This window comes from Lepisosteus platostomus, chromosome 11, assembly GCF_059453375.1.
Source record: "Lepisosteus platostomus isolate fLepPlt1 chromosome 11, fLepPlt1.hap1, whole genome shotgun sequence".
NCBI classification, from domain to species: domain Eukaryota; kingdom Metazoa; phylum Chordata; class Actinopteri; order Semionotiformes; family Lepisosteidae; genus Lepisosteus; species Lepisosteus platostomus.
In genome coordinates, this window is record NC_142621.1 from 42,527,698 (window position 1) to 42,635,848 (window position 108,151).

Here is a 108,151-nt window from a genome sequence, read left to right on the forward strand (position 1 = left end):
GGTTTTTGTAGTCCTTTTCGTTTGTATGTTCTGTTTGCTCACTATGAAAATTAAATGATGTGGCTACAGGACCCGATTTGTAAACCATGTTTACAACTCATTATTCTCAGAGACATTCTGTTCCAGAAGCTGCTCTCTTGAAAATGTAGACCTGATTTCACTCGTACTAGTAAACGGAATTCACGCAAAATCAAGTTGAAAATAATTTAACAGATGTAATACTTTCGAATATTTATATAATTGTATTCATGTATTTTTGCATTCATTAAGAAGCTTAAGATGGCATTGGATAAAAAAAGTAAATTGAATCTACAGTAGCAATGAATACGTAGAATTTCACGTTTATAATGGAATATTATTGTCCTATATTTACATTATAGATGCAGTAGGCAGACAAGCCTTATAACTTATGTTAAATAAACTGGGTGTGTGTTTAACGTCGTTGTTTCTGCAAGTTTTGCTTTCTCTTTTAGGTTCGTGTAAATATGTGAAAAAATACTTAGACGCTGTTTTAATGTGTCTTTTTAAAAGACTTTTTTGACAAACGCAGTTTAAGTATGCTGTATGCCTTACATATTTAAACATGTTTCCTTATTAATAACGGGTTATGGGAAAGCACGTTCTTATTAGTCATTTAGTCTAGATTGCGTGCGCACGAAGTCATACACGGGGATCTTTTTGAAAATAACGAGTGGTTTACTAACTTCATTACTACGTGGGTTTTTTTCTTTCGTCACTAGTAAACTGAACAGACCATTGTGGTTGGAGTCAGGAACAATAGAGATAAAGAAATTCCACACAAAACTCAAAATAAAAAAAAAGGTCCTCTCAACTAGAAAACATCTGAACTGTTTTGTATAACAATAATGTGTAAATTATAGGAAAACAATGTGTGGAGGGGTAGAATGATATGTTAACAATGAGAAGGAAATAAAACATAAAGTGCCAAAAGTCTGTAAAATATGTATTATAAGCCACAAAAATTGATAAAACCTTAAAAGGTGTAAAATAAATATTTTAAAGACCAGAGACAGATAATTTTAAATTCATAATAATATTGAGTGAATATTAAGGTATTATATACGAAAAGACTATGATGAGACCTCATTATGAGAATACAAACAAATCTTCTCAATCTTCTCAATGGGGAAAAAAAAACATTTTTCACTGAAAATGTCCCACGCATATTTGACACGTGGTCTCCCAAGTTCAACCATTATCTCCTTGTGGTTTTAATATTATTAAATATTAATAGCTGCAGGTGTGAAACTGTGTTGCACTGTCCAGTATTGCTACCTCGCAGCGTTGGGACCCTGGGTTCAGTTCGTGGGGTGATATCTATATGGTGTTTGCATTGTACTCCCCTGTGTTCGCGTGGGTTTCCTCTGGGCGCTCTGTTTTGTTCTGGTTGATTGGCTTCTAGGAAAATTGGTCCTGGTGTGCGTTTTGTCTGTATGCCCTGTGATGGACTGGCGTCCCATCCAAAGTGTATCCTGCCTTGTGCCCATTGCTTGCCGAGGACAGGCTTCGGCCCCCTCATGAACTTGTGTTGGATAAAGCGGTTATAAGATGGATGGATTAATAAGTGCTTAATTTTAAAGCTGTAGAATTTAAGTGGAGGCTGCACACAGTGTATGCTGACTACATGTGACCTGACGTTTTCAGAGATATGAAAGAGTGCAGGCGTTGACTGAGAAATTTAACGAGGAAAAAAACAAATGAAAACATTTTCAACGTGTTTTAATTTTATGCGATGATGATTTTCAAAGTGTGAAAACCATAATAAACATTCTGCATTTTTAGAGGTGTAGCAGCAAGGCTTATTAAAAATACAGGAATTAGGTTTGCTGCTCCCTTGCTAGTCCCTCTCTCCTTTAACTCAGTGGTGCTGGATACTGAGAGGCCAGTCCATTTGGTTCACATTTAAGGTGTTTTTCTAGCTGATAGATTGTCCTATAAGGAACAACTCCCAAAGCTGAGATTCTCCAGCAACCTTAATAAATGGTCATCTCTGGCGCCTTACTGTCTGGGAGATTCCAAGGGAGAGTCTCATCCCAAGTTTACAACCCTAAGGTCAGAGTGCATTGTTCCTCATCATCAGCCTATCAGAAACTGGTAGGGCAGGGTAACCCCACGTGGGTCTCAAATGCCCATGAAACTTTCAACCAATAAACGACCTTAGTTCCTCCAGGTAAAACAGGCACCACAGGGCTCCTCCGTGCTCCTCCTGGACATTCTTCGACTCAGCTCGGACAACCACGTAACGGCCAGTGTGCCCCAAGTGCTGGGACTTTCCTTTGTTCTAAGAGTCGAGAACGGAGGTCGCCAGCGCGTAACCAAAGGATCCAGCCAAGGTTATCCCAGCAGCAAGCCTCTTGAAGCCACCGCGAATGCTCACCTGATCAATAAGTGAACTACGGTCGGAACTGTGGACAGCTGAATCACACAATTCAGGAGTAGCGCTACATCGGGAACGAACCAGTCTTCTTCCTGTCTAAAGAGTGTGACCTGCTTGGACCCGCAGTCACTTTTCTCATGTGCACAAACTGCTAGTAAGCCAGAACTAACTAGCCGGTCTTCAGAGAGTCCACTGCTAGAGCATCGCAGCAGAAATCTCTCCCACATCCCACGCCGAACCAGCACTGCCTGGCACCGGGCCAGAGAGCGCCGATTGGACACGACAGCCTGCCACTGTTCCTTTGTGTCCGCAGGAGATCTGAATCCACACAGATTGGATGAGTATTCAACATTCTGCATTACAGCTCGAGAATTCAGTTGTTACCTCAACCCCAGTTGATATCAATTTAATTCCTGTGAGTGATGTACTTGCTTTTGAGTGTCTAGTGTAGAAGTTGTAATCCAAGTTCATTTACGAAACAGTCTTAATGAATGGTATACTGAATGTATGTCCCTCTTGGTTTTTAACTCTTCGTGATTGAATATATACCTTTTGTATTCTGCTAATCCTCACTATAAGATCTGTTATGTTTATATGCACATTTTATGGATTAATAAATGTATTCCTGTGTATTAGTATCCGTTTGTGTGCGTGCTGAGTTATCCTGCTGGGTCGGTCTTCTACTAGCCATCAAAGAATCATTTTGTGAATTACTGCTACAATTAATAACTGTCCCAGTAAATGCACAAAACCCCTACATTTATTGGTGCCTCGTGAGAGGATGCCTACAGAGGTAATCAGATTTGAGGTTTTCTTGCAGGATGCCATTATGGTGAAAATAAATAAACCCAAACCTGGTATTAATATCACCATGGTACTTGTTGGGTAATTATGTGTTTTGTTGTCGAGGTGGTTAGGCGTTAACAGGCAGAGGCAGTTCGATGCACAACATGATATAAACATGTACAATGACAGAGGAGAAAGTCCAGGGGTGACAGGTGAGATCTTCAGACTTACAAGTATTCTTTAACTATTTGAAGATGAAGGAGAAAAAAAAATGAAACTGTTATACAGTATCTTTAAATTATACCGGAACTAATGGACAGTTTAGTTCTTCTATAAGTTGTAGCAGCAAGGTTTATTAAAAATACAGGAATTAAGTTTGCTGCTCCCTTGCTAGTCCCTCTCTCCTTCATCTCAGTGCTGCTGGATACTGAGAGGCCAGTCCATTTGGTTCACATTTAAGGTGTTTTTCTTGCTGAAAGAGTGTCCTGATAAGGAACAACTCCCAAAGCTGAGATTCTCCAGCATCCTTAATAAATGGTCATCTCTGGCGCCTTACTGTCTGGGAGATTCCAAGGGAGAGTCTCATCCCAAGTTTACAACCCTAAGGTCAGAGTGCATTGTTACTCATCATCAGCCAATCAGGAACTGGTAGGGCAGGACAACCCCACGTGGGTCTCGGATGACCATGAAACTTTCAACCAGTGAACGACCGTAGTTCCTCCAGGTAAAACAAGCAGCACAGGACTCCCTCGGTGCGCCTCCTGGACATTTCACGAACTCGGCTCCTCCTAAACTTTTCTCAAACTCAGCTTGGACAACCACGTAACGGCCAGTGTGTCCGTGTGCCGGGACTTTCCTTTGTTCTAAGAGTCGAGAACGGAGGTCGTCAGCGCGTAACCAAAGGATCCAGCCGAGGTTATCCCAGCAGCAAGCCTCGTGAACCCACCGCGAACGCTCGCCTGATCATCAAGTGAACTATGGTCGGAACTGTGGACAGCTGAATCACACAATTCAGGAGTAGCGCTACATCGGGAACGAACCAGTCTTCTTCCTGTCTAAAGAGTGTGACCTGCTTGGACCCGCAGTCACTTTTCTCATGTGCACAAACTGCTAGTAAGCCAGAACTAACTAGCCGGTCTTCAGAGAGTCCACTGCTAGAGCATCGCAGCAGAAATCTCTCCCACATCCCACGCCGAACCAGCACTGCCTGGCACCGGGCCAGAGAGCGCCGATTGGACACGACAGCCTGCCACTGTTCCTTTGTGTCCGCAGGAGATCTGAATCCACACAGATTGGATGAGTATTCAACATTCTGCATTACAGCTCGAGAATTCTATTGTTACCTCAACCCCAGTTGATATCAATTTAATTCCTGTGAGTGATGTACTTGCTTTTGAGTGTCTAGTGTAGAAGTTGTAATCCAAGTTCATTTACGAAACAGTCTTAATGAATGGTATACTGAATGTATGTCCCTCTTGGTTTTTAACTCTTCGTGATTGAATATATACCTTTTGTATTCTGCTAATCCTCACGATAAGATCTGTTATGTTTATATGCACATTTTATGGATTAATAAATGTATTCCTGTGTATTAGTATCCGTTTGTGTGCGTGCTGAGTTATCCTGCTGGGTCGGTCTTCTACTAGCCATCAAAGAATCATTTTGTGAATTACTGCTACAATTAATAACTGTCCCAGTAAATGCACAAAACCCCTACATTTATTGGTGCCTCGTGAGAGGATGCCTACAGAGGTAATCAGATTTGAGGTTTTCTTGCAGGATGCCATTATGGTGAAAATAAATAAACCCAAACCTGGTATTAATATCACCATGGTACTTGTTGGGTAATTATGTGTTTTGTTGTCGAGGTGGTTAGGCGTTAACAGGCAGAGGCAGTTCGATGCACAACATGATATAAACATGTACAATGACAGAGGAGAAAGTCCAGGGGTGACAGGTGAGATCTTCAGACTTACAAGTATTCTTTAACTATTTGAAGATGAAGGAGAAAAAAAAATGAAACTGTTATACAGTATCTTTAAATTATACCGGAACTAATGGACAGTTTAGTTCTTCTATAAGTTGTAGCGGCAAGGTTTATTAAAAATACAGGAATTAAGTTTGCTGCTCCCTTGCTAGTCCCTCTCTCCTTCATCTCAGTGCTGCTGGATACTGAGAGGCCAGTCCATTTGGTTCACATTTAAGGTGTTTTTCTTGCTGAAAGAGTGTCCTGATAAGGAACAACTCCCAAAGCTGAGATTCTCCAGCATCCTTAATAAATGGTCATCTCTGGCGCCTTACTGTCTGGGAGATTCCAAGGGAGAGTCTCATCCCAAGTTTACAACCCTAAGGTCAGAGTGCATTGTTACTCATCATCAGCCAATCAGGAACTGGTAGGGCAGGACAACCCCACGTGGGTCTCGGATGACCATGAAACTTTCAACCAGTGAACGACCGTAGTTCCTCCAGGTAAAACAAGCAGCACAGGACTCCCTCGGTGCGCCTCCTGGACATTTCACGAACTCGGCTCCTCCTAAACTTTTCTCAAACTCAGCTTGGACAACCACGTAACGGCCAGTGTGTCCGAGTGCCGGGACTTTCCTTTGTTCTAAGAGTCGAGAACGGAGGTCGTCAGCGCGTAACCAAAGGATCCAGCCGAGGTTATCCCAGCAGCAAGCCTCGTGAACCCACCGCGAACGCTCGCCTGATCATCAAGTGAACTATGGTCGGAACTGTGGACAGCTGAATCACAGGATTCAGGACTATCGCTACATCAGGAACGAACCGGTCTTCCTGTCTAAAGAATGTGACCTGCTTGGACCCGCAGTCACCTTTTCCGTGTGCACAAACTCTGCTAACACTAACTAGAGAGCCTTCAGAGAGCCTACTGCTAGAGCATCGCAGCAGAAATCTCTCCCACATCGCACGCCGAACCAGCACTGCCTGGCACCTGACCAGAGAGCGCCGATTGGACACGACAGCCTGCCACTGTTCCTTTGTGTCTGCAGGAGATCTGAATCCACACAGATTGGATGAGTATTCAACATTCTGCATTACAGCTTGAGAATTCAATTGTTACCTCAACCCCAGTTGATTTCAACTTAATTCCTGTGAGTGATGTACTTGCTTTTGAGCGTCTAGTGTAGAAGTTGTAATCCAAGTTCATTTACGAAACGGTCTTAATGAATGGTATACTGAATGTATGTCCCTCTTGGTATTTGTAACTCTTGAATATATACTTGAATATATATACCTTTTGTATTCTGCTAATCCTCACTATAAGATCTGTTATGTTTATATGCACATTTTATGTATTGAGGAATCATTCAAAGAATAATTTTGTGACTTACTGCTACAATTAATAATTGTCGCAGTAAATGCACAAAACCCCTACATTTATTGGTGCCTCGTGAGAGGATGCCTACAAAGTGATGTTCATTATAACAAAATGGCAATGAATGCTTTTGTTATATATTTTAGTGTTGAAACTTTGACTCAGATGCTTGTGTTTTATTTAGGCACTCATTTGTCCCATCCTTCAAACGTTGGAACTTTTCCAAACCTAATGACGACATGTACAATCTCAAGGTAATGTTCAAAATGTATACTTTTATAATTATCTAGGAGGTATTAAATTCTGTATTACACTTTAATAGGCAATGATTTACACTAGGTGTTTGGTATTGGTATTTACAGTTACGAATAAACATGTAAAATGCTGTTTTATTGTGTAATATGGTAAATGGTCATATAGCAAGTGACCTAATGCTTTACTGTATGTATTATTTTAATATACGTAACAGATTACAGGAGGCCACCTTATTTGCCCTTTAAATAGGGAGACCTTTAAATAACAAGCTACACCAGCTGGGAAGAAGGTGCAATGAGTAGATCTATCACGTGAATCTGATAAAAACATGGGTAATCAAGAAGACTTTATTAATGGAATTAATAAACACATATGATGACATATTAAACCCTGTGCAAGAAAGTACCTGTGTGTTGCAGCATGAGATCAGGACACCTCCAAGGAAAATTACATGTTGAGCCATAATTGGCTATCAATATTTAGGATATAGGATGAAAGATGAAATGTCCAAGGAAAAAAAAGTCATTGTAATATGCGAGTAGCTAACCATGTTACAAGAAAGAGGAAAAAATACTGCTATTATTTATTGGGAAGACAGTTACACTTATTCTGGATCATGCACCATTAATCTGGATGTGCCAGAACTATGAAAAAAATTGCAAGAATCACGTTGAGGTTTCTTTCTCATCAGCCATATGGAGTCCACCTCTTTTTTTCTTTATTCCGTAACAGGGGTCTGAGCTGTGGGTATTGTATTTGTATAAGATTGCTATATAACTAACTCAAAACCACAGCACTATATTTCATATATGGCTAAATCAATTGCAGTATACACTTATGATGCTATGATATTTCTGAAACCACATTTTGTGAACAATAGTCATTATTATAACTTCACGTTTTTGCAGCTCTTCAAGTTTGAAACGTCTGAGAAAGGATTTCCGCAGTGTTAAAGCAGGTAGAATTAAATTTTTATTTCACTAAGAAAAAAATTAAAGTTTTGCATTCTTTCACTTGGATTTTCTAGTTTTGCAGATTTAATCTTTAGATTTTGCAGTTTAATCTTCTTAAATAATAGGAATGGTATGTTTCAGAATGTGATCCCAAAAGTTTAATTATTACTTTTATATTAAACTACTACTAAAGAAGTATAAATTCAATTTCAGTGAAACAATTATATTTTAAAGCATTTAAAGTATTTTGAACATATTTCTGGTCAAGAGAAGGTTTCCAAATTCTATTTTTTTAGCATTTAAAATCAATCACTGTTCAGGGGCTGTCTTAGAAAATGCATACCTCTACCAGAATGGGAAAGCACTTTAAATTAATTTGAATAAAAAAATAAGGATCTATATTGGACACCTGTAGCAAAAGTGAGCCATAGAAATATTCCTATAATATTTTTTAAACTTGTTTGGCTGAGTTGTGTTCAGTTAATCTTCCTCATGAATTTATTTATGCAATTTTATGCAACTTGCATTACCCTCCAGAATCATTACCATCAGTTGTAATCAATACTCAGTGAAATGCATCAAATCCGTTTTCTAAGAATAAGATCATAATTGGAAAATATATATACCCCATTTGGTAAAGTTTGGATTCCATTTGTTTTTAAGTGAAATTCTATTTTTCTGTTGTTGGATAGATGATCCAGGTTACCTTGACCACATATCCTCACAGGTGGTCAAGTACCGACACACAAAGGTTCCTCTTCCGAAGCCACAGAAATATGACTTGAGAATCGGGGGCCTGAGTGACACCGTCTACTCAGGAAACGAAGAGGAGCTTGAAGCTTGGAAAGATTTTTACCTCCCAGAAAGTACAGAGATGGAAGTCATTGGTACAATTGATAATTTTCCCAGTTTGGCAGTAGGTCTGCAGCTGATCATCTTAGCAGGCGAAGATGGTAAAGTCTACGCTTACGAAAACGAGGTGTTGCACCTAGTGGCCGAGAGCCTGAACGATCTGTTTGATTCCGGAGCCGTCTTTCCTGGCATCAGATCCTACAATCTTGGGGAATGTTTTGAGGAGCCGGTAAGATTTTAAATTTGTCAAAAATTGATTATGGCAAAAATACATAAATAACTGTCACAGCTTAAAGGGTAGGTAGAGAAAAACAGAATTTTCGTAGATATTGAATACATGAGCTTTGATGTCTAACAGGTTCTTTATTGCTCTCCAGTGTATTTAAAAGGCACATTTATAACAGGAAAGTATGTGCTTAATTCTGTAATGTGCAATTTGCTGTAACACACATAACTGTGGAAAAATCCTATATAAAACAGAGGGTTAGATACATTTCATTTCAGCATGTCATATGTTTCATTTTTAGTTCTATTATGTTGCATGTTTGTTTTAAACTTTTAATCAAAGCCGTGGTATTGGTCATATGGTAGTAGTATACATTTCATTTACAACAAAAGTTCAGGGGAAGACAAGGTCCTCATGGGAAGGATATCAAGTAAAATTCAAGACATAGTCACTCCATGAGACTTGTCTGCACAATCTGTGATGTTATTGCTGTTTATTTTATCCTTCTTTAGGTCTACCCCAGTCTAGAGCCACATTAGAAACAATACACAGAATTCCAGTAGAACTAAAACTTCTGTTGAGAGTGCAGGACAAACCTGTCAACCTGGGAAGTTGCTAACTCTATGGTTGGTTAGCCAGATCCTGATTGTGAAACTTCCTGACCCTGGTGAAGAATTCTTATTGAGGCTTACCATCACCTATGAATAAGAATCAATAGGTTCTAAAACCATATACATATGTTCATGATGTGAATACAACCTTATGTCTGGAATTTCTCTATTACAGGCTGGTTAAACAGAAACTGGCACAACACTGCTGTGACAGTCAGCTGAATTAGTCACCATCTGAGAGGAGCCAGCTGACGATCCTTACAGTCCCTATACCTGACAGCCATGCTCCTCTCTATTTAAACATGTGCTCCCTTTGTAGCAAGAGGGTGTGTGACCAAGCCGGGTACAGGATGAAAGACGCCACACACTGGGGCCCTGTGGGAGAACACAGAGTTTTCATAGAGAGGATCGCAGCTGTTGGCTATCAGTCTCTCATGAACCTGCACCTTTCCAGCAGTGTTGTGCAAACCTTGCGAAAAAATTCTGTCAAATGTTTTCCCGGAACATTTGAAAATGTTGTGACAAAATGTTTAATTAGTTACAAGAGTTTATATTATAGTTGCGTGAGCCTTATCTGTGCTCCACATTGGGCTTTACTAATTCAAATTTTTTAAAATGTGTATCATTAGCCCCATTGAGCATTTCTGAGAACCTGGCCTTTTAGCAGCATTGTTGGAATTTGTTTTACTGAACGTAAAATGGCAGTAGGCAGGATAGCAAATAAGAATGAAAACGCTGTTTTAAAAATGAAAAACTTCCTCTGAACATAGTTCTTAATATTGTGTACTGAAAGAACTCTTCGTTTACGTGTACCTTCTGATTTTTTTATATCAAAATATGACACCACTTTGTTTTTCCAGATATGATCAGTGTTAGAGGTAGTTAAGGCTCGTTTCAGTTGCAGTCACCCTTTGGTTTGCTTTATTGGGGGGTGGACACCTCTACTCTCTTTCACACAGTCAGAGCTCACCTAATTGCCCATACAGCCTGTGGCTTGTCTGAAAATACGAAGACAGTTTTGTACTGTGTGCACGTCTGACAAATATATTGCCTCAGATCACAAAAAGTACTGTGACGTATTTGAACTTGTTAGAATGTGTGGCAATCATAAAACTAATTCAACCGATTACACTTTAAACTTTATGAATTTTGAGAGCAGTTATGGTCAGGTGTTTAAGATTTTCTGTTATTTATGTTATTTATAGGATGCATCAGTAACTTTGTGTTTTTGTATACTGAGAGGCTATTAAGGTCTCTGAGCACATGTGATTGGTTCAGTATATATACATGTAGTTTGAACCTTGCAGATGGCTGATAAGGGTGTAATAGTAGTTTTTGTAATGATGAAATAAATATAAATGGAAATGGAATTAATTTAGTACCTTTAGAAAAAAATTTCAGTAGTAATAAATGCCAACACAGTACAAACAGATAATTTGTTCATGTTTGGCCTTAACTCTTTGTATTTGTATTTAACTCTTTGACAAGCTGGTCATATGAATAAGGTAGTTGGAAACCTCTTGGATAACGAATAGATGAACATGATTACCCATATAGCCGAGCATTTGTCTGCTTCTTGCTTTTGTAGTTGTTTGGGAGAGAGAGAAATTATTTTTTTTAATATTTAACTTTGTATTTTAAGACAGAGGATGAGCTGCAAGAAATGATGGAAGATGAAAAAATAAAACAAATTGAAGAGAAGACCAAAGAAGAACTCAAAAGCACAGAAGCTGAATTTCTGGAAATCCTGGATCAGATTGAAAGGCAAAAGAAAGGACAGGATTGTAAGGCACTTGTGCCCTACAATTTGTGTTTGACACATCTTTTGATGCCGTTGTTAAGTGCCAATGATCCAGATAAGAAAAAAGTTCATCAGAGGGCCAATACTAGAGGTCCATTTACCAGCTGTGAAATGGTTTATTGAGTTGCTGTGGATCAGGGGTTTGTTTCAATGTCGTGGACACGTGAGTACAAATACAAAACAGAATTTATTACCTCCAGTTTTGAACTTTTGGTGCTTACTATATTTCTTCCCAATCAAAACTTCTTGTGTATTGTGTACATCCCGTAAATAACAAAATCCTGAAAATGTAAATGTGAGCACAGACTACCCAAACATCCCCTCACTATTGTGACGAGTGAGCTACGGAGTTTTGTGGGTGTAGATGGGGAGGTGGTTGGAGGGGCATGTGAGAGAGATGCGCAATGGGGAGACTTACAGTGGATATCAAACGTATTCACCTCTCTTGGACTTTTTTGTATTTTAAGGTGTTATAATATGTAATCATAATGTATTAAAAGTGGGAGTTTTGGACATTGGTTGACGGAAAACACTCTGTAATGTGTTTGTGTAATCTGAGTTAAATGTAAAAAGTCCAAGGGGTGAATACTTTTGATAGCCACTTAGGATATACAGTAGCTATGTATAGCAATGTGTATATGTAGGTGAGTGGAAGATGTCAAGATCAGTATCTAAACGTCCTATGAAACGACTGTTACATATTGCATTTAATGTATCGGTACCCTTAAAATTAAAACGGGTGGTAGTTTTTTTTAAGCAAAAACTGTGGTGGGTGTCTGGAAACTTAGCAGTCTTGTAGCACATTCCTCTGGATCCTTGAACTCATTGGTGTGTGAGGTTTTTAGCACAAGCTCCTACCAACAGCCAAATGGATTTTTTTTAAAAGATGTCCATATTCTAATCTTCCATTTCTACTCTCTCGCACGTAAATGCTTCGGCTGCTGTGTGTACCTTTTCTCGCACCCCATTTTCACGCTTTGCAGCTGCCTCCTTGGTTCATTCTTCACGAGTGAAGGGGTTTTGTCAGCCTCAGCTTTTCCTGCCAAGGCTGTCATTGCATTATTCTTTTGAGATAATTCTAAATATTAAATGAATTGAAAAAAGAGGGCTCAATGGGGAATATTTTTTACTGTCACATCTGTATACTTTATGTAATGCATCTCTAGACAAGTGATGATTAGCAAAGCTACAGTACACTGATAGTTGCCACTTTATTTACAATATACATGCACTTCTTTATTTTGCACTTATGATTGCATCGAGTGATTTATTTTTGTTGCCTTTAGTGAAAATGAGTGAAAACAGTCTGTAGTGAGTGTTATGGTGTGCTTCCTGACATTTCCTGACTCCTCGACTGAAAACAAGCAAAGTAAATAAAGGAAAAAATGCCAATACCACTCTCACTCTGTTTATTCAAAGCTTTGTAGTGTTAAATACATTGCTGGCAGCCATATCACCCTGCAACTCACAACTGGCGACAGCGTTAAACTTCATAGCCTCCTAATAATCCCCATCTATGAACTGGTTTCATCAATCTATTCTTCTCCCCACTGAGAGCTGGTGTGTGGTGAGCGGACTGGTGCACTATGGCTGCTGTTTCATGAGCCAGGTGGGGCTGCACACAGGTGGTGGTGGAGGGGAGCCTCGATTACCTGTACAGCACTTTTCAGTGGAGTGTCCAAAAAAGTGCTATAGAAGTTTAAGGAATTTTATTATTATTATTATTATTATTGTTATTATTATTATTATTATTTCATCTCGTCTGCCCCAGTACGAGGAGCAAACTACACCACAGGCAAATATTCATCGGTCGAATTAGGGGAATTAAAAGATTTACATCAACACTTCGTACCAAGAATACTGTAACGAACGCGGCCTTGGGTTCGGAATGGACAGTCATAACGCTCAGGAAATGGGGTTGAACAACATTTATTAACTCGAACCGGGGAAAGGTACACACACCCACAGGGGCAGGGGTTACAGCGCCATACCTACACCAACACACAGACACGAAGGGAAGAGACCGTCTCCCACCCTCCGCCCCACTATATACAGTCCCGTAGTCCAGTCCCCAGGCTGTCTTGCGTGCGCAAGGCTAACGCGCCCAGCGCGGCGCTGCAATACGTACAGTATGAATCTTAAAATAACCTCATGAAATTATTTTTTTTTACATAAAATATTATGAGTTTTAAAAAGTTACATCTTGCTACCACATGAAGAACGTATCTCCGTGGCAACTTTTCTCCGCTTTGAGAGGCTACATTTTTTTAAAATCTTTTTTTATTTATGCCTAACAAAAGAACAAAAATGACAATACAAACAAGAGTACATATAACAATTCAAAACAAAAATATCGTCAGGGGTACATATTACTACAGCAATTCAAGTTATGAAAAAAAGATTAAACAAATGAAATAAAAATAATGTCCGCACCGCTTTCATATTTTTGCATTTCGAAATAGTCTGCAAATACCCCCTTACTTCCATTTTAAAATACTCAAACAGAGGGTACTTCCCAGACCACTTCATTTTATGTATGTGACAACGTGCCAGTATAATAATTAAATTTATTACAAACGAAATTTTGATATTGTTTTCAATGGGGCTGAAACTTAACATCTTTTTCATCAAAACAAATATCAATATTGGTACAGAACATTTTTACCCTAGGACATAACCAAAACAAATGCTGAATAGTTTCAAGGCTATTGTCACACACACAAAAAACACATTTGTCATCTATATTTTAAATCGTTGGGTAAAAGCGAGGCTACAACATGAAACGTGGCCATTCCGCGAGGACTTCTGGGTAATTCCCTGCAGCGGCACAGTGTCTCCTACCCTTCATATGCGCGTCCCCGCTCAAGTCTGCAAGGGCTTAGGGAGTCCCATTTCTAAGTCAGTGTTTCACAGGGGGGCTCAGGAGACCTTGATGTCCCCTTCTCTGAGGTCCGCAATGGGGCAGAATACGCTGAAGGGAATCGCCCCCATGTTCTCTAGGTCTAGCCCATCAAAGCAGAGAGAAGTGGCCGTGGAGAATGAATGATTCACGTGTTAGTAAAATTAAGCTTTTTTTTTTTTACAGCTTTGAAACTCATAATATGTTATGTTAGAAAAAAAATCATGAGGCTACTTTAGTTACATACTGTATGTATTCTAGGTACGACGTTTTGACATAAAATGTTCTATTTCCTCATTTCGACTGAGGGATAATAATCGTTTACCTGCAGTGTAGTTTTTTGACGGAATACTTCGTAGTATACGTATTTAATAGTACAAATCTTTTAAGTATTGCCAAGTTCACCTTATTTAGTTCACATTAATATTATACAACGCGTTTTGTTCCTCGTTCTGTCGTGTCTACAGGAACAGACGATAGGAAATGCATCTTGTAAAGCTTTGAGAGAGTGGTATCGCCAAGGTTTCCTTAGTTTACTTCGCCCGTTTCGAGTCGAGCCTCTCGACATGAAATGAACACGACGTGTCACTACTTTTGTGCAGGGATAGACGAGATGAAATTGAATTTAATCAAACTGCGAGCGGAGAATGAAAAAACTCTCAAAATACCGACATGCCACTGGAAAAGAAACTTCAACAACAGAAAGCATTTTCACCTTGAGTCGAGTAACCAGCGAGATGTGGCGTCACGGAAGTGAGGACTAGGAGGAAGAGCTTAGGCTGTAATGTTTAAGGTTAAATGTTACATTTGGAGATTTTGATATTTTATATTTTACTAGACCTGATTTGGATAAAGGATATGTTTTTAGAATGTATCTGTTATTTTGGCGAAATACTCCATCCACATAAAATAAATGGTCTAATACTGCTCCCTCTATTAATGCTTTAAAGGTAGAATTCCTTTTTATTTAAATTCGATTAGAAATTCAAAGAATCAAAAGGCAGGACATACAATGGGAATAAGTAAAACGCTTAATTTCCATCTTTTATAATTCCCGACGTTTAAATAAAAACTTAATTTAAAAAAGTTTAGGGTGTAATGAAGGGCACATGTCTGAATACGGAGGGCAGAGCCTCTGATTAGGCAATTGCACCAGCAGCCGAGACAGAACTGAGTCACTGTCGGACTGGCTGAGCTAGCCAGCCGTCTTAGTTACCGGCGAATATTCTGTGAGTTTGACACGCAAGTTTAGATGTGGCACGGAGGGCTTTCTGCAGTAGAAGGACAGTTGCAGGCGTTACTGGGGATGACCCCCGGGGTTAGTGCGCAGCATCGTACTAAACTGCAAAGGAACAAGTAGTGGGTTTATTCTCTGCTGAAAAGAAAAGAAAGGAGACGCAACGTGGGTCCTTCTTCAGGTGTGAGAAAGACAGGGTAGAGGGCAGAGATTAAATAGCACAGGAGAACAAGAGCTGGAAAAGTGGTGGGAGAGGGGAGAGACAGAGAGGCCACTCAGGAAGTACGAAGTGGAGAGGGGTGGAGAAAGGTGTGAAGTCGAAACCAGCATGAGAATAGAGAAGATTACACGAAAATAAGTCTTTCATTGAGAGAAGGGAGAAGGTGTGAACCTAGTTTCAGGATGAGTCATTTTTCAGCTATGGGAGTTGAGAAACCCGTCTTTGAGAACGGAGACAGATCAGTGTGATCATGGCCGTCTGAGGTGAAAGGAGAAACTATGGGCTTGTAGAAATCTTTAATCCTCACAGTCCTAACATGTTCTCTGAAGCAGTCTCCTAGTCTCCTTCCGGTTTCCCCAACGTAGATAACTGGGCGTTTTTTGCGAGAGATACAGTAAAGGAGATTGCTGGAGATACAGGATGTTGTCTGGATGATCCGGAATTGCAGTGAGTCTGTTGCAGGGGAGGGTGCCTGGTGGGGATGATGGCCGAGTGCGATCAAGGGGAGCTGTGTACCAGACATTTACATAGACTGGCTGGTCAGTGGTAAGAGATGATTGGGCGCTCGGAAAAAAGGGTACAGATGGAGGGATCGTCCTGTAAAATGGAGTAGTTCTTAATGATGGTCCTGGGGCTAGAAAGTGTGTTAAGTGTGTTAGATCGTCCTAAACTAAGCGCTAGGTAAATACCAGTTGCGCATTGGTTACCTTTGCGTGTCAGTCCTTGTGTTTACAGTGGTAAAAAGGGTGACTCTCAGGAGGATGGAGACACACAGCGTGTTTATTTACTCGGCTGTCTGAAAAACTAAAATTGTCCGAACAATTCCCAGCGCTGTGGAGCTACTGCAGGAGACAGTTAAAGAATGTGAGTTTTCAGCAGCTTATATAGAAGTAATGTTAATTTACTTGTAACATTGTGTCCTGCAGATGACTCAGAAAAAACTACTCAGAGTAGAGGGGTAAAGAACGGAACCAGTTAAGTAAAGGCTCTTCTAAAGAAGAAGGTTTTGAGTCTGGATCTGAAGGAGTTTAAAGAAGGTGACTCTCTGATATCCTTGGGGAGAGAGTTCCAGAGCATGGGGGCATAACAGGAGAAGGCCCTGTCACCCATACAATGTAGACGGGCTTGGGGGACAGTAAGGAGACCAGAATTTGAAGAGCAAAGGTTGCGAGGTGGGGAGTAGGGCGAGAATAGTTCAGACAGGTACTGAGGTGCCAAGCCATGCAGAGCCTTATAGGTGAGAATGAGGATTTTAAAGTCTACACAGAATTTGACAGGAAGCCAGTGCAAGGACTCCAGAATAGGAGTCATGTGATCACTTGCGCTAGAGCTGGTCAGGATTCTGGCTGCCAAAATTTGAAAATACTGCAGTTTGTTCAATGGTGATTTAGATACCCCAGCGAGTAGAGCATTACAGTAGTCCATTTGGGAAAACACAAATGTGTTGATCAGCTTTTCAGCCACAGTTAGTGATAACATAGGGCGTAGTCTAGTGATGTTTCTGAGGTGAAAAAAAGATGTTTTGACAATATACTGTACAAGTGGGTCGAATATTAAGCCAGAAGCGATTATAACCCCAAGGCTTTTCAATTTAGACTGAAAGTGTTAAAGGTTCTAGGTGCTACACCTGTTGTTAAATGTAGCCATTTAAATAAAACAGACCTAGGTAACTCCTGCCTTTGAGTTTTTATTCACTTCTTAAAATAAACACTTGCATTCATTTACTTGACTTTCCAGGACAACCTGCTGCTGTTTCAAAGATCCAAACAAAACCTGCAAGATTCCATCTCATGACTGATTATTCAGCATGAAGCTGGTTATCCTCTGAATTTAGTAGTAAACATTTGTGCAGTTTAGGAACAAAAATATAAAAAATGAATGCGGCTCAATTACAGGATAAGGTGCAAGTCATTTCAATCTGGTGTTGGAAGACAGGAATTGATAAAAAAAATAACTTTATTAAATGCCAGTTGATCAGTTTTCACAATATAAACATAAGAAAATCCATGAATATTAAATATCTTTATTTCAGGAAAGACTTTTACTGTTTCATAACATCAGCCATTAAAAATGTGAAATGTGAAACATACAGTATACATGAAAAGAAACCTTCTATGGTATAGAAAGGACAACCTTAAAAAAAGAAAATGTTCAAAATAAAGAATAATAAAAGCATTCTTCTTACTTTTATGGGATTTGGAGTCTTCAGCAATATTCTGATTTGTCAATCAAATCAAAATAACATTTTTCTATTTCAAAAGGATATGTTTTTGTGGGTTTTCAAAATGTTTACACAAAGATGCTTTATTTTGCAGTCTAAATGTTACACAGTTCTAAATGGATATAAAATATTTGGTTTTAAGAGAGCCTGCAAAGTAAAGCAAATACTGTATGTAAACACTATATATGGAAATATAGTGTTAATATAGTGCAGAATAAATACGAATTTGGATCTGATTTCCAGTCCCAACCGCTGGTGAGTAAATTTTTTCCCACCACAAAATCAAGGTTATTCTGCTCCTTTTTTTAAAACAAGTTCTTTTGGTTTCTGCATGCAGCCAATATTTCTAACATCATGCTTCCAAAAGTAAAAAGGTAAAAAACCTAAATACACCATACTAGTGCATTTAGTCAAACACACCAATATATCTTTTGTAACATGCTGTATTATTTAACACAACTTTGGGGGATGGTCTAATGCTAAATGCACTTCTGCTCTCTTACATACTGTATTATACAGTACCATCACAACTCTGATCTTTTTTAGCTCCTCCTCCACCTCAACTTCACCCTTGCAGGAGCTCCCTGATTCATTTCTCGTACATGTTCGTAAGCCAGCGCTGCATTTCTTTAGCCAGAAGAGTTAACACCAGACTATCGAGCATGCTATCCTTTCTATTCATTGGCCCCATATGTTGTTATTAGAATTTGACAGAACTACTGAATGCAGGGCCTGTAGTGAAATTCCAAAGTGTCCCGTAACGGTGCCTCTGCAGAATCCCAGCTTTGTTTGGTTCAACAAAAGTTTATTAAACGAGCTTTAGGTCTGAAAGTGTTGTAGTCAATTCTGCACAGCAAAGAATTTAAAATCGTCCAATTGGATTCTAAACTTTCTCGAATTCAGCAGCTGGGTCACGTTCTTTTTTGCTTCCTGCACGATTTCTTCTCTGTTTATAATTACCTCGTGTGTTTTAAAAGCCTTAATTGCATTCCTCACATTTTGCTCTGTGTTAAGGAGGTGGCTGAGAGATTCAGTTTCAGCACAATTGCCATACTGCCAGTCCTGCCCTTTTGACCATTCAGATGGTGGAGGCAGAAAGTTCACGTTCCGGAATATCCCGTGACACTTCTTGCAGGGGGCTTTCTCAATATTGTAGCCTGATTTTAGATCATATTTATAGGCCTGGCATGTCACCCCGTCAGGAAATTTGATGAAGCCCCCATTCTTAGCGTGACAGACAGCGTGTGCAACTGCATCATTCCACGTTTTGATGCACGAGAGTGCGATCATGATCTTAGTCTCTACTTTACCGCTGCAAGAAAGAGACGCTCCATAATTAAACCCTTTCTCTGGTGTGCAGAAGTAGGACATGCAGATGACACTGGCTGTCAAGCTGTAGTTATTTGCAAATTGGTTGTCTTTGCTTTTCTCAGTTAATTTTTTCTTCACCTCCTCCACTTGGCTCAGTATAGTTCTGTGATCCGTGTGACCCTTCACCTTTGATACCTTCAATTAAGAGACACAAATAAGGAAGTATTGTTACTACGCTGAAGTTAGATGGAATTTATTCTATGGTGGACAAATTTTCTGTACAAAAGAACTTAACGGATTTCATTAAAGCTTTAGGCATCAAATATGTCGCTGTAAGATGTGTATATTCTGTGGTTAAGAACTAAAGAATGAATAATGACAATAAGATTCACAAACTTAATGAAGCATTCTCCATGACCACTTCGATCAAATTAAATAAATTCTATATTAAATCATAAAATGACTAATTGTATACTGACCATATCAAGAAGGATGGAGAATGGTGTGCGTTTTGGCAGATGGGTGGAGTAGTGCTCGAAAGGCTCTGGAAACTGTCTCTTAAATATCTGAAACAGTCTGTCGTTCTGGAAGAAGGTCTTGGGATTAATGGGCATTTCATGGATGTGCCCCAAGAAGAATATACAGTGAAGAACCTGGTTCAATGAGAACATACAAGCAGAGAAGGGTTATAATGCAAAAGAAACGAATTGTTAACTTTATGCACTGGCATTGGGTAACATTCACAAGTGTAGCACTTTTCGTTGTCACTAGAACCCTCACTTCTGCACATTCCTTTTTTGTGAGGCCTTGTGATCCACAGCGCTGACTGTATATTAACACACAGCTACTCAATTCATGACACTGTGTCGAAAAAATAGCCCTTAGCAAGGGTTTAGCAGCTGACAATAAGAAAGACATTAATCAAAGAGCAAAAATCTAAATTCCACTTTGCTGCTGTTAAAATTAATTAAATTAATGAAGGATTTAAGTTATGCAGGCATATTTAGTCAGCTAAGCAAAAAATCAGATTTTAGTTAACAACATTAAAGTAGCTTTAAATCTAGTATCACCTCAGCCATGTAAGCCATCAGAGTCGCTACAGACACATCTGCATTGCTTTGGATATTTTCCTCTAAGGCTGACAGCACTTTCCAGAACGTCAAGATGAAATCCGTTCCACTTTGCACAAGTCTCTGCTTAACTTCTTCTTTATTTTTCTGAAGCTTACAATTTTTCATCGGTGCCTCCATTCTGAAAGAAGTAAAACAAGCAGAGCAGATCATCATGAGCTCCATCATGCCTGGGATTCTTAGGTTTTGACAAAGATGGGTTTAAAATATCTGAATTACCTTGAAGGGGAATGTGCATCAGCTTCCTGGGGATTGTCGTTCTGTTCCACAAAAAGAATATGATATAATTATAAAAGTTTCCAGTAGGTGGATTAGGTCAGAATGAATGGGATAGAGAGATGAAATGTGTAGGGTGTATTTGGCGTGATTTTACGAGCTGAGGCAATAGCTATGAGGAGTAGCCTGCCCATACCCTCCCTCAATTTTGAGGAATGAGCCAGGGAGGTGCTTCAGAGGTGTAGAGGTGAGAGTAAGCGCAGTTAATAATAATTACAATTGCTTACACTTATATAGCGCTTTTCTGGACACTCCACTCAAAGCGCTTTACAGGTAATGGGGACTTCCCTCCACCACCACCAATGTGCAGCATCCATCTGGATGATGCGATGGCAGCCATAGTGCGCCAGAACACTCACCACACATCAGCTATCAGTAGGGAGGAGAGCAGAGTAATGAAGCCAATTCAGAGATGGGGATTATTAGGAGGCCATGATTGGTAAGGGCCAATGGGAAATTTGGCCAGGACGCCGGGGTTACACCCCTACTCTTTTCGAGAAATGCCCTGGGATTTTTAATTACCACAGAGAGTCAGGACCTCAGTTTTACGTCTCATCCGAAGGAAGACCTGTTTACAGTATAGTGTCCCCGTCACGATACTGGGGCATTAGGACCCACACAGACCGCAGGGTGAGCGCCCCCTGCTGGCTCCACTAACACCTCTTCCAGCAGCAACCTTAGTTTTTCCCAGGAGATCTTCCCATCCAGGTACTGACCAGGCTCACACCTGCTGAGCTTCAGTGGGTTCCCAGTTGTGAGTTGCAGGGTGATATGGCTGCTGACCAAGTTAAGATCTCACCTTCCTCCCTAACCTCTGTTACAAAATCCATTTCTTTCAAAAGCACCAGAATCTTGTAAATGAGTTTGCAAGGCTCCATAAATTGCTGAGTTATTTTGTTTTATTCAGATTTTAGGATTACAACAGTAGATAGAGGTGAGGTGTTTAGCAGGTCTACATTGATATAGGGAGCTACCACGAGAAAATTAACACTATCTTAGGTGATGTGCCACTTTACATTTGTTCTAGCGCCAACAGAAAAAAATGTCATGCTGAATAGCTAAAAGAGAAATGGCATCAGATGTTGATATCAAAGAGAATACTTACATTTTCCATGAATGTTGTCAGAATGTTCCAAATAAATTTTAAAAATGTATTCCGTTCAGGCTGTAAAATAAAATGCATTTATATTATTGTGATTTGGAAGTGTCCTATCATGTTTCACTGAGCTAACATTAGATGATTACAGCAGGGCTGTATTATCCAGTTGGCACAGTAACCACTATTCCTAGAGCCTAGGAGAAGTAAGGGGTTTATGGCAAATCATGTTTTTTTATATGATAAAAAGGTAACAAAGATCTCTTCTTGAATATAGTATATAGCAAGAACAGGCTGCCTGAACAACCACCTACCCACAGAATTGATAGCCCCCCAAAACAAACTATATCCACGGACGGGCCTATAAGGAAATTAATCGGCCCTGTTTTAAAGGAGGAAAACAGAAGAATTTTTCTGGCATGGTGCAATAGCTGAAACTAGTTTTTTTGGTTCTGAATTACCTGAGTCGGTAATTTCATTGCTTTAACGTTGCTTGTTTGTAACTGCCGTTTATGTATCAGATCAATAAAACTAATGTTATACATTACCAATAAGGCTTTCTGTATTTCTTTTATAATATAGTGAATACAGCTCGAACGCAAATTTACTTGATTCGTCGTTTTGCAGCTCCAAACATTAAAAAAAGTGTGGTTTTATATTGTACTCTTAACTATTCTATTTGGTTACATACGGTAAATCTATCTGCGGCTAAAGTAGCGTAAAATATTTAGTTCGAGAAACTAGATGGACTGCGCCCAACCCTAACAATGAAGAATCAACAAGACTTACATAAAAAGACTATGCGGAAATGTTGTATACTGTAGTTCCGATACTTTTCACGACAAATTTACTCGAACAGCGCTGAGCTGATATGCTGATGAGTTTTGTAAAAGCGATTTACCTGACGAGTTAAAAGGTTTAACTCCGAAACGTTAAACGATCGCTCAGTCCGTGTTCATAAAATTTCAACTTGATCTGCAATGCAAACTTTTTTGCACACGTGTCACATCAATATTTCTATTCATGTATTGTTACCTTCTAAGAACCAACCCAGAGAATATAGTAGGATAGACATACCTTGTCTACCAGGGTAGAGGAAATTTTAAATCCAGTTTTCCCGAGATTAAAATATGGTCGTCGGTTTCCTACAGAATATAGATAACTAATAAGAAAAAAAATCTAACCCAACTAACTTTAGCACCGCCTTCTGACCATTAAAGTGGGAAACGAAACTGGAAGATACAAGATACTGTCAAAGCGTACCTTCCGATAATCATCTTTTTAAAGAGGTTTTGAAGTTGTATGGTGCTATAGTATAAAGTACGTTTTGTAGATTTTCATGTTAAACTTGCTAAAATCATGTTTCCATTTTTTTATATTCCATCCCATCCATTTTTAAACATATGTTTTCATAAAGATAAATAATGGACCCATATAAAATGACTGCGCTGGAAATTAAACCTTTAAACATAAAATACACTCAAGTGCGCTCTTGATCGCGGAAATTCAGGATTTAAATGCGGGCATTCTGTCTGTCAAAAGTCATCTCCGTCGCCGAGGAGCAGACTGCAACTCTCAGCATTTATTGTTTTACTCGTTTAATTTTTCACGGGTTGTATACCGAATAAACGGTGCGCTAAATCGACTGACACTGTGAGCGTCAAGAAATCGTTTAAAAACAAGGAAATTGGCCAAATAAAATATCCAAAAGTGATTTTTTTTATGTTCTCCGATCAGATTAAATGTATTTAATGTAAAACTCCTTTCCTCAACGTGTTGTTTATAGCCAAACTACAGCACTCGAGCTCTTGGGCGGTTCCTCTGAAACCATGTCGGAAACTAAAAAAAAAAACTGTCGGTACAGATTCCGGAATCGAAATCGAGGTCCTAAATAAATGGAGATGTTTACATCTACGTGTTTTAAATCTTAAACCAATTGCAAATGATTTAGGAATAGATCAGTGTATCCAATATCCTCCCTATACTATACTACACGTCTCACGAGCTCTTTCAACTTTACAGCACTTTCCATCCTGTTTAGTTTTACAGAGGACTTCCTACGGCATTGAATGTTTTAAACAGTGAAAGTACTGAAGTTAAGAATACAAATTATAAGGATATGAACACTAATGACCTTAGCTTGGAAATTCATCAAACGTCTTGGATTAATTGTTTTTTTTTAACGAACATGGAGTAGGTCAACAGGGAAAGAATATTTAATGAACCACTGAGGTAAATGACAGGTACAGGCTTAAACGGTAGACACCATATACAGTACATTTATATAATTGTAAAGGAACAGGTAAAGCTTTACGCCACGCTGAAAGGAAGAGAAAAGAAACACTGTTTTTTTTTACACCTGATACCACCCGAAGAAGGCTCCACAGCTGAAAAGTTGCGTCTCTTTTTCATTTTCCTTTCAGCATGGAATAAACCTTTACCTGTTCCATTGCAGGCTAGGCCTGCTGTCGCACCACCTACAGTACTTTAACTTCTTCATATGATCGTAGCTGGATCCCGCCAATACGGGGTGAGTGATAACACGCAATCAAGGAATCACCATTTTCTTACTCAGAAAGTGGGAAAGTGGATCACATCTGCTCCCCTACAAACAGCACAATGTAGCCCACCGCGACCAGTAGTGCTCCGTTTGTGCGGGTTGTTCTGGGTGAGCAACTTCACGGAACTGCTGTAATCAAGGTAACGGAGAAACGAGGACAAAACCAGCAAAACACATACTATTGCATGTGAATAACCACAATTTTCAGGCGACCAGTGTCATTTCTGTAATACCAACAGCAATCACGCTCCATACCGTGTGTAACTCTCGGTATCAAATTACAGTATGTCGTGTTGGGTAACATTGAAAATGCGGCAGAAAGAGGGATACGGGTATATTAATTAGTTACAAACGTAAAAAAGGCCATCCCCGCTTTAAAACAAATTAAATCCTCAGTAAAAAACTAACGTAATGATCCATGTAACTGAACGTGGATCCTCTATTATGTTGAGAATGCAGGAATAGCCTGATTAAGGTCGCACTGTTACTGAGCACAAAGACTTCCGCGGCCCATAAAAGGACCGAGGACACGTAAGACTACCTCAGCAGTAGCCTAATCGACACCGTTTATCAAAGAAAATACGCACATACAAGCTACAAACATGGCTTTACAAAAAACTTTTTTATTGATTACAGAAGGGGTCCAGTCAGCACCTCACAAAAAAAAATAAAATAAAAATAAAAAAATGTAAAAACTAAGGCACCAGTACGGCTTTATTATGATATCTCACGTACTTAAAGCTAGCCTTGTCAAACACAAAACGGAGCAGGCGGAATCATAACGAGCTGAATTGTTTTCCAGAGGTGCAGGGTAGCCGTCTGTGCAAATCGACTTATGAAGAAACGAAAATATGCACATTAACTATCAGAACAGGTATAAAAAAGAAGTAGATGTTAACTCCCATCCGTGACATTATATTCAACACGTAGGTTTTCCAATGGACGCATGAATGCATTGTCACTCAATAGCGTCCAGCTAGCCCGGCAGTAAACACGCACCGTCTTTTCTGGCTCACTCGGTGAGAGGGCTGGTTCCGGTTGACACATACCAAATGCTGGATGTCGGGCTGCAGAGACATATGTTGTTCAGCTTTAAAGCCTCGTTTGATAACACGTCGGAACACACAGTTCCCAGGCACGTAAAGCCCAGAGCCAGGTACTCACTGCTGTATTTTCTCTTTTTTAATTTGGGTTATCGGTATATGACACTGAATCAGTTTCTTTGACCATAGATGGGCCTTCCTCTGTCTTTCCTTATAACAGAACCGAACGCAAGCCACTTATCCATGATATGAAGGGTAACGAAGAGGTGAGGTGGAAGAGGTGTTAGTGGGGCCAGCAGGGGGCGCTCACCCTGCGGTCTGTGTAGGTCCTAATGCCCCAGTGTAGTGACGGGGACACTATACTGTAAACAGGCGCCGTCCTTCGGATGAGACGTAAAACCGAGGTCCTGACTCTCTGTGGTCATTAAAAATCCCAGGGCGTGGTGTAACCCCGGCGTCCTGGCCAAATTTCCCATTGGCCCTTACCAATCATGGCCTCCTAATAATCCCCCTCTATGAATTGGCTTCATCACTCTGCTCTCCTCCCCACTGATGGCTGATGTGTGGTGAACGTTCTGGCGCACAATGGCTGTCGTCGCATCATCCAGGTGGGGCTGCACACAGCTGGTGGTGGAGGGGAGTCCCCATTACCTGTAAAGCGCTTTGAGTGGAGTGTCCAGAAAAGCGCTATATAAATGTAAGCGATTATTATTTTTATTATTATTAAGATAGATAGATAGATACTTTATTGATCCCGTGAGGGAAATTGCAGTGCAACAGCAGCTTAACACACACAACACAGCCACAGTGTAACGAATTATATACTAATAGTACAATACATACAATACAATACAAGAGTTACTCACAGTCCGGACACACAAGAGGAAACTAGAACAGAACAGTACACAGAAAATCGTATCACACGTATGAATATAAATATAGATGTAACCATAGATATAAATATAAATATAAATATAAATATAAATGTATTGCACAGGTCCCTGGCATATATTGCACAAAAGTGGTTGTAAACGGGAAAAAGAAAAAGAAAAAGAAAAAGAAAGAGAACAGATGTAGCAGTATATGTGTATATGCGTTTAGTCCAGAAACAGGTCACTGTCGCTGTTGCCTCTGCCAAGACGCAAGGTGGATGCGTTGTACAGTCTTATGGCAGACGGCAAGAATGACCTCCTGTAGCGCTCCCTGTCGCACCGTGGGTGAATCAGTCTATTGCTGAACGTGCTCTTCATTCCTGCAAGCCTGTCATAGAGGGGATGGGAGAAGTTGTCCATGATGGCCTCCAGTTTGGACATCATTCTCCTCTCAGCCACTACCTCCAAGGGGTCCAGGTCAGACCCAATGACAGAGCTCGCTCTCCTGATGAGCTTGTTCAGCCTTTTGGAATCTACTGCTCTAATCCCAGAGCCCCAGCACACCACTGCGTAGAAAATGGCACTCGCTACCACCGACTGATAAAACATGTGTAGCATCTTACTACACACATTGAAGGACCTGAGCCTCCTCAAGAAGTAAAGTCGGCTCTGTCCGTTCTTATAGATGGCCTCGATGTTCTTAGACCATTCCAGTCTATCGTCGATGTGCACTCCCAGGTACTTGTACGAGTCCACCATCTCCACGCCACTCCCATGGATGTAGACAGGAGTAGGTTTGACCTTTTTCCTCCTGAAATCTACCACCAGTTCCTTTGTCTTTGTAACATTCAGTTCCAAGTGGTTCACCCCACACCACTCCACAAAGCTGCTGACCAGTCCTCTGTACTCCTCCTCCTGCTCACCCTTGATACATCCCACAATCGCAGAGTCATCTGAGAACTTTTGCAGGTGGCATGACTTTGAGTTGTACTTAAAGTCCGAAGTATAGAGGGTGAAGAGGAATGGAGAAAGAACTGTCCCTTGAGGTGCCCCTGTGTTACTCACTACCAGTTCAGACACGCAGTTCTGAAGTCTCACAGACTGTGGTCTGCCCGTCAGGTAGTCAGTGATCCACGAGGTCATGGAGGCATCGACTTGCATCTCCTCCAGCTTCCTCCTTAGAAGTAAGGGCTGGATGGTATTGAAGGCACTGGAGAAGTCGAAAAACATGATCCTTACAGTGTTGCCAGCCCTGTCCAGGTGTGAGTAGGCCCTTTGCAGCATGTAGATGATCGCATCCTCCACACCAACACTGGGCTGGTAGGCAAACTGTAGGGTGTCCAGTGATGAGCTGACCATGGGTCTCAGGTGGGATAAGACCAGTCTCTCCAGTGTCTTCATGATGTGAGAAGTCAGTGCAACTGGTCTGTAGTCGTTGAGGACAGAGGGGCGCCCTTTCTTTGGTACCGGGACCAGGCATGATGTCTTCCAGAGCACCGGGACTCTCTCCAAGCGCAGGCTCAGGTTGAACAGTCGCTGGAGCACTCCGCTCAGCTGATCAGCACAGGCCCTCAGAACTCTGGGACAGATGTTATCTGGTCCTGTGGCCTTACCCCCGTGCAGCCTCTTCAGCTCCTTCTTCACCTGGTCAGCTGTGATGGTCAGCCTGGCCCGGGGGATGATGCTCATAGTGCTTTCAGTGCCGGAGGTGTTAATGGCGGAGGTGTTGGAGAGTGGCAGCTGTGGGGGATGGGTGGGTGAGCAGCCGTCGGGGGTTGTAGCTGTAGGCGGCCATGTTTGTGGGGGGATGGAGGAGGTGTTGGGCAGTTGCAGCTGTGAAGGGTTAGGGAGCGTGTGGCTGTGGGGGGATGGGTGTTGCGCCACAGAGGACCCAGAATCAAACCTGTTAAAGAACTGGTTCAACTTGTTGGCCATCTCCAGGTTCCCTTCTGTTGCAACCCCAGCCTGTTTGAAGCCAGTGATCTCTCTCATGCTGCTCCATACATCTCTCACCCTATTCCTTTGCAGCTTGTCCTCTACCTTCCTCCTGTAGGCATCCTTGCTCTCTCTTAACTTCTGCTTTAGCTCCCTCTGTACACGCTTGACCTCTTCCTTATCTCCCCTCCTAAAGGCTCTCTTCTTGTCATTCAGAAGAGCCTTCAGGTCGCTGGTGATCCAGGGTTTGTTATTTGAAAAGCAGTGTACGTCTTTGGTGGGGATGCTGTTGTCTACGCAGAAGTTAATATAGTCAGTGACACAGTCCACCATGCTGTCTATGTCCTCCCCATGTGGTTCGCACAGCACATCCCAGTTGGTGGCCTCCAAAGCACCACGTAGATCCTCCATAGCCTCCTGAGACCATCTCCTCACGGTCCTCATGGTCACAGGTTGGCGCTGGACAATAGGCTTGTATAGTGGTGTAAGCAAGACAAGGTTGTGATCTGATCTGCCAAGGGGGGGAAGGGCTGTGGAACTATATGCATCCTTAGCATTGGCATATAATAAGTCCAGTGTTTTGTTTTCCCTGGTCGGGCACTTAACAAACTGGTGGAAAGTAGGCAGAGTGGTGGAAATAGATACGTGGTTAAAGTCTCCTGAAATAGCTATAAAAGCGCTTGGGTGCTTTGTTTGTAGCCTGGGCAGTTCTACTACACTTTGTTTGTAGCCTAACGAGGCAGTTCTACTACATTCTGAATTAGCTTTCTTGTCATGTCACATATAATGGCGCTCGCAGCATGTTAAGCCATAATATCTATAAAATAGTTATATTATTTTATTTATATTACATATAGTGTTATATATTTACGACTGTTTTACAATTACAACCAGGGCCGGCGCAACCCATTCGTGGGCCCGAGTGCACGTAAGTGCAGGTCCCGCCCCCGGCTTCCTGCTCCGTCCGCCAGCGCACACAGAGCAAGAGAGCACCATTCACACGGGCTAACACATTGCACTTGATACTAAGTAACTAGTTATTGAAAAGTTTACAGCTTGATTCGTCGCAGCAAACGTAGCGATGATATCACTGAAATCCACTGAAATCACTGAAAGCCTTGTGGTGCTTTTGTCTGTAGACAGCAAAGCCAGAGCTGACAGTCTTTCCTGTGACATGGTGGACCTTAGATAAGTTTTGATCAATTTCGGTTTGCTAAACGAGCGTTCATCACTGGCGACAGCAGCTGGAATTGTTAACAACACTTGACGTTATCACTGTGTTCGGGAAACGCAGATTTTATATATTGGTTTACCAAATACTGCAGTACTTCAGACGCAGCGTTGATTTAATCGGGGAGCAGATGAGACAAACTTTAATTCAGTTGCCAAATCCCCGCCATTCGTTACAGGCTTCAGCTGAATTATCTCCGGTATTTTATGTCAAACAAAAAGACGTCTGAATTAGCGCAACAAAAAACGTTGTGTCTCACTGACGACAGTGCCCAGTAAGCAATTGATAAAGTTCACTTTAAACTTTTCCTCTTCAATTGCCTTTTCTGTTCTTTGCGTTTCTCCCTACCCGATTTACATCTCTGGGTCGCTTTCATGTCGCACACTAACGAACACAGCTTGGCTTAATGTAAACTTGTGAGTTGCTAGGTCTTGCAGGGGAACAGGTCGCGTTTTCCAATTCTACATATTTTGGAATGAACGCGCCGATGATCAATTGCAAGTCAGCCGCACAGCCGCGTTTTCCAGTAGAGGAGTTTTATTTTAAAATATGCTGGACTAATATTGCTATTGGATAATACACCGCGTTCCCCGCCCCAGACGTACGAACCCTAGTTCGTTTATTTCACGGGTGGTCTTTTCTTTATAAAAGTCATTTTAATGACGTTAGTCACGGGCCCCCCTGCAGTACCACCGCGGCCCACAGGTTGAAACCACTGGACTACACAATTTCCAGTGAACCAGCCCTAAGGGCGTCCCACTGTACAGCAGCTGCAGTGTAACACGCGCAACAAGTTTTCCCGTGTGATTGTACCTACCCCTCCAACAAGACGAGGCAAGATTCCAATGCTGGTTTGGAAAGGCAGTCATGACCCACTCTAAAACACTCCAGTGTTGGAACACTAGACAATGTTATGGTGCTTTTTTTTTATGTAGAAGCTGACCAGCTATGTCTTGTAATGGGTACTGGAAACGAGAGGTTCATAATTAAATGCCTTAAGAAACATTTGCATTGGCAAGTGAGCCCTGCAGTTCATATAGTTCAAACAGGGAGCTGCGTCGGTATCCGTAGGTGGCAAAGGAACAAGTAAAGGCTTATTCCATGCTGAAAAGAGAAGAAAGGAAATGTTTGGGCCGTGGAGAAGAGGCAGGAGCAGGAGAGAAGCAGAGTGGGCATGCAGGTGAGGTGAACGCGAGGTGTGAAGTGAAAACCTGCAACTAGATAAGAGGATGAGAAGGAAATGAGGCTGTCACTGAGGGGATAGGGAAAGTGTGATCCTAGGATCACCCCACATCAAATTGACTTAAAGAAATGGTTTTTGACACAATTTATTTAAGAAAATATTTTATTTACAGATAAAGGTGCAATGCACCTCATTGTAAAGTATGACACCAACCACTCTTTTCAGCACTGAGTCGCTGATCTATACTATGAGCATGAGGGTCATGTCTAGGTCACGGCACTGGTTTGGCTCACTCCTAAGACACTGAACACATGCTTCCTGCGTAACACCTGATGCACATCTTACCTTCCTTTCATTCTCTCTCCAAATCCAAGGCGAATGAGCTCGACCATCGCACTATGAGTGACAGCTCTCCGAGATAATGCAGTGGCTTCCCAGCCAGCCGTGGTTGTGCAGTGTGTCAAAGCCAGGACATCCCCAGCAAATTTAAAACCACCCCAAACCCCACCCTGCTTCCCTTCTTAGGGAATCCTGGTCCTGCCAGAACGATTGGGCTCCACCTGCCCCACATATCATCAAGGCTCAGGAGGTCAGGAACGGTTTTCTCCTCTCAGTGCTACTTTCTGACCTATGTCGAGTCAAGTCTGTTTTGGATCTTGCTTAGGACCACAGTCACCATTTAAGCCAACAAGCCAGCTTGCCTGCCCAATGCCTTAATTTAGCTTCCCCGTCTTCTCCAACATTCTGTCAAAGAAGGCGGCCATCTCCTCAAACTCCTCCTTTTTACTTTCGACATATTCCTGCGTCCGCCTCTTGATCTCTTGAATTTCTTCACGTTGCTGGAATTCCAGGTATTCTTCTTCAGTCTTTTGAATAAAAAAGAAAAACAAACCACATGCAGTGCAGTCCGTAAGTATTTGGACAGTGACCCAATTTGTGGTGTTTTGGCTCTGTACTCCAGCACACTGGATTTGAAATGAAAACACTGACTACGAGGTTAAAGTGCAGAGTGTCAGCTTTAATTTGAAGGTGTTTACGTCTATATTGGGTGAACCATATAGCAGTCACAACCCCTTTTATACATAGACTCCCCCATTTACTTTTGGGAGGACTATGTATAAAAAGGGGTTGTGATTCCTATATGGTTCACCCAATATAGGCGTAAACACCTTCAAATTAAAGCCGACACTCTGCACTTTAACCTCGTAGTCAGTGTTTTCATTTCAAATCCAGTGTGCTGGAGTACAGAGCCAAAACACCACAAATTGGGTCACTGTCCAAATACTTACGGACTGCACTGCATGTAGACTTCTAGAAAAGTACATGATACATGGTTTTTTTGCTAGAAATCAACATACAGTGCAGTCTGCAAGTATGTCGATTTCTAGAAAAGATACAGGTACACGGTTTTGGCTAGAAATCAACATACAGTGCAGTCCGCATGTAGATTTCTAGCAAAAAAACATGTACCAGTATCTTTGCTAGAAATCTACATACAGTGCAGTCCGCAAGTAGATTTCTAGAAAAGATACAGGTACATGGTTTTGGCTAGAAATCAACATACAGTGCAGTCCGCAAGTATGTAGATTTCTAGCAAAGATGTGGGTACATTGTTTTTTGCTAGAAATCTACATGCAGTGCACTCCGTAAGTATTTGGACAGTGACCCAATTTGTGTTGTTTTGGCTCTGTACTCCAGCACACTGGATTTGAAATGAAAACACTGACTACGAGGTTAAAGTGCAGAGTGTCAGCTTTAATTTGAAGGTGTTTACGTCTATATTGGGTGAACCATATAGCAGTCACAACCCCTTTTATACATAGACCCCCCCATTTACTTTTGGGAGGACTATGTATAAAAAGGGGTTGTGATTCCTATATGGTTCACCCAATATAGGCGTAAACACCTTCAAATTAAAGCTGACACTCTGCACTTTAACCTCGTAGTCAGTGTTTTCATTTCAAATCCAGTGTGCTGGAATACAGAGCCAAAACACCACAAATTGTGTCACTGTCCAAATACTTACAGACTGCACTGCATGTAGATTTCTAGCAAAAAACCATGTACCCGTATCTATGGTAGAGATATGTTGGTTGCCTTACCAGTGGTTCACAGTAGCTTCCCTTTTCATAGCTTTTGATCCAAGGTAAAGAGAACCCATCTTTGAAGAAGTCCTCTAAGCTGCTCGTCACATGGTGCAGCACCTCATTTTCATAGGCGTAGACATTGCCCTTGCTGTCTACCATCAGGATGAGCTGCTGCCCCATGGCCAAGCAGGGGACATTGTCAATGGCACCAAACACAACCATCTTCTCGCTCTCGGGCAGGTAGAGCTCCTCCCAGGCTTCAATCATCTCTTCTCTTCCCCAAAGGACAGTGTCCTCGAGCCCACCAATTCTCATGACCCATGTGCCTTTTAAAGTTACTTCTTTATTTCTGTACTTCTCTACCATTTTGGACAGTTTCTTCAGAAATTCATCAGCTGTAAAGAGACAGCAGACCATCAGTTTAAGAAAAGAGTGCTTCCTCACACCATATAACAAACAGAATAACTTCCAATTCACATATTTATGGATGCAATTTTGCACTATAAATGGAAAACAATCACTTCATCTAGCAAGTGCCATAACTGACTATTGTATATCTCTCAAATTATTCTTCTGTAACGATGAAGAAGCATTGAATAACACAATCCATTTTTTTTAAGCATACAGCTTTGTGATCTTTATATGACCAGTACTGTTCTTGGGGAAAAAAGTTAAGAAACAGAAAATGACTTACAGTTCTGGAGATTGACAAAGTCTCTATGAATTTCATCTTCACTTGGAATTCTGGACCCATTACTCCTTCGGTCCTTCTGGTTCTTTTTATTCCTGGGGAGAAATTCTTTTATAATTATGCCTGAACATCACTGTCTAACTGACCCTCACTGAAACATATTCCTCAATTTTTAACATTATTGATATTATTCTGCAGCATCAATAACTGTACTTCTCAACAGATTTGGGGGCAGAGCAGAACCGTACTAGACAGCCCCACCAACACGAGACGAGTAGACTCTTCGAATTGGTCTTAGCTGCCACTCCTCACCCACAGTTCGTGGAGCAGATGACGCAGGCAGAAAGAATGACAACATTCTGTTCTTCATACTTGACCGACGCTTCCACTGGTTTGTAATGTGCTCACGGTGAACACTGATCCATAACAAAATGTCCCAGATGAATTCAAAACGGATAATCCTTCACCGATGATTCTCCTCTATACACTCAAACAAAAGTCTGTGTCTATTTTATCTTCCAGAGAACAATTTGGTCGTCTTGCTGTCAGAATTATACCAGATGTTGAACAGCTGCGATTAAGCAACATCTGTCAAGACCTCATTTTAGAAATTCTCAGCAATGCAACATGAATGCAAAGAGAAAACACTCTTCTCCTGATCAATTTTATTTATTTTTTTAAATCAGAAGGGGATACAACCACACATTGGTAAGCACTCTGTAGGTCACAATTAACAGGATTACCGGACAATGGAGAGAAGGAGGGCTCCTCATCTCTTCTTGAACTTGTATGATTTTTTCTTGGTTTGCATAAGATGTTTCAGTTTCTCAGGAGAATTCGGACTTCCATTTCAAAAACAGAAAGCACAACCTTAGGTCACAATGCAGAACATGGAAGAGCAGGATATACATGTTTCCAAGGCATGGCAGGGCATAGTACAGCACACATGTTTTCAGAGGACTGCAGCTCAGGTTATACAGCACAAAATCCACAGGACAAGGAAGGGAAATCCATCGGATTTTGTGCAGATCTCAACTGTAGTGGGTTTTAATGGGAGCTTCTCATTAACCTGGTAATCTGTCAGGTTTTTGACTTTTCACTGGTGATCTTCAAGTAGTTTGCTGCAGGTGATGTCCGGCAGAGATTTTGCAGGGAATGGAATTTCGACAGGCTGAATAGTCTTCATTGTTGATTTTGCCTTTTTTTAAAAATGCCCTTCTCCTATGCTGCTTTAGGTGGGGGCATGTCAGACGTTACGAAGTGTACCTTTTAAACTTTAATAACAAAACTATTTCTATTAGCAAAATGACATGGCATAAATAATGCCAAAATGCATCAGTTTACAAACTTACCACTTGTCTCCTGATTCTGAAAAGCCATTTCTCGGTCTTCCAATTTCAATCATTTTCCTCTGAACAACAACCACGGTCACTTCGAATGGAAAAAAAAGCGACTCCGGCCGCAAACACCTAATCTATTGGAGTTTTGTGAGAATCTGACTTTTGTCTTTTATAAAATAACAGGATGGGTTTTGTTCAAGCTTTGTTCCAAAAGGTCCGTGGACGGCACATTAAATGGTTCCTAAAAAAAGAGTATCGTTAATGTATACAATAATTCATCGGTTATCAATACCGCCCTTTTTATTTCGGTTACCTCTAAACTAATAAATGAAACTACAATTTGCATATCAAAATAATGCTTTCATTTTAAAATAAAAAACAGAAATTAAAAATGAAGAGTCCACTCCCAAAAAGAAAACTTTAAACAAACTCCCAAGTTTGCTGTACAGCTACGATACTTCTTGCCAGAATCAGCACACCAATCGGACTGAAAAGTTTTCTTTCTGGGGAAAACATGATCGCTTTAAATTGCTCGTTATCGCACAATCTGACCTAACAATCAGAACTACAGCTGCAATTCACAAACGTCGTAATAAATAGCACTAACAACAAGATTCTCAAAATGCAGGTATTGGCCAATACCTACATGTTTACAAGATATTCGCTTCCACGACATGAATAAGTTAGGCCGAATTTAGGGAATGGCAATTTGGCAATCTGCCATAAATTTAAAACGTATTCCAGTGTCACTTCGGCGTTAAATGGTAAAATGAGACTGTAAAGATTACGATAATTTTAGAATAAGCTAAATTAAAAATAAAGTGAAAAGGTACAATTCTTCAGAAATGGCTGATCTTAAATTTAACTTCTTCTGTAACTCATTTCCGCATTCAACGCCCCAGCGCCATGATGTAGTCTCCGAAATATCCAACTGCGCAATATAACATCTAATAAAAATACATGATTAAACTATATGTTTTTCAAGTCCAGGTAACAAATTATTGTGGGAAAAACATTAAAAAAACAAATCCCCGTCATTCATCGACCCTTAAACAGTAATGCTGCTAAAATGTCCAAAAAAACAACTCTTTCCTACTACGTGTCCATTTTAGAACTGAACCACAACAAAATGGCGCACGAATCGAAACTTTTTTTAAATTAAGTGTAAGATCATGAATTATATAACAATAAAACATTTCCAGTAAATGAGCAGATTTTCTAAAGGTTTTTTTTAAATCAAAACTCAAAAGAATAGATTTAAATAAAGAATATTGTTGAGTATTTTAATTAAACAGATACTAATCTGACTACATTTTTTTCCCCAAATAGGAATTACAAAAGCTAACTAAAGGTTTACATTTCATCACAAGACAAAAAAAAAAGACATAGATAAAATTAAAGATATTTCAAAATACTTACTTCACAAATTCTACATGAAATGGCCGATTAGTAAATGGAGAGGAAGGGCGGACACAAACCTTATATCAAGAAGGAGGAGTGATCGGGGAGAAGAAGAAAGCCTATCAAAACTCGGAAAATACAGCCCAGCCCTTATGCGTCACAAACTATCTGCCGTTTCTGCAACTAAAAGAAAAAAGGAATGAAGTATAAAATAATGTATACTTATTTACAGTCTAAAATAATTGAGGCCTTTTGTTTTTAAACGGGTAATTAACATGTAATAATCCCCTTTCTCAATATACGAATAAATTATCTATAGAGGGTCATACATGTTTATGGAGACGAAAAAAATAGAAACGGTTTGACGCAGAATAACATGTGATCTTGGTCAACGTGATATTTGGCACTTCGTCGAAGGCCTGACTATTTCCCCACACGTCATGACATTTTAACATCTAGTCCGTGACGAAGGTATAAAATCCTGTTATGTTTGGGATATAATCTTTTGCATTTACTTCGTCTGTGCCCTTAGTCTTTTTCAGCCACTGCAGGTACAGTAGGTTGTCGGGAAAATGTAATCTTAATACCTATTAATACCTAAAAACACTGTTCACTTGGTACATGGAACATATGTAAAATTTAACTTCGTGGTTAAATAACACTGGCTTTCATAATAACGACCATTCGAAAGAAAATTATATTAAATTTAATAAAACGCACCAGCAGCCATATCACCCTGCAACTCACAACTGGCAACCCACAGGTGTGAGCCTGGTCAGTACCTGGATGGGAGACCTCCTGGGAAAAACTAAGGTTGCTGCTGGAAGAGGTGTTAGTGGGGCCAGCAGGGGGCGCTCACCCTGCAGTCCTTGTGGGTCCTAATGCCCCAGTATAGTGACGGGGACACTATACTGTAAACAGGCGCCGTCCTTTGGATTAGATGTAAAACCGAGGTCCTGACTCTCTGTGGTCATTAAAAATTCCAGGGCGCTTCTCGAAAAGAGTAGGGGTATAACCCTGGTGGCCTGGCCAAATTTCCAATTGGCCCTTACCAATCATGGCCTCCTAATTATCCCCCTCTATGAATTGGCTACATTACTCTGATCTCCTCCCCACTGATAGCTGATGTGCTGCCGTCGCATCATCCAGATGGGGCTGCACATTGGTGGTGGTGGAGGGGAGTCCCCATTACCTGTAAAGCGCTTTGAGTGGAGTGTCCAGAAAAGCGCTATATAAGTGTAAGCAATTATTATTATTATTTAAAGAGTAAATTGTTGAACTTGGTCATTTCATAGTCACCATAGTCATTTCAGTCTTTGACTTCGGAACGTGTTAGTGGGTTGGGAAGGAACAAAAACATGTTTTGACTTGACAAAACTTTGACTGGATTTGTTTGCCAGGCCCAGAAAATACAGGTTCACTTGAAAGCTTTTAAGTTATCAAGCAATTTTTGGCAATAACCCAAAAATTAACCCACCCCAGAATACCATACTGGAAGAAAATTATGAAAAATGCTAAACCTCTTGCGTGATAAGCTATATCTGTATGTGTCTAATGCTAATTTCTTTCCTTTTAGCTCAGTCATTCTTAATGAATATTTTTTAAATATAAACAACAGGGACAAGGGTAATAAAACGTTTTTTTATTTTTCAAATCACAGTTTTAAACAACAAAAAAGACACCACAACCAGACCCTGTATAAAACACGATAAAAATAAATAAAGTACAATAAGCTATTTAGATGGGATTTGTTTTAATATTCTAGTGGTTAATCCTTATTGAGTTTTGTGTATATTCAGTCCCTACACATCACAAGTTGGATTTCTGTAGTCTTGCGCCCTGAAATGTCCAAACCTTGGTGAAGTACGATATACTGGCTCATAGGTTTTACTGATGGTGCTCAACAATGTGACACAACAGCCAGCAGTCCTATCATTTGCCAGAATTCATCTACCTTCTTCACTCAAGTTCCTCTGGACTGGGTAACCAGAAATTCATTTTTCTTGAAGAGGCTGCAGTCTGTAGGAGGAAGAACGGGTCTGCTGTGCTAGAAAAGCACAATTGGTCTAATATAATGCACCAGTTCCCGAACATCAGAAAAAGCCATTCATTCTTTACACCTGCTACTCAAAAGTGGGCCATCTCCCTTCGGCACCTACAAGGAAGTCCAGACAACACCCTTAACCATCTGGTCTGTAACCTGTGCAGATTTCTGACATGTTCTGCCTCAGCTTGTTTCCTGTTCCTGTTTGTAAAGAGCAGAAGAATGCAGGTATTCCAAAGGTCGATATGATTTGCTTTGTGACTCCGGTTCACATTACGCAGGCGCAGTTCACATTTTATTATCTTCCAGTCAGCCAGGCAGCTTCTCTTTTAAGTAAACCGACTTTAACAGTGGCAAGGGGCAAGTTTAGGGTGCTCGGAACAAATCATTTCCCTTTCCCCAGCTAGGAGTCCTGCGAATTAAAGACATAAAACATCAGAAATTCCCACAGCACTGTACACACAGGAGAGGCCATCTTTTGGACACCACTAAACTGCAGCCCCCTCCTCATTAACTACTTACTAAAGATCACCTGAAAAGAGTTTGACATGACATGACATAACCACACAGGACAGATTGGAAAAGAAAATCTGAATATTGGACATCACTTTTGACGGATTATAAATTGAAAAAGATTCATCAGACAGCTGGATTAACAAGTCAAACCCACATCTGTCTGGTTTTAGTGGAACGAACATCAGCATCAATACTCTAAAGAGCAAACAGTATAGTTCAGATTTTTCTGTATTTGTAAAAAAATTGCTTTATAGTGGTTTGATAGAAACATATTACACCACGGTACTAACACGCATGAATCCAGTGGACTGTCAGCAGACGCGTGGTTCAGTATAAAGGTCGTCATTCCTGCTCAATTTAAAAGCGGGTGTGCGACAATACAGTACACTGTTAGTGTTACTATGGTAACTTCACTTGGATACACACTTCAGACTCTACACCAGCTAAAACAACAGGCCTACTGTACTTGTAATTGCCAAATCAAAATAATATTGATTTAGTTAGATGTTATTGTTCTGTTTTCCAGGTGCAAGAAACCGACAGAGATTGCTCATGTTTGGATTAAAAGGACGAAAGGACAAAACTGGCATTTGGCATTTTAAAAAAATTAATCGTCAACCACAGTTAAATTGGGTCAGGACTTGTGAGAATGAAAATGGTCTGCTTTGCTGTGCTCTATACATAAAATGTTAGCATTAATTATGTGATACAGATTTTTAATTATTGCATTTAGATTTTGTTATCTTTGTTCTTCATCTGATTAGTTTGAATAACCAAAAACAATTTTGTACATATGTTTTTAAAAAGGCTGTTCCTTATTTTTCCCCATATAAAATATCAATGTAATGAATAATAAATTAAGAAATATACTGCAGAACTAAAGTAGCTGATTTTTTTTAAAGGTTTCCAACTCCTCAGGACAAAATCATAATAATGGCTTCACCACCAGGGACAAGTCATAATACATCAATAGTGCAAGCTGACTAAAACTCACCTGACTGCTTCTAATATTCGACCTCCTCCCAGATACTGGCCTCTTCTGCTCATGAATCACCTGCAGTTTTGTAATAAGGAACTTTTTGTCCTCTCCCTCCTATGAATGGCACGGAAAACGTGTCACAGGGAAAAGAGATTTAGTATTTTTACAAATCGCAACAGAGACCTCTTATGGCCAAAAAGGCAATGGCATGTGCGTCTGGGCTTGTAGGAGAAATAGTCTAAATAGTTTGAAATAGTCAAAAAGTGTCTGGGTACAAGTAGGAGGCAAGGTTATCAGATCCACAGTTGTGACAGTAAAACTCCCCTGAAAACTCCCTTTTTATCGAGAAACTCAATGTGAAGTTATGTTAATTTTCTTTACTACTTCACATCCAATACAGCTTTTAATCAACTCATTAATACACATGATTGAGTACTACATGCCTATTTAATAATTCTATACAATACAATCAATGAAGATGCTAGAAAATGACTTAGTGGCAGTGTTTTACTTACATTTTCTATCTGTTCTTGAAGCAAACTGATTATTTTCCTTTGGCCATCCACGACTTGTGTGTGGAAATAAATAACAACTCTGGGTGGAAAGAAAAAAAAAATCAAAACCTTCTGCTGTTCTAGGAACAGGCACAGACAGCATCAACACGAAGCATTTCTCACAGAACTGAATACATGCCTGAATATGCACAGGCTTGTATCGCTCTTTGGAATCAGGGCCTGAATGCAGAATAAAATGTGATGAAGAATGAAGAGGTGCTTAACCTTTTTCTGAATTTTGTGCACTGAGCTAGCCGATACAAGAAAATTAATAGCTCATTGGTAAAACAACGGACTTGCTGCTGATTGAGTCAGATATCAAAAGGAGTCAGATGTTTTACTGTTGTGTACCAGAGCAAAGCTGCAACAGAAAATGCTCTCTGTACTTCTTTCCACTGTAATGCAACTGTGATGCAACTCATGCAGTTATTAGACAGAAGAATACCAACATGTTTGTAAGCTGTGTTGACTTACAGGAAGATGCCCCCTGCAATGAAGAGGAACAGGGGGTTCTCCACCAGGTACGTGTGCACCCAGGCAAGCCAGGCCAGGTCTGGATTGGTGCTCTTGAGCTTCTCAGCCCACTTCTTCCCCGACTGAAACATGCTGTTCAGACCACGGAAAGGCCCACAGCTCTCAGAGGGCTTGATCCTGCAGAAGGAATATTACAATTCCTAAGCAGCCATATCACTCTGCAACTCAGAACTGGCAGCCCACTGAAGCTCAGCAGGTGTGAGCCTGGGCAGTACCTAGATGAGAGAGCTCCTGGGAACAAAACTAAGGCTGCTGCTGGAAGAGGTGTTAGTGGGGCCAGCAGGGGGCGCTCACCCTGTGGGTCCTAATGACCCAGTAAAGTGACGGGGACACTATACTGTAAACAGGCGCCGTCCTTCGGATGAGACGTAAAAGCTCTGTGGTCATTAAAAATCCCAGGCTGTTTCTCAAAAAGAGTAGGGGTGTAACCCCGGCGTCCTGGCCAAATTTCCCATTGGCCCTTACCAATCATGGCCTCCTAATAATCCCCATCTCTGAATTGGCTTCATTACTCTGCTCTCCTCCCCACTGATAGTTGATGTGTGGGGAGCGTTCTGGCGCACTATGGCTGCCGTCACATCATCCAGGTGGGGCTGCACATTGGTGGTGGTGGAGGGGAGACCCCATTACCTGTAAAGCGCTTTGAGTGGAGTGTCCAGAAAAGCGCTATATAAGTGTAAGCTATTTTTTTGTTTGTTTGTTTTTAAGTGTTCTTTAAAACTCATGTTCTGCATCTACAGACTTACAGAAACTGCCAACTTGGGCTCACTCAGACACCTAAGGCCTCCCTGCTTTTGTTCCTCTGCGAGTGTGCACCCCTCCTGCGATCCTCCTGCTGATCCTCCTGAATGGGCGTCCCCCGATGGATTAAGACATGAGTAGCCGAAAGGGTCAGGGGATCCATTCCTCCTTCTCCCCCTTTTTATTTTCATTTGCCTTATTCATGCCTGTGAGCTGTGAGGAAAAACACCAACTTGGCGATTCCCAACTGAACAGGTATATAACAAGAGGAGGTCTGACCTGTGAGAGTGAGTGATTCAGGGCAAGGAGGGTCTCCCTTTTGGGCTATTTAAGACCATGCTCTTCTTTCCATGTCTCTCTCCAGTTTGGAAAATTACATTTTTGCTCGTATTCCATTTACTTCAAGAGTAAAATTACTCCCCTTTTGGCCAAATGGTACAACCCAATGGTAAATCCTACACATTTATACTTTTAAACTACATCAAAAGCAGAGGGGGAACGAAAAATAGAAAGAGCTGTTCTAACCTAAGACTTACTTTGTCTCTGAATCGAAACACACAAGTCGAATATCCAGTGCTATGAATGCAATAATTTCCCCAGGGCAGCACTTAAATAGAGTTTAATGAACTCAAGATAGATTGTCTTGTTTTACAATCGAGAGACTTTCTGTAAGTAAGAATTCCATTGTACCAGTACCGGTTACATATGGCAATAAAGTTCAAGTTCAAGTTCAAGATAAACGAATATGTACTGTTTTTGTGCATGTTTCTCTGTGTTTTGCGGCTGCTTGTTAGGAATTTCCTTGTGCCCCAGTTTCTCTGCCAGGACCACCAAGTCCCCCACACACAGACTGGGAGGGAGGCGATACTTACGCCCAGAAGGTGTACGTGACCGTGACCGCGGCCCCTAGGAAAGAGGGGAAACACAGCAGGCTGATGAAGATGGTGGTCATCTGACTGGCCCTCCACGGCTTCCTCGGAGATTGGCAGTTCATCATCAGACTGGTCTGCAAGGTCAGACAGCAGTGCCTTAACATCAGCTACGTTCGGCTGGTAACATTTTCGTCACCACGATACCATGCTCAAGCTGTCAAGGTAAAATGCAGCCATGCAGTTATTCATGTCTGCTAAAAGCTGGATTCATAATTTGATCCACCTGACCTGAATAAAATAATCCTGAAACGGCAGCCTGGAGAAATGTGCAGGTGGATCAGGGGAATTGTACTACAGGCTGTCTCTGATGAGTGATGCTGTTATAGCTGCAAGACTTGCTTTCTCATGGATAGTAACTGCTTTTGAAATTAATGACCCATACATTCAGTTGTGATCAAGACTGAATGCATGGAATTTGCATATGTATTCTCAGCTGTGTTAGGATATTTAGGCTTAGGAAAGGACATTACAGCAAAACTACACATTATAGAATTCTTAGCTACCAAGTGATTAAAAATGCTGTGTACTAAAGGCCCTGAACACGAGACCACCAAACTGGTCTCTTGACATTCTTACCCACCTTTTTAATATAAAATAAAAGCAGTAGTTTGATAATCTGCATAGCAGGAAGTAAGGGGGAAAACAGCACACCCAACCTAGAGGGGAAAAAAAGATATTCTGTGATATTCAATCAAAATGATTTCCATGACAGGCATCAAACTCAAAACAGCATTTAAATGCCCTACAAAACATGCTTTTTTGCATGGGGAGAAAACTACACTTTTACTATTACAGTACGGATGACCATTTGGGGTACAGTAACTAAACATTTTCTGACAGTCTGAGTCAAGTCCTAACACGGCAAGAGTAACTTCAAAAATGGCATGCTACTACTAAAACAAAATTTGAATAATTTTCCATTTGAGGAAGTGAGAGATCTATTGGGAACTTCTCACACGCATCGTTCAATAGGAACATCCAGTAAATGAACTGATGCCTGCTTTCACATGCGAAGCTAATGCACCTATCGATTTCTTGAGAAAAGAAAGCTGTGGTTTTCACCAGGCTAGTGTCTGCCCGTAGATAAGTTCCAGCACATTACGGGCAATGTCGAACTCGGGTTTCCTCTTCCTCTTCAGCGCTCTCTGAGAAAACAGCCTGCAAGCAAAGAAAGGAGTTGCAGGGGAAGAGCTGTGGCCACCAGAACCGCGTTTCACTTTGAATCATAGCACCCACAGCACACTGAGGGAATTACCTCAATCTGCCAGTCAAAAACTGGCATTCCGCTGGACGACAGAAAATACCATTTCCTAAAATTTTGCCTACTATTTGATAGCATTTGTTTATCGAGTTCTTCAAGCTCAAGACCCATATAATTTCTCTGGCTTCTGTAAAAATGTCCTTATATCAGGTCTGAGTAAAAGCCAGAAAATTACGTGAAAAAGTGTTTGTAATGCCTGTCCTCTAATATATTTCCATCCACCCATTTTCTAACTGCTTTATCCTGGCAAACCAAAGGCACCAGGCTGGGTACACCCTGGACGAGACCAGCCAGTCCATCGCCGGACACACACATACTGGTACGTTGCCTTCTGGGAAACTGGCCCCAGTGCGAGTATGGGCGTGTTTGAGTCTGTCGTTGGACTGTGGGTGGAAACCAGAGCACCCTGAAGAAAGCCACGTGAACAGAGGGAGAACATGCAAACTCCACACAGATACCGCTCCGGGAACTGAACCCAGGAGCCCAGCACTCAGAGGCAGCAACGCTAACCACTGCACTACCATGTTGCCACTCTAGTACACAGCAACTTTAAATGTTTTAATATTTTTTTAACCGTGTGCTTGCAAGTGTACAAACAGCGTCTGTTTCTTAGATTCAGAGAAAACTGTGGGCAAAATTGTTACTCTTCCATCCTTCCTGAGCATGTTTGGTTTGGTAAGTATAAAACTACCACAAGGTTGTGATTCATACCAATAAAGAATTGGTTTTCCCATGGTAAAATAACATGACAGAACTTCTATACCAATGCACTGTACAACCTGTGATTTAATACATCGTTTGTAAGTACTTCGCACTAAATGTAACGATGAGCCTATGCTGGTAAAGAAAAAGTTAATTGAGGCCCTTCTTGAAATGACAGAACTGCAATTAAACATACTTCCAGAGGAATTCCCCAAAGAGGGTATCCAGTAAGGTGAAGATGAAATCCATCAGTAAAAAGCGATACAGCTCCTGTCCAACAAAGGTCTCCCAGCACTGAGAAGAAGAGAATGAGAGAAGTTACCAGAGTTTGCAGCTGTGGGATTTAAAAATAAATACGTGCTGCACTTTTATTTTCAAAGTAATGCCGAGGCAACGATGTCTTAAAATACTTGAGAAGCAAAAGCACACAGTTGTAACATGTGTAACAGCTGACAACCAAAGACATGCAAGCATCCACTTATTTCACAGGTACTGATATTATCCACAGTAATGATATTATCTCGTATGACTGCAACGCAAAGCTAGACAAATGTATTACTTTCCTTTTTGTTCAACAACTAAGGCTCAATTTCTCAAGGCCCACTGGCAAGCAGAATCTATGTAAGCCAACAACAGATGACAGATCTGGGGCTACTGTTAAATTGCGGCAGTTGATTAAAGATACTCAAGAGCAAATTTTTTGAAAAAAAATTGCAGTTCATGCAGATCATCAGGAGCAGAGCTGAGCACCTCTTGTGTAAGAGGTAAGGTATTTATTCTTAGTGTCTCAATTCAAGTTTAGTTCTGTTACATCGCCAAAGTCAAATATAATATCATACCATAAGAAATTTGGAGCAGAATCACAAATAGAAAACAAACAACACAGGTGAAGGTGAAGTATTCTCTCTTATCTTCCCTTCACCCAATTCAGGGTATTGGTCACCCTATCTAGGCCGGCAAAGGGCACAAGGCAGGATTCATCCTGGACGGGATGCCAGTCCACCGCAGGGCACGCAGACACAGACATGCACCAACTCACACCAGAGCCAGTTTCTCCCAGAAGCCAATTAACCCACCAGCACGTCTGGACTGTGGGAGGAAACCGAAGCACCCAGAGGAAACCCACGCAAACACGGGAAGAACATACGAAACCCTGGGTCCGAAACTGAACCGAGGACCTCACCGCTGCAAGGCGGCATTGCTAACCACTACCACTGCCCTCTCTCCTAATGTTAGCAGCCAATCAGAGCAGACTGCCAAGGACTGGGAGTCTTGCACTGTCCACCAGCCTGCTTGACCGAAACCAGAGGTCAATCTCTCACCTCCAAGTTCACACTCTGTGGGTTCTTGGCAATGTTTCTCAGCCAGTGGTAACACAGCACTCCCAGCAAGCTCACTTTCAGCACCAGGTTCCTGCAAACAGCCCAGAATAGTCATGTCACTGGAGGGCAGTTCTGCTTTGCAACAGGACCCTATCCATTCACCCTTCCTCTTCTTAGCAATGCATGAAGACGGAATAGAAACGCACTCTCTGAAGACAACATAACCGACTTCATTTTCCTAATCTAGCTGGCATCATGTTAGAGTAGGGGGAAAATCATAGCACTAGACCTATTTGTCAGTGAATTCCTTATTTGACTGGAACAAGGAGTTCAGATTTCCAGTCAGATTCCAGCTGTATACTCCCAGCTAATTTGGACCTGTAGATCAGGGTTATTCAATACAATTCCAATTCCTTAAAAGTTCAAAACATTACAATGCTATTAAGGATATTTTCCAGGTCTAAGTAAACGTTTTAAGCGGAAGAATGAACAGACAAATTCCATTTGTTACCTGAAGATGGCGACATAGGTGTGCATACTGGGTGAGCTGAACTCCTCCATCCAGGCTACTGTGTTGAAGAAGCCCGGTACCAGCAGGTTAATACTGGAAACCACCACAGGCAGAGCTAGCAGACTGGCTTCTTGCAGCAGGAGACCCTCTGGCCCGCTGTTCTGGTCAACATTTCGTGTCCTCGTCCTCAGGTCCTGTGTGGAACACACAGAACCAGGGCTGGGATCAGTTGCTTTGCTCCACTGTAACAATACTCTCAATCCAGTCAGATTCCAGTACAGCATTTCACTCTCCCAGCTCTGTTAGAATGTGGAGCATTTACGTTATGAGAAGACGATAAGCTGCTTTAAATTATGATAACCGCAAAGAAAGAGGCTGGGACTATCTAATGAGCTGTCTGGGAGATGACTCTTTCCAACTGCATTGTAAAACAATAATAAAAATTATTTTCGTCTTGGTCATGCGATGATTGTCCCAACACTCCAGCAGGTAGAAGAGAAATGGGACTATTCTGATGCCTGTGTATCGGCAGCAGAGTCCAAAGAAGAGCTCTAAAATAACCTGATGAAAAATATATCATATCTGAGGTAGTACATATCTAGAATTTATTTTAAATCAATGTGGGATCTATTTTGAGCTCAGTTTCTCAACAAACAAAATATCTTCGGCTTATATCAGCTATGACTATGGAGGTCACCACTCCAAACGGACACTGACTTTGTGAACCTCTGCCTGGCCAGGCGCCATGTTAAGACCTTTTGGTTGTGGTGCTGGATGGTGCAAAGATGAGCTCATTTCATGGCAGCACCCAGCCAAGACTGAAAATCTTAAAACCAGGAGTAACAACATTATCTGATGCAGTGCTTGTAGGCGTTACACACACATATGCCTTCAGGTCGTGTGGTTTCATCACACACGTCAGATCTTGCCTCCTTAGACTGGATAAGAGATTGTGAATTATGGAGGTTTCTCTGACAGCTCTTGCACCCACTTGCTGTCTTTCCAGTACATACACTCCCAGCAGGATGTTGTGGTAACAGCTAGTTTAATCATAAATCGCACATTAGCACTGCATTTTTTTGTTGTGGGGGGGGGTAAACTCACAGTTTCTGGTGAGCTGCGTGGATTCCTGTAGGTTGATGTCTTTTATGGATTCTTATATTATTTTTAATTCTTGTCACATCATCCAGACATACTCTGCAGTTTGACCAGGGGCTTTTGGCTGTGAAAAATGTTCTGGAAAATCCAAGCGATGCCCCCCGTGATTACACAGCGCATGTAGTTCGGACATGTGCTGTATGATCCCCTTGTCCACTGTGGTCTTACCTGGTGCATGTAATCAGAGAAGTAGTACGTGGCCAGGACACAGCCCAGCGTGACTCCCAGGCACATTGCCCAGGCCAGCATGTGCACCATCACCCACGCCAGCCTCTGAAGCAGGCTCGTCTTGTTCCTCCTGAGGGCCAGCTCTGACAGCAGCTCCTGCAGCCGAGAGGTTACGGGGAGAGTGAACAACTTGCTCTCATCTCCAGTGTGTGGCTTTGTCATCGGTCTCAGAAGGGGCAACAGCTGTGGTTGTCAAGGGCTGCGCAGTCCCCCCTCTCCCTTCCTGCCCTGCTGCGTCACTGGCTTTTCTGAACTTCATTGTTGTCTGCAGCCCCGGGTGGAATATTTTTCCCCTTTCCAACCCTTCCCAGGAAAACAGAAATCTTTCTGTGGAGTCAGGTCAGGACTATACTCAGTGCCGGATTTCCATTTAGGCACAGTGCCTAGGGCCTCCAAACTTTTTGGGGCCTAGGAAGGAGGGAAACACTAGTGACTAACAAAAAATGAGCTGAAACTAGAATCGAAGTGATGGTCCATCACGTGGTTTAGCATTAGAAAAGTTTAGTGCATCATGTCAATCGACGTCATTCAATTGGCGTTTACCCCTCGTTTTGCACATTTCGGAGTGAAAGTGCCTAGGGCCTACGGACACCAAAATCCAGCCCTGACTACACTGCCCCTGTCTGCTAACTGCTCACTCTCGTCTGGCAGCCTAATCAAGTATAACAATTCCAGCTGTGTGTGCCCAAGTGTGGTCGAGTTACCTTCAGCTGAGTGCTGATGTTCTCACACTGCAGCTTTACAGAGCTCTTCTTAATGACTTTAAAATCCCAGGAACAGAACACCTTCATCGCCAAGTCACCGTGAGGGGTGTCTATGCGGTAGCTTTCACCGAAAGACTTCGACATGCTGCAAAAACAGAAAAGCACAAGCGCTGCTTTAACCATCAAGGAAACCTCTGTGTTCCCAGGCTGCATATAGCTCCTGAATTCGCAATCCACAAGTGTGACACCATATCTGGAAAAATGAAGTTAACAAAGCCTTTTTAAAGGGATCTACAGTTGGAAATATTATTTAGCAGGTCAGCAGTTCTAAAATGGCTTGGATAATGAAAGCCAAGCTGATAATTTGGCTTTCATTATCCATGAAATATGTAATCCAACCGGCACATCATCTTAAAAGAATCACCAGCACAGCTAACCTGAAGACAAGGATGATGCAGGTGATAAAGAACGAGATGCCAATAGTGAAGAAGTAGGCCAGAGGCATGTTGTAGGGCATCCTTTTCTCATCAGAGCCTCCGGCTGCAGGGCTATAGCTGCTGTTCAAGGTAGAGTTGGTGTAGTAGCCATAAAACATCACAGTATCTGTAAAGTAGCCCTGTGCAGAAACAGAATGGGCAGAATTAGATACGTCACCAGGCGACAGAAGGCCCATCTGCCCCGGTCATGCCTCGAAAGCCTAACTGTGACAGTACACGTGTTTATTCAACCAGAATCTTAAAGAATTTGTCATGAAGCCTCCCCTGCTTTAAATTACTTTAAAATCCTCAGCTACCACTTGTCTGTGCTGACTGGGAATTATTCTGGGTGTACAGCATGTGGGCAGATCCTTCTGAGCCCGGACGGAAGGAACGCTAGCGGGTCTCGGGTGTCCGGACGAGAGCGTCGACGGTCAGGCCTGTCCTTACCGCCCCCGTGAGCAGCTCCAGGCCCAGGAAGGATCTGTTCCTGACATCCGGGGGCCGGTGGACCACCTGCGGGATGACTAGGAAGAAGGTGTTGACGAGGAAGAGGAAGACGTTGAAGAGCAGCAGGGTCCTGAGGAAGACGAAGTAGGAGAGCACGCCCGTCCCGAAGCGGCCGCCCAGCTGCTTCAGCGCCACCTGCCACAGCTGCAGGCGGCGCAGGAAGGCCCGCCAGCTGGACCAGCCCTGCCGCAGGCCCTGCGCGAGACAAGCCACAGCACACCACCACTGGCCGTCATCTAGTGGGACACTTTCAGGCGTCCTAAAGCACGTCCAGGCTCAGAGCCGACGGACCGCCTGACTGTGCTCACACCAGCAGGGAAAAACAATTCTTCACTATAAATATCAGTGTCGAAGGAATATTCCTTTTGGTCAATTGCATGGTCAAACGCATGATTCAGACAAACCCAACTGCAAATTAGGAAAACTACAATGGCAATTACTGAGCACAGTGCAGTAATGCAGTGATCAGTGCACGGACTTGCGGCTCTGCGGCTTGATGTGACACACTTAATTTTGTCTTCATTTCAGGATTTTGCGTTTTCTAACGGATTCTGTACACTTGTTTGCTACACGCGAGGAGCAATTTACGTGCAGAAAAAATTGCATTTTAAAAGTTCGAAAATACTTAAGGGAGGATGTTACATAAGAGTTGTAACGCAACATAAAAAAAACCCTTTAGAAAAAAATGAGTCAGACTTTGCTCCTGGTACAAAGGATACAAACGTACCCACAGTGACGCTTTATGCAGAGCGGAAACTACAGTTCTTCGTAAGGATTTGGCAACACTTAACCCTTCACTTGCCAGCTAGGAGCAAAAATTAGCAAAGACATTTTTTTTTTGCCGATTAGAAAATCGTTTCTTCGCATTTTCTGGCTTCCTCTGAAACCCGTGGACTCTCATGCCGTTCGGCTTCTGTCGTTCGATTGTAAGTGAAAGTTAAAGGGGTAAAGTGCGCCTTGTAACCCAAGGTCGTGTTTTGCACACAGCTGCAGGCCGGTTACTCACAATGATGAAATAACTCTTGATGTGGCTGCAGCACGGAATCTCACTGCGGGAAACAGAGTGCCCTCCTTTATAGTTACAGGCCAGTTTCCTGCGGACAAATTCAAGAAAAAACAGAATTTGTCTTTCTTTTCCCCATGTGAATCCAGGATGTCCCAGCTTTACAATGCGAGAAATTGTATACCTAATGCAAGAAACTGTATATGGCTAATAAAGTGATCTTATCTAAAAAAAAAAGGGCCCGTGCCTGTGGCTGGAACTGGTTGCCAGTTCAAATCTCACGGCCGGCAGAAGAATCCTATTCCGTTGGGCCCCTGAGCAAGGCCCTTAACCCCAACTGCTCCAGGGATGCCGTATATAAATGGCTGACCCTGCGCTCTGACCCCAAGCTTCTCTCCCCGTTTGTGTGTCTCATGGAGAGCAAACTGGGGTAAGCAAAAAGAAATTCCTAATGCAAGAAATTGTACATTGCTAATAAAGTGATCTTTTATCTTATCTTATCCCCTGTCTAGACCTTGCACTCTTCGTGTACTGAAACCAACTATTAAAAAAAAATCTCCTGAACTGCAGATATCTGAAAGAGAGGAGATTGAAAGATGGGATGTTGCCTGTATCCAGTGGCAGGTGTGAATCAGAATAACCCCCCCCCCCCCCATCTCCACTGAGAGCAGGGAGCGTGAGGGCTCGGGCTCGGGGCGGGCGCCATGCCTACCGGAGCTCAGACTTCTCGCTCAGGCTGAGGGGCATGGTCCGCAGCGTGCGCGCCCGATCACTGGCTGGCAGGCTCTTCAGGTTGCTGATCAGACGCTCCGTCTTTAGAGCTGAAACCAACCGGACCATCAATGAGATCACTGCAACAGTGTTTTCACTCCCGTGTGGTTGTAGCACACCCGCCGAGACAAAAAAAGTTAGTCTCTCCGTGCAGACGCACAGTAAGTGGGTCAAATATTAATTTCTATTTTTGAGAAGGCACACATACAGTCTCACCACTATATTCATTTCTTCTTTTCTACTATACGAGTTTTAAATAAAGGTCTTCCACTCCTGGCTTCCATAATTGGAACCAGGAACTGCACTTCATTTCATTTCACTTCCTTCATTCTAAAGAAAACAAAAATGTAAAGCCAATGTACCGCATATCTAACCCTCCCACATGAAGTGTTACTTTGTAGACTAGAAGACAGTAAAATAAACAGGTGGTGCTAGTGGAACAGGCCAGTGTGCAAATGACTGACGAGAATTTGGTGCCCACAAGACGCAAGTGTCATTTGCGAGAACCTGACAGCAGACGACGAGCTGCTGATGCAGAAAACCACTTTGGTGGTACTTAACTCACGGGATATAAAGTAAAATGAGTTCATGTATGGATGGTACAGGGGTCATCTAAAGTATTTTAATTCAGCTAAATAGGAAATTAAAGAGCTTGCTTGCTCCAATTCAAAAATCTTGGTTTTCAACCACTCGTTTATTTTTCAGGTGCTCTGGACAGGATATATGTTAGGGTTTGGGTGGTATCGTCTTTGACGAGACGGCTGGGTAGCTTGATCCAGACAAGCCCGGCGGAATTCTCCATTAAAGGGCTTGAACACATTAACCTCGGCTCAACGTCAGTACCGATGTTGGGGCCCCACTGCGATTCTAGGGCATGTGCCATTGCCCCCAGGCACCCCCCTGGGTGCACTCCAACAAAATCCGCGCGCAATGGCGACGGGGCGCGGCAAGGCGGAGCCCTCACCGTCCTCGTCCTCGCCCACCGCCACCCCGTATCCGCGGATGCTGGGCCGGGAGGAGTGGGAGAAGTCCCGGATGGAGGGCCTGCTCTGGTGGCGGCGGCGCAGCTGCAGGGTGCGGTTGTAGTACTGTGAGATGATGGCACCGCGGTTGCGCCCTGGGGCAAGAGGGGGGAAGGGACACGCAGTCAGGAGCCGGCGATAAAAACCTGGAACAGCGGAGCCCACGCCAGGAACCCGAACTCCCCTCGGTTCGGCGCTCGCTGGTGACTAATACTTCTCTGGCCTTCGCGCATGCTACAAGCCACAATGACATCACGGTGGTGCGTCAATGACAGAAAACTGCGCAAGAACAATCTTGAGAATGTTATTTAAAGACCTTACAGGTTGGGTTTCAAGAAACTCCACTGTTTAGTTATAATGCATCAGCTACCTCAGCAGATTGTATGATTTTCTTTGATTAGACTCCTGAAGAGCCTGTGCAAAGTGCTGTTGCGTAGCTATGACCCCACCACCACCAGCAGCAGGCTCCTGTACCGCAACCCCGGATTTTTCCATGCTCTTGCAGGGGAAAGACACTCCCAAGTCAGAAGCATCTGGAAATTATTAGAGGGCTTGACCCATGGAGTCCGTGACACCAGCTGGATTCTCCCCAGAGCTCCTTTGCTGAAGCTCTTGACAGACACATTCTCAAAACACAAAAGATCGAGGGCGGAAAACCAAAGCCCATGAGGATATCGAGGGAGCTGATTTGTATAAGCAGGTCTGACACACTGTGCGTTATACGGGAGATCCCGAAATGTTCCCACCACAATAAGACCTTTTGCAGAAGGAAGTTGCTTTTGACACTGAAAGCTGATTCTGCCAGACAGCAGCAGTGCCAGCGGAAGATGAACTAATGCATAGGTGAGGCAGAGAAGAGCCCTCTGCTGCAATGCCATGCAATAGTCCTGCATGCCTGAAACAGGCAACAAGCAGCACATATGCAGAAGTTCATTGCTGTAGGGAGTAAAACGTCACAGGCAGCAGGTTTCACAAAATAAGCAAACCTAGGCCTGGAACAAATCAAAAAAGTAAGAACATTAACTTCTCCTCCCCACCCCCATCTTCACAATTATGCCCACGGGACTTGATGGTGAATTTCATCTGGTAGATGAATGCAACAGATTAGAACAGAGACCAGATTAGAACACACCCACTGTCAGGCAACTGCGAAAAAAAAATTGCAGTTTTTTTTTTAAACATTACATTTATTTTAATACCATTACAATGTATCACAATTTTGCTTTCTCCAAATTTCTAAGTGGGTCTCAAGTTACGGAGGCAATGGAGGTTATGGGCTGGACCATAGATCCGACAGAACAGGAATGTTTCCTATTCAGCAACTCGAATTTAAGTCAGCTTTTCACACCACGCTTGTAAAAACCTGCTACAGTGCCTTGCAAAAGTATTCGGCCCCCTTGAACTTTTCAACCTTTTGCCACATTTCAGGCTTCAAACATAAAGATATAAATTTTTTATTTTATGTGAAGAATCACCAACAAGTGGGACACAATTGTGAAGTGGAACGAAATCTATTGGATTTTTGAAACTTTTTTAACTAATAAAAAAATGAAAAGTGGGGCGTGCAAAATTATTCGGCCCCTTTACTTTCAGTGCAGCAAACTCACTCCAGAAGTTCAGCGAGGATCTCTGAATGATCCAATGTTGTCCTAAATGACTGATGGTGATAAATAGAATCCACCTGTGTGTAATCAAGTCTCTGTATAAATGCACCTGCTCTGTGATAGTCTCAAGGTTCTGTTGAAAGCGCAGAGAGCATCATGAAGACCAAGGAACACACCAGGCAGGTCCGTAATACTGTTGTGGAGAAGTTTAAAGCCGGATTTGGATACAAAAAGATTTCCCAAGCTTCAAACATCCCAAGGAGCACTGTGCAAGCGATCATCTTGAAATGGAAGGAGTATCAGACCACTGCAAATCTACCAAGACCTGGCCGTCCCTCTAAACTTTCAGCTCAGACAAGGAGAAGACTGATCAGAGATGCAGCCAAGAGGCCCATGATCACTCTGGATGAACTGCAGAGAACTACAGCTGAGGTGGGAGAGTCTGTCCATAGGACAACAATCAGTCTTACACTGCACAAATCTGGCCTTTATGGAAGAGTGGCAAGTTGAAAGCCATTTCTCAAAGATATCCATAAAAAGTCTCGTCTAAAGTTTGCCACAAGCCACCTGGGAGACACCCCAAACATGTGGAAGAAGGTGCTCTGGTCAGATGAAACCAAAATCGAACTTTTTGGCCACAATGCAAAACGATATGTTTGGCGTAAAAGCAACACAGCTCATCACCCTCAACACACCATCCCCACTGTCAAACATGGTGGTGGCAGCATCATGGTTTGGGCCTGCTTTTCTTCAGCAGGGACAGGGAAGATGGTTAAAATTGAGGGGAAGATGGATGCAGCCAAATACAGGACCATTCTGGATGAAAACCTGTTGGAGTCTGCAAAAGACCTGAAACTGGGACGGAGATTTATCTTCCAACAAGACAATGATCCCAAACATACAGCAAAATCTACAAAGGAATGGTTCACAAATAAACGTATCCAGGTGTTTGAATGGCCAAGTCAAAGTCCAGACCTGAATCCAATCGAGAATCTGTGGAAAGAGCTGAAAACTGCTGTTCACAAACGCTCTCCATCCAACCTCACTGAGCTCGAGCTGTTTTGCAAGGAAGAATGGGCAAGAATTTCAGTCTCTCGATGTGCAAAACTGATAGAGACATACCCCAAGCGACTTGCAGCTGTAATCGCAGCAAAAGGTGGCTCTACAAAGTATTAACGCAAGGGGGCCGAATAATTTTGCACGCCCCACTTTTCATTTTTTTATTAGTTAAAAAAGTTTCAAAAATCCAATAGATTTCGTTCCACTTCACAATTGTGTCCCACTCGTTGGTGATTCTTCACATAAAATAAAAAATTTATATCTTTATGTTTGAAGCCTGAAATGTGGCAAAAGGTTGAAAAGTTCAAGGGGGCCGAATACTTTCGCAAGGCACTGTATATTGTAAAATCATCTTTATCTTGCTGAAACTTAAGTTTCACTTAAATTTGACACTTATAAAAATCATGTGATTAAATATTTTTAGACTGAGATACACTCTTAGTCAAAAGTTATTTTAAAGTGCTGATGTTGTAAAACACACCCTGTGATCAATATGGTTTTCAGACAGCTTGCTACAGTATGTGCACTGCAAGAGCTGGTGGCCTAAACCAAAGACACGAGGAACACAATCTTATTTAGCTATGTATCTGCAAAGATTCATCATTCTAAGACCAATACACAGGATCCTGTCTTGTTCCTGTTCTGATCCAGATCCACAGATCCCTAAAGACCCCAAGTGGTTTTCTCAGGCATGTGCAAGATCTGCCACAGAATGAGTTAGGATCACAAGGTCAGTCAAAGAGTGGTGTGGAGAAAATGTGTGGCATCAATGGATTGCAAGCAAAACAAATCCTGATTTGTTTTAAGAATAATATATGCATCTTATATATATATATTTATAAAGATATATGGAGTTCTGACAAAGGTTCAGGAGGGGATGAGGGTAGTGGGACGGATTAAACTCAGCTGCCATAACCCACAACAAATCCTGATGTAATTTCTCAGATTCCCATATATACCACACACCACCCTCTCCTCTTCCTCGCTCGTCTCCACCTTCTCAACTCCCCCTTGGTCGCCTTTTCACCGGGCAGGAGGGTCCCACCCCCATGCTACCTCCAGGAGGTTGGCCCTCAGCCAAGCTGGTGAAGCCAAGTCCTCACCAACTTAATTCTGCTTTCACACAATCTCCAGCTGCCCTCACGCCTTGAGAAATATCTTAACACTGGACTTTCAGCAGCATTCCGTTTAAAAGTGTCCTGCACATATAGTTGAGTGCCGTGGTGTCAGAGATGCGAAGGGACTACGAGCACAAAACAAATATCCCATTCTTGCAGGATTCCAGGAGCAGCTCCGGAGCAGCAGGAACTATCCTTACACTTGCTCTAAGCTGGTTTAGGATTTGCAGTGGTACTACCATGTTACTCAAAGTGAATATTCTGCCAGCCATCGCAAGAGGTCGCAGCACAGTTCAATTAAGGTTTTTAATTTTAATCCGTGACGAAAAAGGCAATTTTCCAGAGAACACCGGGAGAAGGCACACACATAAGGTGCAAGCGCCATGGTGTCTCGAATTCCAGCAGCGATATCGCGAGTTTTGTAGGCTGGCTGCAGTCATGTGCGCCCTATGTTATGATCATGCATGGGTGTTTGTGAGTGACCATTACCGATCTTGCTGGGATCGTGGAAATGTAGTGGCTTTCCTGATAATGTTATCCCCGCTTTTAGTTACTCCTGCGGGGTCACGTACAACAGGTGACACTTGTTGAGGTGCCTTGATAACAATGTGGCCCTGAATGTCAACAAGACAAAAGAACTCATTGTGGACTCGGGGAAACCCAGAGGGAATCGCGCCCCAATCTCATCGTTGGCACAGCAGTGGAAACTGTCAGCTGCTTCAGGTTCCTCAGCCTGCAGATCTCCACCGGCTTGGCTTGGTCACACAACACTGTAGCCAGTCTAAAAAAGGCACAACAGCACCTGCACTTTCTGCAGGTGCTTAAAGAAACGTGGTATAGGGAAGCAGCTCCTCCTGAACTTTTACCGGTGCACCATAGAAAGTTAGAGTGTCCTCCCTCGTGGCATCACTGTGCGGTACAGCAATACTACCATGCCTGACAGAGATGCTCTACAAAGGGTTGTGGAAACGGCACAGTGGATTACAGCACGTGACTTACCATTAATTGAAGAGATTCACACCATCAACTGGTGAGATTCACACCATCCGCTGTCGCAACAAAGGACAACCCGTCACGCAAGCAGTACCGCACTATTAAAGCACAGACCACTAGGCTTGAGAACAACCTCTACCCTCCTGCAGTGTACATCCTCAACAGCTAACTGTGCAGCGCCTCGGTCTCAATGCACTTTTTGCATGTTTTTTTTTTTTCCTTTCTCACTACTACATATTTATTGTCCCACAACATATTTATTGTTCCCATTCTTATTATTTATTATGTCTGCAATGCACTGTCTACATCGTGCGGTGCTGTCCGTGTATTGTGTATGTCCTGGGAGATCAGCGTGAATAAGAAATTCCAACGCACATGTACCCCTCTACTCCCTACTCTCCACGCCAGTTATTTCTGAGACGTCCCGTACAGCAGGTGTCTGTTTCAAATGCACCGAGGCCAGTCCAGGAGTGATGGTCCCAGGCCGGAGGCAGATTTCCGCAGCCCTAAACGGCGTAACAGGCCGGCGCGGCGAGCGCAGACGCCGCTTCGGCCCGTAAAAGAGGCGCGGGCGCGCCGCCAGACGGGACTCACCGATGGTGCGGCTGGGCATGGCCGACAGCACCCTGAGAGTGGCGGCGGAGAAGTGCTCGCTCATCAGGGGGTCCCCATCTCGCGCGCCCCCGGTGACGGGGAGCTCCCTCTCCCCTGGCTCATCCCTGCCGTGCCGGGCCGGAGAGGACAGGTAGGCCGGATTATCTGAGATAAAAAGACCAAGAGACCAAAGAACAGGGGCCTTTCAGACGGAGAGCGAAAACCTGGGACAAGAAGCGCGTCAAGTCAGATATTATTGTCCAGAGTTCTCTTTAAACACTGAATGCTTTTCTTAAGTGACCAAGACATCCTAATTAAGATTAAAGCATTCAACCTCACATGGCTTGTGGTAACCTCCAACAGGCTCTGTTGACTTATTATTAGTTCGTAAAACCCCCGCTGTTACCTCGCCCCTCCCCCAGAATGTCATCCATCTCGATGACCTCCTGACCCTCCTCGTCCATGCTGTGGCTCTGCTCCTCGATCAGCTGGCTGAAGGAGTCGTGGACAAGGTTTTCGTCCATGGGACTTAAGGGACTCCTGCAGGGAAACAGGAAAAAAATCCTTACTGAGCAAGCGTGTAGACACAGTTCATACACATGCAGCCCTACCGTTCATACACATGCAGTGGCACGTGGCAGATAAGGCAGGTCATGAGATGGGTGGCTGGACCAGGGTTAGACTTTCTTCGGCTTTCAAGGAAGATTTCAACATCTGTTTTCTTATAATGCAAAACATAACCCTGTTTAAATTCCTGTGTAAATTTCCCTCCTGTGGTGAACTGCAACATCATGATAAACTTATCAACCCATCCCCCTCCCCAACCCTCCAAGGCAACTCTTAGAGGTGGATGACAGCCTCTGACACAGGGGCACTATGAAGGAAGAAATTTAACAGTTTAGGAATGAGAGCAGGTCTAGACAAGAGACGAACTGACACAGAAACTGACAAAAAATGAGAAGGAGGATGCAAAGCTGTTGTTGGGTGTTTTTTTTTCTTGTTCTGAAGCGTTACTTGAGAATCGATTAAAACAAAGTTGCTTTTGCGTCAGAGACAGAATACATACCCTAAAAAAAGATCAGAGCTCCCCAGGGAACAATGACAGAGAATAATAATAGACAGACAATTACAGACATTTTTACTATTTAATGGGCGGTCATGCAAATGAACTGCAAAACAAGAGTGCAGAGTGTCACATTAGACAGCTGAGACTCTCCCACTCCTGATCGCAGTCTGTCCTGCGTTGTAACTGACTGTGTACCCACGGCCAATCGATAAGGCAGGCCAAGCAGAAGTCTGATAGCCAATCTTATTTCTTCCCTTCCTGCGAGCGGGTATACTGTATAAAAGTAATCTGTAATGCACGAAAGAAACAGACTTTAGACAGATATTTAGGGGAGTGAATTGGAGGGGTGCTGGGGGATATGAAAGACTTAATATTTGTGACTCACTCTATTGCAGCTTCCATTTCCTCCAAGTCGCTGAAGCTGACCTTCCTCGCCATCCCACTACCAATCTGTCTCGGGGTGACCGCAGGAGGGTAGCGATTACTGCAGGGGCTCCCTCGTCCAATCAGATCGCTGCCTTTCTTCAGTCATGCTCGCCGTTACCTGGGGAGACAGAAGGAATGCTCAGTTTTGTGCAAGCAGGCATGGCCATGCGCTCAGTCAGTCATCTCCTTGCTAGCGTGTGCTTAACGAAAGGAATGGCTAGATGATCCAGCACGCGGACAAACCTTAAGCATAATTACCTTCAGAAGCGTGAAAAGAGAAGAAGTTTGGGTGCACATGAATGCTGCACAGTAATGCTTTACCAACGTGGAAAACAGCATGGTGCAACACTCATTTCCTTTCAACAAGAAGGCAATTAGTCAAAAGCAGATGTGGAACCGGGTGTTGCAGGCATGGTAGACAAGCTGGTCACACACCCCTGTCCACTGGCAAGCTGTGATCTTGCTGCACCCTGTGCGCTAACCTTGAGAAGTCTTTCATTCCTGGGTCGAGGAGCTTGCACAGCAGATAACCCAAGCAGACAGACCAATGGCGAAATGCTCTCGACACACTCACAAGCTATGAGGAATTTAATGAGGAGAACACACAGTATAGGCAGTCTACAGAATACCCGCAGAGACTGAATTCTGTGTCTCCGATTTCTGTCAACAACAAACACAACCCAGACGTTTAGAGTATATAAATACATCCATATTAAAACAGGATGGTTTCATTTTGCATCTTGAATGAGATCAGACACACAATGAAGTCTGAGACACGATCTGAAAGCCACATCAGAGGCCAACCCAAAAGAACAAGCCGAAGCTTGAAATAACCATTTAAAAAAAAACAAAATTCAACGCAAAAGAAAAGTTATGCTAACAAATGGAATGGACGCAGATATAGTTTGTTCTAGCCCTCTAATGCCTTGAAAACAGAAAGAAACCTTTAGGAAGACACTCAAGCGTAATACGTTTGAAACTTGAACTCAATGTACCGTGGAGAACAAACCTCAAGAAAACGAACGTCTAAGTGCTCTGTGCCTGTAATTCTTTGGTGGAGACAGGGTGATCTTTCTTCCTGAAACAGTAAGTTTCTTCTTCCATCACTTGTCTGCAGCTCTGCAGTGATGTCAATGGAAATTTAAATAATTAATAAAGGCAGCTCTTCACAGAGACCCACTATTCCTTCCCACAGATCATCTGGGTCTCCTCCAGCTCCCTGACTTCATCACCGCGGACAGGGTGTCTGCAGAGCTTCTACATCATCTCTGATTATTCATCCTCCCCCTCATCCAAGGGCTGGAAAATATGTTCCCACAGCCCGGCAGCCCTTCATCGAAAACACATCTTCACAGAAAAAAAAAAAACAAGTTTCTTGTGGTAATGTTGCCATTTTCCTTCACTGTTTACAACAGAAAGCATAACAATAAGGAATAGCTCAGCGCTGATCTGAGCCTCCACTGAGTTATAAACTATCCCCATCACAACAGCTTATGCACCTCGTCGGTATGAATTCAGTGAAGCCTCTAGAAATATTAATTCCCCGACTTAAAAAATATCATTTAAAATATGTATATTCAGAGATCAATGACGGCACCTCTTGTTCTAATAAAAAAATATAAATCTGCATGTCATCTTTATGATGTGTTCTGGGCAGTTCATAGTTTCTCTTACAGGAGAATAGAGTTCATTTTGCTGCCACCACCAAGACTGCTGTGCACTGTGGACTAAGACCACATTGTGAAAGCCCTGTCACAGTGTCAGAAATCAAAACCACTAAATATCCTTCATTTACAAACATGGCCTGCTTCTACCAGGGGAGGATGTATATACATCCTTGTTCTCTATGTGTACTTTACTACAGAAACAAATACCTTGATCCTTGGTCTTGGCACTACATGTAATACAATATGATGAAAATAAAATGTAGAAAACTAAAAAAAAAAAATTCTAGGAGTCACAATAAACACATTTTAAATCACCAGGAGATATACAGTAAATATCCTCCAGATAATATTTTCAGAATTCCATGAGAATTCAAAAGTATTACATTAATGAAGGAGCCACTTGATGTTAATTTGTTTGTTGGATAAAGACTAAAGAGGGATGCAAGAAAACAGACCAGTCTCTCTAATAAAACCTTTTTTACTGCTGGCAGTAAATAAAACTGTCCATACATTTCTGTTTCCAATTAAATCTCTTCCTTTCCAACATGCTGCTTAAATCTGTTTCCGTGTACCAATGACACCAGTACAAGTACAGTAATATCTGAGCTTTGGCTTAAGAAGGTAGTGGAAGACATTTTAGTTGCTTCAGCAAGTTACACTTGGCTCTTTCTAAGTTAGCAACTTGATAGCATGCATTTAGCGGTCAGTCCACAGCGATCCTCACAAGACAATGCAAGCCAAGTCAGATTTAGTCAGTAAAACTTAAGTGGCCCCTGAGCAAATTTCCATAGTGCAGTTCCTGGACGAAAACACAAAGAAAGGAAAAGATGGATTCAATTAAACGATCCCCTGCTCTATAATTAGGCATACTGTAAAATTTCTGTAGACACTGGACCGCTCCAAGATATTTTTAAGGTGCTAGGCTGATTTAACTCTCACCTTGCCACACTAATGGTTTAATTATTTGTGGAATAAAAAAAAAAAAACTAGAGAGCACGTGAGCACCACTTACATTTCATAAAGCAATTTGAAATCATCTGAACACAGAAAGAAAAAGTACTCAAGACGTTTTAACTTCCATCTTGTCCGCAGTTGCACAGTAAGTTTCTCCCAGGTTTGCACAGGTGGAGGGGTAAAAGCTGAAAGAGCTGAACCTGTTCAGCCTCAAGCAGTGAAGACTACGGTGGGGCATGATCCAGGTTTTCAAAATCCTCAAAGCCAGCAAGTTTCAACAGTGGCAAACGAGAACCGGAGGTCACATGTGGACACAATGTGAAAGTGCTTTTAAACCTGACAACAGGAGGAACTTCTTTATGCAAAGGGTGGGGGGCAGTATAGGACAAGCTACACAGGAATGGCTGGCATCCTTGGACTAACTGGTTACTAACGTCCAATGGGGCAAATGTCTTCCTCTTGTTTGGAAGCCTGATGATGTTGTTATTATAGATTGTGAAGCTGTTCTGGATTGGGACTCTAAGAAGGTGTGTCCCCAGTTACTCATCTGTGAGGCTTTGCTTTTGCAAAGCACTGGAGCGCATAGCTTTCAGCCGACACCCATTTACTGACACCTGTCCACGGCTGAGGGGGGAAATTCAAGCCTGCCCTGAGGATATCCTTTGAAATTCCTCCCACGCTCTCTAGCCAATTTCAGAGACTGTCAAGGACTCGTCTGGAAAGCCAAAATGCCTTCAGAGAAAATTAACTAGGAAAGAATATTCAGTTTAAACTACTGTACCCATCACAAAATAATTCTCAAGTGCAAGACCTCAAGTGATAGTAGAACACCTGCGTATGAGTCTGTAATTACGTTGCTGTGCGATATTTTTTTGCAGCATTCTGTTTTTAGTCTAACGTATAATAGAGATCAAACACATTGTGATTCGACCCAGCAACTGTCACATTACATATTTGGCCACAGCAGCTAATCCCCTGATTACAATCAACGGCACTGATTGTTCTCTACAGCTGTGAGTGGGCTGTGCACCCCAGCTACAGGACAAGACAAAGTATAGTTTCATCACTGGCCTGAACCAGCCACATGGACTGCCCATTGGTATTTCCAGCTGTCCAGTCCAGTTTCCAGGTGTATGGGATTTATAGCTTCATTTGGATGCTCCCTGGCTGGTTTTCTGCAGCCATCTCATGAACGTCTAGAGAGCCGTTCAAGTGGTTCACAGAGGTAGAAGTCTAAATATATTAGCAGCTAATGCCACCATATTTCTAAATCAGGTGTCCTGACACGTTTGAAACGGGAGTGTTGCACCCCTATGCACAGCGCAGACACGGCTTTCTGGTGGGAACTGTGGGTTTCGCAGCACGACCGCTTCCACGGAGCCGGCGACTGGAGACTTGGAGTCTTCTTACTACACTTGAGACTTCAAGAGTCAGCTGGAGTTCACTTACAAAAGAACTAGCCCCCCACTAAACGACCTCTCTTAGTCCATTGAGCATGCAAGCCGGAAAAGAGATTCTCCCACGCTCTTTAAAAATGCAACCCTTCATTATTTTTCTAATGATGCGTTTGCTTCCATAAAGCCCTAACACGTATGTGAAACACACATTCCCAAAACGTCAGCCTAAGGTCCCTTTGTGGTGGTGTTATCTTTACTAACTGCATGCATTGCAGTTTCTTTCAATGACAGCCAGTTTGACTCCAGCAGACTCGGGCATGGATTGCGGAACTGCCCCGGGGCTGTAGTTTTTAAACACCCCGTGTGAAAACCATTCAAGGTTTACAGTCATCGCCCGGTCGAACTGGGCTCCTATATTTATACACAAGAAAACGAGCGTCAACGCACGTAATTATAAAAGCAAGGGTAGTAATCTCCTAATCTCTAAGTGCGATTTGTCCTGTTAGTACCCTATGGCGGAATAATTTGTTGTATGAGGTTTAAAAAATAATAACATAAAGGTATCGATTCGCGTATATGACAGTACTAAGACTTACAAGACACCGACCATGAAACACAAGTAGCACTGCGTGTATAAACTCTTCTGACTGCAGACTCACCTCCAAGTGCCGTAACAAAACTTTATCTTGATGCACAACCGGCTTTCACGATCTCTCCGAAGTTTGAGCTCTTCTGGACGGGAGGTAAGCACCAAGCACAGACCACCGCTTCTGCAGGGGGTAGCAATATAGAAGAAATGTTGCGGGATATTTGTTGGCAAGCTTTTTAAACTGTTCAAAAAACAACCCTGGAAGCTGTAAACACACTCCGTGTTTTGTTCCTTTTTATATTGGATATTGCCTTTACCGACCGATCACACCCCGAGTCGGCGAACTTGCAGAAGTTGTCCTTACGGTCGAGTTGCTGGGCAATGGTATAACCCTATTCTTTATTATTAAATGCATGCGTTCCCTGTTGTTGTTTTATTTCCCCATTTTCCAATGTATGTTTTCTCGAACTGCTGTAACAGGCACTGCAGCTACTTTAAATCAATGTCTGCATTGTCGATCAAAAAGCGTGGTGCAAAAAGACAGAAAAAAAGGGATCTTTTAAAGCGGCATCGATCGAGAATCGGTGAATCTTTGCAATCGAACGACATAACTTCGCCTCAGTCCTCAATTGTCTTCTGTCCCGCCCCTAATCTGAATCACAATACACTCGTATCTGTCCCTTTCAGAGGAATAACGATACATAAACCGCGATTTTACCACACTAAACTATCCATATGTTTAATCAACCATATGGCTCTGTCAACAATGCAAAACACACGCTAGAACTACTTACAGTGACTGTAGCTGCAGCTTTTGGAACGTTTTTAAAGGGCGAACCAAAAATATACTTTAAACAAGTTTCCCGTCTGTTAATCCGGATTTTATATCTTAATATATGTTATGTTTCAAAATATTTGACATCAAACGGAATGCTGGAGTACTTGAATACTGCGCGGCGCTCCTTTTCTAGAGCTCTGTTAAATTTACATAAAGCGACAATTATTAACAGTCTGGGAGATTTGGGAGAAACAGCTGCACTTTAAATGTAACTTCTATAACCACATGATCACAGTGTTTTAGGAATAATGCCAGAGGAGTGTGGAAAACTGACCTGTAACAATAGCTATAGCCGCTGTGTTAAATTAAAATTCAGCTAGTTTAAAAAACGTAAAAAAGAATCTAACAATAACAATGTGGCATAGCGTCCCTCCTGATACTTTCCAAGGGAAGAAATACTGCCTGGTCTACTGCCTGGGTAAAATTAATAATCCCTTTTTCCGCTTGGTATTATTAACGCACCACGCCGGATTGTGTTAGCAGGATCAAAATCTCTTAAATCTCAGTCTCGTTACAAAACTGAGGGGTAGCCTGTCACAAGTAGTGTACCGGGCTTCGTATTCTTTAATCACATTTCAGATTGTGTATTCTTTTTTCCCCAGTTTTCCTGTACTAATGTGCTCTTTCGCGTGTGTCTGTGAGCCAGAGTGTTTAATCTGAAGTGCAGATTCATTTTAAATTGTATTCTGGCATGTAAGGTTTGGTGTTATGAAACAGGATACTCGATGGTTTATTGCGAGAACTTTGGTCGGTTCCTCCCACTACCTTTATTTTTGTGAAAAAAATTAACCTATGCGGACAAGGGTTCTCCACAATCAAGACGTACACGAGTCTATTAAATGTGGTGAAGAAAATCAATTAAAATTAATAAAATTAAGTCACCTTACCAGGGAAGCGCCTTCGCCACAGCTCGTTGAGTTCAGCGCGATCTTTATTCCTCCTTCTCTACAGTCATAATGGGGGGGAACAGAGCAAAGAAGGTGTGAGTCTACCTGGCTCCAGTATGACTGCATACTGAGGTGAGGCACCTTTATGAGCTAAGATGTCTGGGAAATGTAGTTTTAAAACGAGAGTTTCACGAGATGCCAAGGAGGTCCAGTAGATGTATTCACGGTACCTGCAGACCTGTAGTCCCCTCTTCTGTACGGTGTTTCTTAGATTTTCTTAGTATCACAACATTATTTTTGTTCAGTAGAATCGAGGTGCATTTTTAAATTTTACATTAGCCTGTAATCTGACCGAACGACAAAAGCACAACCGCTGAAAAATCTAATCATCTGTGTAACACAGAGAATGATTCAATTGCTTACCATTAAAAAAACCCTTATTATTACAAAAGTTGAACGAAAATAATATTCTTTATTTTATTTTGAAAAATGTTTTGTTTGTTGTTGTTGTTGTTGTTGTTGTTGTTGTTGTTTTAAAGTAGGCAACAGCATCTAACGAGGTATCACAGAGGCCTGTGACTAAGGCGTCAGAGAAAAATCTGAAACTCAGCAGGAAGCAACATGTCCTGATGGCACAAGTTTCTATTTCAGTGAAAACAGCCACAGCACCTCTTCTTCCGGGAAAAGAGTTTGGGTTCGGAAGGAAAAAATAACAAAACAAAAATTAAGGGGGAGTTTCAAATCCCGTGTTTTGTCTCAATGTCACTGTGAAGTGATAAACCACAGGGCTTGAAGGACATCTTTGGGGTTGGAGTACTGCGAAAACATGACGTTTACTGCACGTCTATCCCTCCAAAGACAAGTGCTCTGCTCTACTGTTGTATTTAAAGTTGAATTCTTAATTTATGACTGAAGGTGAAATGCTGTCACATATCTGTGCCTGTGAGTGTTCTATATTCTATATTCTATATATATATATGTGCTACAGCTGCATTTTCAGAAACAATATACTCCTGTCATAGCGCCACAAAACAAATTGTTCTGTTTTCATACCAGATTCCAACCCGGGTGTTTTAGTAAATGTCTTTGCTCTGTCTCATCAGCAGCAGGTTCTCCACAAGTTCTCGGTATGACTGCAGCTGAAATGCGCGCACACCCGCATCACTCCCACACAGACTGACGAGTGGAAACACTTGCAGAGGCTAGAAATATTTTTGGTACGAAATGTAGAGTTGGTTCAAGTATCCGTAAGCTGTTGAAATCCTCAAGTTAAGGGTACAGACAGCACCCCAGGGTTGGGATTGAACCCAGGGCCCAGCACTGTGAGATTGCAATGCTAATTACTGCACCACCATGCTGCCCAACTTGATACAGTTTATCTTATGCATCATGTATAATTTATATATTTTATTTATTTCAGAAAGCATGCATGGCTGGGCCTGGTTAGTACGGGGATGGGACACATAGGAAAAATCAGGGTGCTGCTGTAAGTGGTGTTGGTAGCTCAGTAGGTGGCGCTCTCCAGCCTGCATCAGAATCTCCAGACCAATGACCCAGCAGGGCGACAGGGAACACCCGCTTTAGGAGGGGCCTTCCTCCTGATCACACTTTCAGCCAAGGTCCAGACTACTTGGTTATTAAGGATCCTGTGGCAGGAGCTCACAGTAGGGCTGTTAACGCTGGTGTCCTGGCTAAATGCCAATTTGGGCTACAGTCTGGGGCTTTCCGGAAATGTCCCTCTTAAGTTTCTCACGTCTCCTGCTGAATGGCTGCCGTGTGTCACCCAGGAGCGTACTGAGGGCGAGAGCTCCCTAAAATGCAATTTCTTCCTGTTTTTCTTCTTATTCTCGCATACAAATCCATTCGTACTGCTTTGCAGTTTTTGCCTCCACGTCCTGTGGACACAGCTTGAGGTCATGTGTGCCGAACTTCTCCTTCAGCTGTCTTGGGATGGTACTCTCTTGATTTGATAACCCCCCTCAACATGTTTGCTAGAGGCAGAGAGCTTTGTGCTAACCCCCCAGCTGCTGAACGTCCAATTGGTCTTGAAGGACAGGCCTGTGGTTTGAGCATTGTCCAGCATGTTTCATCTCTGCGGCGATTGCTTCAGCACTGTCACTGTTCATTTCATGGCATTTCGTTTTGCCCTGGGTGCGCTCTTACAAGCAGCTCCCTCAGGCTCTAAAGCCTCTCTGTGTGGCCCTTTCCTTGTGTCCTGGTTTTCAAACTCGGGCTCCCTGCTGTGTGTGTCTCTTTTGTCTGGTGCTAATCTGTTTGTTAATGGTGGATGTATTCTTCTAAACCTGCAAAGTGTTTTTATACATTCCCAAGTTGTGACTCAGCACTGCTGCCTTCCAGCTGATTAGATTTCTTCATCAGGATAGCTGACAGCTTTGTAAGCACAGAAGACACACAGGAAATAGAGGCCCTTTTTACACACTTCTGCACTGCAGAGGCATAGCTAAGTTCGGTCAAGTCTCAGCTTGCTCAATTCTTAGCTCCCATTGCACTAATTTTTTAGCTTCTCTTTTTAATGAACGGGCAACTGAACAGTAAGTCATTTTGCTATTTTGTTCTATGTCAGTTTTGGATTATCAAATACTTTTTCTGTGTTATAATGTCCGTCTCTGATCCCACAGTGACCCGCTGTGACCACTGTAATCTGCTGTATTTTTGTTAAGGAATCCACTTGTGTTAACCTGTAAGGACAAACAAGTTTTGTTTTGCCTGTGGCCTTTCACTGTTGTCAGCTGCCCAAGTGCAGAGTGTTGCTACTGTGATTCCTGCAGACTGTGAACAGCTGTACTGCAGTAAAGAGGAACAGATGACTGGTAGTGCCAACTGCACTGTTAGGGAGACCATGCCTGATGGACAGAGCTGTCACAAGACCCTAACTCAGCCACCTCCACTTCCCCGCTCTTTGGAAAAGCTCATGCAAAAGAATGTAGGGTCATTGGAATTACATGCAGCCAATGCAAAATGCAAATTAAGATTATTCATTATTGTTTGTCCTGTGAGAACACTAACTGAAACATTTAACTGCAAATCAAATACAATTCGACACCCTGCTTTTTAAGCACTTTAATTGACTACAGCAATATTAACAATGTTACTGTTAATATTGTCTTTTTTCTCGTCCTAATCAGGCAGGCACTTACTGTAAATAATTATAAACCTCCTTTTGTGTTTGTTAGCTTTCCAATAGTAAGATGAGGCTTCATACAGAAAATTGCCTTAATACATGATGCCACATTCCTGGAGGAAAAGCATCAATAATTGTTATGCCAGACAGCAGACCCTCTCCTTTTTATACGAACACTACTTGTCATCAAGTATTTTCTAGTTCTGTACATCAGTTAGAAAACTAGAAAATAAGCAGAAACCCCCCAAAAGAAAGACATAAACAGTATTGTGTCTTGTTTTTTTCTTAGAATAACCCTTTTCCTGCTATTTGTTTTCCTGAGTTGAGCTTTCCTGTCAAATCCTTAACGATGACATCTGATGAGAGAGTTCTCTCGGCAGCAGAAGAGCCGCCAGAGTTACAACAGCAGCATAATGTTTCATGACAAAACAATGAAATGCCAGCAACATTGTACTGTAAATACAATTCAGAATTTATATGCTGATTCACAGGGAATTAAGAACTGGATCAGACAGAGAAGCATTTCAATGCATCTAGATCAGTATTTTGACTTAACGCTCCAAAGAATGTACATCTTTCTTTTATGTACATTTATGTACATAAATTATGTGCAGTGTGGTAGTGCTTTAATGAAACCTAAAGTAACTTTTTTAACATAACTCGTGGAAGAAAGATGCTCCCAAGGACCAGAAATTCCAAAGGACGACCACTAAGAAGCTCATGGCATTGTGTTAAAATGGAAACCCAGTTCTGTCTCATCTTTCTGTGCTGTGTTATACATCGATTCACTGCAGCGAATCACGGTGTCTGTGAGATGACAATGACATCCAAGTGCACTCTGAAAACGGAGCGGTTTAACTTTGTACCTGAGTTAGAAAAATCACATAACCCCCCCACACACACACACTCACACAAACACCTTCCATCCTCTCCCTGAGCTCTTCCAAAGAGGCCAGGGACCAGTGCAGGCGACTGGGAAGCTTACTCACCTGGTAACAGGCATCAAGACTCCTTCTGAGGCGCAGAGCAGACCCAGTGTAATGCAAAATAGTCGCATAACCACGAGTATCTTCTGTTGGAACAGACGTCCGCTTGAGGTGAAGGAGGAAGAGTTAACACCAACCCCTTCGCCTCCCCGTCTGTTTCCTGTCATGTGATTTCAAGAACCTGCAGCCCCTGGGTGTATGTCTTCAGCTCGGCCATGTCCGCCACAAAAACGGAGTCTCTCGGTCGCCTTTGAGCAGCAGCGTCGAGGAGAACAGCCATGGAGGAGACCAGACACAGGAATGTGGAGTTCTTCCGCCTGGAGTCGGGTGAGTTTTGTGATCTCCCGCACGAAACTGGGCTCAGTTACACCTTTTCCCTTTCCTGTGTTGGTCAAAAAATATATTTGGGTCTTTTCTGCAGGGACATATTTTCCCTTTCTCTAGACTGTAAATGGATCAGGATCATTCTCATTTTTTTAAACTTTTCATGGCTGTTCTGAGGTCATTATCCTTTCAGGTGCCTTTTTTTTACCATTGAGAAGTCTGTGCTTCATCTTTTCCTTTAGTTTGAAATGTTGTAGAATTGGAACAACAAAAAACATTGCAGATGCAGAGCACGGCTATTAAGAAAATAATCAACTATTAGAGTCAATGACGTGGAACGTATGACATATTGTGCTTTCTACCTCTTTATGTTTTAACCCATGTAACAATTTTATCCTTGTAAAGAAGTTGGTATATGCTGTCATATGGTGCCTTTCTGAGGATCTTGTCAGAGCCATGGGCTGGTGTTTCTTATGTGGCTGTCACTGAGTTTGGCACCTTTAAGATTGCGTTATATGGTTCTGTGACGTCAGGCAGGCTACTGGGCCTATTTCAGAAGGACACAACACAAGATGGTCGGTCATCCAATCCTCAGTTGTGCTGCTTGCATCGTGATGTCTGTGGAAACCTTTAATGGCACTTTCCTGGGACAGCCACCTCCACAGATAGACCAACAGAGAGGCCTGCATCAGTGCAGCCAGAAATAAAATATGTCCACAGCATCGACCTGGACGCACCTACGTCCATAAGGATTTAATACCTAAGGCCTCTGTGTTCAGCATCTGCACTTCTCCACTTCTCCAGGATCCCTTTCAGATTCTCTCCTAAACCAGAGCCCTGGGGTTGGACAGAGTTATCAGGGTTTGGGGAAATTATTTTCTAGACCACGCCTCATGACAGCAAGCTGCACAGCTTATACACAGTAGTTCCAATAAAACAGTCTAGTAAAAAGAAAATTGAATTATAAAGTCAGTGAAATAAGCAGACTTCCAAGAAAACACTGATTGTATGTAAGTGGGTGGAATAATTGTTGCTCAACTTTCCCAGGAACAGAACTGCTGCCCCAGGCCTGTCCTAAGCTGGTTGCTGCAGCTTTGCTGCGATTGTCTTCCTGAGCTTGCGGCTCATCCGCAGTTAGTGACAGTGAATTTCACTTCCCCAGAATTGCAGTTATTATCAAAAAAAGTGCAGGTATCTCAGTAATCAACAAAAAATGCTTGGCATCCAGCTGTGAAGCAAACCCTGCCTACCAAAGGCATTAAAATCAATAATCAATCAATGAATCTGGTGTGAAGGGCTCGGTGGTTGTCCATTATTAGAGGGTGAGACCGTTGCAGAGCCCCTAGCTGAGTCAGTTAGCACTACAGTGATATAGGTGTTGTGACCTTTAGCGTGGTGAAGAAATGCTTTCATTTTTTATTCCTTTGCGGAACATTTCCCACTTCCTCATTGTCCTGCTCTACGTCTGTGGTGTTTTCAGGAAGAAAAAAAGAGGGGGGAACACAGTCCATCCATGCCAACACCAGATGGCACTGGAGGGCCGGTGGGCTCGAGGCCTGCAGGGGAGTGGGTAACGGCCCTTGCTGTCTGACCTCTGCCCTTTGTTTTTGGCGCAGGTGAGAGTGGCGCCACATCGCTGTACGACGAACCCAGCAGCTATCACCAGACTGCTGTTTTCACCCAGCTGCCCAGCTCCCAGTCCCTGCGCCGCAGGAGAGGAGAGAGTGGGCACGCAGGACCGGCTGGCTGGGAGGAGGAGGAGGGAGACAGAGCCACAGCTGGCTTCCTCAAACCCAGGGAGTGGGACCCCAACACGCCTCTCCGAATGCTCCCCCTGTCCATGGAGCAGAAGAGGAACACCAGGTACATCCCACACTTCATCACATGTGTGCACAAATTTGTGCACAAAATGTGCAACCGGGTGCAAGTTTTAAGCATGTTCAACTTGGTGAGCTGTCAAAAAAAGAACGGTATCTGTTATTTTTGTACTTAATGCACTTCAGATGGATTGATGTGTTTACTCTGACACTGTTGAACTCCTACTATTTGAAATATCCTATGTCCTATGTTCTGTATCCTTATAATGTTCTAGTTATGAGCCAATTCCTCAGTTTTTCTTTCACTGTAGTGTATCTTTGCTCATGTGGGTGTTCGTCTGGGTTAGCTGCATTGTGTTTCAGTATTACTGATGTCTGCAATTCTGTGGCTTAAAACTTGTGCACCTAGTCACAAAACCACCACTGTTTATAAATAAGTGTGGAGCTTCCGAACCTTAATATGCTCTAACAAACACATATGTACATATACAGTATGTATTGTGCTGTATATGTGAAGGAAGAAGCAGAGGATTATTCCACACTGAAAAGTCAAGTATATCTTGCTAGTGATCGCTGCATTGAGGGAAACAGACTGTCTTATTTGGGTATTAATCTGATTATGAAATTTTCACTCTGTAGTCTCCATTTCCTAAAATGTTGTATCCATAATATAATATAATTTTCTCTTTGTAGTAGGTGCGTGTATTGTTATATGTTAGAAAATGAGAAAAAATACAGTTGGTAGCAATTATAAAATAAACAGAATTAATCGATTAAATCAACATGAAATCAGCTATGCAAGCAAATGAATGACAGCTAACAGCTGAACACTCCTTGTTACGAAGGAAACAAAAAGTGGTAACACGGCTCATGTTTTCAGCATGGTAATAAAGTAACAAACCTGGAGCAAAACTTAAGGCACAAATACCATGAAGGGAACAGAGGAATCTTATCCATTAAACAGCCCTGTTCAGACTGAAGTACTGCCAGGCCAACAACCAGAGTTGGAAACTTCTGAAAACAAGACCAGAAAATCCCAAACCGAATGAAGTATCACTTCAGAAGTGAGATTTATTATAGACTGATGGACACCGCAAGTAATCAGTCAACAGTTCCTTTCCTAAAGCCCAAAACTGGTCGTATTACTGCTCAGACTCCCTGATTGTGTCCTTCTCCTTGTGGTCTATAAAGGAGGAACTATTTGACAGCGCTAAAGTTTCTACTGTCTTTCTTTTGCTTGCTGTTTCTTCTCCTCTATATCTGTTTCTGTGCTCTGATTTTAACCTGTCTTGTCCACCAAGGCTAGTGATTGATTTTTTTCTGCAATTGTTTTAGTCTCAGTTAAAATGAGAAAAAACTTCATTTTAACTTAATTAATTTGAATAAATTAAAACAGAAAATTTAATTAGATTAATTAAAAATGCAATTGCCTAGCCATGTTTACTGCTTCAGAACATCATAAAACTATCAACAGCTGTGCAAACATTTCTCAGGATGCCCATTTTTTATGGATGAAAGTTGCATGTATAGTGGATTTATGCAGCTTTCCTCTGTTTACTGTAATCTAAATTGTAATCTACTGGAAGGTATCAAAATGTTTAAATTACACATCGAAGTACCCCAGCTTTAAAGAATACAAAAGTAATTGATTGTCATACTTAAGTTTCATCGTGAATGTATCTTAGGTTTCACTCACTGACAACTTTTTTTGAACTGTAAGGAATATTTAAAACCACTGGCTTGTTTTTTTAATCTTATGTATGTTTTTTATTTGTTAATTGATTCATGTTGCGTTAAATTTTACGGAATGTGTACGTCTTTTAACCTGCCTGTAAGGCAAAATAGAAACATTTGATGCCTCCCAACAGGGAGCATATAACAGGACATATATTTATTTAAGCAAGAATATGATAATTAAATGAATAAATAAACAATAGGATAAATGTTTAGGTACAATTATAGTTTTGACTGTTGTTAAGGAAGATTAAAGCGAAGGAAATTATAGGTAGACTTTGTGTACGTCCCAGAATGATCTATACAGGACATCATTATCATATATATATAATTAAATATATACTGTATAATCATATCAGATTAGGAACAACATCTCTTTCTTTTAGGCTTATCAACAAATGTATTAGTGTTTTATATGATAATATCTAATTTTTCTTGCAATGTGGCTTTTGTCTTTGTCTTTAATGTTGACATAAACTGTACTTTTGTACAGAGCAAAAAAAGCTGATTTTGTCTTCTCCTTTAGGAGAGCAAAAATACCTTTCACAGTATGAAATGAGAAATTCACACTCTTTAGGAGCTGTTTAAAAGAGACATACAGAGCCCTGCTGAGCCACGTAAAAAGCTCAGAGTGCAGACTGACTCTCTGAGAGCCACAGTGTCGCAGTGCAGAAAACACAAACCTGTTTTTCAAGATGAGCAGTGTGCAGACCTGCAAGTGCAGAGCAGGCTCTTGTCTGCACAAAGAAATAAAGTGCTCAGACTCCATGAGGTTCGTTTTTCAACTGAAGTATTTATTGGAAACTTCAAAAGGGAGTGTTTTTTCCTAATACTTCCTTAAGCCTTATAGTTTTTAATATACAGTATGATCACGCTGTGATCATATTAGGAATTCGAAAACATAACTTGCAAACCCACGCCAATTATAAGAACTACTCAGTTCTTTGATTGTTGTCTTTGATTATGTTTTGATACAGTTTTCTGATTATATATAATTTGGTTTCAGAGTCTCAGTAGGAAGCAGAACTGCTATTACAGAACATACTGTCATTATTATTGTGCCATCTCGTGGTAGTTATGTGAAGCGTAGTACAAAAAACCTTCCTGTAGCTCGTAATATCCCTGCAGTTAATCAGAGAACTGGTACAACTGGAGTACTGCCAAAATCTATTCAAAATCCAGTTTTGAGGGGTTGTGAAGGTATCTCACAGTCATCAGTGAGTGGGGGCGTGATCATCATGACAGGTAATTACACTTCACTTCATTTTCCTGATGTTCTGAAGCCGGATTGTTGACTGTCCTGGTACGCATGATCAGAGCAGTCCAGTGCAGTAAAAATGCTGGTCTGTGCGCGTCATTCCTGCATCATTCAGTCTAGTCTGAATCGCGCCTTTCTTTGCTCTGGGGGCGGGGGTTTCAGAAAGCAGCGGCAGGAGAAGCAGCGCAACATTGGCTGCTGGGAGTCATGGCGGCAGAGCCAGCGCACGTCCAGGAGGAGGCTGCGGGAGAGCCTGGCCAACAAGCTGCGAGACTTGCAGCCCTGGAAGGCTGTCCTACACCAGATCGAGGGTGAGCCCTCCCACCACTTTCTCTTCTTCTTCTTCTACTCCCTCTCACTCCTTCCCAGACCTTCGTCTCCCAGATCTTCCACGTCTTTGCTCCAGCCAAGGGCTTAAGCACAGCCCCACTGATTCAGGTTTACCTTGGGGGCGTAGTGTGCAATTCGCTTTCAGCTCTGGAAAAGTCAGATGGGATTTGTACCTGGGGTATCAACCCCGTATCAGTTCTTGAGTTTCAAAACCGCCCTCGTTCAGGTGTGCTGCCTGCAAAGTAACCAGCTGGACCTCTCGCAGAAGGAAAAAGATCTCTGAAAGAGTCTGATACGGTCTCATCTCCCATTAAGAGCTGTTTGGTCAGAAATAAGGGTAAGCAAGTTGAGGAGTAGCTGCTTAAGGATCTGTGTATTGAAGGTAGTCAAAACAGCACTCTTGAAATGGGGTATTTTTGAAACTCAGGACTTAGTGTAGAAAAAAAGTTAAAGCTAAAAGTCGAAACAAACAAGAATCAGGATCAATTAAAGTCATCGACAGATATTTAGAGCTCAGCTGGAACAGCAGATGCAGTGTCACCAAGACTGGAGTAGAGGGTCGCAGCTCCGTCTCAGACTCCTGTCATTATCAGATGGATGAGCAAGGTGTCTTATCATGTGCTTAAATTACCAAAGACACATGATGAAGCAGACAGGAAGCAAGCATTGGAAATCTGTGCCATGTCTGGGATGGTCACTGGTTAAAACTAAATGTACAATTTAAGCAAATCACACACTTCGTATTTCGTCTTTTTGCATTCCTGCAGGTAAATTCGGTTCTGGAGTGATGTCATATTTCACCTTCCTTCGTTGCTTGGTCTACCTCAATCTGCTAAACGTCCTGGTCATCACTGGAATGGTGATAGTACCCATTACAGTGTACGAGAGGAACAGCACCGTCAGGCAGAGAGAAGGCACGTGGGGTCTCACAATAATGGGGTTGGCAGCAACACAAGTGCAACACATATTCTGCGCTGCTAGATCTGTATGTGAATGAAGGGAGACACAGTATACTCCTCTGTCATAGTATTTCTTATTCTTCACACTTGCACTTTCCATAATGAGTAGTGTATGAAAACCACAGGGGGATATCTGTGTCTTTTTTTAGCGCAATTATTGCAATTTTCACTGCGTAAAATTAAAAACTTTAATAACTTTTCCCAATGGCATAATTTCAATGAATAGTCCATAATTAACAGTATATACCTAAATCAAATGAAATGTGTTTCATTTGCACAAGGTATCTTTAATTCATTTCCCAAGATGAGACCAGTTATTGCTCAAGAGTGATTTTATTTTATATTCCATCTTACACTGTTGTTTGCTTTCTTGATTGTAGCAACCTGCAAACTAAATGACTCCTTTTTGGACCTGTTCTCGGGGATGGTGAGTCTCTCTCTCCTGTCGTGCTGTTTGAACAAGGGTGTGGGCTTCCTCCTCCTCAAATTAGGACCAGTGATTCCTTTAATGAAGCAGCCTTGCCTCATTAGAATAAAAAACAATAAAAAGAACAGATGAAGAGCAGTTCTGCATTGTGTTTAAGGGACCTTCTGCCCATGTTTCCTTGCTGTACAGGAAAACCGTTGGGTTTTAAAAGGTCAATAGCATGTGTGGAGCAAATTACATGAGTGCTACTTTAAAATAAGTGACACGCTTTGATGAATCCTACAGTTTGTTTAAGAGAGTCTGTCTTAGGATCTACTGATAGGATAGTTTCCGACAGTAAATCTGCACAGTTTTCCTGTAGTTTTCTTGCCGCTTTCCCATGCATTTGCATTGCTTTACCATGGAAGACGCCTTTGCTTTACCATACCTATCCCACAATTTCATTCGATTTAGCTAGCCCACCTCTCTGTGACACCGGACACATTTCCCATGGGGAGCGCTGTGCATTTTCCCGCTGTGGGCTAGCAGATCCCTGTCTCCGCAGGGCTTTCTGGGCCGCTCCTCCCTGTTCTACGGTTTCTACACCAGGAGAAGTCTGGACTCCGCGTGCCTCAACATCCCCTTGCTCTTCCTGCTCAGTGTTGGCGTGGTGCTCCTTGTCAATCTGGTGTGGGTGGTGGTGAGGTATGAAGTGAAGAAAGGGGTTCTTCTCTTTGATTATTATGATTCCATTTCTTTTCTCCTCCCCCCCCGGGGTATTTCTTCTCTGGCGCTTGTTATTGGCGGTGGCCGTAAATGTGCAATGGCAAAGTAGAACAGGCAGGTAATGAACTGAGGTCCATCCGTCCTGCCCCCAAAAGGGGCAGCTATTCATCCGAAGCAACAGAGCACGCTAGTCTTCACTCATTTGAATACCTGCCCCTGTTTTCAATGAGAGCTATGGAATCCTGTGTGAATAAACATGACAAAGAGCCTTGATACATATCAGTACTGTTCTTCCCATTAGCTTTTATTGTGAGGCCTTTTACTGTGTTTCCCTGTGAGAGTTTGAAAGTGGCAGTGGTAGAAGAAATGCCATTGATTCAGCGGCTTCATAAAACTGGTTAAAGCGTGGAATATGAGAGCTCGAGAAGAGCCGTGGTGTCTAATTCCTCTCCTTGTTGTGAGCCTCTGTTTTCTCTCCACAGGACTGTCAATGGCTACAAGCTGAAGTGGATGCTGGGAAACCGCTACAAGATGACAAAGAGCTACAGAATCTTCTGCGGCTGGGACTTCTGCATCCAGGTTCCCGACTCTGCCGCACTCCGGCACAGCAACATCAGGAACGACCTGAAAGTGAGCAAGGGAGGGTTACGCTCCACATCCCTCCTCTAGAGGGCGCTCCTACCCCCTTTCTGTTATGATTAGTTTTTATTATTTCTTGGTGCGTCTCGTCTGGTTTGCAGTTAAAAGCCTAGCGTCTCTGCAGTTCCGGGCTCAGTATTGGAAGAGGGACACCACGAGGCTGGCCTATTCCCCAGGCTCACAGGTAGCCCGAAGGCAGGTCTTATTCCCCGGCGTCCTGACCGTCTGGGTCCGGGGTTCAGAGCGCCTGGTCCCATTATGCTTCTAGTTCCTGTCCGGTTCCGACCCGGTTCCTGTTTTTTACTCTTTGTCTTGGATGGATCCCCGGCCTTTGGATTACGGACTGCGCCCCGACTTCCCTTTTTGGACTTCCTTGGACTTGGACACTACAGTCACCGCCCCCTGTCCGTCAACCCATCCTAACCGTGCTGTATCTTCCTCAGCTGTCATTTCCGGATTCTACCGTCCGCATAGGGTCTTTAATAAGGCACTCCACGGGAGTCAGAACCGGCCCCGGTGACAGGGAGAGGCCGCCATCTTGTTTCAGCAGCACCGCTGCCTGTGTGCTGAGTGAGCGAAGGGTCCCCCTGCCCCTTAGTTGTTGTAATTCTTTGTAGATCCATGTTCTAAATTTGCCCTTACACTGAGCTGTGAATCAACCTGGATGCTTCAGTAGCGTGCACAGCAGGTACGTCACCCTGATCAGTCACAGCCCTTTTGTTTGGCTCAGTTGAAACCCGTTTTGAAAAGGGGCAGTGACATCTTTACAGGACCTTTACGAAGGGGCGAGGAGGACACATCTATGATAAGATGATTGGGGGGGGGGGCACTTTCTTTTTAACCAGGAGAGTGCCCCCCCCCCCTCCCCCCGAAAGGTTGAACGCCTTGGGCATCGAGTTACCTCTCCGCCTGCCTCCCCGCAGGTGGATCTGGAGGAAGAGCGGTTTCTCCAGCGCGAGTCCCAGCGCACGGTGCAGCAGTGGGTTCTGCTTTACTTCATGCGAGCCGTCCTGAACCTGGTCGTCTTCGTCCTGCTCTCTGGAGCATTCTATCTTATATACTTCGCCACCCAGCGCTCCCAGCGTTATCAGCAGGTGAGACGGTCTTTGTAGTTTAAAGACTCTGGCACCTGCAGCGGGGTTCCAGCCCCAACAGACTGGGCGAGCTGCTCTCTTCACACAGACGTGCTCCTCGTGCATGCTACTGAACATGTTAAAACCGGAGATTGCTGACTGGCTTAGCTGATAATGCTCAAGCTCGTCTGCTCCAGGCCTGAATGATGCACGAGGCAGTCAGTGCACCACTGAGGAGTCAGCCTGGGTGTCCGCAGCTAGCGAGAGCAGCAGGGCTTGTCACTCACTTTAGAGGCTGGAGTGTGTTATCTAGAAAAGCTGCATCTGTCCTGCATTATATTACAGGTAGTGGGGACTCCCCTCCACTACCACCAGTGTGTCGCCCCATCTGTGTGATGTGATGGCAGCCGTAGTGCACGAGTACGCTCACAACACATCACCTAACAGTGGGGAGGAGAACCCAGTGATGAAGCCAGTTCATAGATGGGGATTATTAGGACGCCATGATTGGTAAAGGCCAATGGGAAATTTAACCGGGATGCTAGGGTGACATGCCTACTCTTTTCAAGAAACACCCTGGGATTTTTACTGACCACAGAGAGTCTCATCCGAAGAATGGCACCTTTTTACATTTTATAGTGTCCCCATTACTATACTGGGGCATTAGGACCCACACAGAGCACAGGATGAGTGCCCCCTGCTGGCCCCACTAACACCTCTTCCAGCAGCAGCCTTAGCTTTCCCAGGAGCCTCTCCTCCAGGTACTGACCAGGCTCACACCTGCTTAGCTTCAGTGGGCTGCCAGTTGTGAGTTGCAGGGTGATATGGCTGCTGGCTATCTACACTTCTTAATGGTGAGTGAGGTATAAAGAAAACATTCAACATCTATGGACCGGACAAAAAAAAATTGAATGGGTTGATATCATTTTGCAATTGCAGTGGCCTGAATCCTCTTTTCTTCTGTGTTCAGGCAAAATCTGGCTGGATCCTAAACCTTTTCATGGAATACCTTCCATCCATAACCATCACTCTTATAAACTTCCTGCTGCCTTTCATCTTCTGCAAGATCGTGAAGTTTGAGGATTATTCTGTTGCCAACAAGGTCAACATCACCCTGGTGAGGTAAGGGTCCTCTCTCAAGTCCCCACTGTCTGAATGCAGGGGCATAATTGGGTTTTCAGTTTGTGTACCGACATGCGCATTCTTAACTAAGACTGGTCATTTTGCAATGGGGGTTTGAATGGGGTTGACGGTATAAGATCTACAATGACTGATCTTATTGATGCAAGGAACAGTACCAAATTAGAGTATGTAGCCAGACCTGAGATTAGGCCATCCCTGAGTTCCCAACCCATGCAAGTGTCAAACCCTCCAGGGCCTTAGAACACTTCGTCCTGTCGGAGTATTTTCACCGTATAAGCATTGCTTTAGAATACAAGATCTGTAACTCTGTACTAACACAGTATTGTCTGAAGAATGATTGTTTTGCGTTCTTAAAATAATGTTTCCTCCTTGAATCAGCTATAGTGAGCTGAAGAATTATTGATTCAATCATTTTATTTATTCCGAGAAAACAATTTGTATTACTCATTTAAAAAAAAAAACATTTGTTTTGAAATAAGGTGTATTAGAACAAAAGCCTGTAGAATTCCCATTTTTGGGGTCATAAAATATAGTTCCTTATCTGTGCTGTTTATTTGATACAGCTCTTTTGTTCATCTCTATCAAGGGTGCCAGTAATTCTTGAGCCCACTGTAGCTTGCTTTCGAGGCTGAAGTGAATTTTTCCATTGATAACTAGCCATGGCGGTGATTTTACAAGGCGTGCTCCAGCACCCTGTCCAGCTGTCCTAGTTTCTTTGACATCCTTTCTGGCACTGACCCACCGTCTCAAACATGCATTCGAGTTTCCTGTGACGGGTGACACTGAACTGGGATGAGGGGGTGGGGCTTTGCCTTTCTTCCACGCAGAAGCATCTTCCTGAAGTTGGCCAGCCTGGCCATGTTCCTCTTCTTCATGTATCAGAGTGTCCGAACAGCACAACAGAACTCCAAAAGTCCAACTTGTGAAAAACAGGTAACACTCAGCTTTGCTATCCATACCACATTAACAAAAGGCCAACTGCACCCACGTGAAACTGTTTTTCCAAAAATATAAGCTGAAAAACGTTAAGACTTAGTAGAAAGTAAGTTGAACATATTACTTACTATACGCTGAAGTGGTGCCCTTTCCTTAACATACGACACATGTACATTTCTGTTGCTCAAAAGCACACTCTGCTGGACTCTTTTACGTCCATACACAACAAATGTCTACATGGAAAAGTCAGATGACTCAGTTCACACCCTGAAGAAGGCTCCACGGCCGAAACTTTGTGTTTTCTTTGTTCTCTTTCCAGCATGGAATAAAACTTTTATTTAATGTCTTGTATACATAATTGACACTAAGATAAACCCAGATGATTAAGGCCAACTTTATCTGGCTTGAAATGTTGAGGTTCAAGGGTTAAGCATTGTCTGCATTCTAATACACTGAACATAGCCATTACTTTAACTGCAAAATATTTTGGAAAATGTTGTATTTCTGAGACCCGTGTGTTTCCCACATTCTGTGGGCGTTGAAGAAAAAGAGTGTATTCTGCTTGTGCTGTATTGCAGTGCTGGGAGAACACGATTGGCCAGGAGATGTACAAGCTGCTGGTGTTTGATTTTCTGGCATCCTTAGGAAACACGATCCTCGTGGCGTACCCCCGAAAGTAAGCAGCCCCTCGTGAACCGCCGCTGTTTCTGACTCCCTTGCGGTTCTCCCCGTGAAGGGGCTGCCGTGCCTGTCCTGTCCTGCCTGTCCTAGAGGCTCTGTCACGGAGTCACCGTGTGGGGCTGTGTGTCGGCAGGCAGCTGGTGGAGAGGTGCTCGTGGCGCCTGGTGCAGATGATCGGCAAGGACCAGTTTCTCATTCCCCTGAACGTCCTGGACATCGTGTACAGCCAGACCGTCAGCTGGGTGGGGCTCTTCTTCTGCCCCCTGCTGCCCCTGCTCAACCTGGTCAAGATGCTCGCTCTCTTTTACATCCGCAAGGCAAGCCAGAGCCCGCCTCCCTCTCGTGCACAGGGCCGGAGGACTCGCGACAGTTCATGTTTATTAGGCATTAACATCTCTGCATCTTAGGTCTCATCTTTCCAAGCCCTGCGTGGCCCAGTCTGTTTATAGAAGGGGTCCCCTTTTCAAGCAAATCTGTTGCTGTAAGGACCCCCAATCAAACCTTTGTCATTGGTTGTTAAAAAAACACTATGCTGCTGTTAATTGTAACACATGAGAAGCGGGACAGCAGGTCTACAGACCAACCTCAGTTAATGGGGTTTGTGACTTTGCTCGCTGTCGTGCGGAGTGTAACTCCCTGCCCTCCTCTCTCTCTCTCTCCTCAGTTCCACCTCTTCAGGAACTGCGCGCCGGTGAGGAGGATGTTCCGAGCCTCCAGCTCCTCCGTGCTGTTCTACTTCATGCTCCTGCTGGGGCTGCTAATGTCCTTGGCTGCCCTTGGGATCCACTTCGTCGAGTAAGTGTTGATGGGTGATGAACGCTGGCCGCCGTTAGCCCTGTGGAGCGTTGTTGAACGTGTGCAGGAGATGAAGAGTGAACAGGCAGACTCTTTTCCCGCGAGCTCTTATGGAAAAGATAATGTCTTCAGAGCACCATAAACAGAGATGCCTGCACCATGCCCCAGCACAGTCCTTCACCTTCTTTAAATAAATAGTCCTTAAGTGGCTGAGACTAAACAAGGACCTCTGTGGCTATAAAGAAGCTCATTCGAATACTCTTTAACTGGGACTTTTCTAACTCCAATGTGCCATTTCCTGTATGTCCCATGTGACAGTATATCCTGTCACAGCCTGCACAACTGTATTTTAAGGAAGAATCTGAGCATTATACGTATAATAGTTATATTTTTACTATGGAACAAGTAAGGTTTTATTCCATGCTGAAAAGAGAAGAAAGGAAACACAACATTCCAGCTGTGGTGCCTTCTCCGGGTGTGATGTTTTTACTATTACACTTATGAAGCTAAATGACAAACCATGAAAAATGGCCTGGATGTGTGCTTCTCTTGCTGTCGTGTCTTCCAGGTTCAAGCCATCCAGGGCCTGCGGGCCGTTTCAGGAGCAGGAGAGGGTGCTGGACGTGGCCACTGTGTGCATTCAAAGCCTGCCCAACGCTACCAGGCCTGTCCTCCTCTACCTCGTGTCGGAGGCCTTCGCTATACCCCTGATATTGACTGAAATGTATGTGCCGTTAGCCAGTTTGTCCCTGAATGTGCGCGTAAGATTTCGGCTGATTACAGTTTACATTTTCTCAATCCTGGAATTACCTGCTATTGTCCTGGTTAATGTAATAATAATAATAATAATAATAATAATAATAATAATAATAATAATAATAATTGCTTACACTTATATAGAGCTTTTCTGGACACTCCACTCAAAGCGCTTTACAGGTAATGGGGACTCCCCTCCACCACCACCAATGTGCAGCCCCACCTGGATGATGCGACGGCAGCCATAGTGCGCCAGAACGCTCACCACACATCAGCTATTAGTGGGGAGGAGAGCAGAGTAATGTAGCCAATTCATAGAGGGGGATTATTAGGAGGCCATGATTGGTAAGGGCCAATGGGAAATTTGGCCAGGACACCGGGGTTACACCCCTACTCTTTTCGAGAAGTGCCCTGGGATTTTTAATGACCACAGAGAGTCAGGACCTCAGTTTTACGTCTCATCCGAAGGACGGTGCCTGTTTACAGTATAGTGTCCCCGTCACTATACTGGGGCATTAGCACCCACATGGACTGCAGGGTGAGCGCCCCCTGCTGGCCCCACTAACACCTCTTCCAGCAGCAACCTTAGTTTTTCCCAGGAGCATGTACAAGGGTGGTATTTCAATTTTTTTAGACTTTATTATCCCTGAGACTGACCTAACCCTCCATGGCATGCTTTAAAAAGCATGGTGGAAGATATCTGTCCTTTAAATTTCTTATTTAAGCCTATTTTACTTGTTTGTGAAATATATTTTAGTAAGATGTAAGCATTCCCTGAAGAACATCATTCAATTGTGGAAATACATTTTTTTACTATACATTTTCTCTATTAAAATAATTTTCTGGTAACAAAAGGAATAATATCATCACAATTCACCCACTCGTAAATACTGTACAACTGAACATGCTAAACACTTTGTCATTTCTAATACGTGCATAGAAACATTTTAAAAAGAAAATTAAAAATTGTGTGGAATGATGTTTAGTTATTTCAAGGTTGGTCTTATTAGATTTTAATACGATAGTAATGTAATATTTATATTTAATATGATCTGTGTAAGTGCTTCCCAATTGCTCACAACTTCCTTAAAAGGCAAGTAGGCATATCGGTATCTCTGTGCTGCCACCAGTAATTGGTTTCTAATCCACAGCATCCTCCTGACATTCTACATGTCCATATACAGAGCAAACTGCAAAACCATTGAGAGACTGAAAGACAGGCTTGTCATGGTGAGTACGTTTAGCAACACTGTTCTTAATTCTCACACACTGCTCAACCAGAAGGCTAGAGGAAGGTATGTTCCATTGGACTGAGCATCCTATGGGTGCGGTATCACATCGCTTTTCTTCTCTCTTATCAGGAGGGTTATGACAAAAGATTCTTGGTGAATAAACTTTCTGCTCCTCTACAAAAGTATGAGAGGAGACTGAGGACGGACATCTCAAAAGGCAGTGACAGTGAAGACATCCATTCCTGGCAGGGCGTGACGGACCTCCAGGACTTCGAACCTGTGCTCAGCAGAGGAGTCAGTGTGGAGTCTGAGGAGGACGAAGGGAGAAGTCTAGCAGTGATGTCCACCTAGAACGACACTTGAATGTCTTTTGTCTTCTGGAACAATAGATGCCTCCAAACTGCAAATCTTCGAGCAATGTAATTGTAATTCGTGGTGTCCAGAGGGACCAGTTTTATGTCCATTGCATCTCCTTTTCTGTTCAAATTACATAGATTCCAGTTTAGTAAGCAAATACTTTCATTTACAGATGGTGCAAAAACAGGAAGAGTAGCAAAGGACTTGCAAAGAGTGAGTTATAGATTCCTGGAAGTGAGCTCCACTAATCAGTAAAGCCTTCTTATAATTTCTCAGTGAAGCGTATAGACTTAAAATAAATCTCAGAGATTAGCAAAATATGGTCCTTGCTCAGTGTTGGACTTATGCTCTGTAAATGTAACTTTACAGTCATTTGCATTCCAGCAGTAGTACATTGTGCTAAATAACCAACGGAATGTTTTTGTTTTATTTTTGTATCTATAATACATGTAAAGTAATTTAATTAGTACTTTGGTTTATTTTTTTAGTTCTAAAGGCTTATGTTGTGATATTACGTTTGGCTACATTTTCAGCATTCTAGTTCAAAATACTTTTATCGGTCTGTATAGTTCAGTGCCTTGACCAATGTAATATTTTTTTTTACTCTGAAGTAAGACTTTTTTTGACTGGAATTTACCAGTCAAAAGTTATTTTATTATTGGGCAGAAGCTCACATATTCCTGTTGAAGTGGTAGTATCCTTTGTTGGCAGTTTCTGTTTTTTTTTTTTTTACTGTTGTACATTTTTTTAAACTAGTGTTGTTTACAGGGATATCCCATCAATGGTGTTCTTTTTGTAAATAAGTTTAAAAACCTGTTGAAAGTGCAGTGATGAAACTGATTGTGTTGCCTCAACAAACAGTATTAAAGTTTTCAGTAAACGTTCAGTCGGCTTCGGTTTGTTTCTTTGTCGTTTTTTGACAAGTTGTAATACTCAGTGCTGGTTCATCATGCTTTTACTCACTTTTGGGTTGAACTATGAGAGCCGCACAGAGCCCCTGCTATCTGCACAGTGCAAAAGGAGAGGTGGTATATATCATGTGTGCACAGTACACTCCTATTTTCCTTGGAAAGTGAAGACTTTATATTACTGCAGTAGAGTTGTCTTTTGGAGCTGACACTTGCTGTCTAGCATAAAGAGTGAGAGCAGAGAACTGGGGCAAATTCTGTTCAGAGTATATTAGTATAACTGTAATGAAGAATACACTTCTGGAATGTCTTCCGATGATCACTGGTAAGTGTGCCACTCGGTTAGCCAGATGGAAATTTAACTGTTGTCACAAGGACGGTGAAATATATTAATTTTAAAAAAACTGCTTTGTTCTGGCTGGAAAACAAAACATTTACATTGATCTTTTTTTTACTTTTTTCTTATTTCTTTCAGAAAAAGGACAAAATATATACCAAAAATGGAACAATTTAAAACATTATTTCTTTCTACAGAGCCATACCGAAATGTTTTATTGATTTGTGAAGTTGTACAACTTTAGAAAACGTCCTGAAATGTTGCAAAATTATTAAATGTGATAGTATAGTAGCATTCAAAATTTCATAAGAACAACTATCTAGAAATTTACTTGAATACAATAGATTCATGACATTGCTGCATTCTCTTATGCCATAGTAGTTTAATGACTTTGGAATATAAAGAGAGAAAGTCTATCAGAAGAAGTAACAAAGTTCTACATTCTGGTTTGAAACTCCTATAGTTTTCCTACTAAATATATAATTGAACATAATTTACATCTGTGGGAAAGCAATAAATGTTAGGGAATATACTGTAATTAATAGTGTAGAAATTAAATAAAATTATATTGCTATTCAGATATTGATTATCTGGAATCAGTTCATGGAAAAGTGACCAAATATATTCTTGTATTTAAATAGTTCAATCATTTGGTTAAATATTTTAGTTAAAAGGACAAATAGAATGTTAGGGTATATACTGTAACTAATCGTGTCGAATTTAAATCACATTGAGTGATTATTAACACAATAATAATAATAATTATATTAAAATTGAACTCTAACAAAGTCTCATTTGGAATATTTGTGCGACAAATTTTAGTTGCAAAAAAAGATTGATTCTCTCGAATCAGTTCATGGTTAAGGGAAAATCTGACCTTAGGAATACAAATAGAAACGATGTGGACAGAGTGCAAGCATGTAAAACTGAGCTCAGGAAGCACGTCTTTTCCATACTGTGGAAGTATGGAAAAAAAAACCAGCCATGCTGTGGAGGGAGATTTTCACAGTCTGTTCCTTTCAAGAAACAGCTGTTTGGGATCCTGAAATCAAATATCTACTAACACCTGAACTGGTTAGTTATTATTCCAGTGAGTCTATTCGAATGTATTTGAACACCTGCTGCTATGACAAAGCCTTCTAGTCATGTCTTATTAGATATTTTCAAAGCTCTCTGCCTCCTTTCTCATTTCAAACAGTTTTCAGTTCCGTTTATTTGTCATATGCACAAGTGCAATGAAATGCTTATTTGCATGTATGCTCCAATTCAAAAGATAAATCATGTACAACTTGAAGTCGGCACAGCCAGTGTCCAAAGCAAAAACAAAAACAAGTATTACAGTATTACAGACTCCCAAACAGGATATGAGGTGCTGTGGACAATGTGATGTCATGCAGCTAAAAATGTTCATAGTATTGTACAAACGAGCTGCTTTCACAACTCTGGATACTTTTTATTTCTTCAGATAACGTCACTACAGAGTAAATATTTTCTAAATTGTTTTCTTTTCTTGTAGTTATGGCTTCTGTCTGCATCAGCACCTGTAAGTACAGTTATTATTTTTGTTCAAATGTGTGAGACTAGTGCAGTGGCGCAGTGGTTAGCATTACTGCCTTGCGGTACTGGGGCCCTGGGCTCATTCTCAGTGCTGCCAGCAAGGAGTTGATATGTCCTTCCCATGTTCACGTGGGTTTCCTCCCACAGTGCAGAGATATGTTTTCTATCACAATAAACAAATCCCAATAATTACACACTCATGCAAAGTCATGCAATCTCTACCACACTACAACGGTTCTTAAAAAGAGTAATTGTCTTTTATCAATCAGAGCAAGTGGGTGCTGGGGCTGGATTTGCACAATGAAAGAGTCCCTCCAAGCCCTGCCACTTGCTGTTGTCTGTGCCTTTCCCCTGTCCCGGCTCTGAAACTGCTTTTGGTTGTCCAGTCCTCTGCAGATACTCAAAGGAATAGGGATTTCCTCCTTAGTCCCTGCACAGGACAGGGCCCACTGTCCAAAGGTATATTGGTAGGTTAACTGGCTTCTGGGAAAACTGGCCCTGGTGTGAGTGTGTGTGGGTCTGTGTGTGCCCCGTGATGGACTGGCGATGGACAGGATGTACCCCACCTTGCACCTGTTGCCTGCTGGGATAGGGACGGGCTCCCCCATGAACCTGTATTGGCTAAAGCGATTAGAAGATGGATGGACTGATGCAAAATGTGAGAGGTATTCCGTTGGGATATTCTCATAACATTACATAGGTTTAGTCAAACTAATCTGCATGGTTCGATTTCAAAACGCAGCTGTGTTATATCCACGGGAATACCGACTGACCCGCTCAAAAGAGATCTCTGCTCTTCTGTTGCTTGTTCTTGAAGGTGCGTCAGCTTTGCCGAAGCCCACTCTCAGAGGGCCAGATGCTGCCCTTTTGGATGATGTCATAGAGTTCAGATGCGAATCACCCGAAACGCAAGAGGCTGTTACATATGTCCTACTGAGAGACAATGAGAAGTTGTCACCAGTGGCGACACAAGCTTCATTGAGAAACCAAACGGCTTTGTTTAACTATGTGGTTAAGAACGACTCTGATGGGTACTACATCTGCAAGACATTTGTGGAGAACAGCACCATCAGCCCACAGTTTAGCAACAAGATCCAGCTCCGAGTGATAAGTAAGAGTGGACATATGTGCATTTCTAGTCTTATGCATTGAGCTCCTGAACACTGTATTAAATAGCTACTTTTGTTAATATGGTCAAACAGAAGCTGTTACAAAAACCTGCCTTGAAACCTTGAACAGCAGTACAGGCATTAAGTTTTAGTCAGTGTTTTACTGATGAGCCCTAATGCTGTAGCTGCCAAGAACAAAGACGTTTTGGTAGATTGTATCTTGTCCTTTTTTTTGCCGTACTGATCAGCCATCTTTGCGTTTGTGGATGATGTCCCACAGTTCCTGTGTCCAGAGCGAGTATTGTGTCAGACCCTGGACCAGATTGGGCTGAGCTCTTCGAGGGAGACACTTTGACCCTGCGCTGTGAGGTGCTGAAAGGCAACCACCTCTCCTACGAGTGGTACTTCAATACAAGCAAAGTGTCGAGCTCAGCAGCTCACAGGTTGGTCAATAACATGATGGTTATTGACAGAGTCAGCGTTCAGCAGGCAGGAATCTACTCCTGCATTGCAAAGAACCAGGTCAGCAACTCCAGCCAATTCACCTCTGCAAGCACCAACCTAAAGGTGATCGTCAAAGGTAAAATGCAACAAGCCTGTGTCTTGGCAACATTGAAAGAACATGAGAAAGTTTACACACGATAGAAGGCCTTATGGCCAATCTCACCCATTTAGCAGAAAGTAGCCTAGTCGATCCAAGGACATCGCCTAGCCCTTTCTAGGTTGTAGGTTAATGACTTCAGTATAGCAGGGCTGGATAGCTTATTCTTCAACCCCACCACCCTTTGCTTAAATCAGTTCCTCTCTCTTTCAGTTTTCAACATTATTAATTTGTGAGATATACATTTTTATCCAAAGCAACTTACAGATGGTGCAATTCTATGTTTTTTTACAAGTACATTTTGAGTTCCACAGCTGGGTTTGATGGTTAATCAGTGTTCCTTTTTTTTAAGAACCAGGCCCAATAAACTACAAAAGTCAGTAGACAGGGTTGTAGCGAGGAGAGATTTCTCAGAACTCTCAGTCCAAAATATATAACTCTCTCTATACCCTGCCCCACATTCAGTCACCATGGGTAAAAATACAGCAAGTATGTGGAAAGCAAGCGCTTCCTGATGCCACCTGTGTCTCATGTGTGAATTCAGCAAACACCAGCTAAGCATGCTTAGGGTCGTGTATAAAAAAGCTGGACAGGCCTGGTTGTCTATCATTATGGCTAGAATGACTGCAAGGGTGTAGATGGGGGATTGCTGGGACATGTTTGGTGGGAGCTCGGTCACCAAGATTGCTGATGTTTTTATAAGTAATGCTCTCTTAGGTAACGTCAGCATGGAACCCAGAGGGAAAGACTTTCCACCTACTTCAACCAAGCATGATCCGACGAACAGTACTCGTGGAATAATGAAGCTGCTTTCCTCCTGCAGAATTCCAGATGCACATGACGACCCAGCACATTTATAAGTGACTTTTTGTTGGTGTTGCCAGATGTTTGTTCAGGGCTGTAGGGCAAAAGTGTCCTCACCTGGGACTCGAACCTACAACCCTGTGGTCAACACCAGCAGACAGTCATTCAGAAGGATGGTTAGCCTTCTCAGTCCCATTCTGTAAAAGTTAATCAAAATCTTTAACATTAAACAGGGGTCAAAGAGAAAAAAAGTTTACTCAGATACAGATTATGGTAAAAATCTGACTCAACTTAATTTAATTTTTTTGAAACCCTCTCAAATGCTGGTTTTTCAATGCTGGTTTGACTGGTTTTTAATGACCAACATTTAAAATAGGTTTGTTAATTAATTAACAATTAAATGAGAGCACCTCTGGCGCCTTCTCTGATGTATTCAACAGCAACTTTCTTCTTCCTTTGTAGTGCTTGTGTCCAAGCCAGAGATCTCATACGCAATAATTAAAGAGGACTCGACCTACTGGGCCAATATAATGTGCAAATCAATCAGAGGAACCCCCCCAGTAACCTTCACACTCTGCAGTGATGCAAACAGCAGCTTTCCCAACGTCACCACAGACACCCTGAACGCCACCTTCTCCGTGCCCGTCGCCCTGAACCAACATGTGGGGGATTTCTTCTGTGGAGCCACTAATGGGGCAAAGCCAGTGTTGGGTAAATCTGCAAGCCTGGAAGTGGGTATGAACCTGGCACGCGCCCTGTCTTCTGTTGATGTGCTTTATTATTCGTCGTCGGTACTCATCACATGAGCTAAAACACGTCGTCACGGGTTTGGTAGTTACAGTAGTGCTACCACCTCGCAGCCTGATCTTAGTCAGATCTCAGAAGCTAAGCAAGGGCCAGGCCTGGTCAACCCAGGGACTCCTCTATGGATAGATAGGTTGCTGCTGGAAGTGGCGTTGGTGGACCAGTAGGTGGCACTCTTCCCTCCAGTCCAGGATTTTCACACTGGTGACGCTGTACTGTAGGAGGTGAAACCACAAACCCAGGAACGGCTGCTTGATCATTACTGTTCCTATGGCACTGTTCCTGCTGCTGTCACCGATCCCAGTGTCCAGGCAAAAGTTCACACCGAGATTGCAGAACCTGTCTTCCTTAAATCTTCCCCTTCATGGGTTGAAAGGGAGAAGTCATTTCTTACTCCTCCACCTGACCTGTTGTGTAGTGGGGCTGCAGTGCCCAAAGCCCAGGTCAGTGGTGGTTAAATGTGAGGCACCTTAGGGTCTTTCAGGGTGGAAAGCACTATTAAAATGTAAGGAATTATTACTCTTACTCTTACTCTTACTCTTACTCTTACTCTTACAAGTAGGGAGCTGTGTCTGTATGGCTGCAAAGGAACAGGTAGAGGGTTATTCCATGCTGAAAAGAAAAGTGACACAACGTTCCAGCTGTGGAGCCTTCACACACAACTGAAGAAGGCTCCACGGCTGAAAAACTGCTCTGTTTTCTTTTCAGCATGGAATACCCCTCTACCTGTTTGTATTCCTATTAATGTGGAGTTGTCTGTGATTTGAAAAAAATAATTAGTTTCCACGATGCCTTTAAGAATAATGTAATCCTCCAAAGAGCGGACTATCACATTTATGTATACAAAAGTATGCATTTAGTATACATTAATTATACAAGTAAAGACATTTAATAAGAGCTTGGTTGTAAATTAAAATGAATGCTTTCGGTTGCAAGCTTAGTTAGATTTTTTATTTCCATCGAAATAATCCAACTGCATGTTGAGTGGAGACGGCCGTAAACCAAACGTCTCTTCAATTAAGGACCAAAAACACTGGTCTTGAATGTTGCCTACGAATCAATCAAATTAACATGATCTCTTAATCAGAGTGGATGAGGATCCTGATGAGCAGAAAAGTGATTTTTGTGGAGGATGTGTTGCTGCTCTCCGTGTAAATTCATCCAGCTGTAGTGTCTGAAGCGACTGTAGAAACTTTTGTTGCATTTGTGAATCAGTTCTGGGTGTGAAAACCTTTTAAGATGTGAAAGTGGTGCAATTTTTTTAACGTACCTGTATTAATTACGTCATGGCATTTGCAGGAGATCGTGGTTCATTCGTTCATTCACTCACCTTCCACTGTTTTCCTTCATGCCCTCAGTTCCAGTCGGCGGGCAGGTGAACCTCCAGGTGACCCAGCTTCTTGACGAGAACTTCAGCGTTGTGGGGGTACAACTCCTCTGCTCTGTGGAGAGAGGGAGCTTTCCCAGGTTCTCCTGGTTCTTCAATGGATCCCAGGTGCCGGAGAAGGGCGATTTTCACGCTGTAATGGAGCAGGGCAGATCCCTCATCCTGTTCCCTCTTGTCTCAACGGACAACAACTCCTATCAATGCGCGGCCAGCGACAGCTTTGATGACACTCAGCAGATAAGGAGCGTTCCTCGTTCTATTGAATTGAGAGGTACTAAAGATCTTTCAAAATTCACTCATTCGTGAAAATATATAGTAGTAAACAATAATTCATTAGTTATTCTATTTTTGATTTGGTAAATTGCCTGTTTTGTGTGTTTTTTAAGAATATTCTTTCAGATTAGAGATTAAAATACTAAGTGTTCAAATCACAAGAGGTTTCTCATGCAGTTAGCCCTGTCTAAATTGTTTCAGTGACCGAGCCTTAAAACCTAAAGCCTTACAACATTGAATGACTCTCCTGAAGAGCTCAGGCGCTCTCGCAGTCTGTGAGAGAGGCACGGGACTGTTGTTATGGGCCTGCTGCTTGTAATAAAACAGCCTTCATTCTGGATTCTTTGGGAATAAACACTGATTGTACAGTCTTTTCATGGAGCGTTCATGGCGTTATTACGACTCATCCGTAGTTACAGAGCTCTTAATGGAAGTTCAGAGGAACAGCCCCAGTCCCATCCTCACTGAATCATAAGTATTAGGTGTCTCACACACCTTCCAAGGTTCGGAAATAATTCTGCCTTTTGCTTCATCTTGATTGGGGTTGCCCAAAATTAGCCATTTAAAAAGATGAATCATGTCAAGCCTGCATTCATTTATTGCATGTGCTTGAAGGGGTACAGTTTCTCAGCGAGTGTTGAATGCAGTGTTGGACCGTATTTTTTCCTACTCCACCTGCCTCATGGTGGCCCTCAGGCCTGCTCTGCACTCCTCTCCAACAGCCTTGGCTCCATTGTCTTCACAGATGTTTACCCTTTCTCCATGGAGACGATTGCTATAGTGTTCAGCATCTTCCTCTTCCTCATGGTTCTGGTGGCTGCCTGCTGTGTCGTCCGACTCCGGAGCGGTAAGTTTATCTCCTCCTCTACCAACCTGTTTCAATATTTCTACACAATATCACTCGGTCCCGCGCGTGAAACACACAAAGGTATAACTCGCTTTAAAAAGTGTGCTAGTAAAGTATCTTAATTTAGCACACTGTATGCATTATGGACAGACACCAAAGTCAGGGAAAAGGCAGAATCTGCAGCTGTATGATATCTTATCAAGGTAATGTGTGACAAAGCTACACTCTGAACTAGGGTAGACGACACGTTGTCATTGGTAGAATTTTGATATACTGCTGTAATTACAGAATAAATTCTTCTTTCTCTGTAGTAGAACTGTTGTCAACTTTCTCATTCGCAATCCAAAATACTTCTCTCTCGGGACAGGATACCTCTCTCTCAGAAATACTGGGTGTGAGCGAGTGTCTTTTTAAAAATTCTTCCAGGCGGTTGTGGAGGAGGTGGAGGAGACAATACCCTGTGCCCTCCTTCAGGCACTGCCCGAACAGAAATTGAAATTTAAGTGATCATTTGGTTTCTGGGGCCCTGGGTTCGAGTCTCAGGCTGCTACCAGCATGGAATTTGCATGTTCTTCCCACGTTTGAGTGGATTTCCTCCCAGTGCTCCGGTTTCCTCCCACGGTACAAAAACGTACCGGTAGGTAAATTGGCTTCTGGGGAAACTGGCCCTGCTCTTTGTGTGCCCTACAATGGACTGGAGCCCCATTCAAGGTGTATTCTACCTTGTGCCCACTGCCTGCTGGGATAGGGTCCAGCTCTCCCTTTGTTCCTGAAGAGTATAGAGTATAATGCAAAATGATTTCATTCAAAGTTAAAATAAGGTGAGGCTGTCACAGTGCTGTCACTCCCCAGGATTCTTCAAAGCAAGCCCCCTGTGCTTGGGGGCTGGCCTGTGGCATTGCTGTCTCTTTCGCTGCTGTTCTTGTCAGACACTTCAAAGTGACTTTTCACTCCTAGTCTGACTTGTGCCGCCCTCGCTCACCAGTAACTAGTCTGCCCAGTGGACTCACACTCATAGTCTTGGACAGTGGTGAGTAACACTGCTTATCTGTCTTCCAGGGCCAGAGCATGCCAGGAGGCCCAGGTGAGTGAGACAGGTATGGTGTCTAGCGAGTGATATGGTGTCTCAGGGCTCAGTGCAGAGCATCTCTCACTACTCTGCACCGAGATTCCCTGAGTGTGAACTAATGACAGCGCCTGTGCCGTCTGTGTAGAGTGGTATCCTCTTCAATTAAGTACAAATTGATTTGGAGGGCATCCTAGGGCTTCTTATTTAATCTTCTGAATTACAGAGACTGTTTTGTCTTTGGTTAATCTGCATTCTTTTCACTGTTTAAAACCTGTTTCTTTAGCCAAATGTAAGGAATGAGAGGCTTGAATCCATCTGTCTGTCTACCAGTCAACTAACGATACAGGACTCATTTTACCCATTACTTTTCACTCTACAGCTAAACAACTCTCTCTTTTATGGGTATAGAGAACTGCCTCTAGCTTTGAAAGTTAAGATTTCTAACAGGTTCTCTTCTATGACAGATCCTACTCACTGGGGCTGACAGCCTTTCCCACTAGCAAGGAAACAAGTCAAACAGATTATGTTAGAGAATGAGGCCCAGGAGCAGGTAAAGTGTTTCATCTGTTCAGCATTGACAACCACTAAACCACCAGCACCACCAGCACCACATACAAATCATTTTCCACCACAAACTTGGCCACTGAGGCTCTAAAGAACACCTCCCCCAGAGACAGCCTCACGTGTCATGGTAGACATCCCACCTCCAGGGGGCGCTCTGAGACCCGATCTATCTCGTTTTCTTCATTTAAGGCGTAAATCAGGTTGACAGGTTGTCACATTGTCACGCCTGCACGGCAAATCACTTGTCACCTGGTTCGTGTGAACAAACCCTTGTGTGTCTTCCCTGACATCTGCCTCCGGAGTCTGTAATCCGTTCCTGCCGTCAGGCCTAGGGTCCGAAAATGGACAGTCAAAGACCACCATTCATAACACTCACCGCTCCAAAGGTGAATGGAGCGAGCCTGGGGAATCAGCTGAGGAAGATGTCAACATGATTTAACATCCAGGTTCATCAAAGTGTGGTTACTATTCTCCACTTCATGGCATCAGCACACACAGGGCCGATTCTCCGACAAAGTGTGCACTGTGAGTTGCTGTGGGCTCAGTCTTTTCTTTTCCTTTCTGTTCTCTGTCTAGCTTGAAGAGCCGTCATCTGATCTTGCGTGCAAAGAAGCTCCTGTAACTACAGCAACGTGCTGAAACATGAAAACGGAGACGTGGAAAGAACCTGCATCACCATGCCAGACAGAAGACATTTGCTTTTGTGTCTTTACTTCATAAAAAACAACTTTCCTGTCTTTTCGTGCACAGCTTGAGTTATCAACTCAAGAAATCAACATGTGTTCTACACCATTAATAAATTTAAATTTAAGAGGTCTGACGTTTGACCAGTGGTTGTGTTCATGTTCTTAAGAACACTGATACAACACATTCATGGTCTGACACCTGTAAAATCTACAGTAAGTCATTGTAATGAAATAGATCTATAGATGTAAGCCTTTCTAATTAATCCAATGCAATACTGTAAATACCTGATTGTATCTTACTGTGCAAAAGAAAGTGTTTGGATAGATATTTAGTTCTTTCCTATATAAGGCAGAATTGATAAAAGAATTAAAAAGAGGACTATAAAAAATTCTAACTAGAGCATATAGTCTCTTTATTGTGCAAGTGTCAGACCAAAGAAGAACACTTTATTGGCCTATACAATTTCTTGTATTAGGAATTTGTCTTTTCGTATACCCCAACTTGCTCTCCATGAGACACAGACAGGGAGAGAAGCTTGGGGTCAGAGTGCAGGGTCAGCCATTTGTATGGCACCCCTGGAGCAGTTGGGGTTAAGGGCCTTGCTCAGGGGCCCAATGGAGTATGATTCCTCTGCCAGCCGCGGGATATGAACCAGCAACCTTCCAGTCACAGGCCTTAGCCACAGAGCCTCCACAACGCCCAAAGACTTAACAAAGGGTGTGCTTTACGTGTTGTAAACATTGGCTGCAGAATCAGAACATCCATTCACTTTTCTAACCACCTCATCCAGTTCAGGGTCACAGGGGCACTGGAGCCTAAGATGGCAAGTCACATACACAATGTGGAGTGGATTCCAGTCCATCACAGGGCACACACAGACACAGACACGCTCACTCACACTAGGGGCAGTGAGACAGATGCTCTGCTTGAGCACAACACAAGAGACAAACTACAGTATTTGGCTCCCAGGGCTTTTTGTTTTTGCAAGACCAGCTGCAATTACATATGTAATTAAAAATTAAGAAGAAGAAAAGGGCTTCGCATTTTGCTCTATCGGGTAGTAGAACCGGAAGATATTCTCAGAAAAAGGTTTTTCAAGAAAGGGTATTTTTATTAATATGTGTGAAACAGCAAAATATTGGTAATTCTGGAAGCAAAAAGGGTTGCTCATAATTACAGAACACAATGTTCTAATTAGCTTGTGGGCTACCAGTACTGAGAAATAAAAAATATTCCTACAGAGGTGTGGCAGATAGCTTCTTCCAAATCATTTTGGGGATTCTTGAGAAGCGCCGTTCTCTGTCTGGGTTAGCCTTTGCCTTTTTTATTTTACCATGCCATTACTTTTTTAATTAAAAAAATTTAAAGTTAAATTTAATCCTTAAGTTTTGTAAGAATGCAGTATTTGTTAAGGTTGTTCTTGGGTTTTTTACACAGTATTTGTCTGTATTCTTATTGGCTGTGAACTCTGAAAGACACACTGCTGCTATCTCTGCAGTGCACATGGAAGGCACGTCCTTTATCACGTGCACAGTCTTTGGGTGGGGAGGAATTCAACTGTCATTTATAATTCATTACTGAGTGCAAGGACTTGGGTACAGATCACTTTTGAATGGGACAGTCCCAGGACAAACGGAGGAAGATGAAGTCTCTTGGACATACCGTGCTGATCTTGGGTAAGGGAGCGATTCAGTTATTTTAACGAGAGAACCAACGGGAAACTGATTTCCCCCTTACTTGTGTTTTTAGTGTGTCCTCTCAGCAAAGCAAAGGGCGAGAAAAATGATTTTATCTCTCAGTTGGCCTCAGTCATGAAGATATAACTGACTTTCTTCAAGTAAATCCCTGGTGAATAGAGAATTTGTATACTAGTCAGCATACAGTACTGAGCAACACTGTAGAGAATAATTAAAAATAAAAGTGTTGGAATTTGATGTTTTAAAAATATTATACATACAGTATTAAAAAAGCTGTTCAAAAGTAGCTGTTTGTTAAGACCTCTAGTAAAAAAATATAATATTTATGGTCATTCTATTTCAGACACCCAGTAGGTACAAGAAATTTAAAGGAAATGTTAAAACAGACTGTCGTTTTTAATTCAAATTCCTCATTTAGCAACTACCAGTTCTACAGTATTACATTTTACTCAGCTTCTCAATGTGCCATCCATGATGTCATTCAGGCTGTTTACATTTGAAAGATAATTTGTAGTGCTAGTGTAAATTCATACAGTTACAACTTAGAAATTGTTAGTACATTATTTTATTGTTTATTTTTCAGTGTTGGTGGATCTATGCTCTGAGATGAGTAAGTACTGTTAAAATGTTTCACACTTATTACTCAGTAGCATTAAAACTTTAAAAATTATGTAGTATACAGTACACAGTTCACGGAATGTTTCTCTCAACGAAACATGAAACATTTTAATTTCTCATTTATAACACAAAGATAATTAGGGATTGTTTGCTGAAATACTATCATGTATTCTGTCCAAGTGTCACCTGAGATGGGCACTTTTGTTTTAAGTGATCACAGTGAGAGGGTGTGAATTCCATTCACTAACTCTTGTGTGTTAGTGTAGTGGATGCCTGTCAGCACACTGAATGACCTGTTCACTCCCGTGTTCATTCTTTAAGGTGCCTCAGTTTTGGAGAAACCAACATTCTCGGGACCAAAAGAAGCTCTGTTGGGTGGAATTGTAGAATTTAATTGTGAGTCACCTCCAATACAAGAAACAGTTACTTACCAGTTTCTGAAAGCTGGTGAGAAGGAAAAAGCTCAAGAATATACTTCCTTGACAAATGAAACAGCTACATTCAACCTTGTTGTCAAAACCACTTCTGAAGGATTTTATTACTGTAACGCCTTTGTGGAAAACAACACCTCCATCGAGCCTCAGAGCAGCAATACAATCTGGCTGAAGGTTATAAGTAAGTAAAAGCCAAGTGTGCATTTTTCTCATTGAAATCCAGAACACTGCATTGAGCTGACACATCTGCTTTCACGCTTTGGATAGTGACAAATGTAGTGCTGCTATTTTACTCACATAAAGTGTTGACGATGAAACAGAGAGAAGTGAAAACGTTTGCTTGATTACATTAATTAATTAATTAATTTAATTACATTAAGATCATTTGCTGAAGTGTTTGACGGTATTTATGGTATCTTGCAGTTCCTATTAAGGGAGCGAGACTCGAGTCTGACCCGGGGCCAGATCAAGCTGATCTTTTAGAGGGTGAAAAGCTGACCCTGAGTTGTAAGGTGACTGAAGGTACCCATCTCTTTTATGAGTGGTACTTCAACAGGAGCCCAATTCGGGACTCATTGGACCACAGAATTGTGGAAAACAAGATGATTATTGACAAAATCGTCGACCGCCAAGCTGGGACATATTTCTGCATAGCAAGCAACGGGATCAATGAAACTCATCAGTACTCTTCCACAAGTAATGACCTGGTCGTCGCAGTCAAAGGTAAGGTGACAACAAACCTGTCTCCATCGCACAGCTGTGAAAGCTCTCCATACTCTCCAAAGTTCTCATCGAACATTAATTATTACTGAATTCTCTCTTGTCAATGTCTTCTTAAAGTGCCCTTGTCCAAACCAGAAATCTCATACACCGTGACAAAGGAAGCCTCGACACTCCAAGCCATCATAACCTGCAATTCCACCAGAGGAAGCCCACCAATCACCTTCTCGCTCTACAATAAGACCAATGGGCTTTACAGCCGTACAGCACAGGAGCAGAGTGCTTTGTTCACTGTGCCTCTCACCCAGCTTGTGCGCATGGGGGCAATACACTGCGAGGCAAAGAATGAGGTAACCCAGCTCCAGTCAAATACATCTGTGAGGCTGGACGCAGGTGAGGACATGACATGAACCCTTTTCTGTTGCTATGTACTATTGTTCAGAATGCTGCACACCTCATGTGAATTACAAATTGTTCTCATTAAATACGAGTTCTACTGTATGGAATTCCAGGTGCTCTGATTTCCTCCCACAGTCCAAACGCATCCTGGAAGGTTAACTGGCTTCTGTGAAACTGGCCCTGGTGTGAGTGTGTGTGTGTCCGTGTGTCTGTCCTGCGATGGACTGGTGTCCCGTCCAGGATGTACCTGGCCTTTTGCCCGCTGCTTGCCAGGATAGGCTCTGGCTCCCCTGCGTCCTTGAATGGGGATTCTTTCGCATGATCGCCTTGGGCTTGGATAAGTAGGAGACTTCTATGGGAAGAGTTTAAAGGGAATGACCTAGGGTGGCCCAGGATTCACTGAGAAAAGTCAGGGCAGAGATTTGGAAATAGAGGGCAGGTTCCTTCCTGGCTCTGTACTGTTTAAACAGGCTGAATGGTTTTGCTCACTGAATGAGGAAGAAAAGGTTATTATTTGCATCTTGCGGTCCAAGCACTCTGGTGGGGGGCACTGGGAGTTCTCATTCTGGTACATACAACTATGGATTATTCTTGACTTCTTCTTTCTATGTGTGTTTTTATTTTTTTGCACTCGTTCCTAGTTGGGGGTGAAGTGAGACTACAAACTGAGCACTTCTATGAAGACAATGGCACAGTCCTGTGGTCAAGACTCTGTTGCTCTGTGGAGAGAGGAACCTTCCCCCAATTTACCTGGTTTTTAAATGGACTCCCCTTAGAGAAAAGAGTTGACAGTCTTTCCATATTGGAGTACACCGGGTCCCACAATGTGTCCTGTTTAATCCCAACTGTTAGGGGGTCCTATCACTGCGAGGCCAACGATGAGTTTGATTTTACTCACCGAATAGTCACCAAAGGATTTGTTGTTAATCCAAGAGGTACTTTGTCATTTTATCTGTATAACTGCATTTTATTTAAATAATTACAGGAGATCCAGTTTGTAACAGTATTTAGTTTTTACTCCAGTTTGTAGTAATATTATAGATAATTTACCGTGCGAAATGTTATAATCTGCAAGACTCAGTGATATTACATCAGATGTATTTCACAGATGTATATATAAACTTGAAGAGGTGCACTTAATGACACTTTGCTCTTTAAGTTACTATACTGATCTCTGGTAATCAGAGCCGACTTTCACAGAATCCTCTATTCTCTTTACAGAGTTTAAGCCCATGTCTGTTGAAGTGATTGCGGTGCTGCTAAGCGGCTTCATCCTCCTTATAATCACAGTGGCCACCTGCTGTCTCTTTCTGCTGTTACGCAGTGAGTTTGTCCATCATTCACCTCACGCCGCACAGTGCCTGGAAACTCACTAACACCCAGTTCATACCATGACACCAGCACCTCCCATTAAGAAAATGAGGATGCAGATATCTGTAGGAAATTTAAAACTAAAGATCGATTTGCCACAAATAACTACCAAATGTGGTTTTGTAGTGAGCTCTTACAGTGTTTTACAAGGTTTTTTAAATAGTAAAAAGAGTCGTCCTGCTGTTATCAGGAAGCAGTTCGTCCTGCAAGGGGTACCTACACCAGAAACCTACTGTGCAAAGAAGTACTGAGGGCATTGGACTGCCTTTGAGAGGCCTGGCATGTCAGTCGTTCACCCACAGAAACATGCCAGCTGACAAAATCATATCAAAATGAAAGATTTACAAAAAAAAAGCAACTGCAATACTGCTTTTTCGGCTATTGAAAATGCAGAGCATTGGATATTACTGTATCTGTAAGCTTGAAGAGGTTCGAGCAAAGAGATGTAGCAGTGTGCGAGCTGCAGAGGATCATGCAGAGGTTTGTTTCACACCCAAGAGTATAATGAAAAAGTTAAAGAATGTTTTGCACCGCAGAGAAGAACATGATCTATACCACCCCATATCAGCCTTGTTCTTATTTAGGTGACTAGATAACTAGCCCTGCAGGACCTGATGATACACTATATGGTAATAGAAACTAACAGACTAATAGAAACTCATTATCAAAACATCAGTCCTCTCAATAGCAGTTAGTTATGTGTCAGTAAGGTCATTGCAGATCACATTATAGCCAGCAGCCATATCACTCTGCAATTTACTGCTGAAGCTCAGCTGGTGTGAGTCTTGTCAGTACCTGGAGGAGAGACTCCTGGGAAAGCTAAGGCTGCGACTGGAAGAGGTGTTAGTGGGGCCAGCAGGGGGCGCTCACCCTGCGGTCTGTGTGGGTCCTGATGCCCCAGTATAGTGACGGGGGCACTAAACTGTAATAAGGCGCCGTCTTTTGGATGAGACGTAAAACCGAGGTCCTGACTCTCTGTGGTTATTAAAAATGTTTCTCAAAAAGAGAAGGGATGTTTTCCCTGGTGTCCTGGCCAAATTTCCTTTTGGTGTGTACCAATCATGGCCTCCTAATCTATGAATTGGCTTCATCACTCATCATCATCACTCTTCATCACTGTTCTCCTCCCCACTGAGAGCTGGTGTGTGGGGAGTGTTCTGGTGCACTATGGCTGCTGTGGCATCATGCAGGTGGTGGTGGTGGAGGGGAGTCCCCATTACCTGTAAAGCGCTTTGAGTGGAATGTCTTGAATAGCTCTATGTAACTGTAAGGAATTATTAATATTCTTACCATGATACGTCATTAATGCTGCTTTTCTGTCTTCTAGGAAAGAAAAGGAAACCAGAGGAGTCTGGGTGAGTAAGACAGTATAAATGCCCAGAGCTGTACTTGAACCTGAGTGAAAAGACAGTTGAAAACCAGCATCTGTCACCAGCATCTGTCTCGTGTAAATTTCCAGCAACGTTCCACTATTTAGGAGCAAAGAATCAGTTCAATTTTAGGGCTCAATGAGCTAAACTTCCTTTGGATGAGACATAAAACTGAGAGCTGGTGTGTGGTGAGAGTACTGGCATCACATCATCCAGGTGGAGCTGCACACTGGTGGTGGTGGAGGGGAGTCCCCATTACCTGTGTAGCGCTTTGAGTGGAGTGTCCAGAAAAGCGCTATATTAGTGTTCAGAATGTATTATTATGAATAATAATATTAAGGTTTTGAGTGGATTTCCGAGTCATCAAGATTTCCTAACATCAAGATTTACCTTTGCCGCAGATCTGATGTGCATATCAGCGAGGAGACAGGGGAGAAGAGGGTTTTGGAAACGGAGCAGCAGGAGCAGCAGGAGCAGGCGAGTGGGAAACTCAGTAACACTGGGCTCATCTGCCCATGTGCTGTACAAGCCTTTTTTTTCCTTATCCTATTTCTGTGTGCCGAGCCTGCTGGGAATGTCTGCATCATGAGACTGAGCTTCATCCCTCTCAAGACAGCTTTGTCTTTTACTACAATATACGTGCACTCTGGCATAGCCTAAACGAGGTGTCTAGCAACTGTGTTCATTAGAATAAGTAAAAAGAAAAATGACATCAATGTAAACAAAGGCTTAGGCCGACCAAAAACCAGAAGAGGTTTTTGTGGACAAATTGCAGCCTCACCTCTCCAGGAAGGACTATCTCGAGATCTGTTCACAGAAAGGTAGGCTACACCGTGTTCACTACTTTTTATCCCTCTGTTTTATTTCCTCTTAGGTCGACGAAGTATCTGAGAGTAGTTTAGAAGACAGTACCATGGTGTGAAAAGCAATGGGCTGCAAAAAAATAAAACAAAAATCTTTTTGAAGGCAGCGGGGACAATTTGGAACAGAGTGGGCAGCTAATGACTGGAGTTCATATTGTGGACTGAAGCCGAGGAGATCCTCATCCATCAGGGAATCAAGAAAAAAAGGGATGAAGATGGTGAAGATCATGATGAAAACTGTACTCTAAGGCTCAAATCTGACCTAGATCAAAATTTCGATTTAGCCCGGTCAAAATCAAAATCCTACCACTCGAGTATTGGACAACTGAATTTGGCTTGCAAGTGTTTATGTACTGGATATCTTGAGGTTGAGGAACATTTTACAAGGCTGTGGTGTTTTTTTTAAAACGAGCAGAAGTCACAACGTATCATATGAATAGGAATATTAATTAGCTCTGGCAGCTTCATGATGTATACAGTATATGTGTAGGTAATGGTATTTATACAGCACCCTTCATGTCAAACGATCCCAGCTTTACATATATAGTGAAATACGTCCTTCACCCGAGTGAGGTAGAACAGCCACAATCACCAAACAGCAACCAATTGTATTGTAACGCTTACAGCCGACAAGCAGTGTGTGTAAGAGCCGGCGTACCAGAGCGGGTGACGTCACCGCCCTTCCCTGTGATAGCAGGACCACAGCTACTGGGCTGTGGAGAGATCTCTCTTTAGCTCACGGGGCTAGGTCGCTGCAGAGAGACGCGGAAGTCCCGGGTTCGAGCCACCTATACTTTGGGCCGACCAGATGCGGCAAGGGCGCCCGCCTGAGCCCCTGTTGCGTTACAGTATATATAGGTGATGTCTTTATAAAGGACTAATACCATGCAAATTAATTTCTGTACTGTGAAGCCTTTGCTTGTTACCACCCCGGTCCCTATAACATTGCTATATAAATGTGAATAAACACATCTGTACAATCAAAGGGCACAAACTTTATTTACCATCCAGGATTCATGCTTGCTCTCATTGCCATTGTGAAACCAAAGTCAGACAAGAAAAGTAGCTCAAGGTTAAATAAGTTAAAATTTGTCTAGTATATGAATTGACAGTACTGTTCAGAAGCATACAAAAATGATTAAACAGAGGCTTTCTTTTCTAAAACACAGCTGAAACCTTACGCACAACTTTTGTGTAATACTGTTACCTCTTTGGTTGGTTGTTTGGTTACCTGTTTGAGCAACTTTCATCAATACACTGCAACTTTAATAATATACAGTACAACATGTTCCTTTAGAAACCACTCTAAAATGCAATCACAGTGCTCAGTCAACAGGAAATATACAATATGCCAAATGGAAGGAAAAAACTGAAGAGTCCTATAAACAAAAACAAAGACTAAATTACATAAAATGAACATTCTCTGTGCAAGTATTATGTTTAATAATATACCAATTTTTGCTGGTATTATGAGGAATGCTGACTACAAATGCAATTTATTAAATAATGCGAATAAAAGTAGTAATTAATTATCTCAGTTACCAGTTGCAGCTGTTATTATTGGATACCTGAAAGAAGCAGACTGTGTTCTATGCCTTTGGATGGTTAAATAGCGCAACGACACAATACAATAACACCAGCGCTTCTTGTCAAGGAAATGAAAATAAACTGCCGTGTATTTTAACAATCATAAATCTTGCAATCAGCCTTAATACTGCCGGATAATTAATACATCGTGAACCAATAAGCATGTCGTCGGCAATAATCACTCTGCAAAGGCCGCATTTAGAGACTTTTCCCAACAGTTGCGCACCTCCGAACATTGAAATGTGCTACAGTAAACAGCAGAGGGCGCTACACGCAAACACGAGCTGTTGCCTGACGAGGGCCTGAAAGATTCACAGCAGAGAGAAGATTCAGTTATTATATAATAATAATAATAATAATAATAATAATAATAATAATAATAATAATAATAATAATAATAATAATAATAATAATCAACTTTATTTTATATAGCACCTTTAAAGGTGGCTTCTCAAAGCGCTTTACAGGATGACAACAACAATAAATAAAAAGAATACACAAGATAAAACACAATTATAATATACAGAGGAGACATGGATGGTGGTAATAAGAAAAGCAGAGGGGTGAAGAATGGAACCAGTTCAGTAAAGGCTTTTCTGTAGAAGAGGGTTCTGAGTCTGGATTTGAAGGGGTTTAGAGAAGGTGACTCTCTGATATCCTTGGGGAGAGCGTTCCAGAGCTTCAGGGCATAACAATAGGACGTAGTCTAGCGATATTTCTAAGGTGAAAAAAATATGTTTTGACAGTATGCTGCAAGCTTATTGTTGCTTATTCAATGCTTTTCAATTCAGGGTTTGTTGTCCCCTACGGGAAATTTGTTTTGCCTCAGAGTCCAACACAATAATACAACAAAATCTATAATCACCAACAAAGAGAAGCTGATTATTTCTTTTTTAAAATAAAGAGATAAAGAGATTAAACAATTTTGCATTATTTATGAATGTGACAGTAGAGGGAATGGTTTCCTAAGTCAATTTCTATTACACCTAGGGGCACAGAGGTGTCTCCCAGGTGAGAGCATTGTAAATCCACAGAGGAGGGGGTGTGTCGCACACTTCATAATGCTGTAGGGCTGGACTTCATCAGAGTACTCTGTACAGTGGAAATTTCCCCGGTTCCATTGTCCTAATTTCAGTGCACTTTGGCTGAATTGCCTGATAATTTCCTACCTACACAGAAGGTTATAATATTACTGGCAATATTATAATGTCAGCATTTTACCAACTGCCCAGAAATTGCCAACACTGTATAATCTCTGCAACCAAAAGATTAGTCTGAACACAAAATACTAAGAAAATGAGCTGAGTCTAATAACAAACACAGCCAGTCAAAAAGCTATATACTGTAAGCAGCTCTTTTCCAGTCAAACAATGCAATAATATAAAAAAAATCCTTACATGCTTCCTTAGCGCTTTTCTGGACACTCCACTCAAAGCGCTTTACAGGTAATGGGGACTCCCCTCCACCACCACCAATGTGCAGCACCACCTGGATGAAGCGATGGCAGCCATAGTGCGCCAGAACGCTCATCACACACCAGCTCTCAGTGGGGAGGAGAGTGATGAAGCCAGTTCAGAGATGGGGATTGTTAGGAGGCCATGATTGATAAAGGCCAGGGGAGAAATTTGGCCAGAACACCAGGGTAACACCCTTACACTTTTCGAGAAACACCCCGGGATTTTTAATGACCACAGAGTCAGGACCTTGGTTTTACATCTCATCCGAAAGACGGCGCCTTTTTTACAGTATAGTGTCCCAGTCACTATATTGGGGCATCAGGACCCACACAGACAGCATTGTGAGTGCCCCCTACTGGCCAGGAGGTCTCCCACCAAGTTACTGGCCAGGTTCAAACTGGCTGAGCTTCAGTGGGCGGCTAGTTATGGGTTGAAGGGTAATATACAGTAGCTGCTGGCAGGGTCTGGGTAGATATTGCTTGTTCACATTTTCTCCAAAAATCACACCAATGTGAAATCTCCAGACTTCATTGTCTCTCCTTTCGCTCTGATCTGGAGCTGGATTAGAGCAGGACTGGGACACACAGGTCTGTGAGCTTCGCCTGGGCAGTCTCTGGTTTTTGGACAAGACTGCACTGCTTCAGGGCATTTTACTGACCACGGCTCCTCAGATAAAGGTGGAGGTGTAATAAGACAAAGAAAACGTTGCTGATAAGTGAAGGGAGAGGCAAATAGGAGACACCTGCTGCTTTTAGACCTGAGAATATTAAAGTCTCGTTCATGACTGTGAGGACAAAAGCAGTCAATAATTAACTAACCGCAGTACTGTACGTTACACACACTGTGTGTTTATCCCTGGGGCTGAAGCCACTCATTTTGTTGCAAGAGTTTTTTTCTACATTGCTATTTGTGAGAAAAGACTTGCTTAGTTAGCATTGCTGCTTAGCAGCACTGAGGGCCTGGGTTCGATTCCTGTCTTGGGGTGCTATCTGTGTGGAGTATGCATGTTCTGCATGGGTTTCCTTAAGGTGTTCCAGTTTCCAAAGACATACTAGTAGTTTCATTGGCTCCTGGGTAAACTGGCCCTGGTGTGAGTATGTGCGTGTCTGTGTCTGTGTGTGCCCCTGTGATGGACTAGCGTACCCCACCTTGTGGGTACCCCACCTTGTGCCTGTTGCTTGTCAGGCTAGGCTCCTGCTCCAACGCGACACTAAAATAGATGAAGAGGTTAGAAAATGGATAAGCTGGATGATTGTCTACACAGAAGGTAGGCAGGACAAATCCAACAGCACTGTTGGATAAACTTTATTAGCACTGTTAATAAATGCTAGGGAAAAAAAAGGTTAAATGAATGTGGCCTTTTATCTGTGACCAGAAAAACATCTCATGAACAGTTGTAAAATACTGAACAGGAACTGTTTTGTGGTAATTGAATGTAAAAACTGCAGCTGTAAAACTAGTCTTTCTCATGTCAGGCCTTGTTCAAATATTTATCTGCTTTCAGAGCCGTGCGCCTCAAGGGAACAGAAGAATACAAAAGGAAAAAAAAAACTTTCAAGCATTTAAAAGAAAAGGTCAAAAATCCCAGCGCTGAAATTTTAGCTTATGGTGTCTTGAGTGTTAAATCAATATTCTACAGTATTTACAACAGCGAAAGTAGGTCTGGAGCCCTTCTGGTCATCTGCGGTCAGCAGCTCCCCGCGTGGTTCCTCGAGACAGTAATTAAAGCCCATTACAATAACAGGAAATAGGCGACCCCATAATTAATTCACGGAATGAGATCTTTCTTGCAGCCGTTTGAAGCATTGTGTTTTTATGCACTCTTCTGGATAATCAGCAGTAAAGTCCACGAGATTTATTCTGCACGACCTTAGCAGGCCTTGCATAATGTGTCGTTATTACAGCGGGCTAAATTTCAGCTACACCCAGACTTCTGCGCTAAGGGAAATAAGTCCATTCAACAAATTTTAAACCAACTTTTTGAACTTTGTATTCATTGTAAATCACTCTATATAATAGCGTCTTGTAAAACAATAAGGATGGTTAATCGCATTACATATATATATATCTTTTTAATGTCACGTTCATTTACTTGTTTGACTTTAACGTGTGTTGCTGTGAGAGGTCAGAATATGAATCCGGTTCCACATCAAAGAGATTATGCCAGTAAGGGATCATCTATAAACATTTCATAAGTAAAGTGTAAACAGTTCTTTCGAGTTGGGGCCTGTTTTGCAACTGAAGCGATGGCTTGGTTTTCCATTTAAAAAAAAAGTTTCGCAAAA

General features: G+C 42.5%; 6 protein-coding genes across 14 annotated transcripts; 3 read left to right on the top strand and 3 right to left on the bottom strand.

Annotated features, from left to right (window-relative positions):
• Positions 1 to 17,510: 17,510 nt before the first annotated feature.
• Positions 17,511 to 22,845, bottom strand: LOC148652717 (uncharacterized). 2 transcript variants are annotated; one of them, XM_088599789.1, is made up of 6 exons: positions 22,684 to 22,845; positions 21,616 to 21,675; positions 20,454 to 20,494; positions 20,175 to 20,355; positions 19,584 to 19,757; positions 17,511 to 19,299 (listed from the first exon to the last, which is right to left on the bottom strand). In XM_088599789.1, exons 2-6 carry the CDS (start codon positions 21,622 to 21,624, stop codon positions 18,634 to 18,636), a joined length of 1,071 nt encoding a protein of 356 aa, XP_088455915.1. In that variant the 5' UTR covers positions 21,625 to 21,675; positions 22,684 to 22,845; the 3' UTR covers positions 17,511 to 18,633. The 2 variants fall into 2 exon arrangements, with proteins under 2 accessions (XP_088455915.1, XP_088455916.1); XM_088599790.1 differs by lacking the exon at positions 22,684 to 22,845 and adding an exon at positions 22,508 to 22,656.
• A 7,729-nt stretch (positions 22,846 to 30,574) lies between these two features.
• Positions 30,575 to 36,124, bottom strand: LOC148652718 (uncharacterized). The gene is made up of 5 exons (XM_088599791.1): positions 35,968 to 36,124; positions 34,561 to 34,789; positions 33,212 to 33,303; positions 32,533 to 32,912; positions 30,575 to 31,296 (listed from the first exon to the last, which is right to left on the bottom strand). The coding sequence occupies exons 2-5, from the start codon at positions 34,611 to 34,613 to the stop codon at positions 31,144 to 31,146; spliced, it is 678 nt and encodes a 225-aa protein (XP_088455917.1). The 5' UTR covers positions 34,614 to 34,789; positions 35,968 to 36,124; the 3' UTR covers positions 30,575 to 31,143.
• Positions 36,125 to 37,576: 1,452 nt separating this feature from the next.
• On the bottom strand, positions 37,577 to 69,376 carry tmc6b (transmembrane channel-like 6b). Of its 5 annotated transcripts, none has more exons than XM_088599792.1 (22): positions 69,241 to 69,375; positions 65,110 to 65,167; positions 58,737 to 58,895; positions 57,692 to 57,825; positions 57,286 to 57,450; positions 51,860 to 52,012; positions 50,837 to 50,945; positions 50,128 to 50,215; positions 49,062 to 49,316; positions 48,573 to 48,751; positions 48,136 to 48,280; positions 47,372 to 47,527; positions 46,046 to 46,239; positions 45,535 to 45,625; positions 44,409 to 44,506; positions 43,312 to 43,407; positions 42,830 to 42,905; positions 42,190 to 42,323; positions 40,517 to 40,693; positions 40,004 to 40,082; positions 39,504 to 39,602; positions 37,577 to 38,405 (listed from the first exon to the last, which is right to left on the bottom strand). In XM_088599792.1, the coding sequence occupies exons 3-22, from the start codon at positions 58,787 to 58,789 to the stop codon at positions 38,397 to 38,399; spliced, it is 2,490 nt and encodes an 829-aa protein (XP_088455918.1). In that variant the 5' UTR covers positions 58,790 to 58,895; positions 65,110 to 65,167; positions 69,241 to 69,375; the 3' UTR covers positions 37,577 to 38,396. The 5 variants fall into 5 exon arrangements, with proteins under 5 accessions (XP_088455918.1, XP_088455921.1, XP_088455920.1 ...); XM_088599795.1 differs by having other exon boundaries at positions 65,105 to 65,167; XM_088599794.1 differs by lacking the exon at positions 65,110 to 65,167 and having other exon boundaries at positions 69,241 to 69,376.
• A 54-nt stretch (positions 69,377 to 69,430) lies between these two features.
• On the top strand, positions 69,431 to 85,289 carry tmc8 (transmembrane channel-like 8). The gene is made up of 16 exons (XM_088599797.1): positions 69,431 to 69,564; positions 71,178 to 71,424; positions 74,533 to 74,681; positions 75,468 to 75,614; positions 76,040 to 76,086; positions 76,631 to 76,770; positions 77,274 to 77,421; positions 78,354 to 78,524; positions 79,474 to 79,625; positions 80,474 to 80,579; positions 81,161 to 81,258; positions 81,397 to 81,580; positions 81,928 to 82,058; positions 82,627 to 82,782; positions 83,966 to 84,044; positions 84,176 to 85,289. Exons 1-16 carry the CDS (start codon positions 69,516 to 69,518, stop codon positions 84,395 to 84,397), a joined length of 2,226 nt encoding a protein of 741 aa, XP_088455923.1. The 5' UTR covers positions 69,431 to 69,515; the 3' UTR covers positions 84,398 to 85,289.
• Positions 85,290 to 85,438: 149 nt separating this feature from the next.
• Positions 85,439 to 95,483, top strand: LOC148652721 (Fc receptor-like protein 5). 3 transcript variants are annotated; one of them, XM_088599802.1, is made up of 10 exons: positions 85,439 to 85,636; positions 87,165 to 87,191; positions 88,023 to 88,316; positions 88,595 to 88,894; positions 90,182 to 90,430; positions 91,882 to 92,181; positions 92,929 to 93,030; positions 94,090 to 94,114; positions 94,564 to 94,649; positions 95,240 to 95,483. In XM_088599802.1, the coding sequence occupies exons 1-9, from the start codon at positions 85,597 to 85,599 to the stop codon at positions 94,634 to 94,636; spliced, it is 1,410 nt and encodes a 469-aa protein (XP_088455928.1). In that variant the 5' UTR covers positions 85,439 to 85,596; the 3' UTR covers positions 94,637 to 94,649; positions 95,240 to 95,483. The 3 variants fall into 3 exon arrangements, 2 of the variants coding, with proteins under 2 accessions (XP_088455928.1, XP_088455927.1); XR_015925407.1 differs by having other exon boundaries at positions 85,440 to 85,636; positions 90,182 to 90,454; positions 94,090 to 94,127; XM_088599801.1 differs by having other exon boundaries at positions 85,442 to 85,636; positions 90,182 to 90,454.
• A 1,383-nt stretch (positions 95,484 to 96,866) lies between these two features.
• On the top strand, positions 96,867 to 103,279 carry LOC148652722 (Fc receptor-like protein 5). Of its 2 annotated transcripts, none has more exons than XM_088599800.1 (10): positions 96,867 to 97,026; positions 97,631 to 97,657; positions 97,987 to 98,280; positions 98,523 to 98,822; positions 98,958 to 99,212; positions 99,860 to 100,153; positions 100,440 to 100,541; positions 101,917 to 101,944; positions 102,361 to 102,436; positions 102,834 to 103,279. In XM_088599800.1, the coding sequence occupies exons 1-10, from the start codon at positions 96,963 to 96,965 to the stop codon at positions 102,879 to 102,881; spliced, it is 1,488 nt and encodes a 495-aa protein (XP_088455926.1). In that variant the 5' UTR covers positions 96,867 to 96,962; the 3' UTR covers positions 102,882 to 103,279. The 2 variants fall into 2 exon arrangements, with proteins under 2 accessions (XP_088455926.1, XP_088455925.1); XM_088599799.1 differs by having other exon boundaries at positions 96,868 to 97,026; positions 98,940 to 99,212.
• Positions 103,280 to 108,151: the final 4,872 nt, after the last annotated feature.

What these genes read in the sequence shown, in the direction of transcription:
- LOC148652717 (XM_088599789.1), bottom strand. An exon ending in TGATGGCTTACATGGCTGAG is followed by an intron (nt 19,758 to 20,174) that starts GTGATACTAGAT and finishes TCATTGAACCAG; the next exon opens with GTTCTTCACTGTATATTCTT. An exon ending in TCTCCATCCTTCTTGATATG is followed by an intron (nt 19,300 to 19,583) that starts GTCAGTATACAA and finishes TCTTAATTGAAG; the next exon opens with GTATCAAAGGTGAAGGGTCA.
- LOC148652718 (XM_088599791.1), bottom strand. Translation starts at nt 34,613, where the DNA reads ATGATTGAAATTGGAAGACCGAGAAATGGCTTTTCAGAATCAGGAGAC. An exon ending in CTTTGTCAATCTCCAGAACT is followed by an intron (nt 32,913 to 33,211) that starts GTAAGTCATTTT and finishes GTCTCTTTACAG; the next exon opens with CTGATGAATTTCTGAAGAAA. An exon ending in GAAGCTACTGTGAACCACTG is followed by an intron (nt 31,297 to 32,532) that starts GTAAGGCAACCA and finishes TTTATTCAAAAG; the next exon opens with ACTGAAGAAGAATACCTGGA.
- tmc6b (XM_088599794.1), bottom strand. Translation starts at nt 58,789, where the DNA reads ATGGCGAGGAAGGTCAGCTTCAGCGACTTGGAGGAAATGGAAGCTGCA. An exon ending in TGGAGCTGCTCACGGGGGCG is followed by an intron (nt 48,752 to 49,061) that starts GTAAGGACAGGC and finishes GTTTCTGCACAG; the next exon opens with GGCTACTTTACAGATACTGT. An exon ending in ACCTATGTCGCCATCTTCAG is followed by an intron (nt 45,626 to 46,045) that starts GTAACAAATGGA and finishes GGCTGTTTGCAG; the next exon opens with GAACCTGGTGCTGAAAGTGA.
- tmc8 (XM_088599797.1), top strand. Translation starts at nt 69,516, where the DNA reads ATGGAGGAGACCAGACACAGGAATGTGGAGTTCTTCCGCCTGGAGTCG. An exon ending in CACCGTCAGGCAGAGAGAAG is followed by an intron (nt 75,615 to 76,039) that starts GCACGTGGGGTC and finishes TCTTGATTGTAG; the next exon opens with CAACCTGCAAACTAAATGAC. An exon ending in GTCAACATCACCCTGGTGAG is followed by an intron (nt 79,626 to 80,473) that starts GTAAGGGTCCTC and finishes TCTTCCACGCAG; the next exon opens with AAGCATCTTCCTGAAGTTGG.
- LOC148652721 (XM_088599801.1), top strand. Translation starts at nt 85,597, where the DNA reads ATGAAGAATACACTTCTGGAATGTCTTCCGATGATCACTG. An exon ending in ATGTCTTCCGATGATCACTG is followed by an intron (nt 85,637 to 87,164) that starts GTAAGTGTGCCA and finishes CTTTTCTTGTAG; the next exon opens with TTATGGCTTCTGTCTGCATC. An exon ending in ATCTGCAAGCCTGGAAGTGG is followed by an intron (nt 90,455 to 91,881) that starts GTATGAACCTGG and finishes TCATGCCCTCAG; the next exon opens with TTCCAGTCGGCGGGCAGGTG.
- LOC148652722 (XM_088599799.1), top strand. Translation starts at nt 96,963, where the DNA reads ATGGGACAGTCCCAGGACAAACGGAGGAAGATGAAGTCTCTTGGACAT. An exon ending in ATTTGTTGTTAATCCAAGAG is followed by an intron (nt 100,154 to 100,439) that starts GTACTTTGTCAT and finishes TTCTCTTTACAG; the next exon opens with AGTTTAAGCCCATGTCTGTT. An exon ending in AGGAAACCAGAGGAGTCTGG is followed by an intron (nt 101,945 to 102,360) that starts GTGAGTAAGACA and finishes CCTTTGCCGCAG; the next exon opens with ATCTGATGTGCATATCAGCG.